The sequence below is a fragment of the Emydura macquarii genome, unplaced genomic scaffold, assembly GCF_026122565.2.
Source record: "Emydura macquarii macquarii isolate MOO-44397 ecotype Brisbane River unplaced genomic scaffold, CSIRO-AGI_Emac_v2 contig_2805, whole genome shotgun sequence".
Taxonomy (NCBI): Eukaryota; Metazoa; Chordata; order Testudines; family Chelidae; genus Emydura; species Emydura macquarii.
The window spans coordinates 163,980-274,821 of NW_027132942.1; the positions used below are offsets into that span (position 1 = coordinate 163,980).

The window sequence follows — 110,842 nt, forward strand, 5'->3', positions numbered from 1 at the left end:
TTTCATTGTTATTTTATTTAGCCACTAAAACCCATTAGACAAATTCTCCTCTCAGTTACACTGGTGTAAAGCTTGAATACCCGATATTGAAGTCAAGAGAGCACAGAGTAACAGAGGAGAAGCTACATGAAGAGCTACATATTCTGTATATACATAGGAGAGAGGGAGGTCTGGTATTACAGAAGAGCCTCAGAGTTACGAACACCTCGGGAATGGAGGTTCTCCATCACGCTGAACAAAATGTTCTGGTTGTTTTTTCAAAAGTTTACAACTGAACAGTGACTTAACACAGCTTTGAAACTTTACTGTGCAGAAGAAAAATGCTGCCTTTAACCATCTTAATTATGGGCGCCGGGTGAAACACCTGTTAGGGGAGGCTAACCTATGGCTCCTCCCCTTCTGCCTGAGGCCACGCCCCACTCGCCCTTCCTTTGCCACCATGGAGCTCCCCCCTACTGCAGTGGGAGGAGCCCCACCCCACTCTACCCCAGAGCTGGGTCGCCCCGAGTCCCAACAGGGACACCCCAGCACCCCCAGCTGCCCGAGAGTCCCGGCCAGCAGCCCCAGCACTAGCCAAGTGGTCTGAACTGCTCGTGGCCCCAGCCAGCCCGAAGTGGTGGCCCCAGCACCCACAGGCAGCACCAGCCGCCCCAGTGCAGCAGCAACACACGGCTCCAGTGGCCACCGGTGGCCCCAGCTGCCTCAAAGCGGCACCCGGGCAGCCCCAGTAGGAGGGTGCAGGGCCATGCCTGGCTCTTTGGAAGGCTAAGCCTTCCCCCGCCTACATTACCTGGCGTCCACGATCTGAATTTAAATGAAAGCAGCACAGAAATAGTTTCCTTACCTTCTCAGTGATTTTTAAACATTCCCTTCAGTTTTGTAGCAGTTTGCGTTTAACACAGCACTGTGCTGTATTTGCTTTTTTCCTCTCTCGCTCTGCTGCTCGGCCTGTAACTCTGAGGTTCCACTGTATAAGCAGACAGCTCTCTACATGTAATTCAGGAGTTCTAATCCCCGCTGCGACGCAGATTCCCGCAAAGGCGCTGGGCCCGGTGTGACCTCTATTTTTATTTCCCTCACCTGAGAACAAGGATTGGATGTACCTCCCTGTGACAGGGTACACCCAACGCTGCACCAGTAAGGAAAGGATTAAGGAGTTGGTCCCAGGCAGCCCCACACCTGCGATGCAAGCATGGGTTGGAGGAGGAATTCAAAAGGAGAGCCCTGGTTTGGAACCCGGGGGAGAGGGTGGGCCAGGGTTCCCCTGCCAACCCTTGGGGGTGCTGAAGGCAGGAGCCGACCCTTAACATGGGGAGTCTAGGGGAGAAAAGGCCCTGAGGACTGAAAGGGCAAGACTGGACATACTCACCTAACCCAGGGGGTTATCCCGTGTCTGGACTCTCTATGTTCCCAGAAAGGGCCAGACATAAAACACGTGACTGGCTGGAAGGGGCAGCCCACCGCAGGACCAGCGTGGCTATCAACGGGGCTGCTAGGAAAGCAGGGGGCCTGCCATGCCCTGCCTGACCACTGGGGGCACCTATGGCGAGTGACTCCCTTCACGCTCTCTCCCAGGGGTGTTGTGGAGATTGATGTGCTAACCGTTTAATATAAGGTGATGGCTTGTGATTGTCTCGCTCTGGTGGCTAGTCCCAGCGACTGTACCCTGTCCGCCATCATCACATAGCTAGCGGCGGCTTTCTCCAGCTCTGGTGCCGGAGACACGCGGTTTTTGCTGCTGAGGCAATTCTTAGATTGGCAGTCACAGATTGCAGCATGGAATTGTACGGCTCTTTTACCGCCACTGACAAAGCAGCGTAAGTCCCGCCACGCTACAGAAATATCTTTCTAGCTGAGGTACTTTTATGTTCCCCCATTACCGTAGGAGCTGAGCATGGCGCCGTCTTTAATGCATTTATTCATAAAAAGCCCCTCGCGCAGAGGAGTGGTTTATGGAGCAGAAAGTGTCGATGATATTTGTATCTTCTTTTGCTCTTTACAAGGAGTAAAGAGGCCAAAAAGTCCTCAGAGTTTAGCCCCCTCCCAGCACTTTAAACCAACATCTGTGTGAGTCTTAGCGCAGGTCCCCAGCATTACAATTTCCCTTGCAAAATGTTTTGAAGCAAGCCACAACTCCCCAGTATGCAAGTGCAGGGCCTGACCTTCTGAATGATTCATCCGCTTGGTGTTCCGTGTTACGAAACCTCTGGGGCCTGACCACAGGAATACATTTCTAGCAAGAATTCATGATGTTCTCCTGGTGGAGATGAGAAAAGTCGTTTGTTTTGTGCCACTGCTATATTCTTTAGTGTCGTTCTAAGGCCCCAGACATTGCTCATGTCAGCTGTCGATTTGGGGCAAATTCACAGGCGATAGGGAAGCGGGTCTGGGTTACACATTGGTGAATAGACTTAACTTGCTCTCTGAAGGCTTGGAAAAAGGTGCCAATTACCTTAGAAAGCAACTTTCAAAGCACGTTAGGAAAAGTAAATACTCCATCCTACAGAATGGGGGAATGGGGGAACTGCTTGGCTAGGGGCTCTCAGATACCCGAGTGCAGTAGCGCTTGGTGAATACCGGTGTGCTAATGGCAGCCACAATGATGTGTGGGGGCGAGCTCCACTTATTTTTGCACCCGTCCTGCTTCCTACTGTGACGGAATTCAGCCTCTCATGCTATTCTGTGGGAATTTGACTTTTTCCTGAAGGATGGATTCACAGTAGTTTTGTATAAAACGTGTTAGTTTTTGGCTCCTGGAGAAGTGGGATTATGTGGGAGGGTGGTTGGGTGAAGCCTTGGACCTTTTGGGTTCAGTTCTTCTGGGTTTACTGCCTTCACAACCCTTCCTTGTGCTTCGCTATTGAGTTGGGAATCCCAGAAACTCAGCGTGAGTGGAAATCCAGTGAAAACACTGAGTTCTTCATGGCTTCCACCCAAAGCCAAAAAAATTGGCCTGTGTGCGCTTGGACCGCAGCCCAGGCCTGACATAAGGGTTCACAAACCTTGGCAAACCTTTCCGTGAACCTGTCTCGAGTTGGGGCTTGAGAGGGGAGGCCGAAAGCAGCTGTGCAGTGGGGAGTGGCTGTGAGACAGGACTCCCACATTCGCGGGGTGCTGTCCAGGGAAGTTGCACTGAGTGTGGAAGGGCTGTTTGGGGCGGGGTGAGGACGTGGCCTCTGGGTCTTCAGTTATGCTGGGCCTCTGCTCTAGCCTTGTTCCTGTCCTGCCCTTTGCCTCCTGGTTCCTGACTGTAGTGAGTGGGTGTGGCCTCCCTCCAAGACTGACAGGGAGCAACAGACCGGGCCTGTGGGGGCGGAGCCAGAGACTGCCTGTCAGCCAGCCCGGAAGCGAGGGGGCGGGACAGGAAGTATAAAAGAGAGGCCCAGGAGCTCAGTCAGGGGCCAGCTCCCGGAGGAGAAGGACGTCCCTCCAGAGCTGCCTGCGGCCTAGTACCCAGGCGAGCTGACCGAGACTGGGTACCCGGGGAAGTGGACCAGGGCCTGCATCCGGGTGCCAGTGAAGGAGCAGCATGAGGCCTGGGGCCCAGCAGTACCCCTGGAACTGACCACTCTGTCAGACCCAGTGATCCCGAGGGGCGAGGACCTGGAGGAGTTGCCAGATGCAGACGCGGAGGAGGTGGCCCTACCGGGACCAGACCTGAGGAGCTACCCCTTGCATTGCAAGAGGATGATGGCGAGGCGTGGCCCGGACCGGACCGGACCTGGAGGAACTGCCCCCCGCCAATGGTCCTGAAGAGCTGCCCGACCTGCTGCCCCCGACGAGATTGAGGGGTTCTACAACCTGCCCCTGAGCACCTACCCCGACGAGGGTGACTGGATGGCAGGACACCAGGTACCTGAGGGACAGGGGGAAGGAAGTAACCCAGGGGAGAGGCCCCCCGGTCCAGGGACTGGGGAGCCGGACAGTGAGTCAGCGTGTTGCGGTTGGGACCCCGCTGACTCCGTGGCATATCCCTCTGCCGCAGCAAGGGACGTGGGCTGGGATGCAGTGGAGTCAGGTGGGCCTGCGTCCCCCTCCCCCTTCCCCGACCCTACCTGGGGCCTTTGAACTGCTTGCTGCCCCAAGCGGGGGCTACCCCTGCCAAAGCAGGGTAGTGAGTGGGTGTGGTCTCCTTCCAGGACTGACAGGGAGGAAAGGCCAGCCATTCTACACTGACACTGGCTCTGACCCTTGGCTACCCACCTTGTTCCTGACGGCCAGTGCTCCAAGCACTGGGCCTCCCTGCCCACACCTCTGTGGCTGACACCAGGAGAGCAGTCGGTCAAGTGGTCACATATTTATTCATCTGGTGGGGTCCTGTCTGGATTCAGCTGTGTGGTCAACACTTTCTTTCATCCTAGGAAAGACCAGGATATGTTACTGTAGGGGAGATGCTGTCTTGGAGCATGTCCACTGCAGGTCCCTGCCTCAGTTTCCCCTCTGAGTTTCAGGGGTACTTGACTCACATCCAGAGATTTTAGATCCATGCTGCCTCTCTCCCGGGGGGTCTAGCTTATTAAGTATCACCCGACTCCCATAACGAGCTCTCTTTTGTCCCCCACTAACACTGCGGGCTCCACACTCCTCTTCCTTGGGGCTGTCCATGGCCTCCCCAGCTGCAAAACCGCTCCTCTCTTATGTTCAAGGTTTTCACGGGCCTCCTTCTATGGCCTGTCACCTGGCTAAGTCCTTCCTCTCACTCTCCTTGACTGGGTGTGGAGCCTCCTCTTCCTCCCAGTCACCTGACCATGCCCTTGACCCTCCCCAGCTGGGTTTAATTACCCCAAACCCTGCCTGGCAGCGCGGGGTGCCTTCCTCCCTTAATTCCTCTCTCTCCTGGCCCCTTATGGCACCATGACTTGGGTTTTCCTACTCCTGCTCCCTTGGCCCATTTTCCTCTTACTCATTGTCTGTTTCTGTTATTCCTTTGGCCTTCGTTTCCCTTTCCCGTAGGTTGCCACCTTTCTAATTGCTGGTTACTGGACCCACCTCTTCCCCCAAGGCCCTGCCCCCTTCTCCATCTCTTCTCCCAGGCCACACACCCATTGCTAGCTCGTCTCCTCCCGTCCTGCAGTAACTGGGCTTTTAATTTGGGTGCCATTTAGGGTTGCCAGATCATGAAAACCAGGCACCCGGCAATCCTCATTATGGCACTGAGATACAGAAGCTAAAAACCAGACTGTCTGGGTAAAATACCAGCTTCTTGGAACAGGGTAACTAGCCTTCCAAATTGCCTCTGCTGGCCTCCACTAGGACCTGGACTTTAGAGAATTGTAGAGGTTCATTATTAAAATGAAATAAATAAAAGGTAACCAAGACTAATCTGTGTTTACCAAGAGTTAAAATTCCAGCCCTGAAGTTTCTGGCATTCACTCCCTTCAGAGCGGAATGGAAAAACCAGTCTGATAGTCATAACATCTGCTGCAATCATTACAAGCTTCTCTGCTCAGCTCTGCAGCGGGAGGGCTGGTAATTGATTACCTTTACTCTCACCGATGAGCAAACCAGAAGTCAGTGGGAATTTAGAAAAAGCTTCCAGGGAAAAGAGGAGCTAATTAAATTAGCAATAAAGAAAGAGAGAAACCGTTACAAGATAAGAAGCCTGTGTCTTCTGGGGGGGATATTATGATGCAAATTCCTGCCTGTAATTTTTAAGCTCTTCATTGTAGTGTTATTTCATTGGTATGGTTGTCTAGGGTTTTTCTTATTGTGGTATATAAAATTATGCTTAATTCTTGCTTTTATGATAGATGTGGTAGATGAATAAGGCTTCTGATTTTAGGTTTTCACAAATAAACCCTAATAAAATACCTACAATTAAAAAAAAAAAAAAGGTGTTTATGCAATAAATACTAGTCAAACAGCAGCAATGGTTACTCCGTATTGTGTTGACTTCACCTCTTTTACAGTGCAGTTTGTTTATATAAGTGATGTCACTGCTCCCTGGCTTGTATCTAAGGGTTTGTCTATATGGAGCAATAATGTGGATTACAGGGGTATGATTTCTAAAGTGCACTAATGTGTTACACATTAATTGGCCCATGTAGACCCTGCTGGTGTGCACTAAAAGTTCCCTAGTGTGCTTTAATTAGTGCTGTTTGAAACAGTACTAAAGCGTATATACAAAGAGGGCCCCCAACTTTCCTGATTTCTGGACAACTCCATAGAACTCAAAAATTGCTAAAAATAACCCTCCCCTAAAATGAATTGAATAAACCCTGAAAAACAGAGGCCCTATAGACAGACCAGGCAGCCTCTGTGCTGGATTCAACCCTGTGACTGTAGGGAGGAGCAATTATATGTTCCAGTATCCTTAAGGAGATACCTGCAGCGATACATGCAATGCTGCCATCTTGCATGGGGGTTTTCAACCTTAGGGTGAAAAGTAGTTAAGTTATATCAGAGGCTCCGTAGGTATTTTTAAGATGGTCAGCTAACTGAGCAGACAGGAAACATAGCAACAGCTAGTGTGGTTTGTTCAGCAGGAGAGAATCTTTACAGTAGAGCTGGTTTGGAAAAAATAAATATATTTTATATATAGTTTTGGAAAGAAATGAAACATTTTCATTTCATTCCCTGCATGACCTGGGTCTATGTAAATCATGTAACCTCTGGGCCTCGGTTTTCCCCATCTGCAAAACAGGGATTATGCGGTTTACCCCCCTTTGCAGAGTGCTGTGCAATCTCTGGGTGGAAAGTGGGATAGAAGGACTATTGCAACGTGTTCGTGTGTGTGTGTGTCACAGGCATGTTTCCACAGACTGGTGCATCCTGAAGATTCCTGGCTCACTCGAGCTTAGACTATTTGAGTGTCAGACTCAGGGGCAGGCTTCGATTCTCTCTGCACTGAAACAGCTGACAGCTGTCCGGGGTGAAATTGCAATAATGGAGCCTGCCCACTCTTTTGCTGGATCTGTTTACCGTTTAAGAGTCCGTCTGGAGGGTTTCTTTGAGCACTAAAAATGAGCTTTCTCCATTCTTCCAAAGCAGGGACTGCGTTCCTAGGAGTGGCAGACTTGGCTTTTGAAAACCACAAGTGAAGAACAGTTCTTGCAATACCCGAGAATGCTGCTTTTTCATTTCCGTGCTTTTTCCCCCGGAGGTTCATAAAGCGCTTTGCAAACCTGAATGAATTAAGCTTTGCAACAGCCAATGGGAGATGAAGACCCTACTTTTCTCGCGGTAGCAGTTAGAGGCCCAACCAGGGTGAAGTTGCATTGCACCAGGTGCAGAACAGTCATTAATAAAAGAGACCCGACCTAATGAGCTCAGTATCGTTATCCCAGTTTTACAGATGGGATGCAGAGAGGTTCGAAGACTTATTTAGCTCAAGCAGTAAGTCAGTGGCAGAGCTGGGAATAAAAAAAACCTAGCTGTCCCTGACACATCGTTCCTCTGCTCTGATTACTCGACAATACTTCCTCCCCTGTGAACTGACTGTAACACAGGCTGCTCTGCCTCTAAAACAAACTTCTTATTGCTGCATGGGAGAAGGAAAAGTGTGAAATCTGAAACCCTAGGCAAACTGTTGCGCTTGCTTTCCCAGCTCACGCTGAGAGCGAGCGAGCACAACAAGCAAAACACTTGCCAAGCCGGTTCAAAACCATTACAGGGTTTACTCCCCCGCCCTTAAGGTTCAGGTGTGAAGGATGCCGTGTCATTTTGCACAAGGGGAATAAGAACACGTGATGCCCAGACCCACTCTAAGAACAACAAAGCAGCTTTTGGAGGGGCTGATTCAGTGATGTGGTGACTCATCGCCCGTTCTTGCTATCAAAGTGGGGATTTGGCCTGATGTTTGTTTGAAGAAACTCTGATAGTATTGACTTAATCCGTAACGTCGCTGTGTTCCAGGAAGGACACTATGACTGAGCCGACCTTGGGTTGGGCAGGGCCCTAGATACAGGGTGCGCTCCGTTGTGTAGTCAGAGCCAACTGGAACGGAAGCTGGCTTTCCTGATGGGAGGAGATAAATGTGGGCAGCGGGTACTTGGCTGCACAGATCCTTGCAGCAGGACAGCTGCTATTTCAAGATGATGAGCCTGTGAAAAGAGGGGAAGGCTGGTCTGGTGGCTTCAACAGCAGCTGGAGACTCAGGAAACCTGACTTTTATTTATGGCTCTGTCACGGGCTTCCTGTGTCACCGTGGGCAGGTGACTTAGAGTGGGATTCACCAAAGTACTTAGGCACTGGACCCCCAGATTTAGGCACCAAAGGCTGAAGATGAGGTACCTCCATCCCAGTTTTGGCTCCACTGTGATCCGCAAAACTCCCGTCGAACCCAGGAGGTGCCTAAATGCACTGGGCGCCTCAGTTTTCAGGGTAAAACTTCCTCAGGGCCTAAGCGTCTGCCTCTGGGCACAGGCATTGCTGCCTCCTTCTAGGCCGGACACCTCCCTCCCACGTAAGCCTCTGAGCAGCCCACGGACCAGGTGAAGCTGGGCAGTGGCCCACCTTTCTCACAGGCGGGCTCCGATCCAGCAGGCATGCTCAGAGCCTGCCTCGTGGATCGGGTCCCATTCCGAATCTGAGAGGAGAACGAAGCGGTGGCTGGTGCTGCCAGCCCGTTGGTTAGAGAACTCACCTGGGCTGTAGGAAACCCAGCTTCACTCCCCTTCTCTCTTCCTGGTGGGGAGGAAGGCCTAGCGCAGGGGGTCTCTCCCACCTCTCAGGCAAATACTCTAACCACTGAGCTAGAGGATTAGTCTGATGCGGGGCTCCCTGTCTCTCCTGGGGAAGCTGTTCCACTGTGGATAAATCATGAAAGAGTCATTGGGCCCAAAAGAGAGAGTGAAAAGGATGGTGTAGTCTGGTGGTTAGGGCATCTACCTATGAATGGGAGCACCACTGGGCCCATGGCTCTTTAGTTATTTAGCTACAGTGGGAGAGCTTCACCTGCAAAGACTGAGGGGAGCTCCCTCCCCATAGCTCCATCATGAGAGACTGCACCTGAGCAGTGGGAGACCCTCGTTCAAATCCTTTTTTCCCACTGGGCAGAGTGGGGAATTGAACCTGGGTCGCCCCCAGCCTAGCTGAGTGCTCTAGCCACAGGGCTAAGAGTTATAAGGTGGGTACTACCACCTCCTACTGCTGCTCTTTTGTGTGGAGTGAGGTGGGTGCCTAACTCATTCTTGCAAAAACCAGTGTCAGCATCTAAGCTGCCTGATTCAGGCATTCAGGTCAGAAGGGACCATCATGATCATCTAAGTCTGAGCTCCTGCACATCGCAGGCCACAGAACCTCGCCCACCCACTCCTGGAATAGACCCCTAACCTGTGGCTGAGATACTGACATCCTCAAAACATAATTTAAAGACTTTGAGTTGCAGAGAATCCACCATTGACACTAGTTTAAACCTGCAAGGGACTCAGGCCCCAAGCTGCAGAGGAAGGTGAAAACCTCCCAGGGTCTCTGCCAATCTGAGCCGGGGGAAATTCCTTCCCAACCCAGAGTCTGGTGATCAGTTAGTCCCTGAGCACGTGGGCAAGGCCCACCAACCAGGCACCTGGGAAAGAATTCTCTGTAGTAACTCAGAGCCCTTCTACTAAGAACGGCCATGATGGGTCAGACCAATGGCCCATCATGCCCAGTATCCTATCCCATCTAGTGTCCCATCGCCGGCCATTGGAGACATTTGCTGCTAGCAGTCACAGATCGGCTACATGCCATTGTAGGCAGCCCCTTCATACCATCCCCCTCCGTAAACTTATCAAGCTCAGTCTTGAAGCCAGTTAGGTTTTTGGCCCCCACTGCTCCTGTTGGACTCCAGGCGGCTGGTTCACGTTCGTGCATCCCTAGCAGAGATAGGCACCTTCCTGCATCCTTAAGTGTTGGACTCTGTGAAAGGGGAGCGGCTTAGTACACACCCCTCTCCTCGGCATCTCCCACTGGCTCGTTTAGATGGTTCCCCACCTAGCATGCTGGCTTTTGTGGATCGCATGCTAGGGACCTATTTCTCCCTGTGCATTGTAGAGGAAGCCTAGGCACCTAACTCAGGCTTTGTAGATTGCAGTGTTCTTCCTGTGACTTTTTTTCTAGTGCCTAAAAGGTGGTCGTTGTGATGCTCCTTTGTAGATCCAGGCCTTAACCTCTCTGCTTCAACTTCCTCATATATAAAAGGAGAATACTTCCATATCTCAGGGTGTTGAGAGACTAAACCGTTTTAGGCTTGCAAAGCGCATGGAGCTCTTTGGATGGAAATTGCTGTCTATCTGACATATTATTAATAAGCCAGATCTGGATTAGGCTGGGTGTGCTTCACCCTTCCATGGATGAGCTCTAGTTTCTCTTTGGACTCACATAGGAGTCCCACTGCCCTGCAACGATGGCAGAGAAAAATCTGGGATCTACCCACACTAGCAAAATGGCCCATTGCTGCTGCCGGGTGTTAGCAAAAATTCCCTCTCATCTGGAAACCAACTGAACTACTAGTGAAGACAGGACAAAACCATTTCCAACACATTACAGAAAGGGTGACTGAGGTATGGTGAGTTGGGTCAGTTAACATCCATTCTCACAAGGGCTACCTGCATCTGCCCCCAGACTTCAGCACTAATGAGCTTTTCTCAGATTATCGTTAACTAGCGGTGCACTTGACAGGTACTGCTTGTCCAGGCTACCAGTCACATAAATTCCCTGACAGTGACTAGCTAAGAGAAGGTTGGAAAGGCTGGGATGAAAATCAGGAAAAAGATGGTGACTCTGATTCTTTTCTGACTTACGTCTGTTCTTGCTCTAGGGCAGGGTTTCCCAAACTCTTCCAGGCCGGGCCCTTCCTCCCGTTTAGAAACATGCAGAAGAGGTTGCAGCCTCCAGGTTGGAATATGTGCATTACGGTGATGCTGCTGGTTTCGGTGGAGGGTGTTCTGATCATTGTGAATGAGAAGAGAACCGGATCTGGGGATGTCCTTCACTACAGACAAGAACCAAAAATATAAATACATCTAACTGGTGTAAACAAGGAAATAAGAACAGGTTTAAAAAAACTTATTAAACAAAGCCTTTAGGTCAACACACCCACTTTTTGCAGAAAAGTCCTTGTATTACAAGGATTACCGAAAAATTATCATCTATTCAATGCTGGCCTTTTATTTTCAACCACAGTGAAACCAGTGGCTTTGAAGTGCAAACATTTTCCCCCGCACACACTTTCCCCTTCAGCTGAAACTTTTGCAGCTGACAAGATAATTTCACTTAGGAAGAGATCTGTGCCTATTTTCCACCTGCTACATATATCACAGTACTGTTACATACACTGCTCTTTTGATAGGCGCCTTCGCTGAAGAAGATGACACTTTAATGTGAGAAACGAGCTTCTCTTTGAGAAGGTGGAACGTTCTGATGGTTTTCTTCAAAATTACAAAAACATCTTTTTTCATCTAAATGACAATAATTTTGCCTTCTCTGTGTTACTCCACCGTTTCCTTCCTCCAGTTCTCATCGAGGTTTATATTTAAAGGTTACATTAGAGTGTGCACCAATTATTCTCTCCATTTCAAGCTGATAGATGACTTTTATGGGCCTGATTGTGCCACTCGCTACAAAGTGCTGAATACTTATTATTATTTAATGAGGATTTTATTATTTGTATTGCTGTAGGTCCTAGGAGCCGCAGTCAGGGACCAAGACCCCGTTGTGCTAGGTGCTGTACAAACATAAACAAAAAGACAGTCACTGTTCCAGCTGAACATAAGCTCTTAGTGTGATGCGGTGGCCAAAAGAGCTAATGAATGCATAACCAGAGGAGTCTTGAAAATGGGTGAAGCGGTTATTTTACCTCTATATTTGGCATTGGTGTGACCGCTGCTGTGTCTATTCCTGGTGCCCACAATTCAAGAAGGATGTTGATAAGTTGGAGAGGGGTCACGGAAGAGCCACGAGAATGTTTAAAGGATTAGAAAATCTGCCTTATAGTGGTAGACTCAAAGAGCTCCATCTATTTAGCTTAACGAAGAAAAGAATAAGGGAGGTCTTAATTACAGTCTATAAGTATCTACACAGGGAACAAATATTTTAAAATGGGCTCTTCCATCTAGCAAAGAAATATAACACGATCCAATGGCTGGAAGTTGAAGCTAGACAAATTCAGACGGGAAAGAAGGCATATATTTTTAACAGTGAAAGTAATTAAACATTGGCACAATTTACCAAGGGTCATGCTGGAGGTCCCATCACCTGACAATTTTTCAATCACAATTGGATGTTTTTCTATAAGATCTGCTGCAGGAATTATTTTGAGGAAGTTTTATAGCCTGTGCTATACAGGAGATCAGACTAGATGATCCCAAAGGTCCCTGCTGGCCTTGGAGTCTATGAATCTGTGAAAGACTTTAATTCCTATTGCCTTCAGTAGCTCCTTAGCATCTCACGGGGTCATGCCACTGGGAACATCTATGCTTATATAAAATGGGATTTAGGAGAGAGGAATAAAGTACCCAGCCCACACAACTCAACAGTTGGGAAGGGATATGAAATTCCGTGCTTCGGAGTATACACTGACCGCTAGTTGATGGGGATTAGGAAAAACCTTCCTCTATGGGGTTTCTTTCACTTTCCTCTGAAGCATCTGATCCTAGTCATTGGATGCCCACTGGTCTGGTCCAACATGGCAGTTCCTATGTACTTATCTATGCCTATTTGTTGTATCAATTTAATGATCTGATATTTTCTTTCTCAGGGGACCACATAGCCACCCTTGCAGGGGATGGATCTAATAGGGTTTGTTTTTTTTTCATGTATCCTCCCCCTACTCCTCATTAGAGGAAGGGTCTTCAACAACACCTGGTGGAACAAATTCACCACTGGCCATTAACTTCAGTGAAGTTCTACTGGCTTATAGAAGGACATAAAACCACCATTCTGGATCAGATCCATTGTCCATCTTGTCTAGTATCCTATGTCCACCAGGCAAATATGTATTGTCCTATATATATGGTTTGGGACTATGCCTCAGTGACCTAGGATAGGTGGACTGGTGGACTGGTGCACAGTGGACTGGGCTGCACAGATCAATGAAGCTGTGGAGTCCCGCTCAATCGATCCTAGAAGTGCATTACATTACATAGCTTGCATATCTCCTGTCAACCACCAGCAGCAGTGTAGCCCAGGCTCTAGGGTCCAGTCATAGAGGTCCCCTACTTTCTCTTCTCTTGGTTATTGGACAGACAGTGCAGAATCCCCTCCCCTGTTGTATGACTTTTCGGCGTGGCTGGGTAAGAATGAAGAGGCTTTTGTGGGGAAGTTTCTGGGTTCCTGATGCTGTGACTCTGACGTGTTGCTTTTCATTTTACCTCTTAACGGTTGCGTGCTTATTTCTTAAAGACCAATTTCAGTGCAGCCCCAGGATTCTTCTCATGACCTGTAAATAATGTAAACTGCCCTCGTTGGGAGATGAGCTGCCCTCTGTTCTGTAGAGGTAGCAGCTGGTCCAGCAGCTTTCCCAGGTAGTTCTTGCTTGACTTCGTCAACATGTGCAGCAGAACTGTGTTAGAGTTGAACAATAATTAAGTAAATAAAAAAGTGAACTGTGCGTAAGCAGGCTGGGGACTCTGCCTTTCTGCATTTGAAAGTGTCACCACTTAAAAATTATCCTCCCACTCCTGTTCTAAGCAATTACCGTAAAAGTCTTTCTGCACCACTGCTCCTGTACCTTGAGCTCCCAAATTCGTTAAAACCCACCGGAATCACCCTCAGTATAGTTCTGTCACTTTCCAACACCCAAAAGGGAGGCTATGAGTGTATGGGGAAAAAAATCCACTTCACTCCAAGTGAGAGAGTAGAAAAATGTTGGCCAAGAATACTGGTCTTATGGAAAATGCCATAGGAAACCTAACGTGGTTGGACACCCTATTCCCATTGATTTTAAAGGGGACTGGAATGTCCAAAATCCCTTATACAGCTTTGCAAATTTCAGCTCAACTGTTTTTGCCAAGCAACTAACATCTCCGTGTTTGACGTCTCATTCTCTTCCTCTCAATGTGTAGCGAGCAACGAAAAGGCGATGGCCGAGAGATTCTTCTCGTAGAGAAAAACGTATTTTTTATTACCTATTTGAAAGTGGCCAGGAGGGATACAGTAAGCAGTAACAGAGCCTTGCTTGTAGTGTCTTGACTTGCTGGAGTAGAGCAGACCCTTGGAAGACAGTGAGTATGGACTGTTCCTGGGAATCAGGGATTGTAGGATTAGACCTGTATGTTGTTCAGGTGGAATACCTGGGCTGCAATGCAGGGAGACTGATAGTGGGGCAGGGAGGGAATCGTGGAGGTATGTGTTAACTGTTTCTCAGCTCACAGAGGAATTTCTAAGGACCTGGGAGAAGACTGGGAAGGAGGAAAAACTAACAGGAGATGTGAGTTAGTATGTTTCTAAGGGCTCATCTACATAGCAAGATACCGTGCAGCAAGCCAGGATGTGAATCTACAGCATACCAGTTTGCTGAGCCATAATATCTTGTGTGGATCCTGCTAGAAGACACTGAAAGTCCCAGAATGCAGCGTGGCTTATTGCATTAGTAACTCCATAACTTCCATTGCATTGCAGCAGTGACCACACAGGATGTGACAGTGCGCTGGGGCTCTGTGGATTCAGACTGTGGCGTACCGCCTAGTAACTTGACATGCAAACAAGCCCAGACACTGCCTTCAATGTCTAAGGGCCGAATCCTGCAATCTTCACTGGGAACACAGGAACTGTCACCGTCCCTCTAGCCCTGAAACTTTGTCACCAGCTGATGAGTACAATTCTGACTGCTTCAGAGAAAGATGCAAGAAACCATGTAGTAGGCAGTTATGAGATAAACTGCTGTAAAGAGGCTTCCTCCTGACCCCCAACAGTTCAGGATCGACTTATACCCTGACACAGGAGAGTTAACTGTCATTCCAAAACTCTTCTTGATTTTGTTAAATATTTGCAATTAAAACGGCAGCTATTCCCTCTTATCAGTGAGGGTGATAACCGCTGGAGCAAACTGCCAAGGGAAGGGGTGGACTCTGCGTCTCTTGATGTCTTCAGATGTCTTTCTGGAAGAGATGCTCTAGCCAAAGGTAAGTTACTGGGCTCCACACATGGGGCAACTTGGTGAGCTGTAATGACCTGTGATGTGCAGGACATCAGACTAGACGATCTTATGATCTCTGCCGACCCTGAACTGTAGTGATGAATTTATGAATCTACATACAAATGTCCCATCCATTGTTTAATCTTATGAAGCTCTCCTAGAAGTACTCTCTATTTCTGCAGATAATGCCATTCAAGCCAAGGCAGTATTCATATGAAGAAGGTTTGCTCATTTGAGTAAAGATAGCAGGATCAGACCCTAAGTATGGCCAGTCTGTCCCAGGATAGCTGGTCTCTGTAGATAGACTGAGCCCAGTGCCCCTGGACTGGAGCATGTGAGCCTCATCCAGCTAATTAACAAGGGCCCGGCTACACCTGGGCCTATAAAGGGCTGCTAGTTGGCAGCTGGGAGGAAGGACTGAGATAAGATGAGCCCTAGAGAACAAAGCCATGGTGGAGTGGAGCTGATGTCTATGGTGGGGCCCTGGAGCGAGGGATAAGGGGCTGAAGGAAGCAACCCCATGGCTACAGCCCCCTAGGCGCTCACGTGCCAGAGACCTGCGGCAGGGGTGGCCCTGAAGCCTGGCAGACAGGTATCGAGTTAAGGCTGCATTCTGTTTGTTATAAAAGAATAAACCGCCTTGACTGAGACTGGGCGTGGCAGCACCTGCGTGGAGCCGGCCCCTGGGGAAACAGTCACTATGCAGTGGGAGTGAAATCCTGGCCCTGTTGAAGTCAATGTAGGTTTTTTTCATTGACCTCAGCGTGAGCCTGGCTTGGGCCCTGGTAATTAAAATAGTCAAAGCAGTACTGCTGAGTTCAGAGAGCTCCCAAGAACAAACCATTTGTTTTCTATGTGTCTAGCTTCTTCTCATGATGCCATAGTGGAATAGGGAAGTAAGTCATTGTGCCTTTATCTTTCTCAATTGGCTGAGTAACCTCCTGTTCCATCTGGTGAAGCCCTTACTCTGGGTGGGAGTGTGAATTTCTCTTCATTGGTGGCTATTTTTAATGTAATCAGTGGTCTGTTTGAGCTCTCAGCCCCTTCTGTTACCCGAGAATAAGTGACTCCTCCCCTTTCTTAGAAATCAGAGGAATGATTAGATTAACAAAGGCCTCTTGCATGCAGTGGTGATGTAGCTTGTCAGTCACAGACTATTAGAGAGACAAGGGAGGGCGGGTGTGAGATGATATTACCGCACTCACCTTGTCTCTCTGAAGGCCTCTTGGACCATCTAATCCAGTGGTTCCCAACCTGTGGCCTGCGGGATCTTTCAAAGTGGCCCACGGATCTCCTCCCACTGGCTGCAGAAGGGAGCCGCTGTCTAAGGACCCAGGCGGAGCGCGTTGCTGCGGGGTACAAGAGCTTTGCAGGCTCCTTGCTGCTGCCAAGGGGATGGAAGATCAGTGCTCCCCTCCCTTGGCTGTAGCAGGGAGCACGGCAAAGCACTTCGCCTGGGTCCCTAGGTGCTGGGATCCCTGCTGGAGCCAGAGGAAGGGGTGCACAGATCTCCCATCCCCCTGGCTGCAGAAGGGAGCCACTGCCTAGGGGCGCAGGGGGCCACAGGACGCGTGCAGTTTCCCTGCTGCAGCCAGGCGGATGGGAGATCGCTGAACTCCTTCCATCTGGCTGCAGTGGGGGTGGGGGGACTGCCGGTGGAGACTGGTGGCCCTTCAGGGCTGTAAAAATATCTGTGGCCCTCAAGTCAAAAAGGTTGGGAACCATTGATCTAGTCCATCTCACTGGCATTGCAGGATTGTTGGCTGCAATACATTTTGTAATGCCCGGTCTAGTTTTAAATATCCCAGGCTCAAAGTCTCCACCGCAGGAGCTGGTGAAAGACTATTTCATAACTTAATAAAATTCACCATCAGGAAACTTCTTTCTCTTGAGATTCTACCGAAAACTTTTGTTTTTCAGTGTTATACCATTACTCCTAGTTACACCCTGTTTCACAACCATATACAATTCTTCTCCCTTCTTGATGTTTTTATACCTTTCAGGCTAGGTCTAGACTGACGGCGGCAAATTCACCACCGTCAGATCGATTTATCCGGATCGATTGAGTGGAAGTGGAGACCCGCTCAATCGACTGAGAAATCGACACTATTAACGCATTTCCCGTCGGTGCAGCCAACTGAAGACACTATGGTAAGTGGAAGTCAGGCCACAAGCGTAGACATAGGCCCAGTCATGAGGAGTGCTAGAGCTGAGCAAATAATGGATTTTTCACTGAGGGCTCCAAACTGAAAATGTATCTGATTCGATTTGAACTGAAACAGATTTTTTTTCCAGTCTTTCTTGCCAAAACCAAAATTTTGTTTCAAGTCAAACATGTTTTGTCTGACCTGAATCAAAACATGTTTTGTTTTGTGGGTTTTTTGTTGTTTTGTTTTTTATTTCGATTGTGTTTGGCGTGTGTTTTCAAACTGAAATGACAAAATATTTTGTTTTGGAAATGTCAAACTGGAACATTTTGACACTTCCAATTTTTTTTTTTTTTTGACAAACTATTCACCGAATTCAACCCAAATTTGCAAATAATTCGGTATCCTAGAAAATGCATTTTTGCAATAGTATATTGGTTGTGGGGAGAAAAAACTCATTCTGCTCTAATCAGTGATAATGAGTCACTTGATTGTCAGATCAAAGTTACTCAATGATCATTAAGGTTAAGCTTTTTAGTAAAAGTCATGGCCAGCTCATGGGCAATAAACCAAAGTTCATGGGCGCCCATGACCTGTCTGTGACATTTACTAAAAATAACTGGGAGGCAGGGCTGAGAGGGAGGGGCGGGACTGACAGCCCAAACCTCACGGTCATGTGAGCATGCACAGCCCCAACTCCAGCTCTGGTTTCAGCTATGACAGCCGAAGCCAAAAAAGTCATGGAGGTCTGGTGAAATCACGGAATCCATGATCTCCATAACTAAATCATATCCTTACTGATCACCAATAAGGAAGTTTGCTTTTAAGGGGAACAGCTCACCTTCTGAGGGCTTTTCTCCTTGAGAAAGGTCCAGAGAGGATGAGATCCTGGATTTTTCTCCTTCCGAGAATGCTTGCTTTAGTTGACAGTGCTGTAAATTAGGAGCACTTCTTTTTTTTTTTTTTTTTTTTACTACTAGACTTTTCTTTGATGAAAAGGTATGCACTGGGCTATACTTGTTATGAATTGTATATGGGCCTGTGATGGCAGCCAGAGTCCTTCCTTGTTTCCCAGTATGCAAAGAGTTAACTGTTATTAGCCCCTTGCAGAGGAGGTTTATACAGTGGAATGGTAATGGGAACTGAAGGTCTAGTAGAGTTCTCAGTGGAAATACAGGAAAGTCTGTAAGAACAGGTAGCTGACAATTAGAAGGTTAGAAGCTGTGTGATATGTAAAGTACAACATTCCCTAGCAACAGACCTGAATTGGATTGGACTCTGGGGAGACTTTCCCCATTGTTGAATGAGAGATTTCATTTTTGCAGCTTGAACAGATGACTTCACTCCATCTTCAAAGAGCTTCTGGGAAAACTACCACGGTGTTCCTCTTCAGAATATAGTGAATTGCAGCATTCAAGCCACATTTAAAAAAAAAAAAATTACAAACCATCTGAGTCACGCTTGTTTCCCCCCACCACGCCCATGTGTAAGGGGAACTAAGCCTGCAAAGGAATTTCAGAGCCAAAAGGACTGAAATCCATTGCATAGCCAGAATCTCAAGCTGTTGAATGTTTCCCAGCAAATGTAAGATCAAACTTCACTGTGAAAGTGCATAATAATGGTATTTATATGATTTGTTTTTGGAATGTGAGATACTGCTCCATAAATAGGGGAAAAGCAAAGAAAAATGACACATGATTAGCACAGAACAAGCTCATGACAAGTCTAGCAGTACAGAGCTGATATGCTAGGCAATCAGTCATAAATTTAACTCTGACACTGCCTGCCCTGTGATGCAGAAGAGACGGTGGAATGATAAGAATTTGTTGTTGTTCCCTGTAAAATGATGAGGCGTATCTCCTACCCTCTGAATATTACATAGCCCCAATATAGTAAGAGGACTTCTTCCTCCTAAAGGCTTTTTAAAATTTGAGCCGTTCAGCCCTTCATTGCGCTCACGAGTCTGGGATGAATTGTTCATCTGTAATTTGTCTGTTCAAATCCAGGTCAGTAGCGATTGCAACTTTCCACCATCTGGTAACGGTTTAGTGTCTTATGTGTGTGATGCTGGCAGACCAGGCACCAGCTCCTGCCAAGGCTACCAAGCCTCAAGTGAACTCTGGCCAATACATAGCTGGAAACCAGTCTAGCTCACCTGTGTGCTAGTATCGTTAAAACAGGTATTAGATTTATAAAAATGTGTTTAGTATTTAGACTTTATGAAATGCTTGTGTAAATTGGTGCATGCCTTAATCTTGCTTATAATATCTGTATCCCATGTTATAAGGCAATATTTAAGTGTTTGCTCTAACTGTAAATCACCAGTTGGGAGAGAAGCATTACCAACCGTGACATATTAGTTTGCCACAGGAGGTGTTCTCTCCTGCCTAACAAAAGAAAGCCCGTAGACACCAGACAAACTGTTGTGGAACATCAGAGGACAGAAGACTTTCATTGCTTCCCCTCCACACCCATGAAGAGGAGATATGCATGTGGACTTCCCACATCAGCTTAAATTCTGAGGGAAGGGAATACAAATTCCTGACAAGAAGAAACTATATTTATGCTGCTTGTAGCCTGTATGCTTAAAACGCTGCATTGGCACAGCTGCGCTACTGTAGTGCTTAAGTGAAAATGCTCCTATACTGATGGGAGAAAGCTCTTTCATTGATGTAGCTACCACTTCTCAGGAAGGTGGATTAATTATGTCGGCGGGAGAAGCTCTCCCGTCAACATAGTGCTGTCTACATGGGCAGAGGGGTTAAATCAGCATAACTATGTTGCTCAGAGGTAAGGATTTTTCACAGCTCTTGTTACCCAGGGTTTTCAGAACCCAAAGCAGTGGAAACTTAACTTTCACTCCAGGTAGTTTCAAGAATAAATCAAGAGGAACACAGCACTTCCAGATGATGATTAATACAAGCAAGTGCGCTCTTCTCTAAAACTATCGTTTATTAGATTTAAGCACACACAGACCTAAGCAATAGGTTTAAAACATCCCAAATAATTACCTGAAATCGGAGAGGGTATTGAGTAATTTGCAGCAGGTCAGTGATGTCTGGTCACTTCCCTGCTGGGGAGTAAACTATCAGGTAAAAGTCTCTCAGGATAGCTTCAAAGAACTTCTCCAAAGTAAACTTTATTATCTAGTCTTTTTATAACTAACTTGCACAAAACACACAGATCATAGTGACCCATACTGGGTCATCACTTCTCCTAACTTCAGTAAACTACTTATCAACAAAACATTCCTAACTATCTTAGTCATAATAAGCTTCTATATCAAAATGCCCAAACTCAAGGTCTCTGTCCACTTATTTTCCTTCAGTCTCAAACTGTTGACTCTTTTCTCCCCTCCTCCCATTCTGATTAGCAGAAACTGCAAGCCTGCAGCTTAGCATTTGACCTTGCTTCCAGAAGCCTTGCTTGTTCAAATTAACCCCTAACTATGTGGTTTTCTAGTTTATTAATTCATGGTGGCTGAATACACACAACATGGTTACAGTTAGCTTGATCAAATTCTGGGGTAACACACCCTTCAAATCCAGGGCAACACGCTGAGTGACATATTTATACTGATATAAGTCTGTAGTGTAGACCTGGCCTGAGGGACAAGGATTACTAAGCATAAGCAAAAGATACCCAGTGCTTGGCCTGGGTTTGCCCTGTAGTATATACAGAACGTGCTGCTTCTATTACCTTTCGAAACTTAAGACTGTTAACTCATTTGTGTACATTTACCTGTTTTAACCTTGTAAATAACTCTCATTTCTTTTTCTTAATTAATAAACCTTTAGTTAGTTTATTATAGGATTGGCTACAAGCATTGTCTTCAGCGTAAGATCCAAAGTGCAATGGACCTGGGGTTAGTGATTGGTCCTTGAGGAATGGGAGTAACCTGAATATTGGGGGGTGGGGGGGGAGGGGGGATGTGTGTGTGTGTGTGTGTGTGTGGTGGGAGGGGGGGCATCTTTCACAAAGCCAAGATTGCCTAGGTGACTCAATCTTAAGGCTGTTACAGAGCTTGAGGAGTTCACACTTGATGATCGGCTGGGGGAGATCTGAGTATACAATTCACAACCAGTTTGGGGTTTGTGCTCTGAGACCAGTATTCCTGCTCTTGCGCCACTGCAGTAGAGCTTGACAATGTGAAATGTGTTGGTGATCTCAGTCCAGGCTGTACTAAATAGGAAGTTCCAACACAGTAACCAGCGTTGTTAGCAGTCATTAATATATCTTTGGGAGTCTTAGTAGACAGGCCAAAGGCTGAATGGGCCAAAGAAACTCAACTCTTCACGGCAGCCTTGATGGTGGTAACCTCCATAACAGCATGGGTCCCTGAAAGTACATTGCCCAATTCTCCATACTCTGCACCAACTCTTCATTGAACAGAGTCCAGTTCAAGGTCTCCGTGCTGATGGCCCTTCCCATGGAGGGCTTGGACTAGCTAGCTGAGGGTATGTCCATGCTATAGCCAAGCATGTGAAAGGCAGCTCATGGAGACATACCTGTGCTAGCTGTACTCTAGCTAGCTTGCTATAAATAGAAGTGAGGATGCCAGGGTGCAGGCTTCAATACTGGCTGCACAAGTGCGTTGGTACCCACAGGTGAGCTTGTGCAGCCTGTGTTGAAGCCTGTGCCAGGGCGTCCTTGCTTCTATTTTTAGCGAGCTAGCTAGAGTACAGCTAGTGGTGGGTATGTCTACATGAGCTCTCGCTCACACCTCCAGCTGCAGTATAGATGTACCCTGAGACATTCCTCTTTCTCCAGGATTATAGATGTACCCTGAGACATTCCTCTTTCTCCAGGATTAATGGCAGCTATAATCCACTTGAAAAATGAAGCCGTAGACCAATAGCATAAAGCTTTAGAATGCAGGAAACAGAACAATCGTAGATGCACGTAAATGGTGAAACTCACATGCGAGAGAAAAATGACCATGGCCCTGACTGTATACAGAACTAAACAACTCAAACTTTTTAAAGTTGAATGAGTAAAAGTGAGCACTTAAATCCATATTTAGTCTCCTAAAGAAATGGCCTCATTTTCAGAACTCCAGAGAGTCCGTGCTCTACATCTCTTGAAAACCAGCCCAAACCTATTTAGGTGTCTTATTAGGGATTTAAGTGCCTGGTTTTAGGCATCAGAGTTTGAAAATGCTGGCCATCAATTTTTTTTATATTCATTCTAATCATAATATGTAGGCCAAGGTGCTGTGATCCAATCAAAATGCTGACACGTGCTAGTAAAATCCAAATCTAATTGTGCTAATCATCTCCTCTTTGTGTAGAAGCCAGCACTTCCTAATATGGAGGGGCTTTTTATTTTTGCTGCTGTCCATGGCTTAGTTTAAAAGCCAACAGCTACCTGAAAAGCCATTAACAGAGTAAATAAAATGGAATGGCCCTGTGAAAAATTATTTTAGCATGTTCAGGAAATGGCACCTTTTCAAATGACCATAATTGTTCTTTCTGCTGTCATTGTAGAAGATTAATTCCTGGAATAGCGGCATCATGATTTCGTAGAAGCAGAATCCCCTTTTTATAGAGGTGGGGGGGAGGGAAGCGTGCTTTGAAAAGCCACTGAAAGCAAACAATTGAGCACAAAGAAGACACAAAGGAAAAGTTTCATTCTTTTATTTGTTAGAACGGGTTAGACTAATGACATGGCTACACTACCGGTGCAACAGTGGCACAGCTGCAGTGTTGTAGCTGTGGTGCTGTAGAGTAGATGTTGCCTACAGCGACAGAAGGGATTTTTCCTTGGTGCAGGTAATCCATCTCCTCAAATGACGGCAGCTAAGTCCAAATTCTCCCATCAATCTATCCGTATCTACGGTGACTTTTTCACACCGCTGATCAAGGTAGCCAAGTTAATCTGAATTTTAAATGGAGACCAGGCCTGAGACTTAAGATTTATCTTTGTGTAAGGGGTGGAGGTGCAACTGGAGGATCCCAGGAGCCCTGGAGTTACAATTCCTTTCCTGCTCCCCCTCCTTGCTTCTAGAGAAGGAAGGCTTAACTCCTCAAAGATATTTTGGCTCCTAACCCTTATTGATGTCAATGGAAGCTAGGACTGGGAGCTTAACTAACTTAGAAGATCTGGGCTGAAGTAACAACTGGGTCCCTTTAGATTGATTTCTGTGTATGAGTAACTTCACAGGTAGAAAATACTGGGCACTAATAAGCTCTTTAATCTAGTGGAGAAAGGCAGAACAAGAACCCATGGCCGGGAGTTAAAACCAGACAAATTCGAAGAGAAATAAGGCACCGATATTTAACAAACTACTCAGGGAACTGGTGGATTCTCCATCTCTTGAGGTCTTTGAATCAAGACTGGATGTCTTTTTGGAAGGTAGGCTTTAGTCAAGTTATTGAGCTCAATGCAGGAGTAACCAGCTGAAATCCTCTGGCTTGTGCTATCTATACAGGAGCTCAGATCAGATGATCTAATGGTCCCTTCTGGCCTTAATCTCTAAGCACTGGAATGGGTTACCTAAGGAGGTGGTGGAATCTCCATCCTTAGAGGTTTTTAAGGTGCGGCTTGACAAAGCCCTGGCTGGAATGATTTAGTTGGGATTGGTCCTGCTTCGAGCAGGGGGTTGGACTAGATGACCTCCTGAGGTCCCTTCCAACCCTAATCTTCTATGATTCTATGGACAGGGTGTAGTTTATGTCCCTCATGTGCCAGCTCAGTGATGCTCATTGGGTATGGGGGGGATGAAATGTCTCTGCTCACTTCCCCAGCCACATGCCAGGGGAGCAGGAGGAATATGTGGCGTGCAGCCCCTGCTCACACCCGCGCCTCTGTGCCTGAGCTGCAATGTGGAGAGTGCCAGCCTAGATACACAAGACAGTGGCGAGGGGTCTTGGTCTCCTGCATGGCCCCGTTAGGTTGTGTAACAAACTATTTAAAGAAGACAGAAAAATAAACAAAAAATCTACCCTATATACCTAGAGGGAATGTTTCTGCTGCTAATCCTTCAAAATACTGCTTGGGCAAAATCCACCTTATAACAAGGGGCCAGAACAAACCCTATGCACCGCTGGAGCGCCATTTAAGTCCAAATTGATCTGTGCGCAAAAGGCTGCACAAAGCCTGTGCATTTTTTTAAGCTTTGACTACTGAACCTGCAGCACAGGAGTGAATTTCACCCCGACTGTCATTCAGGTGACAAAAATACCTGGAGCAGTGCCTGCATAATATCCGTGGCTCCTGACAAATGCCTATCAGTATTTCCACCTGGATTATTCGGCTACATTCTTCTCGGGTGGCTGTGAGAGAGTCAACTCACCTCTGTCAAATGGAAACAACATTTGCCTCCTTACAATGGCGTTGAGAGGCTTAATGTATTCATGTTCCTGACATCCTTGGATGGAGCATGTTCTAAAGCAGCCAAGTAGTGTTACTTTAACCTTCTTTTGTGTTTCTTTTCATTTTATACGGACATTAGCTCTACAAAGTTTGCATTTATTTACTTTACCCCTCCGAATGGCAGACTGAAATGTTGCCGAAACCAACGACCTTTGCAAATGTCAGCCTGAGTGAATAGTAGGAGAGTTCCTTAGCTCCATGGCTATGTGCCCACAAGTCATCCAACTCCCCTGATTGTTCCTGTAGCAGGAACTACTCACCATTGATAAGTCTACCCTCCGGCCTTTTTCACTGCAAAGAAGTGGACTAAAGCTTCTTAATTTAGAACTGGGTCACTGCAGAACTCAACTGCATTGAAACAGCACTCGCTTGCTAGCTGCATAACAAGACTCTTGCTACAGTATGTGCTCTTCTGATGCTTTTTGTTATAGACTTGATGACTTTTATCACTTAATGCTATGCAGACCTGGAGCCTTCACATTCCATCTGTTCTGCAGCAAAAGAACATCTTTTTCATTTGTCAGGAACTCCCTGTTATTCAATGAAATTCACCCTGTAACGTAAAAGATCCCCATTGGACCGGTAGAATTTTAATGGAGAAATGTAAACTATATTCCTTTGTAGATCACCTAACACAATATGGCCTTGAGCCTTTGTTTTTATTAATATTATTTTATTAATATATGTTAAAGAAGTAAAGCCATCACAATAAAGTCCTGATCCAACAGTATTTATATAATATCAAAAGCAGTTTGCTTAATTTCTTCTGCCTTGGTTCACTGTCATTTTGATTCTCCTATCCTATTGCTGCAGTGATCAGAAACAAGGAGTTCATTTTGATCTGTGAATGGCAAAAAAGAGCAATTCTGGGGAGAACAGGTGGGGTCTGAGGGAAATGAAGTTTGGCAAATTATTCAAAAAAGGAGAGTGTAAAATAGGAAAGCTTTGTCTAATAATACCTCTATGATTATATTAGCAATGGCTTAAGGTGAGGTTTGGAGGCTGATTACCTTTGGTTCAGGCTTGAAGCTGTAGAAGGAGCGGGTTTGAGGTTTATATCCTACAGCACTGAAATTTCATGGTGTCCTCTTGAGATTTTTGGCTCAGAATATGATTTCACTCATCCTTGACCTCTGTGTGTCTTGGTTCCCTTAGATCTACCCCTGCTCAATCTCCTCTGCATACTGTGATATGAGCCCTAGAAAAGTGCGCCTCTGTGGTATGCAAGTGGTGCAAATGTTGACATCTTGCCTCCATTCCTATGCAGGGTAGCTGCTCTGGTTGCACTACAGGCATGGTCCTACACACCACAGGGAGGGACAGGCGGCAAAGGAAGAGGTAGAATTTGGTCCACTGGCAGTAAATCTAGAATAAAAGCATTCTTGTCACCTTTGTTGGAGCTGGCATGTTGCATCAAGAACTGGGGGACCAGAGGGGTCTTGTTCTCCTCAGAGACAGTGGCGTTGTTTATATAGCACATCAGCTGGGAGTATGTGAAATGAGAGAAAGCAGGTAAAGGAGATAAGTTTCAAAATATGCATAGGGAATGCCACAGGAGTAAATATAACACAGTATTAACATTCTGGGAAAATACTTGAGCCAAATAGGTGTTCTTGAATAAAAGATTTCCATGAGCTAAATGTTGCCCTTGCTATGCTCTATTGCATAACCAGAACAAATATTCCCTACAGTATGAAAAGTTAAATTTGTTGCTGGCAGTTGCATTTTCATAACTTGATGGGCATTTTTTGACCCTTTAGGCAGCATCTCCTTAATTTTGTTTTCTTGTTCATTAAATTTACTTGCAAATATTTATAAATGATTAATTATTTGCATTATAGTTAGCATCCTGCTCTAATGACCTTACTTACTCTTTGTCTTTTTTATTATATTGTGGGAGGAGAAAACAGAGGCCCCAAAAGGGAAAGTGACTTGATCCAAATCACACAGCAAAGCCAGGAATAAAAACAAAGTTTCCAGGTTCCCAGCTTCCTATTCAGGTGGTTTTCTGCTCTCTGCTGTTTACAAGGATATTTTTAGGTGGTTGGTTTTCCCTTTGTAGGGGAAATAGCATTGGTGATGACAAAGCTCTGTATTGGGCATTTCCCCCAGCACATGTTCAGGACTGCCAAGTGTCATGCCTCTCTCATGATGATCATGCATGTGGAAACCTGGTCACACATTCCAGTATAGCAGCTGGCTTCTCAATTGCAGACATTTGCTTACAGATGAGTCTTTTGGCCACTAGAAACCACACTTTTGCCTGCCAAGCAGATGACCAGAGCCCTCATTTCCCTGATCCACCTGCTGGATCAGGGCAGGAACCAGAACCGTGGAGTCAGGAGCAGTGGCTGGAGAAGGATCTGGGGCAGCAGTACCAGGGCTGGAATTCAGGAGCCTAAATATCTTTGAGGATCTGGGTGTCAAGTTCAATACTGTCTCAGGTTTCCTCACTTTGGTGGTGCAACAAGCTGCCCCCTTATTAATTTGTATTGTCCTAGCACGTAGAAGCCCCAGTCACAGACCAGGACCCCAGTGTGTTTTTGTACAGAACAAAGAGACAATCCCTGCCCCAAAGAGTTTACAATCTAAGTATAAGATGAGACGGATACAAACAGACTGATGGGAATACAAGGAAACAAAGCGACTATATTGGTCAAGATGATAAGGGGGGTCTGCACACCAGTAGCCTCGGTCACCATTGCCAAGTTTGTTGTAGGTTTTATAGCAAAGGAGGGTTTTAAGTAGCGTTTTGAAGGCGGATAATGAGTTAGTTTTGTCGATGTTTATGGGGAGCTCTTGAAGGACATGAAAGGCAGCATGGGCGAAAGCACACAGGTGCTTCTTTCAAAATGTAACAAAGTGGGCAATGAAGGCAAGCATCATGGGCTGATCAGAGGCAGAAGCTGACCTTCTGTTATTAAATAAGAGATATGTAAGGCGAGCAGTCAAGACAAGTAGCTTATATTTGAGATGATAAAGACGAGGGAGCCCATGGAGGGATGCGAAGAGAGGGGAGGACATGGTCCAAATAACAGGCTAAGAGGCTTTGACCCCAACAGCCCCAGCATCCTCTACAGACTCTTCCAGAAGCTATCTGCTGCTAGGAGCCCCAGACGTCCTCTACCCTCCAACCCCCCCAAAAAAGCTCCAGCACTTCCCACCTATCAGTGCCAGGGGTTGCTGTGAAGGCCAAAAGTCGAACTGGACTCGAAAAAGAATTGGATCACTTCATGGAGGATAGGTCCATCAACAGCTATTAGCCAAGATGGTGGCGGGCCACAAGCCCAACCCGTGGGTGTCCCACAACCTCTGACTGCCAGAAGCCGGGCGTGGACGACCGGTGACGGCTCACTCGATGATTGCCCTGTTCTGTTCACTTCCTCTGAAGCAGCCGGCGTTGGCCACGGTCGGCGGACAGGACACGGGGCTAGATGGGCCATTGGCCTGACCCGCTGTGTCCGTTCTTCTGTCCCTCCCAGCAGAACTACGGCCCTCTACCTACCTCCAGCCTCCCCCGCTCAGCTCCTCCAGCGCCCGCCGGGGGAAGCTCTGCGGCAGGGCACGCTCCCTCCTCGCCAACGGGCTGGGCAAAGGCCATGCCGCAGGTGGGGCAGAGTCCAGGGGGCAGCCCATGGCCCTCCGCCCTGTGCTGGCGTGGACCCCCCCCACCTGTGGGCAGCGACCCCCCCTTCCCACCAGTCTTCCCCCACCAGGCCATGGCAGAGTGGGTGGGGCCTCAGCAGCACCTGGGGGCCAACCAGTCCAAGCGGGCCAGCTCACTAGACACACCCCCAGCCTGAACCTATTGGGGTGAGGGCGTGGCCTGTAATTGGCTCCTCCCTCAGGGGCATCGCGCCTGCGCGCAGCTTCCGCGCCAACCTTCCATCCACTAGTCTCACCCCATCCCCGAGCGATGGCATCTGCGCGCCACTCCCCCGCCTGGCCGTGGTGCGCTTGCGCACCGCACATCTCCGGACTCCGCCGCTCTCCGGACCGCGGCGGGCTTCGCAGAGCGCCTGCGCCCAGCTGCTGCTGCTGCTGCCTCTTCTCCCATCCTCCTCTGCGGCGGGGTCCGGGCCCGAGGCGCGCGCCCCTCCCCCTTCCCCCCGGTGAGGTGACTGTCACTGAGCGACGTGCTCCGGCAGCGATGGAGGTAAGAGCCGGGGAGCCCGGCCTCCCCCTCCCCCTCCTGGGCTGGGTCACCTCAGCCCGGGGCATCCGCTCCTATTCCCCCCTCCCCTCCGTGTGGGGCACCCTCTCACCCCCACCCCCTCCCACGGGCCGGGACCCGCTCCTGTTCTCCCCCCTCCCCCACACACAAGCTGGGGTGTCCTTCCCCTCCCCCCACAGGTTGTGGCACCCTCCTGCTCATGGGCCGGGGCACCCTCCTGTGGGGGCTGGGGCGCCCTCTCCCCTCCCCCCCCCCCGGCCATGTGCATTGGGGCTGTAAATGGGACTCAAATGGGCCTTCGGCTTGAGTGAGGAGTGGCCAGGTTTGGCTTTCCCTTTGCTCTAGAGGTGCCCGCAGGCTGCCCGCTGGGCTTGGCTGGCGGTGGTCCCGGGTGAGTGATGGCTCTGTCCACTCTTCTGGCGAAGATGGGACTGTCCTAGCGGAGTGAAGGTTTGGGTTTCTCTGCTGATCTTGGGGGTTTCCTGCTCTTGTTCTAACATACCAATCCAGGATTTCAATTGAAGTACAATGTGCACTGCCTCCTCCCCCACCCCCCCCAAAAAAGGAGAGGGGGGAAGAGAAAATCCCGAACTGCAGCAACTTTTGGGAAGTGTGTTTGGCATTCACTATTCTAAATCTAGAACCGAGTATCATCACCTGAGAAGCAATATAACAACAGTGTGGTGATGCCATACAGCAATATAGCTGGACATCTGGGAGACCTGTACTAGATGAAGGCGCTTCAAGTTTTGAAGCCCCGTCTTTGGAACATAAAACAATATGGAAGACTTATTGCTTGGTGTATTACTACTCCATAAGAGGATCAAACTCACGATATTCTGTAATTTATATATAGAGGAGGTGCTGTGATCAAACTGATGCTTCCTAGTAATATCTTTTGGGAGTAGGGAGATGGGAAATACACCTGTCCCTGTGTTTGACTGTTTTAAAAAAATACAATAAATATTTTGATATTTTAGTTCTTGATACTTGGAGTTCAGTATTTATTATATTTTTCTCCTATCTTAAAAGTAGGAATTGCAAACTCTCTGAAACATGTTAAATGTTTGTCTAGTTTCAATGCAAGTATCTTTTAGCATCTGTTAAAAATTCTATCTTTTGTGCACTTTTAAAGCAGTATAAGATGAGTCACAGCACAAGCATTATGGTAACAGTGTGCAGCTGTTAACAACTCCTTCATGGAAGCCTGCTACTATCTCAAAAGTCTGTTCTATAGCCTAAACGTAATCCTATCCACTCTGACTCTAGGAGCTCTTGTACATAAAATTCAAAGATGGCTTTGTCATTTAAAACTTTAGAATATTTTTATATTTGCACTGAATTAGATGGCCTTAAAATCCTTTTTCAAATGAAGAGATGACATGTAGAACCTCATCTTGAGTGTTTCAATGTATGTTCTGATGACTGAGGAAGTGAAGATGCACTTTGACATCATTAAAAAATAAGTTCTTCTTTATCCCTTCTAGATGTCGGATATAGTGAGGCAAAATAAAATTGCGGAACTGAAGAACTTCCTCTGTTCTTCCAAGGTAAAGTATGTAGAGTATTAATATTCTTACTGCTGACAAGTTTCCCAGTATGTTTGGTCTATTTACCTTGACACTTGCATGCATTCTGAAGTTGTATATTCTCAGTTTTGGGGAAGATCTTGTTCCAGTATGCATACAGTTTAAGAATTCTTCTGTCAACCTACCTACTGCCTCTTGGGGAGATGGATTAACTACAGTGATGGGAGAACACCTCCTGTCACTGTAGTGAGTGGCTATGCTGAAATGCTACAGCAGCGCACAGCTATGCCATTGTAGCTGTTTGTGTGGAGAAAGCCAGAGTCTGTGTCTTACTGGAAAAATATTTTTGGCATTCCTTCTTTTACATGTCAGTAGTTCTGATTGTGGAAAAAATCTATAAATGAAAACAAGTCATCATAATATGAGAACTAGCTCAAAGGTAGCAAGTCTGTTTGGAGATGTAATGTGGGCTGCAGCTCAGATTAACTCTAACCTTGTTGACTGAATAAAGACTGAAAAAGAAAAATTGCAGAGAAGGCATCACTAGTATCAGAATTGCAAAGTTTGAGTTGACTCTTCAGTAAATTTAGACAATTTAAAAATATATATGTTTCAGTATCATGTTTGAGTTTCTCCCAGTTCCAGATGCTTGTTTTTTTGTGTGTGTGACTAAACATATTGTAGTTATGGTGACATAATGGAAGTAGCTCTGTTTCAGGGTTGCTATACTGAAAATAATGATGATTCTGTTAATGTGTTACTTTCAGGAAACTGTAATTTCTGTTACTATGCTAAAGTGAAATAGTTTAGACTTGCTGTGGATGAAACACTGTCAGTGAATATTTTAGTCACTACTTACTGCTAAACCTAAGCTCAGAATTTTTTTTAAAGAATATTGAACTTTCCTAGTGTAAAACTATTGGAATACACAAATGATAGAATTATTTTTAGAAGAACAGTCTAATTTTGGTAAGGGAGAATTCCTTTACAGCATAGAAAAGATCATTACTTCTTGATTGAGACAAAAACAACTTGAGTTCTGTAGCACTTTAAAGACTAACAAATTTAATTTCAGTAGGCATTTGCATCTGAGGAAGTGAGCTGAGGCTCACGAAAGCTTATGCCTATTGAAATTAAATGTGTTAGTCTTTAAAGTGCTACAGAACTCAAGTTGTTTTTGCTGTATACAGACTAACACGGCTACCCCTCTGGAACTCTTGCTTCAGACAGTATACCCTAAAACATACAAGGTGGAGTTTAACATGGTTCACTCTTTCTAAAGAATCAGAACTAAAAGTACAGAAAGATAATACAAAGAACAAGTGCTTTCTACCTGCTAGCACTTAAATTATTTATTGGTTGTAAGTTACCAGCTATAGGTAGGATTGTTAGTAAGGATGTATGTTGTATAGTCTAATTTCCAGTAAGAGAGATCATCATATCTGATTTGAAAGAAGAGCAGGGAATAAACTACTCTTGTAGATGCATGAAATTTTTAAAAAACAACCAAAAATCTGAAGTCCACTTCCTAGAAAGCTTCCACTTTTGAGTAATATGAAATTAGCTGAGTAAATTAGAGTTTGAAGAGCTAACTGATGATTCAGACTGAGATCATGAAGGAGAGTTCCTTAAGCAATCAAATGGAGAAAAAAAATACAAGTCTTTCATAAGTGGCTATCAAAACTGACTTATGCTGTAAATTTTTTCTGTAATTGAAAACCATCCAACAACCTTCTGATTTAAGAATCAGAAATTATGACTTGCTTGAATCAAATTAAAAACTCATCTTGAGTTCCAAAATAATTTTGCAGCTTAATTCTTACTGAAACATGATGAAGACTGCTTATTAGTGAGAGTTCATTTCCCTTGATCAATAGCATTAAGCAGCCTTTCCTGTTAATCCAACATATTTACATTTCTGAATGACATAAGGAAAGAGGTGATCCTCAATCCACTAAGCAATTCATAGCCCTTGAATGAGACTGGAACCCTCCTATGTTCATTTTCTGCTGAGTGAAACATTGGACACTGTTATGCCCTCTCATTCCTAATATTGATTTGCAGTTGAGTGCAGCCAGGTTACTGGCTTTCCCATTTTTCCTTAAAAATAAACAAACTTGATAGTTTTCAATCTTGTTTTTAAGTTGCCTCAAGTCTTGCTTCTTGCTCTTGCTAATTGACTCATTGTATTGTCTTGTGCAAGTCGCATAACCTTACTTTGCTTGCCTCTTCATCTGGCCAATAGGAATAATTACACTTGCCCACCTTGCTGATATTCTGAGAAATAATGAATGTTTTTAAAAAATGCCTGTTAATATCTTAATATTAATTAAAGGCGTCTTAATGCCTGACCTATCTTAGCTACAGAAAAATTAGTGGCAACAGATTTTGTGGTAAAAGTAAATAACTTTCTTCCAAGAAGAAATTTAAACTTTAAAAGAAGCAAATAGAGAATATTGTGGAATACAGGGTGTAAACTAACAGTGTTCCTATAGTAATCATGGAGAAATAACAACAGATTGCAGGCGGGAGGAATCTGTTTTAAAAATCATTTTATGCTAGTCTGAAAAGTGTGAGATTGACCCATTGCTAGAGTGTTTGGCTCTCCTTGCCACAGAAACCCTATAGTTATCTTGCAGCAGAGGTGAGTATCTGAGCAACCATAGGGTTGGTCTCTCTAACCAGTATACACTGGGAGGATGGCCTATTTAAAGACAGGGTGGAGGCCGCTGCAGAGGAAGTGTAGAGGGGAGGCCACTGGACTCATTCTTATGCTGATGTACTAGCTCAACCTCCCCTGCAGACAGGCCATAGAAGATTATTAGTTTCAATTCCAAAATATTTTAAATTTTTATATCTCATCAGAAATGCATGGTGGTCTGAGCTATTTTTCTATCTCATTTTTCATTGTGCTGTTTAGGTCACCAAAATCCAACACTAACTGTTGTAGCTGAAGCACTCCCTACACAACCCACAGGAAATCTTAATTACTAGGATGATTTGTCAAATTATTAATATAGATAAGTAACTAATAGCAATGCCTTTTCATAGTCAGAATTTGAAACAAGTATTTTCCCTACTTCAGTGTAACTTTGAATCCTATTCTATGTTACAACAATTGACTTTATTTGAGAAAGAAACTTGATTTAATGCAGTGCTGTAAAGAATAGTATCATTTCTAATTGGGTTTCTATCACTCTGAACCGGTTCATCTCTCTACGTTTGGCAGCCTGTAAAGCACTGTGCTTAAGCGTTTTCACAAGCGTTTGTAACCAAGTTGCATTGTTCTTCTGTGACTTCACCCTGTCAGCCTGTTCCAGCAAGATCAACACCTGCTAAGCGAGTCTTGTTTGGCTCACTCTTGCAGTTGTGGCTCATGTAGGTGACTTTCTGGGAAGAGAGTATCTACTGTCTTAGCTGAAAATTCCCGAGAGATTAAATCAAGGAGCAGTCCGTCTCTGGAAGAGGTTTACATTGGCTTTTGTGTTGTTAGTTCTTTGGCCAAAGCTTTAATTTTGGATGTCTGTAGTTTGATACTGAGGATCCTAAATGTGGATTTAATTTTAAGTGGCTTGACTTTCAAAAGAGCTGAGGCCAAACAGCAGTGGTGGAATTCTGTGGGAGTTGCAAATTGTTCAGCATCTTGTTGAAAATTAGGCCACTTCTTTTCAGATGCCTACATATGGATTTGCGTCTAGCTTTATGCAACCTGCTTGAAAATGTTTAGACTTTTTAAACAAACCAAAATCCCAGGAAGAAAAGTGTTTTTGTTTTTACTCTATTCAGAATGTGTGGACTACTCTGTCAGGGAGGGCCACCTGCTTGGTGCTCATCAGTTAACAGAAACAGGATCTGAATTTTTAAACTCTGGCTAGAAAAAGTTTTAAGAAGGATCTTAACGAGCTACAGTTCTGGAAGGGAGTCTTCTCACTTGTTTTTACCATTTATCTGTGACTATAGTGAAATTATATTGTCCAGTGTATTGTTATTCTTATTTAAGTACTCACTTCAGTGGGCTGAGAGTGTTTTTGTGCCAGCACTTTGTTTTCTGCACTGGCATTTGATTTATTTCCAGGTGGAATTCAGAGTGTTGGTTATAGTCTATGATGCTTCAAACTGTCTGGGTCCAGATTACTATTCCTTTCTTTCTTTCAATGCCTTGTCATAACAGTTGATGTTATCTGGGGCTATTTTATTGTGGATTGCTAGGAATAAATAGTTGCATATTGGTGGTCCCTCTTTTCAGTGGAAGGTCCCTAGCTGTAGAAATTGCTTGAGCACTGTCAGGGTCTGTCAGAGCCTGGGTTTGACACCTTGCAGTAAATATTGGAGGCTGTCTTTACTTGATCATTTTGGAGACTCTTGCGGCTGCAGCCAGAGCATTTTCAAATGGGAGGTGGGTTTTGTGATTCTTTTTACTCTTTAATGCTTATTGTACCTAGATGCTCTGACAAATTGGAATAAAATATTAGAACCCCCACTTAATATTTTATCAGTATTGTAAGGAATGCATGGAGAGGGGGACTGATCCTCAGCTGCTATAAATTGTTATCGCTCCTTTGAAGATAACGAAGCTATGGCAGTTTGTCAGCTGAGGATTTGCCCCAGCATATGCTAAAGGTGCCTTTCTGACTCTTGGGTTTCTCATTTGTACATGTCTTTGGAGAATGAGAAGTTGTACTCCTCATCTAAACAGGATAGTAAATTTCCTCGAGGGAAGGGTTGCTCTGTGGTTGAGGACTGGCACAGGGTTTGGGAAGGCTGTGCTTAGTTCCCTGAGTCTATCACAGATTTCATGTGTGACCTTGTGCGACTCATTTGAACTCTCTGCACATTAGTTCCCCGTCTGTAAAAATGGGAATAGTCTCTTTCTGGCTTACTTATTTTGGCGTTGCTAGGTCTCCTCCTGCTGTAAGTTTGTACAGAAGCTATAAAAACAGGGCCCCAGTCTCAGGAGCCTTTAGGCACTATTGTAACATAAATAACAAAGGTAAATTATTTGTGAATCTAAATATGCTTTTGTTTCTTTTTAGTTACGAAATAATCCTACTTCAGCAAGTCCTGTTTTCGAGGCAAATGGTAGTCAGCCTATCTACCCAAATTCCCTTCTTCCAGTGAAGTCAATCCAACAAAGACCAGGTATCTATTTTTTGTGTCTCAAGTTCTTGTGCTGGTGTCCATCGCTGTAATACTCAAGTGCCCCCAGAATTAAAAAGAAAAAAAAAGATAATTGTATATCCCTGTCTTTCCAACCCAGGTGATTAGAATTAAGGGGTTTTTTTTGGTTTGGGTTTTTTCCATGTGTGAGCAAGGAGTACTTATTTGTGGGGAAGCTATGTCAACAGTTAGGTTTCACTGTGTCCAGTACTTAATGCAAAACTATGGTCATTTTTATCTTTTCTGGTAGTGAGTTCTGTGATTTTGTTCCCTCCTCTCTGAACATTCTGTCTTCAGCACTCAGGAGCCTGCCTTGTCGATGGATTTATTTATCCAGTGTAACATAGCTGTTGTAGGAGGCCATTGTGTGGAAGGAGAAGACTTCTTTTATGTAGCCAGGACCAGTCCCACGGAGAACTTTGACTATCCAATGTATTGAACATGGGCTCTAATACTAAATAAGTTCACCTGTGTGCAGGCACTTAGTAGAGCAGCAATACTTGAGGCTCAGACAGAATTGCTGCTACAAAATGTACTTTCCTTAGCTTGCTCCATTGTCCCTCGGTATTGCACCTAAGGAGGAAAGCTTCACCTTTTTGGTCCTATGAGAGCTGCAATGCCTAGACCCAACGGAAGGGAAAACGAGGGTAGAAACTGAGTTTGACTCAGAGCTTCTCTATCTCTTGTCAGTGATCATAGTATGTCTTTGTTTTCACTCTAATTGTTTACAAAAGGCCTGATAATACGCCAACTGAAGTCAGGGGAAGAATTCCCATTGATTTCAGAAGAAGCAGGAACTGGTCTATACTGTAGACAAGGTTTTAAAAAGTCCTCTTGTTCCTGGTGAATCAGAAGTTTTTGTGATTTTTGAATGTTAGCTTCTGCTTAAACTAAATAAGTTCTAGCCTTTGTGACTAAGTGTTGGGTAGGTATTTCAAGTCTAACCTGTACGTAGGAGTGGCTCTATTATGTCATACCAGTGGTCCAGCTAGTTCAGCATCCTGGCATTGACTGTGACCAGTGCTAGCTACTTCAGTGGAACCCTTCCGTAGGCAGAGTTCTAGGCTATCCTGCCCCTAGAAGTTTCCTTTTAAACCTGATAGAGGATGACATATGCTCTGAAGCATGTGACCATATGCCTTCCAAAATTTATCCACATAAATGCTTCATCCTTTTTTAATTCTGCTAAACTCCTGGCCTTGACACTGTGTTGCAGAAATTAATTCCACAGCCTAATTGTGTGCTTTGTGGGGGAAAGTGTTTGCTTTGATCAGTTTTGACTTTGTTTCTCTGAATGTCTCCTCATATTATGAGAGAAGATAGGGTGATTTATCTACTCTGCTATTCTTTGTATATTTATTATTTGTCTGATCTTTAAAGTAAACAATGTCAATCTTTTCAATCTCTCTTTGTATAAATTTTTCCATTCTCCTTATCATTCTTGTCAATGATCTCTGGACCCTCTCTGGTTCTGCTCTATCCTTTTTTAGATCAGTTGGCAAGAAGAGAACACTGTACTTCAGAGGAAGGCATACCATTGACCTATTTTCTCATTCCATTTGCTTCCTAACATTTTGTTTTCTTGTTTGATCTCTGCTGCACATTTGAGCAGAGGCCTTTATTGAGCTGTCTTCAGTGATGCCCAGATCTCCTTCCTGAGTTGTTAGTTAATTTAGAATCTAGTAGGTATATTAATATAAATTATTCCCTCCAAGGCATATAGGTTTGCATTTATCAACAGTGAATTGCATCTGCTATTATGTTGCCCTCTCATCTAGCCTGGCTACATCCCTCTGAAGTTTTTCACAGTCTCTGCTGTTGTGTAGTTTGGGTTTTGTTATCTGCAAATTTTGTAACCTGTCTGCTTCACCCCTGTTTCCAAATCATTAATAAGTTATATAGTAAACACCAGGCTTAGTATATGAGAACCTTGTGGAATCCTCAGGTTAACCTCTTGCTGTGATGAAAACTTATTTCTTCTGTTTTTCATTGCTTAACCAGTAGACAAACAGTACAGGTAAACTCAAACTCCCAATAGGCAATTATTTGTGTACTAGAAAATAGTTACTGTCTGGAAAATGGCCGGTTATTTTTGCCCACCCATTGCTTTATATCATGACATCAAATACTCTACTAAAAATGACACTTAAAAAAAAGACAGTGAATGAATATGCTCAGCAACTTATCATTAGTGCTCTAGACCCTCCGATACACTTTTGATACACAATGCAAGTTGATAGTGTCAACTTTTTACTAATTCAACTTATATTTAAATGACTAGTTTTCTTTCTGGTGTTGGGAAGTGTCTCTTTGAAGCTTATGCTTCAGTCTCGCTGTGGTGACTAAAGTAACGTTGATGTGAAAATGAGCTTTTTTACGATAGAGATAGGAAGATGGTTGTGGCTTTGAATCAGTGGTGCTGGAACTAGGGGTGCTGGGGGTGCTGCCACACCCCCTGTCTTGAAGTAGTAATAACAAACACCAAATACATGGTTTTCATCAGCAGCACCCCCACTATAAAAATTGTTCCAGCAACCCCGCTTTGAATGATGCATTAAGTATTTCAATGAGTGGCATTAAAGGGACACAGATTTTTCACCAATTTCCAAATCACATTTGTCTGAAAATTTTGTACACAACATATGGTAGTTATAAGTGACTCCCATAATTACTCTCTGTGAAAGGAGTTGGCAGGAAAAATGCTTTTCTCTGTATTTCAGTTTATCGTGTGCCTTTGGCAGAACTTTGTGTAGTTTGTCTTACTCTTGACTTACATGACTTTTATTCTGAAAAGACTTTTACAAACATGACTGGAAAGCAGAAAAACCCTTATTTTAAAATCAGTAATAATTAAAAAGATGTATTTATTGCATGGTTCATTAGAAACTGGAGTCTTTTTAAAAATCAGTTTAAGAAAAAAGATTTAAGTTGACAATATCCCCTTAACTTCTACTCTGCTTCCTTTTGCCAATATACTCAGAATTATACCTTCCACCGGGATTTCTGTTGTTTTCTGTGGCACAACAACAAATAGTGAATTATTTGCATTTCATTCTTTAGGAATCCTGGCTATAAGAATTCTGGAAAATGGTTGACAAGGTTGTGGCAAAATAGTGCCTGACTGTTTTGAACATTGATTTTAGCTAGCATGGTATCAGTCAGTGTGGATATGCATGATTAAAGGCATGGAAAAGCTTACGTGTGCAGAGACAGGGAAAAAATTAGGCCTGTTTAGAGAGGAGACTGTTAAGAGGGGACATGATACAAGTATATGAAATAATGAATGGCATAGAAAAGGCTAATCTGTTGCTCCTAGTTATCCATTCTCACAATACAAAGACAAGAAGCTGTATAATGAAATGGAACAATTTTTTTACACCATGCAGAATTACCTTATGGCAGTGAGTTAGGTTATTGAGTCCAAACACGGGCATAATAAGATGGTAATGAGGACTAGATACAGATAGAGATAACATCCACAGTTGCATAACATGAGAATAAAATGTATAAAGGGTATAAACACTTGTGTTTCAGGGCATAAGCAAACCACTGATGTGTGTTTAGAAAGAAACATCCTCTACGGACAGGTTATTGCAAACTTGTTTGTTATGGCTTGCACATTTCTGTGAAGCATGTCCACTGTCAGAGCTGGGGAATGAGCTGAAATGGACAGTGATCTGATTTGGCATGGTAATTGTCTTGTTAACAAGTCTAGTCAATATTCCTCATTTTTTCCCACTGGTCTGATGCTCTGTGCTTTTCTGTCCCTTGTCTCCCCCACTTCCCAACTGCTGCTCCTTTTCTTTTTAAACAAAATAACTTGAAAATTATAAAACAATATTGTAGCTCTCTGACAACACCTGTGTGTTGGCTGTGAATCCTGCTCATCCCCAGGATCTTTGGTAGGTGATGGGAGAATGCAGGTGGCTCTTGCAGCAGCCTGAGCAGTGCACACCATGGTAGCAGGAATAAGAGCTACTTTCCCAGTAGATGCATGATAATTGCTTGTGTTTTGGTCTCTTCGCACATTTCCTATTTATCAAACCAGCATTACTTCATGTGTGCTTTTATTTAGCATCAGAATTGTCTTTTTAGCTTTCTTCTGATTTGGGGGGAGAGAGATGTCCGCCTATAATGATGAAGAAAAGCGATGAACATTTTGTGTAGTTTAAGAGCACATATGTGACTCATGTTTATTTCCTCGTAACATAGAGTAGATTTGTTTTAAGCTGCCTTTGTTCTGCCACACAGAGATGGTCAGCAGTCAGCCTCTCACCATAGTAGATAATGGCAAAAAGAAAAAGAAAAAAAGGAGAACCAGAGCCGCAGACCATCTCCCAGGGAAGTTTGAAGGTTGGTATCAATTTGCAGTGTCTCTGGTTTATTATGTCTGTATCATTTTGGCCCCTGTTAATTTTCTAGATAAAACAATTGCTGTTCGCCAGTGCAGTGAAAATTAACACTGCTTCATCTTTTATTTCTTCATCACTTGTTTCTCCCAGTCTTCAGTGCCTTTATGGCTTATGGTGAGCTCTTTGACTTTGTATTTCCATTGTAAATTTGTTTTTAGGGTAGGCAAGATGCAGAACATGTAAAGAAATTTTTATTTTTTGAGAATATTTGCACACAAACTGTTTCTGTTAAGTAACATATCTGTAAACCTATACTAAGCTGCTCTAAAATGGTTTAACTGAACTGATCACTAAAATCTTTGTGTAGAAAATAGCACTGATATTTGAGATATTTATTTTTGTGGGCAGCATGTACCATCTGTAGATTTTTTTTTTTTTTTTTTTTTTTTTTTTAAACCAGAGCATTTTCTGATTAAGAAATGATTAAATGTTTTCCTCTTTAGAAAATGTCTTTGGTTTTCAACCTTTGAATCCCTAAATAGCTAAGATACTGAGATCATAGGAAAAGTAGATGAGATTCCAGCGTTCATTGAGTTAGAAACACTTTATAATATTCATAGAATTGTAGTTTCACTTCTACAATGAAATCCATTTCCATGTTTGGCTGGTGATCAGAACAGCTAAAAACTGAAGTTTAAATAAAGCTGAAGCATCTAATTGAAAATGCTGTATAAATCTAACTTTCTCAGTTTATTACCAAGGGCGTTCTCATGGTTGCCATTGTATCAGGGCTGTTCATCAAATCAGTAGCTTGTCTGTACAATTCATCAAAATACTTCTGCTAATGTTTGCTTTGTGCTGGATTTTTCTGGCAGACTTGTACAAGCTGACGACTGAGCTTCTTGGTGAGGGAGCGTATGCTAAGGTTCAAGGTGCCGTTAGTGTGCAAAATGGGCAAGAATATGCAGTAAAAGTAAGTATAGTATCCAAGTATCATTTTTGTCTGCATATGTTATTCCCCACACTGCATCAGTGATGGAGTACCTGCAATAATTGAGCAAGGAATATTGAACGCTCTCTTTAAAAAAAAAAAAAACAAACAAACAAAAAAAAAAACTTCAGGTCTTGTGATAAGTAGCATTGATAGACCTTCTGTATCAGGCCCTCTGGAATGAACTGAAATATTTTAGCAGTGGACAGAGTTCACACAAAATAACATACCATATAATGGTTAGACTCCACTTTGTTTTCCTTTCCATCCCATTTTGAATGGAATTCTAACAGCTGGTGTTTTAATGCATGAAAGTAGAAGGAAAAGGTCCATCAGAAGCATTTTTCTTCAACTTGTTTGCAAAGCTTGTAATCTGCCACAGTGCTTCTATCTTTCTGATTGGAGAGTAGTCCAGGGTGACCTACAAAATAGCTATTTCCATTCTAAATTCCAATTCTATTCCTATTCTAAATTCCCATTTTAAGTATAGCAAATACTTTGGTAAGGGAAAATGCTATGATGCAAAAAACTCTTTAATGGCACCGTTTTGGGATTATAGAGCATTTGCGGCCAGCATTTAGAAACAAACTCATTTTGTGCTTGTAATTTCGAGCCAGCAATTAATTGCTGGCTCAAATGATAACATGTAGACACCTCACTACCTGATTGTGTCTGAATATTATTTAACTTGTGGCACAAAATTGGAGACACACAAATGAAAGCTGTTTTAAGGCCTCTTTAAAAATCTGGCCTTATAGATACTGAAAGCCTTTATCTTTGAATTGGTTGAAGTTGAAAACTGAGGTTAGAGCATTAACAAATTTATGAATAAACTACATTAAAATCCATACCATATTGAATTCTGAGTTTTCCTTTTTTATGGGTGAATTTTGTGCTCATGGAAGTGAGAAGCTAATACTGGATATAACCAGTGATCGTATTTGTAGCTATTTCACAAGCTTCCCGCCGACACATGTATCATTTAATTACAACTTTTTTGTGAAACTGCCTTTCCAGTCCTCGCTCTTTTGCTTTTCCCCTGAGCAGTGCCTGAAGTGCAAAATTGTGTTGCGACTTCCTGATATTGACAAAGATTTGCTAAGACCTTTGAACACACCACGCTTGACAAAGTTATTGCATTAACTAACCATCTCATCTTGCAATGAAGTTAAAATTGCTTCATTAGATGCCTGTAATAACCAACTCTTCTCTTTTGATTGCTAGATTTGAGTCATGCCATAAAACTCTTTCTTGTAAAAACTCAAAAGGATTTCCTTTTCTGGCCACATAAAATTAAAACGTATAGGAAAAAACCTGTGGTTAACTCGGTTTTGAATGTCCCTTTTTCTCGTCTTTTCCGGTTCTTAGATTGCCCTCATTACTGTAGTATGTGACTAAAGTACTGCATTAAGTGCTGTGACTAACACCTTCACATGTGAAATTAGGCAAGCCACAGATGTTTCCCTGCAATAGGGCATGACTGGGATTTGAATCCAGGACCTCTGCACTCAAAGCCAGGGCATTACATGTAGGCTGCAGAGCCATTTTAAAATATAGATTCCAATTCCTTTAACAGATAATTGAGAAAAATACTGGGCACAGTCGGAGTCGTGTTTTTCGTGAAGTAGAAACATTGTATCAATGTCAGGGTAACAAGTAAGTATTGCTTATTTTTATTTTTAGCAGGTGTATCTCAGAACTGGTGGTGTAGGAAGGGACAGGAGAAATGAAGGAGAAAAATGCACATCAGTTATAATCTTGCTTTAATGTTTTGGGAGGGTAACTCACACTTCTATTACATTTTATTTGAAAATTTAAGAAAACGTTGAAGAAACAAGTGAAATTTTAAAACTCTTATTAGCAGCAAGAGCATGGAGGTAATATGCTTGAATGTTAATGGCTTTAATTTCAATAATTTTTCTTTCAAAGTCCCATATTTGTCTTAAATGACTTTAGATACCATTATCTCAATATTTGCAGTGTTCCTTATTATTTATTTGCTCTGCAGCAGGATTACAGCTACACTGCGGTAGGCTCTGTACAAACACATTTAATATTGGGAATACCATGGAAATACTGTAGGTATGGAGATATTGTTGAGTTATTAAAGGGAATTGAAAGAATGACCACTTCATTAAGCATCTTTTTCGTACTGCCTTGTGTTACAACTGCTTTTGTAAGGCCACTTCTAAAACAACTGGTAGAACTTGTTTGATTCTTTGACAGATGTCGCCATATCTCCATTTCTAGTATGTACTTAACACAGTGCATGTGCATCCAGTACATAGGTGATTAAAAACTGAAACTTTCATACTTACTGTAAATGCAGACTTGTCTTATGTGCTGTAATTCTTAAGGCAACAAGGGATAATTATACTTTCTGCCACAATGAACACAGCCTAGCTAAGCAACGCTTAGTGGTGTCCTGTTGGTTATTACACTGAGCCCCAAGTTTTCCAGACAGATGTTGCTGTCTCCCTCAAGCTGTGTTAAGTTCCTCTCTGTGACCTATAGAAGGGGAGAATAGCGAGTAATTATTTCTGTTCTTGCCTTCAAGACAGACATACTGTTCCAAATTATTAACTGCACCCTATTACAGGTTTTTTTCCTCTCTTACCATTCAGCTGGTCTCCTTTTGTAGAGTCTCCTAGTCTCCTGTCTAGTAGACTGCTTTATTTTTCAGTGATGTGAAATTTTAGTAGTGGAATCTGACCCATGTACGGTGAACATAGGTTATTTTTGTAGACTGTGGTATTAAAAAAAAATTGTATTTCCCAATTAGTGCTTTCATTTATGGTTACTTCTAGCACTTCATATTTTTAGCATATAGATATATATATATATATATATTTAACATACTTTTCCCATTGTTTGCTTGTTATTTTTTATTTTCTCTTTAAGGAACATTTTGGAGTTAATAGAATTTTTTGAAGATGACACAAGGTATTACCTTGTCTTTGAGAAATTGCGAGGAGGTACTGTACATCATGTTTGTGCATTTTTATTGAGTTAGCTTAATCTGTCATTGCCTCCATGTTTTAAAGAGATTTCTTTAAAACAGAGGATGAAGGATTTATTTTAAATGCATGATAAGGTGCATATTGATGTAGCTGGTCAGATATTTCCAAATCTGCTTTATAGTTTAAATAATGGAAATATCAGCTTTGTTAGGCTGGAGGCTTTGGAGTATAATTATCAAGTCAATAGTATCTATATGGAAAGGGGGAAAGCAGAATGAAATTTCAGAAATGTTTTGCATGATCTTATCAGATCCAGACACCTCAGGATGTGTCACACTGACACAGCACACTCTGTGGCAGCATTTTACTTCCTAATAATATGGTGTTGATGTTCATTGATTTATTTTTCTGGAAAGCTATGGGGAATTGTTGCAAAAAAATACCTTGCTTATGGCTTACGACACTGAATTGTAAGTTTGCTTATGACCAGTTTTGAGGGGTCATCCAATTAAGCACACTTGGCCACTGGTTTTCAGCAGCATGGAGACTGGTGGGTTAGTAAGGAGGGTATCTTAATCACCTCAGAGGGGAGTGGACTTTCTGCAACTGCTAGTCAGACAAAAGTGGTACTTGGCAGGAGACAGTGCTACTGGTATCTGTGTTCATCCATGGTTTTTCTTTAGTAAAACACCTCAGTGTAGACTAGAAGTACAAATTTTCCCTTGAAACATTGGTAGTAATGACATATTTAAAAAAGTAACACACTTCTCTCGTCCTTTTAAAATGCTGCCTGACAATGTCCTCAAACTCTTTGATGTTGAATTGTGTGTTTTGCTGGAATTGTTTAGTTTGCCCAAACAAGTTATGCCGTATTTCAATTATCTCAGATAGAAGATGGGAACAGCCTTATGTTAAGTTCATGCTTCCAAAGCGTGCTGTAGCTATGCTCTGGTTTTTTGTAACACACTGCATCTATCAGAAAAACAAAGAGTTAAGTAGAGTTGACATGTTTGCACAATGTCATGTATGCTTATGTGGCTAGAGTAATAGTATGCCTCCTTGGGGAAAGAGGGTGAGTCCCCTTTCTGTCTGCCTCTCTCCTTCCATGCTATTCCCAAGTAACGTGTAACCCCTTTTATCAGCACGTAATAAAGGGGCTGTCTGTATAGTGTCTGGATCAGTTGCGTGCGTTTGTGTACTTATGAGTTACAAGAGTCTCTCTCTCCCTCACCCTACATCCTTTTATCCATAACTATTGCACTGACTCTGCCCATTTGAGGTGTAGAGACTGAGATTGGAATCTGACTTTTTTGTCATTCTGTATATGTCTTATATCTGTGTATTTAAACTAGTTCCATTGAAACACACTTGAAATAATGTGAGTTGGGATGAAGTTCTAATTTCCAGTGCCTGAAATGCAACACTACATAAACCCCATCAGATATTTGTTTTCTCCTCAGCAGTGTGGCGCATCTGACTATAATTTGTAATAATTGTATAGGACTCCACTGCCCAGGCTATGTGGCTGTGCAATTAGCCAGAGGGGTAGGTCATAACTTACACTTTTCCCATTGCAGTCATGCCTTACTACGACCGTGGTAATTGGTTATACAGAGGCGCTCTGCCTCATTTTTTGTTCCAGTCCATGCACTACTGAAAATCTCTTTACCCATTTTATAACAAAATGTGTACATTACTTATGTTTAAATCTAACTTATTTTGCTTAATTTACATGATTTAACCCACTTGAATGTGGAACAAAATTGAATTTGGAGTACAAATCATCATTCATTCCAGACGATCCTAAAAATCTTTCCCCTCTGCTCCCAAAAGTCCCGCTTGAACAAATGATTCAGTGTACATAACACCATCACTGATGAAGTTTGTAGATGGTACAGGCATGAGGAAGTTGTAAAAATTAAATGGATAGGTCAGTGATACCAGGAGATCCAGATGGCTCTGTAAATCGGGTGCAAGCAAACAAATATGCATTTTAGCATAGCTAAATGAAACTGTATACATCTATGAACAAAGAGTGGAGGCCATATTTACAGGATGGGGGACTCTACCCATGCTCTTTTTCAGAGTCACTATATAATCAGCTGAGCATGAACTCCCAGTGTGACAGTGGCCAAAAGAGCTATGCAGTCCTGGGATGCATAAACAGTAGGAGCAGAGAGGTGGTTTTACATCTGTATTTGGCACTTGTGTGACTGCTGCTGGAATACTGTGTCCAGGTCTGGTGTATATAGTTCAAGAAGAATGTTGATAAATTGGAAAGGATTCAGAGAAAAGCCATGAGAATAATTAAAGGATTAGAAAAAAGGAGCTCAATCACTATATCTATTGACCTTAACAAAGAGAACATTAAAGGGTGACTTAATTACAGTCTAAAAGTACGTACACAGGGAACAAATATTTAAAAATGGACCCTTCAGTCTTGCAGAGAAAGGCATAACAAGATCCAGTCAGTAACTGGAAGTTGGAAGCTAGATCAATTTAGACTGGAAATAAGGTATAAATGTTACATTGAGGGTAACTAACCATTGGAATAATTTACTAAGCGTTTTGGTGGATTCTCCATTACTGGCTATTTTAAAATCAAGATTGGATGTTTTTAGAATCATAGAAGATTAGGGTTAGAAGGGACCTCAGAAGGTCATCTAGTCCAACCCCTTGCTCAAAGCAGAACCAATCCCAACTAAATCATCCCAGCCAGGGCTTTGTCAAGCCAGGCTTTAAAAATCTCTAAGGATGGAGATTCCACCACCTCCCTACGTGATCAACTTTTAAAGAGATCTGTTGTAGTAATTATTTTCAGGAAGTTCTGTAGTCTGTGCTATACAGGAGGTCAGAGTAGATGATCACAGTGATGCCTTCTGACCTTGGAACATACGTGGCTTTCCCTCAATCACACATTCTGTGTGGACTGGATCTGCGGCCTATCTAATTGATTTCTCTCCACTATTCAGTCCAGTTCCTTTTTGAGAAGATCTGACACACTATCTGTACAGAAAGGTGATCTAAAATAAACTTTCGTCTCTAATGACATCATCACTGGTCCTAACCACATCAGTCACACCATAAGGGGCTCATTCACCTGCATATCCACTAATGTCATATATGCCAGCAATGCCCCTCAGTCCAGTGTGGCCAATGTACATGGCAATCTCTACGCACAAGGATAAATGGACACAAATCAGACATAAAAAATAATAACATCCATAAACCAGTGGGAGAACACTTTAATTCCCCAGGGCATTGTGTCGCTGACCTGAAAGTTGCTGTACTTCTCCAAAAAAAAACCCAAAAACAGACTTCAAAGAGAAACTGCTGAGTTAGAAATGATCTGCAAACTTGACACATTCAAACTGGGTTTAAACAGAGACTTGGAGTGGCTGTCTTACTACCGAAGGTAAATTACTTTGCTCACCCATTCTCACCTCCTCCTCAATGGTCATCATTAGGTCTTAAGTACCGGACTCCACCTCCCCCATTGTTCTCAATGCACCTGGATATCTATAAGATGCCTCTGTGTTACCTATTTTCTGTATTACTGCATCTGAAGAAGGGAGCTGAAGTCTCTTGAAAGCTTATGCCTGCAAATATTAAATTTGTTAGTCTTTAAAGTGCCACAGAACTCTCGTTGTATTTGAAATGACATGACAATTTCGCTGAACTGCATCCTTCAAAGTCTGCAGGAGCTTTCCCACAAGGGTGAAGAAGACGGACAAGAAAGCTGATTGCTTTTTTTGAAGATGTATCTAAAAGCTCTACAGGGAAGACCCTCTGAACAGTAGGCTATTAAGGGGCAAGGCTTAGCAAACTGGAAGCTCTTGCCATCAGCAAGATACAAGTTCTACAAGATTGAAGTCTGATCAATTGCCTGAGAGTATTCTCCCTCGGGCCTTGCCACGCTACTTCAAACATTCCAAGAGTCTTTGTATCCTTCCTCCAACTTAGAATAAGGCTTGCTTTCTCTGTGTAAACATTGTCTAATTAGCATAGGCTTAGTTTTAATTGTGTTCACCATTGAAGAGCCTTTTTCTTTCCGGTATGGGCTGCCACTAATGGGTAAATGTGGGGGAACATCACCCAAAGTTTCCTTCCTTGGCATCTACCAATTCTAAACAATAGGACTGAAGTCGCTCAGTGTGTAAACATCCACTGCCTCAAGGATTTCATCTCAACAGATGGCAATTTATTCTTGGCCTGTACTGCCTGATCTTTCTGGCAAATGTAACAATCATGCTGAGTGGCTGAAAAAAGGAAAGGCATTTAGGGCCTTTTAGTACGGTGGAAGTCTAGTAGGCAATATTAACTGTAAGTCTTTAAAGATTTTGTATTCATCCTGTATTAAAGGGACACTAATATTGTCTAAAAGTTGATCTACCTTCACTAGTGTTGTGTCTGATAGGTCAAGTTCAGGATTCCGACCATAGAGCCTGGGGGAAATTCTATACAAATACGTCAACACCTCACCTTGACTGTAGTAGAAGTTGGAATGCATATCTAAAAAAAGAGCTGCTTTTCTGTAGCATTGAGGGACAAAAAGTGTGTTGTGAGACTCCTTGTGCAATTTACTCCTTAGTCAAGCGCATGTTACACAGAGTTAGATGACACCCAGTTCATTCTGTAGCACAGTAGATACAGTCCCACTGTGCTGTAGCAAGCGTTCAGCAGCAGCCATGGTTAGATCAGGGTTTGAAATTCACTGCCCAGGCCAGTGTGATTTTTACACACACACCGATTATTTGCACATATGCAGTAAGATCCTGATTCAGTAGGAAGAGGGTATCTTTTGTGCATTTTCAGTTCATTATAACATACTAGATTTTCATTCTTGCAAAATTGTATATCAAGTATGCTTCCATATATTTTTCCTTTTGTCATTGTGTTTTGTCCAAATGCACTACTTACCAACAAGTTAATCCAAAAAATAATCCAAAATACACAGGATTCTAATATTTCTAATACTAGTAACTTTATATTTTTATGGAAAACATGTGTATGTAATACCGAATGAAACAAAACCCATGTGATATGTTAATTGAACAAGCATGAAATCCTGTTCTATTACTAATAGTCTTCTAAATTTTTGCACTGTTCATAGTGGGCTCAGACCCATGCTAGTTTCAAAGAAATTGAAGCTAGCACAACCCTGATCCTATGTTGGCAAAGTCTTTGGTGTTTGATACTGGTAGTGTTTTCATTAAGTAGCTCTGCTTCAAATAGTCTCTTCTGTTTGCCTGTCACTTTCACAGGTTCGATTCTAGCCCACATACAAAAGCGAAAGCACTTTAATGAACGGGAAGCCAGCAGGGTGGTAAGAGACATTGCCTCTGCTCTGGATTTTCTGCATACAAAAGGTAAACAAACAAACAAAAGCACGAAACAACCCTTCCTCATGCCCCTAATTAAGGTCTTACATGCCAAACAAATTACAGAGTTAATCCATAAAAATTCAGAATTAAGCATTAACTTTGCTAACCTTTCCAGTCATGTCAAATTTCCTTTATCTTCCCAAACCGTTTCTAATAAGAGTTGTGTTTAAATGGGAATCTCCTGTTGTAAAATTAAATCACCGGCCAGGGAGAATTAATATTGAAAATTAGATCTGTTTTCGTTTGTTGTTGCTTAAGCCAGCATGTGATGGCTATTACCATACTACTGCTTTTACCATGTCCTCTTTCAGGCTGACCTGGATTCTTTTCATAATATTTATCCAGAATACCTCTGTTCAATTATAGCATCTGATTTTTACAGTAAGATCTGTTCTCCAGCGTGAGGGCTCTGACGATGCTGGTAGTGATATGCAAGCAAACCCTCACGCCTGCTTGATGACACACTGATTTCGATAGGGCTCTGTGCAGGCGTAAAGAGATGTGCATGTCTTTTTGTGGAAAATTATCTCACTGCAAAGCTTGTTCCCTGTCCTTTTACAATTTGGGGGATTCTCAAGCCCCAAATTAAAATACGTTGTATGTGCTTTGCACAGCTTTAATATGTTGGCCAAGAAGTCAATGGGTACAATTTAAAACAGTTAATTCAGATAGGATCACCAACAGTAAGTTACTGCCTTTATAGACACATGCTTTCATCACTGCACCTTTAGAGTCCATGAATTAGATTGCATGTAATCAGACATTAAATCTCACTGTCAACAATGGACGGTATCAATCTATTTACTCCCTGCCCCACATACTGCCCCTAAAAATCAGAATTGTAGCTTTAGCGTTCTATCTGTCAAGATATCAAGCAATCTGGCCACAGTTCAGCAAAGCACTTAAGCACGTGCTTATCTTTAAATCCCAGGACTACTCATGTGCGTAAGTGCATTATTGGATTGGCGCCAGAGTGCTCAATACATTGGTGGATAAAGTTCATAAAAGGTGAAGAATCTATAAAATAAGATTCCGGGATTGTTACTCTGAAGCCTAATGTCTGACTCAGTGTGAGGAGTTGGAAGCAGCTACAAGCATGGCTGAAAGCTTATTCTTTTAAAAAAAAAAAAAAAATCACCAGATTCAATCATCAGGGGGATTTGTGATCTATTGCTTTCCAGTTCATAAGTTCTCAACCATTTTTAGCTGTTTATACACACATGACTTTACAAATTGCATCTGTACAGCAGCATGAGCTTTCAGTTACTTGTGTGATTTTAAGCAATTGAGGAACAAATAAAATGGCAAACTTAAGGTAGATAGAATATCATGTAACTCTATGCATTTTAATATAAGAAGTCAAATTTGGGGGTAGAATACAGAGAAGATCTTATATTGGTTAGCCAGCTGATGGAACTGATTTATGGAAAAAGATGTATTTGCTAATCTTAATAGCTTGGCTGCATGATGACTAAGGTGAGGTAACTATCTACTGTTGTTTGAAAAAGTGTAAATGCTGCAGGAGAAATTTTAATGGAGTTATGACAATTCACAGGGGCAGATCCTTAGCAGCTGTATAGTCTGATTCCAGAGTTATGACTTAGAGTGATGAGTAGATTGAGCAACAGGAAGTTCAGGCAGAGTATCTGAGGAAAGTACAGAAAAATTGTTAGTTATTGTAAAATCATATGTAACCTATATAAAGGTTACTGTCTTGTTTGGTATTGACTGTTCAGGAAATAACATAGATGTCATCATGTTGAGCTTTCCTCAGGTTTGCCCGGATAAGGAGAGATGAGCATGTGTAGCAAAAGTAGATGAATTTATTTATTTTTTTAAAATGTTTTGCATTTATTATTGAGATACTTAGTGTTGGGAAGCTTCACTAGTAAAATCAAAGATGGCTTTGTTCCCCACTGAGCTAATTTCTTGCTCTGGTAATTACTGTCAATCATTAGTTTTCCTGTGGAAAGGAGAGACAAGGGAAGCTTTTGCGAAATGGCTTCATAAACAATGACTCAACTTTTTACTTGTCCTGGTTTGGATTTTGAAGAGCAGTACAGCAGGAACATGGCTGCAGAATCACCTGCAGTAATATCCTTTAATTTCCCATTTACTTTATGGTTCTACTGTGTGGCATTAAAATAATTAGTAAGTGATGCACACAACATTAAAGTACCCAGGAAATTAAAGCAGAGTTATCACACATTACTTTGTCTTGGTGCTGGTGCTGCAAATGACTTTTAACTCAAATGCTTCTATCAGCTACACAACTAATCTTCCAGTTAGCAATATTCTAAAACTTGAGGGAGTGATAGTTTCCCCTAACAGTCACGTGTCACACTTGGGAAGAAACCCCATGGCTAACTAATAAACCATTGCATGAATATTTAAAAGACAGCTGCTTTCCTTCCAAGGCACTGTGGAGTAATTGCAAAGTGAAATTGTTACATAATGGACCCGAAAATACAAATGAGAATCTGCAGCCCACAAAAATTTAACACACAACATTGAAATACATTGTAGGAGCAGGGGACAAATATTGGGAGACTAGTTATAAATCCCACATATGCTGTCTTGAGAGAAGCTTAATCCCAACCTTCTTCCACACAAAAAAGTGGGTTGCACCAGTGTTAACACTTTGAAGAATCCTGTTGGTTAGAAATTTAACTATTTCTGTAGTTTAAGCCATTTCCTACAGCTTATGTCCTAAACTAACATGCTTTAACTCTTCTCTTAGCTGGTTATTTATAAAGCGCCCTCACTTTCTCATACTCTAAAATAGTACATAGTATGCACCAAAGCTTTGCAACTTTTGAAGAATTATTGTGATGCTGAGACTGTCATTAAACTGAAGCCAAGTAAGTTGGGAAGTTCAATGATCATCTATTTCTGATGGTTCATTTGCTATAGCCACCCTTCTTGCTAAGTTCGTTAATATTGGATGGAGAATTTCTGGTAACTGCTTGTTTACAATCATGAAGAAGTACTTTAGTGCTATAAAACCACCTTCATGTGTGTGTTTGGATGGATGTTTCAGGTCCCTTCCTAAGACTCGCTTTTTCTGTGATGCCCCCAAGAAATCAATTAACAATAAATAAATGAACCTCCAGGTTACTCCGTTTTCTGGGTTTCTGGATGCCTCCTATCATCTGTGTCTTGCACTGTAAAGTCTTATGTTATTCCTCCTAGTGTCTTGTATAGCACCGAGCATGTTGTAATGTTTAACAATTAATGGGATGATATTTTCACCTTGTAAACAATCTCTTGAGACGACTAAAGGATGTTACTCCGTTGTCTCGTGGGTCACCTCATCTCGCATTGGCAAGCTATAAAAAGATGGCCCATACTATGAAAAAGTTCAAAAACCCTTGGGCTAAACTATCACACATGCATGTACGTGTAAATACGTCTTATAGTTCATTGATTTTAATAAGCCATTTAATGCATTATTACTTTGGTATGCACTGTGTAATTCCAAAGTGTTTCAAATGATCTTTTTACTTTACTGACTTTCATACATGTATAATTGCATAAAATAGATACAGCAGGACATGTACAGTACTATCCAAATGTACACTGCAAGTAATCTATTTAATGACAATAAAACTTTTTTCTAGTTAGCTTTTTATTTCAGACCTAGACCCAGAATGATCCTATAAGACCGCCTTGTAGTGAAGAAAGATAAAATGAGATAAAAATTTGAAGGAATCTTTCTAATGCAGATTTCATCAGCATCTTCTCGTATGTTTTAGGCATTGCACACAGGGATCTGAAGCCTGAAAACATATTGTGTGAATCTCCGGAAAAGGTGCTCTTTTATTTTCTTAATACCTTTTTAATGTGACAATTTTCATGCTACTGGGACTAACATCTATGCAATTGTTTTGTTAGTTCCTGGTTTCTATGCCCTCTGAACTTCTTTTTTTCTTCCCATTTTCAGGTGTCACCAGTGAAAATATGTGACTTTGATCTTGGTAGTGGAGTGAAACTGAACAGTGCGTGTACTCCAATAACTACTCCTGAATTAACTACTCCAGTATGTAAACCATTACTTTCTGCTCCATTACTTATACTGTAAAGCAACCACTGAGACCTCTAAAGGAGAGGTTATAAACAGCTTACTGAAGCTACTCTGAATGATGGAGGTATCTTCTTATACCAATTCCTTGTCTAGAGGCAGAGGCCGTGGATTGCAGGCCTTCTCTATTTAAAGGGGAGGGGAGGGGAGAGAACTCATGTAAATGCTTGAGAATCGTCCAGTTATGCACACAGCTAGCCTTTTGCAAACAAGTGGCATTTGTTATATTTGCAAGTAGCATCTTGTCTGAAATTAAACTGTAAACTTTTGGGGGTGAGGAGCCATGTTAGTGTTTGCACAGCAGTTTGCGTGATGGATGCTTGATCTTGACTGAGGTCTCTGGGCATTGTCTCAATGCAAATAATAAATAGTAAAGCAGCAAAAACATCACAAATTGTTTCAAGGCACTAAAAATGTGCCCATTTCAAATCCAGTTGGAAAGAATTTCCAACTGGAGAGAAACTCGGGGGGAGGGAGATAGCTCTGTTGCCTCTTTTTAAAAAATAATCCTTCTCTAAATAGTAAAGGAATGAAGAAATACAAATCACAGTAGAAGATGCAACCCTTGAGCACAGGACTAGTAGCTAGAACTCTCCATCTCTAATCCACTGCTTCACATTTTCTATCTGAGGAAGAAGAGGGACAATAAAATCACATCCATTAGCCTGCTACGAATGTTCTGAGTCTTTCATTGTTTAACACATGAAATATAGATAGCATATCTTGGGCAGCTGCAAAAACAGCTTAGCTGGTTTTCTGTTCATAAAAGGTTTGTTTCCTCAGTCCTGAGGGGATGCAATACAAAAATAAAAGGATGGCAAAAGTGCCCTTGTGATCCATCTGCTACTGTCTGTGAAGGAATTGTTCCAGCTTTTGATTCTGTTTGATTGCACATGTTTCTACAAGCAGCTTTTTCACATGATTTACCTTTCTCAGATGCCAACACGAATCTTGCTGTGCCATCCAAAAGCCAGTGGTGTAGTTAGCATACGATAGCAGTTACATATTGTATGCATTAGCTGGAGCGTGTGTGCAGTCTATCAGACTATCATTCGCAGCCAGGAAGACAACCGGAATCATAATTTTGGGGTTCTCCAAAACATCTGGCTAAAAAGCTAACTTTTTTGCATTATATTTTCTAAAATATTTACATTGTATGTGTATTAAGCACTCTATCTTAACAGAGATCAGCCTCGAACTTTTAAAATTTTGTGTATTTGTTTTTACATTAGTTCTTACTGTTGCCCAGCAACTGGTACAGTAGCTGCTTATTTAGCTGATTGTGTGCTTTTGTGTTGGTCACTTGTAAGCGGTGTGAAATTTGTCATTACTAAAATTCCCCTTCTTCATTTGTTGTTTCAGTAAGGAGGCTTTTGCATAGCTTTTATTTTTACAGATGTAGATTGGTTTAAAATGCATTTTTCAGTACATATTTATATAGTATTATTCAGGATGTATTTCCCAATATTTGGAATTGGTAGCTGAGTCTGAGCACTGAACAATTGAAATTCAGTTTTCTGCCAATAATTTAAGGTATATTACTGCTTTTCTGCTGTCTGTGTAGTTATAAAGCACATTCCTATATAAATTCAGACCATTCAAATTCAGTGCAATGAGGATAATCTGACAGTGGAGTAAGTGTTTTTTTTAGTTCTTACTGAAGACAGGCCACGTATAGTGCTAGATTGCCTTTGTCATCAAGGCAATTAGGTAAATATGCATTGCATTTTTAAAAACTATAACTATTAAATAAGCTTTGTAAAAAAAAATTTCAAGTGCTCTTTGCTCCTCTTAGCCCTGAATAACCTGCGCACCTATGAAAGCTAGAGCTGGATATCTCACTTAGCATTTTTCATGGTCAGAGAACTTGCTTATTATTAAGCCTCTCCACATTCCCATTTTATTCTTGAGGGATGCAAAAGCAGAATAGTTCTGACTTGACTTAAAGCTGTGTTGTCCCTGTCGGAGACATGATTAAAATTCAGTACTCTTTGACGCCTAGTCCTATCTTTAGACCACTTCTTACAATCATCCCAGCATTACTCTAAATAGTTCATCAAAGATTACAATCATACTCAGTGTCATGGTTCATGTTGCGTTGGTTGCTTTGCTCATCACCACTCCACTTGAAAACTAATTTGAATTCTCTGTTTACTAGTGTGGTTCTGCAGAATATATGGCACCAGAGGTGGTCGAAGTCTTCACAGAGGAGGCCACGTTCTATGACAAGCGCTGTGATCTGTGGAGCCTGGGTGTGATTTTGTACATCATGCTCAGTGGCTACCCCCCGTTTGTGGGGAACTGTGGCACAGACTGTGGCTGGGACAGGGGAGAAGTCTGCAGAGTCTGTCAGGTGACTATAATCTGGGACGTTTTGGTAGAGGCTTATCGTAACCATGTTATCTTTACAGTGCTGGCTGGCACATGAGACTGGGCTGCAAAGTGAGCCATTCTGGGTTTTTCCAGTAACCCAACCAGTAATTCTCTGAGAGAATAAACTTTAACTGAGGGATGAGGTGGAAATGTGAGTTACTGATGTCAATGTACTGAGTGCCCCTCTTAATTTTGCAGTCTGAGAGTTGGCAACCCCTCTTCCTCTCATGGGGTAGGAGACTTGCATCTCAGTGTTTGGGCTTCTGGTTTTGTTGTCACTAGCTGCGTTTACCATAAACTACAAAAGCTTTCCAGCTAAAAGTGGGAAGTTGGGACTTGCCATTTTGAAGGGTATAGAGTTTTTGGGCTTGGAACATTGTAAAGGCAGCGCGAAACCTTTTCTCTTGCTTGTAGTTAATGTTTAACGTAAATGAATATTCTTTTGGCAGAATAAACTCTTTGAGAGTATCCAGGAAGGCAAGTATGAGTTTCCAGACAAGGACTGGTCTCATATATCCAATGATGCCAAAGATCTCATCTCAAAGTTGCTAGTTCGTGATGCCAAAGAAAGACTTGGAGCTGCTCAGGTTCTTCAGCATGCCTGGCTGCAAGGGGTAAATATCATTTTGAAGCCTGGCAGATTGGGTTCTCGTGAGTCATAAACCGTGCCATCTTGTGTTGATATGACCACTCTGCCCATACCTGTATTGGAGTGTGCCTGGTTTGATCAAGTAAATAAAATCCAGTGGTTTTATCCCTCAAGCTGCTGTGTGCACCATAGAGATGTGATATTAGTGGGAATCTATCTAGGTTTCAGTGTAGGATGCTCATTTTGCTCTCCAGAGTTACTAGCCTATGCATTTAAATACCTTTCCCTGTGGCTGACAGGCACTGAACATGAGAGATTTTGAGGGCATATGGTCTCTAATACAGTGATTAAGAGCCCTGGTGAATTGTAGGTGATGGCTCTGAGATCCCTTAATATTTTGCATAATCTTGTATGTTAGTTTCCAGTTCAAGAAGGCACATACATCATGATTATACTGGATACAAATGTGGCTTGTTCTGCTATTGTAGTGATACTATATTTAGAGCTTCCCAATTATTAATAGTATTAAAGGTGCATAATTATTGCATCCCTATGGGATCTCCTTTTAAGACAGGGAAGTTGAAAAATGTGTTGGTGAGTCCTATTAATGTCTTTGGAAAATAGAAAATCTGTCTTTAAATGTGAAGTGTTTTGGTTATAAGAATGGGGGGTGGGGAGAGAATAGATTTCAGTTGGAAAATCTTGGTCAGTACACATGCAAGTACAGTAAGGAAACTTACCTAACTTTTTAATTAAAATTTTATAGCAGGCTCCTGAAAGGGGATTACCCACGCCACAAGTTCTTCAAAGGTAACCTTCCTTGTTAAGAATCTGTTGATTTAGTTGAGCATAACATAATAAGACAGGCATTGGACTGGTACCTCAGGGCAAAAGGTGACAAGGTAGAGCAAAGGTAACATGGACATGCACAATGGAAGCAGAACTGAAAGCTGTCCGAATGACATTGGAAGAAGCTAAGAGTGCACCAGGAGACCATCAAAGATGGAAGGCAGTGGTGAAGACTCTATGTTCCACATGGCATAGAAAGGCCTGGGAGCAAGAGAGATTTAGTTGAGATGACACTAATTGACTGAAGTCATCTCACCACAGGGGTTATGGAGGAGAGCCTTGGGGTAACAACATTGAGAGAGCTCCTTTAGGGAAAGCACAGGTTTTTAGCACGTATGGTTGCAATAATTTTTTTTGTTGTATTAGTGCTTTAGTTTTTTTTTAAATAATCTAATCTTGATCAGTCGTGGGAGAGGCAATGAAAGGCATGCCTCAGGGGTGGGATGCTTGGAGGAATTTGAAGGCTGAGAGGAGAGGTGTGGGGCACAGGAGGAAAGACATAAAGGGAAGCTGTGTTTCAGTCATGGGTGAATGATTGCACACACATGGTCTGATCCTTCTCCCATTGAAGTCAGTGGGAATTATGCCATTAATTCAAGAGGCAGTAAAGTCGGGCCTCAAAGACCGAAAAATTCTGAGCGACAGGCCTTGTAGCAGGGGGGTCTTGTGAGTCTGAACATCCCAGTCCTATTCCCTGCTCTGCCACTGAATCAGTGTGCCTCTTTGGGTAAGTCACTTTACTTCGTGGGGCTCATTCCCCTCTGTAACAAGAGCATTGTATTTGCTTCACTTGGGTTTGTGTCTAGTTATAGAAGGGCTGGGGTCTCTGAGTGTTACCCTAATACAAATACTATCAGCAGGGTTAACTTATTTCTGAACTGCTTTCTATGTCTGTCAATGCTCACATTACTGTAACTTCAGTATGCCCCACAATCTTTTAATGTATGCCTCTTCATGACAACCCTTTGAGGTGGGAGACTGTTATCCACCTTTTACAGAAGGGGACCGAGCTACAGAGAGTCTGTGACTCACCCACGTTATCCCAGTCAGTGGCAGAAAAGGGACTTGGATCCCAATCTCTGGAGTCCAACTAGTGCCTGAACCATTGGACCAGATCATAATGTGCATCACTAGTTGTCATAACAAGTACAAGTGTGAAAACACAACCTCAAAATGTCTGGCGTGCTAAACGAATGTTTCCTTAAGAAAAGGAAACACCATCTGGTCTGACAGTTGTCAGGTGCGTAGTTGGAGCCAGTGGTTTCTGAGCTCATGTCGTATAACCTGATTTTCCTTTTCCTTCAGAAGGAACAGCAGCACAAAAGACCTGACACTTTTTGCAGCAGAGGCCATTGCCCTTAACCGTCAGCTGTCGCAGCACGAGAATGAGCTGAATGAAGAGCAAGAGACCATCGCTCAGGCCATGTGTTCCATGAAGCTTTCTCCCCCATCCAAATCCCGCTTAGCCAAACGCAGAGCAATGACCCAAGCCACCAAAAATGATGACTTCCAGCCAGTTGCTCATGCAGCCCTTTGACCTCCTGACCCTACTGTAGGTTCTAATGAGTGCTCAATTTTAGTTATTACTAAAGACTAATAGACGTCAAGGTTTAATGACTTTCAGTAAGAAGTTTGTTATAAAGGGACTTGTACCTTTAAATGGACACATTTTGTAGGAATGCTTTTGCTTGACAGATTTGGTAGATAAAGACCATTTAATTTAAATTATTTTTAAACTAGAGAAAGTGAAGTTGCTGCTATGTTACCCAAGATAATAAAGCACTAAGCTTTCCTTATTTTGTCTTAAAAGAGCACACTTTAAAATGGAGACTTGAGGATATTTAGAAAAGTTCTCTTGCTTTGCATGTCAGAGCACAAAGGCTTTCTATCCCCAGCTCAACCACTCTTGTGTAGGAAACCGTGGTGCTGCTCCTTTAATCAACTCGAGAGACTGCAGATGATCTACTCCATACATTTCTTTCAACCCACCAGAAGGCCATGACTGCACCTTCTCCTTAGCACCTACCGACTCAGGAAATTAAAAGGATGCTTAAGGCTGGACCCTGTGACTTGATGAGCACTCTCAACTCTTATTGACTTCAGTTGGAGTGAAGTGCATCCTGTAAGATGCTGAGGATGCTCAAGCATGTAACAGGATCAGGTCCTTGGAAATGAACATCCATGCAGGGAAGTAGATTTCCCTCTTTTGGGGAGAGGGTGTATGCAAGCATGTGGACACAACATTGTTTTGTTTCTGTACCAGACATCTCTTTATTCTCATAACTACAGTGTATTCATTCTTTGTTGCCCTCTGCTGTTTTAATATTTACATTCTACCTTTTCTTGCCAATTACATTTAAATCTGATCCAATAGTTCTAGCAGAGAAACTTTGAACAAATGTATGTTTCTCTACTTCAATGTTGTCTTCAATGTATCTTTATCTCATGAAGAGCATGTCTCCCTAATTGCTTTTTCTTGTGTTATCCTGACTGCATTTCTTGACGTAGGAGGGTGAATGCACATTTTCCAATCAAGTATTGTTCTGGTGAGAAATCTGAGCTTTTCCAGCCAATGGGAAGATACAGTGTGAGGGAGCATGGTGAGATACTTGCAGCAGTCAAACCAGGTGGGTGGGGTTTAGATCAGAATTTTTTTGTTACTGCATTGTAACATTGTGCATACAGAACCAAGGTGGTTCACAAGCTACTATTCAAGTGCATTGGCCTAAATTTTCAAGTCACTAAAATTTTAGGTGTCCAATTTGAGGTACCTTAAATGTACTTAGTTTTCAGAAAGCGCTGAGCACCCACACTGAAAATTGGCCCCTTTCAGTTGTCTCAGGCTGCACACCCAAAAGTGCTGATCATTTTTGTGTCATGGCAGGTGAAAAACATGCCTTCAAATGTCAGAATTAATAATCTCAAACAGCTAGAGAATGAACACAGGAAACCAATCCAACAAACAGTAGGAAATGAAGTCTGAACTATAGCCCATTTCATCACCCTCCCAGTCTGAGAGCTGTTTCACATTTGCCTTTGAGAAGTGTGTATTTTTATATATATATTTTTATACAACATGCAATATTGGTGACTAATAAGAAAATGTTATACTTATTTAAACTATTTTGTATATTGTGCCAGTGGTAAATATTATGAAGTGTCCTTAACTTTGTTTTAATAAAACAAAGTTGTTATAGATTTAACACTATAATTTACTGTGCATTTTTGGTCTGATATTTGGAGACTTTGAAAACTCAGGAAGCAGTTTGCGTACCCCTCTCTGTAGCACTTGTGTACTGAAAATTAAACTTACATTACTTCTCTATTGTCTCACTACTTGGTCCATCTCTGGAGTTATACTAGGCTCTTTCAAGGTCAAACTAATCAACAAATCCCTGGATTTTTAAGGCCAGAAGGAACCATTATGATCTAGTTTGACCTCCTGCGTAACATAGGTCAACATTTCACTTAGTGAGCTTCTGCATCAAGCCCAATATCGTTGCAGTTTCTACTGAGCAGTGGAGGTAGAGGAAGACACATTGACAAGATGAGCAGAGGCCAGTTGAGCAGGGGCCATGGCAGCTTCATGGATCTTGGAAGATCTGCTGGCTTGCTGGCCCATTTCCTCTGCTCCTTCTGTAGGGGATAGTAGGAAATGAAGAGTGCCGTGTGCGTACGTACATGCGCGCACACAATGAGGAAATGCCAGTTTGCAAGTCACGGAGCTGCTGCCTTTAGGTCGTGCTGGGAGGGGAAGAAGAAAGATTCTTCAGTATCTCTTAGCATAACACCATTCCGTTCTTGTGAATGCAGGTCATACTGTCATATTGGTTTTAAAATGTGGTCATATTGGTTGATATAAAATAAAGGTTTACACTCTTACGATTAATGCAGACCATTTATTATGGCTATTCTGTATGCCTTAAGTGGATGAACACTTCTATGCATATAGGTAGAATAGAATTTTAGCCTCTGGATATATAAAATCCAGAAGATATTCCTCAACTGTTCCTTTAAATTTGAGGCCCTGCCCTTAAGTGCAGGTGGACAATATATATTTTTTTTGTGTCAAAGCAAAGCTTATGAATAAAAACTCTGAATGTCACGTGATGTCCTGTGGTCTCGAGTTCTAGCTGGCACATATTAAGATTTGGAGCTGATAAATTTTAAGAGGAGAAATGCAGTCTTCTGGGCTAACTTCAGCTGATGCTTTCAGTTTTTTAGGTGTTCGGAGGAAAAAACATTACTTTGTAAAACTGGTTGTTGGTTGTTTTTGGTTTTTTTTTTTAGAAAGCTTAAAAACAAAGTGAACCTCCCATGACAAATTGCAATATAAACTTGACTGACCTTTAAGCAAACTTCTTTACCACACTGAGAACTTTAAGTTTTGAATGTTGTTCCAAAAATCCTCATCTTGAATGTGTTTAAAAATGAATGAATAAATAAACCTAGTTCAGATCCTACAGGAATAGATCACAAATTTGCTGTCTTGTCTTTAAACGAACAGCAATTCAGTAGGCAGAATAGAACTTTCCTTTTGCAACACTGAGGGTAATGTATGATCTTAAAAGAAGAAGAAGAAAACAGATAATTCATCCTATGAAAGACTCTGTAGTGTTCAGTAAATCTTCTTAAAGAACTCTGAACATGGCTGGAATTCAAAGCCAGCCAGCCAGCATCTCTGATTCATCAGCCTTGGTGAGTACCTCCTTGATGATCACCTTTATTTTAAAGTCAGCCCTCTGGCCATATTCTTTTCCAGTTAAGTGGTTAAAATGTGCTGTAGATGCATCTGTTTAACATCCTCTTGCATCTGGCAAGAAATGCAGCAAAAGGGAGTGGGAAATTCTTTTTTTTTGGTCTTGATAAGTAAGGTAGGAGCTATGCTCTACATACTGCAATATCCATACAGGTAGTAATAGTGTGTTAGCTCTATTGCCGCTAAATGCTCTTGCCATCTTACCTTCTGTCTCTTCCTGTTAGAACTAATGATGTCAAATAGATTAGGTCCTAGTGTTTTCTAAGAGGCGTTTTGTATATTTAGTATGGCTTTGCCATTTTTTCATACAAGTGGAAAATTGACACTTTTGCCAGCAGCTTCAATTCTTCAGTTTTCTTGCTTCCTAAAGATGGAGAATTAATCACAAGATTAAGTACTGGCTCATCTGTGTCCTTGGAGTATCAGTGGTTTTGCCCTTGTCTTTGCAAGTCTTGTTTTAAGGTGGCCTACTGGAAAGTCATTTCCTTGCTGAATCACATTGGACCCAGTTGGGCAATATAAAAGAGGCTGAATCACTCAGCAATTGATGAAATAACTCCCTTGACCTGTTGTGTCACATCAAGGTACCATCTAAAGAGGATTACTGTGTCCACATATTGGTCAGAGTGACACAGGACCCATCCACCTTCAGGACCTGAAGAATCATCCCCATGACTTCTATCTGAACCTATTAGGAGCATAACGGTGTTTCTTGTAACAATTGTCCCATCTTTCAAGGGATGTCTCACTTTAGTCCCACATTCCACACAAATCTTTGTGTCCCTTGACTGTGCAGAATAAGGAAGGTGAGCTTATAGAAAGTAATTTCTCTACAAGGAGGAATCACATATTTTAACTTTCCTGCGTTAACTTTGTCCCTCATTTTGGGTTTCTGTCACATGCTGTATCCCACATTTGGGTCTTGGCAGGTGAAATCTAGCTGTCAGGATAAGCAGTAAGGCTATTCACGAGCATCAAAGATCTAATCAGAACATAAGATTAGCCACACCGGGTCAGACCAATGGTCTTTCTAGCCCAGCATCCTGTCTTCTGACAGAGCCCAGTGCCAGGTGCTTCAGAGGGAATGAACAGAACAGGCAATCATCAAGTGTATCCCCTGTCATCCACTCCTAGCTTCTAGCAAACAGAGGCGACAGACACTCATTAATCTGTTTTCTTTAGTAAACTGATATTAGTCATAAGCAAGACATCCCCGTGGACAGCATTTAATTAACCCCTGAGTGATGCTTACAGAATCATAACCAACCAGCATTAATCTCAAAGTATTAAATTACATTCTTTGAAATCTTCCGGCACAGAACATTTTGCCAGTTTTTGCAGTCTGTGAGCATGATACACCTTCAAGTGGCCTTAATACAAATATTCATGCTCAAACTTGACAAAGCTTTTTAGAAGGCTTTTCCTTTTCATGTTGTTCATTGCACAAAAGGGTGCTAATGTTCCTAGGTGTTTGGGTTTTTTTCTTTCTTACTCCTGTATCGGAAATGGAAAGACAAGTTTATTTTTGCAGGAGATGTGGGAGGGCTGGTTTTCAATGTAAGAGCAGCTTGGTTAATTTCCAAGGCTGCTGATTTTCTTTGGACGGTTCCAGTGGCAGGAACAGGCTTCAAGTTTGACTTCCATGGAAACACACTGCTATGGCAACCAAAAGACCTGACAATGCTGAGGAAATGTGTAATTGTACTAAGACATACTCATGGCTCCCTTTTCCGTTGCTGCTTGATTTCATTTGCCACTAAATATGTTTGTTGACTTGCTTATACCACAAGTGATGGGTGCATTAGGAAGGCATAGAGTAGAGAAATGCACCTACTCTGGCAGAAAAAGTTTTCAGAGCAACAGTGTTCTGTTTTGGTTTTGTGAAAAACCTCATGCAAGTTTGAAGGGAGATGGTCTCAGTAAGCAAATGTCTTTTCTGACACTAAGAGGAGACTAGTTCATAAAGTGAACTCCTCATCTAAACAATTTGTCAGGGGGCTTAATGGGAGTGGTAATAACAGGCTGTTTAGTAAGCAGATGTTGCGCAAATTGATGTGAATTGGTGGTAATGAACCCTGCGCAGAGGAGAGCCAATTTGTCATCTAAGACCTTCTGTACAATGGTGGTGGCGTGTAGAGTGTGAAGCATACAGCTACACACAGCAGTGGGACACAACGCTGCTCAAAAATAGCAACGTACACAGGCGAGGCACTGCTTGGACGTGTCGAGTATATACCCCAAAGATCTGGCGTGTTTTTACTCTATTGGGCTAATCATTGCCTCGCCAGCGACCTCGCTCTTCATACCCATGCTGGGGATATGTGCAATGTTTGTCCTCCACCCACCACTGTGAGTGTAGAAATCGCTTAATAGAAAAGTACAGAATAAAAGCACCGTGACTGGTCTCTTCTAGCCTATGTATCTGAATTGTATGCTGCTGACCGTGACCATAGTATCTGAACAACTTTCCCCTAGGAACAACAGCGGTTTTGGGCTGAAAAATGCTGTTTAGCAAAACAAACCTTCAAGACTTCAAAATTTGTGTTCCTTTCTGATATGGAATGAAAACAAGACCTTAGACATTTTTCATGGAAACACCCGAGCCTAACCTGGTAGTTGGGGTATTCAGTTGAGATATGAGAGAGCCAAGGTCCAACACTGATCCGAATCAGGATTCGGGTCTCCTACATACCAAGTGAGCGCCTGCACCACCATACTTCTGGCTATCCTGGTGGATGGGGATGTGTTTCTCTCATTTTGATCTAAAATTTTGATCTGACAAAATGTGTTGACAGAAAAATCTTTCATCAAAAATTTATCAGCCAGTTCTAATAGCAATAGCAAAGTTATTTGTGGAGTCTCAGGTTCCCATCTACAGGCTACTTGCTGGGGAAAACATTTCTCTTGTACACCTTTTTGTCAACTCATGTCCCATTTATTTATTTGTATTGTGGTAGCCCTTGGAACAAGAGGTGTCCTTTATTATATTATTTATATCATTATTGGACGATAGTATGATAAACCACCATCCAGACTGTGGCCTCGAGGAGCAACTGCAATAGAAATGGAAGGAAGGGAGTTTTGTGGAGAGGAATACGTAAGAGGAGAGTGGCAGTTACAAAAGAAAATGGCGTGAATTCGAGCCTTAAAAGGAAGCAGTAGAGGAGTACCAATGGCCACAAGCTGAAAATTATAGTTGTCAATATTATTCTGCAGTAATATAATTTTGCCCTATAGTGAGCATTACTTAACTATGAACTGATTGATCAGACAAACCCTAGGAAGTACCTGTCTGTATAATGTCCACCATGGCCAATATTTTGTTTTAAAAACATTACTTGGGAGAGAGTCCAGTTGACCTATTTTCAGATACAGCAAAGACTTGGTGTGTTGCTTCATTAGAGCCAGAAATAGCTGTTCACAGTAGCAGTCTTCAGAGACGTTGGAAGGGACCTTCGGAGCCTTACATGAAACATCTGCATTCAGCTCTATTGTTTATGACTGGCATTTGTTTTGCCTTCCTACTCACTCTAGAGAGGTTCATGTGCTCACAGTCTGGATCTCTCATAGGTAAATTATTCTGGGGTCAACTTAATTACCAAAATGAGTGGCTTATTTGTGATATGAGGATAAAGCAGGACAGGTGTGCTGCCTGGAGGGATGAAGTGAATAGGAAAGAAAGTGCGATTCCTCCCCAGCAGCTTTAGCAGGAACCTGATTTGCAAGCAGCAAATTAGGCGTGTGCCATAGTGTATTGAAGAAACAGAGCTGTAATTTGTGACACTTTTTGTGTTGCCATCCTTTTGGCTCTTAAAAAGCTAAACCGCATCAGGCTGGGATGGTGCTTGGAAGGGAGATCTCGAGAGACAGGTTCCTGATTTAGCAGAAGATGCTCATCCCTCGAAGTTGTTGTTAAACCACATTCCTGCGTGACGTTAGCAGTCGATGCGCTGTCTTTCAGGTGAGATGTAAATCGGAGGTCCTAAATGGTCATTCTTGAGTACTTGCCTCTCAGAACTAAGCCCCTTGATTGAAGGCCAAAGCACAGGAGTCAGTGGGAGTCTTTCGACTGACTGAGCTCAGTGGGTGCTGGATCAAGTTGTAAATAGCTTCATTTATTAGTGATGTGCGATATCCATGTTCTATATAGTAATTCCAGGACAGTTGTGGTAATACTGGGTGTATGTATGTATTTATAGCAAATGCTTTACTATGACCACTGTAAGGCCATTCAAGAATTCCATGGGTAGCTTCTGCAAAAGCAAGCTCTCTTAACTCATGTTTTGGCCAAATTCCAATTTGGGCAATACCTTCCATCCCCTTAGTTCTCCCTCCAGTCACAACGGGACCCACTATTCTTCATTTCCTGTTGTAAACTCTTTTAGCACTGCCATGCCTTGCTAAACAATTGCTGCATTTCAGTAGTGGCCTTACCTTCGGGGGAATTTTTGTTTTATAGAGGTGATGCAGCTAGTAACCCCTATAATTAAGGTTGCCAAACTTTTTATGGTAACACCCTGTTTTCAGTTGCTAATAATTTTGCCAAACTTAAAACAGGTCAGGCTGAAATTTTCCATGCAGGGGTTCTGCCTGAGACTGAATCTTTCTTTTTAAAATTTCAGCACAAGTTCTCTGCAAAATCTGTGTCCACTGAGCATGCACCAACCCTTTGTGATTTCCATGTGCCAACCACACTATCTCCACTGAGCATGCACCAGCCCTAGACTACGTTGGGCTGTGCAGGATTTCCCCTGCAGTTACTTCTCCTGGGTGCTGAAGGGCTGGGCCCCAGGGATGACTTTCTCCTGTCTCAGTGCCCCCCGCTCCTTCCTGTTGACTCCAAGGTAGTGTGGGAATAGGAGGACCAGCCTGACTCCAATGGGGGGGGGGTGGGAGATGAGGACCAGAAACCAGAGAGAAGCAGCTGACGGCAGAAAATGGGGAGGAGTAGGAGGCAGGACCTGGGGAAGGATTAGAGTGGCGGGGGGGGGGTGTGGATGGGAGTTGGGGGGTTAGTAGAAGAATGGCAGAAGCTGGGAAGAAGGGGATAGGGTAGGGGATGGGGTAGGGTGGAAAGGATCTAAAACCATTTGAGCTTACTCTCCTTCAGAACCTGGAGCTGAACCCATCATTCCTGCTTCTCACCTTTCCCCTCCAGTCAGCAGAGAGCTGTGAGAGCCCCTGGCAAAGTGTCTCCATCCCCCTCTCGTCGTAGATCCACACAGCAGAGGAAAGCTTTCCCCTGCTACCAATTAGCTAGCTCAAGTGGCCAAGGACTGTGTGTGGCGCCAGACATCCCAGCCTTGCTGATGACCCAGCAGGGGGATAGCGTGCTTTTAGCAGCCGACTTTTCCCTCCCGAATATCAGGGTTTTATTTAAAATAAAATAATAAGGAACATTATTAACGCTACAAAGTCAAGCCCTCAAGTAATAGGCAATGCTAGAATTAAGGGGGTCTGTGCAACTTTAATTATGCTGCCTTGTGCACATATACTCATATATACAGTTGTTAATTAAGTGATTGCATGCTATTTTTTCCACAGGACCCTGTCCTCATACAGTGCATGGGCTGGGGATGAATCAGGGCTATGGAGTGAAGGAAGCTATAGTCAGCCTAATTTGTTACAGAATTTGGAAGGCGTATTGTTAACGGGGCAGGGGATTGCAGGAAGAGAAAGGATGGTCTTATTGTTAAGGCAGTTGGATGCCACACTGGAGAATTGGATTCTATCCCAGCTTCTGCCACGGAGGTCCTGTTTGTTGCTTGGGCCGTCACATAAACCATACTTTTCACATGTGGCCCCTGTAAATTCCTCGCTTTCTGTGTGCCTGGTTTGGAAGCCTGACTTCTGATTTGCAGAAGCCCTGAATGCTCAAAAGGGCAGCACTGCTCTGAACATGTGAAGTACTACAGGAAAAAAAGATCAGTCCTCGGAAAAATAAGGTGAAGTCGTCTCAAAATGGATGCATCGAATCAGTGGATGCTTTTGACACTTCCGGCTTTAATCTCGGCGCCTCAGTTGCCCATTTGTAAAATGAGGATAATGAGGATAATCACCTGCAAGGCATGTTGTGAACATAAATTTGTTAGTGTTTTTAAAGCACCAAGAGCCTACAATGACAGCGTGGTAGGAAAACCTCTAATAGTTCTATATGGAATGCAGGATGGTGGGCAGTGGCTAATGCATGGGCCCCTCACCGAATGATGAGGACAAAAAAATACTGAATAGATTAAAAGAAACTTAACTAGCTACTCTTTCAGTAAGCACTTTCCTTCTGGTATCCTCAGGAGCCCTTCTTAATGAAAAGTGCTGTATAAATGTTAGATGGAATAATTATTATTAACTTCCTCTTATAATTCTGTGTCAGCTCTCAAGGAGTTCCCTCTGGTGCTGGCCTCAGGTCTTAGTGTGGAGAAAGGGCGTTTATTTTAAAAAGGGGACACAAAAAGCGTCTGGGCAGTGATGTTCATGGTCTCGCCAGGGCTCAGGCTTCTAGCCAAACATGCAAGAAGGGATTCTGGGATTTGGAGCTGCGGTGGGTAGTACTGGGAGCAGAAAGTATCATGGGCTGCTGCCCTTTGTGTGTATCAGACCATCTACTATCCCATGGAAGGACTGCCCGTGGATTAGGGGCACAGTTGTATCAGGAAAGCACCCCCTCCTGCTCCAAAGAAGAAGCGGAAGGAGAGCCGCCAGCATTCACCTGAAGACCCGGAAGGGGGTCAAGGCCTGTGGAAGCCCCTGTCCCAAAAGAGCTCAATGGTGAGTGAGAGTAATGCGGGAGGTGAGGGAGACTGACATAACTTCCACCGCTGATGTCTTCCTGGGATACAATGCCCCAAAGATAGAGGTGGTAGCCTGGGTTCAAAGACTCCCCCAATTCAGTTTTGTTTGCAGCTGGAATGGGTTACCTGGGGAGGTGGTGGAATCTCCATCCTTAGAAGTTTTTAAGCTGCGGCTTGACAAAGCCCTGACTGGGATGATTTAGCTGAGGTTAGTCCTGCTTTCAGCAGGGGTTGGACTAAATGACCTCCTGAGGTCCCTTCTAACCCTAATCTTCTATGATTCTATGAAGTTCCAGTTAAGGGCCATCTCTCCTCTGAAATAGTATATCTATACAAAGCATGAAACGTCTTGCAATGTTATTTATTAGTCCCAGTCATGAGTCAGGGCTTCATTGCACTAGGAGTGTGTACAAACAGAACAAAACGATGGCGGATGCCCCACAGAGCTTACAATCCAAGTCTAAGTCAACACACAGATGGAGTCCGTTGGTCAGCGGGGGATTACAAGGAAATAAAGACAATTGGTTGGCATGGGTGGCACTGATATCCGTGCAGTAGCCGCCACACTGGTGGCCATTCCTTGGTAGTTATCACAGCGAAGGAAAGTTTCAAGAATATAACATCATTCAATGCAAAGCTGTCTACAAAACCTGCTCTTTTGCAAAGGTACATTAAAAAGACAATGCTGCATTGGGGAAACCAGGCTGTAGCTACTCACAAACCTGTAATTGGATTTTGCTAAAGAATAAAAAGAAATCAAAATGCATTGATTGATTATCTAATCAATGATGTCTGTCTAGGTTCCTGAGGGGCAGAGACTGTCTTTTTGTTCTGTGTTTGCTCACCGCTTAGCACAACCAGTCCCTTGTCCAGGACGCGGGTTCCCAGATGCTACCACAATATGCATTAAATCATAATCCCAATTTAGCAGATAGAGTATTTGAGGGGAAAATTTGTATTTTTTTCCCCTTTCTCCACCCAAAATTCAAAATTGTGTTGAGATTTTGAAACCCAGAACATTTTAAGCAGATCTACAAATGGTTTGAAAAAAGAGGGGACCTTGTCTGCAAAAAAAATTCCCACTTATTTTTTGAAAATGTGTAATTTGATTGAATTTTTTTTTTTAAGTTTCAATCACCCCTGCTAATGTGGGGATAATTACTTCAGAGTCTGAGTAATGGTTGGGCTAAGAATACAGAATAAGCCACATTCCGTCAAAGGCTCTGTTTCTCCCCCGGCACCCTCTCCCCCCACCAATTGGAGACGGAGCAAATCATTGCCAAAAGCAATGAAAAGTGGAAGAGCAGCCTATGTTTATAATCCCTTCCAGAAAAACTCAGGCAAATTCCCGTGGTTATGTCTCTTCAGAATTTCAGGGCTGGCAGGTTATTATGCCAATGAACAATTTAATTATTCATAAAATGACAGCGTGCATCTTGGGAAGACCTCAGCGGCATAGCAAAGGACCAACTCTCAAGGAGAGGACATGAATGCGAGAAAGGAAGAAGGATACAGGGGTCATTTGGAAGCTCTTTCCAACCAAGTATCAAGGTAGGGCACTCTCACTTAAATTACTGTTAATAGTTTGTATTTTTCCTCTCGCCATTTCTTTGGCAGTTGTTTTATATCTTACTGATTTCTCCCCTCCCCACCCCCTTTGGAGCTTACTATATATTTTCTCCCATTCCTGGCCATTGGATGAGAGGTCTATAAGCTACCTGTGTCTCCATCATGCCCTGTACCAACCACCCGATAACCTTTATAACACACAACCTCTGTTGCATATAAATAAAGCAAAACTTTCCTTGCCATTTGTGCCCTGTAGAATTCTAAGCAAGGGACAAGAATAGCTCAGAGGGAGGGTCCAATTATGTCCTGATTAGTTAATCTTTGTCAGACTCTATTATCAGTGAAGGAGGAGGAGGGTCCAGTGCTTAGAGTGTTAGTCTGGGACTTGGGACACCACGGTTCAATTCCCTACTCTGCCCAACACTTCAGGTGCGGCCTTGAGCAAGTCACTTAGTCTCTGTGTCCCTCAGCTTCCCATCTGTGAAATGGGGATAACAGCACTGCCCGTCTTTACAGAAGGGTTGTGAGAATTAAAGATTGTGAGGTGCTCAGAGACTATAGGAATAGGGACCATGTAAGTACCTAAAATGGAGAGCAGATCCTAGGGAGTGATATGGAAGCACAGGGCTTTTCCATGTAAAAGCCTTGTTATCCTTCGGTACAGGATGCTGCCTCTTCAGTGACACACATCCCCCACTGAGTCTCAGGGACAGCCTCTCCCACGAGCCTGTGTGATAGGCTCAGAGATTTCGTGAGTAGTTCCCCTTGCCATCAGTTGTCCTCCTGGGTGAGCCTTGTGCAACAGACCCTACCACCAGAGCCCAGCTCTGCACATCTTGGAGAGGAGGGCCTGGACTCCGCCTTGCATTTTCTGTGATTGGATACCCCTGTGCACAGCGAGCGTTGAATGGCATCAGTGAGGTGCAGAATTCACATTCTTTCTGGTGGTGTCCTGCAACTACTCTGAACAGCTCGACGGCCCCAATCCAATGATGCTCTTAAGGACGTGTGTAAAGATCTGTGCTTTTTCTAGATCGGGAATTATGTAAGCCCGCAACACAGAAGTGACTCGGGAGTATCTCTCTGAGACACGCTTCTGACAGCGTACAGCCCATGTGCGAGGAGCCTCCTTTTCATTTCTCTTAAAGGGTCACTCCCTCAGATATAAGTCCCAGCAGTCTGCCAAAGTACTGCTTCAGCTGTAAGTTTTGCATCGTCTTTTAAATGTTGCTTAAATTTTAAGTCTTACTTCAAATGACTCAAAGGATCCTCCGGTTAATGCATTTAAACCAATGAACAAACAAAGAAAAAACTGTAGTCTTGGCTGGGTTGCAAGTATTAATAAAGAATGATTTGGCCTCCCAGCGTTTTCCCCCCATTAATATCAGAACTAAAGGCTGCAGTGCTACCAAGACTGAATGATTAACAGGCTCTGTCTGCTCACACACAGCCACTTAGGTTTGTATGTCTTTGTTATGTGCATTTAACTCCATGGTGCATCTTCCAGGAAGGATGCCATATTTTTTTCAGTGGCATCAGCGTCAATGATTCACCACCTCCACCTACTTCAGGGAGGTTTACTTTTCTTCCCCGTCTCCTGCCAATGAATTATTCATCCTATCCACTGCAGTTCAAGCACTTGAGAGCTATGAGTCCTAATTCAGAAACTAGCAGGTACAACCTGGGGTGTATCGGAATCAGTGTTGCAAACATCTGCAATGGTACTGGTATATTCGGTAGCTGAATATAGTGCACTGGTATGGAGCAGATGCAGCCACATGCAATGTGTTGAGACCTAGCTTAATACAGTGATGCGGTGCATCGTTGGAACCCTTAAGACGACTCCAACACCATGGCTACCTGTTTTGCCTGACATCATTCCTCTGCTGATACGCCAAACCTCTGTGACACTTCGCGACGTACAGTGGATCCAGAAAAACAGATGTCTTCCTAACCACCATGATCTCGACAATGCCCCCCTCCCCAATTCCTTACGTCCCAGAAGCCTTTCCAGGAATATTCACTTAACCTTGTGCAATCAGGCTACGATCAGAAGGAGGCTTGGATTGAGCTAAACAAGACTTTAATAATAAGTACCTTGTGCCAGATCCCACGCAGAAGGTTCCTGGGTTCGACCTCCCCCAGACATCTTGGTCCACTCTGAACTGAATCTGAACCAACCATGGCAGATGCAGACATTTAATGCACAAAGGGAAAATCAAGGACTCCCTGGCGTGCAAATGTGGCTCCCCACTACAGACCCGCAAACATATCACCACCTATTGCCCAATTTATAAATACGAAAGAGGCATCACTGCAATAAATTCTGCCACTCCTGATGTAGCCACTTGGTGAAACCACTTACGGTGAAATTTCAATTGTTGCTCTACATCAGCCGTACGAAAGAAGAAGATTCCTAATGAGGGAAGCTGTTGGCCAACTTTCACCTTTCCAGTCATTTGATTGCAAGCCAACATGGTTAATGGAAAATAACATGTTGTTTTCTTAACTTAAGTGGGCAAGAAGAAAGTAAATGGAGCAAAAGACCTGACAATGTTCAGGAGTGAAATCTACGTGGAAAGAGGCACTTGCAACAGATGCATATTTATAGCTTTGCTCCAGAGCGTTCTCTGTTGCAAACACTGTGGTGTTTGAGAGGAAGAATGCTGGCTCTCCAAGGACACACAGCCACACTAGTTTAGAGCACATAAATATAAGACTGGATATTTCTATTCCCAGCTCTCTCTGACTACCTAGGTGAGCATGATAAAGGGTTGTCTATACAGGGAAAGGTTTTCGTGTTAACTTTTGTTTTCTTCGGATTAAATGCATCCATGTGATGCCATTTTTTAAATCATCTCACAACTTCTGGCGAATTGGATGATCCCTTTTGAAAGTGGATTAAGCTATTTTAAGACAAATTAATCCTAGAGAAAAGTTCATGTGGATGCATCTGTGTTTTGGATCAACTTTTCCACCTCTGGCTGTCCTCCCAATGCTATCTGACGCTGCATTGCCTCACAGCTGGAGTGACCTGTCTGCTTATCTCTACCGCTCTGGGGTCATGTTGCCCAGATTTCACTTCCTCGTTTAAGTGCTCTCACGCAGCCAGATGCACCCCATTTCTAAGTGCACAGTCTGAGTACACATTTACAGCAGCCGTGCCTCGTGCTTCCATGTGGACCTGTGCAGTAATGATGAATTTCTGTGAGATCATGGGACAAGAGACCATCCACTCCTGTTTTAAGAGCAGCCACCGGAATGCCGTGCTCTCCATGGGCTTGCACGTTGTGTCATAGTTTAGACCTGTGCAAAGCAGATGGGGAAAACCCTACCTGACCGGGAGTGGTGATATGTTAGACTCTGCGCTGAACTACACAGCGGGCAAGGTATGCCGGTCCTCTGAGTTTCAGGGTGCGAGTCTTCCCGGTGTGGAACACCTTCAAACCCCACTAAGTCAAGGAGTTGTGATTAGTATGTCACATTGTACACCCACGACACTCTGTGTGGTGGAGGAGCAGACAGACATGTAGAAGTTTGCGGCTCACCCACCTTCCTTTTTTTTGCTTCCAAGCACAGATACCCCCAACTTCCTGTTAAAAATTCTAGCTGTCACAATTCAACAGGATTTCTAGGGCATGGGAATTTGAAAGTGGATCCCTCTAGAAACTGGCTACAAGCCTTACCTAGGGTTCTTCAGCTGCAGATCTCAGAGCACCTTACAAAGGAGCTCCGCATCATTATCCCCATTTTACAGCTGGGGAAACTGAGGCACAGGGCCAGTGAGAATAATGCAAACAAAAAGAAGCCAACAGTGAAAAAACAAATTTGATTTTTACAGCTTCTTTAAAATGCAACACTCTAAGGCAGTGGTCCTCAAACTTTTTACCTTGTGCCCCCTCCCCCACACCTTACCCCTGTCCGCGCTCCTTTTCCCCCCAGCTGTGGTTGATAGTCAGGGCCAGGAGCAGGGACTGTGCTCAGGGCCCAGGACCCAAGGCTGGGGCTGCAGCTGGGCATGGGTCAGTGGCCAGGAGCAGGAGTGAGAGCAGAGCTGCAGCTGGGTCAGGTGTGGACCTGTGGCCGGGCCAGGAACCAGGGGTTCAGCTGCAGCTGGAGGCGTGGGGTCAGTGGTGCTCCTTCCCCACCCCCGCGTAGGCATTGGCCGTGCCCCCACCTACAGGTCCCGCCCCGCGGTTTGGGGATCTCAGCTCTAAGGTGTGGCTTGTAATTTAACTAAAGGCATTTGTGTGTTAAAATGATGGGGATGCATCCTTAGCGCCTGTAAATCAGTAGAGCACCACTGGAGGCAATGAAGCGATACTGAGCTTATGCCTGCTTAAAACCTAGTCCGGGATCTATGACTGGAGCGTGGCCCTTTAAAGATAATCGTTTATATTGACTTACAAATTGTTCCTTCAAATCTGGCTTTTAAAAAGGGGGTGGTGTTGGTACTCCAGTGGCATTGAGGAGCACCAGTCATGGCCCAGGACCCCATTGCACGAGATTCTGAACAAACACAGATCGAAAAGCCGAAGAGCTTACACTCCACTTGTCTGGTTGTGTGGGGCCTGGCTTTACTACTGGAAGCAAATGCATCGAGAGGCGGAAAACAGCTGAATTTCAGATCTGGGCCAGATATAGCAGTTCTGGTTGGAGATAAGCATTTGTGAATTTGAAATTAAAGAAAAGTCCCATTCGCATAGGTGTGCAACTGGGATTAATGTGTGCGCCCTTTACAGAGATAAAGCTTGTGTGTACATTTGCAGAACTGGCTGGACGTCAGCGGAGCAGCACCAATTATCAACAACTGAGGATCTGGGTTGCTGTTTGATGTATCCAAAAACTGGGGAGGAGAATTTGAGAGAGACCAAAAAATGGCAAAGCGAAGAACTGTAAAATCTCATGCGGCGCTTCCCGAAATGAAATCCTTGCCCTGGGCTCATCACTGGGGGAATGCTAGCCTGCAACTCTTGCTTTAAAATGCAGCTTGACTTCTAGTTGCATGAGGCTTTCGGCCGTCTAGCCTCATCACTGCTGCCTTATAGTTTCCAATCAGCCTGCACAGGCTTCCTCTTGGCTCATCTTGGTGCTGTTCATCAAAGGAACAAATATGTCCCTGTGCCTTGCATGAAACGGAGCCACCTGGTTGTTCAGAAGGATTCAGGTTGTCCACGTGTTGTTAATAACTGCCGTCATAGAGCGTTAATCCCATGCTTGCAGTCAGAGCAATGGTGGTATCTTTGTGATTAACAGCAGATGGAAACATTTGTGCCGTCTTCTCTGGCCTTGTCTGTTTTCCACCAGCTTGTGAGTTTGGGACAGTCGACTGCAGCTGTAGGCGCTCAGCACCTTTTTCAAGTTAAGCCTGCCGTGAACAGTGGGACCAAATGAATGGATTTCCTTTTGCCTGTTGAAGATAAGCTGATGGAAACTCTGGGCTAAATCCTCAGGTGGTGTAAATCGGCACAGTTCCATAAGCTTCAATGGAGCTGCACTGATTTACACCGGCTGAGGATCAAGCCCCTGTTCCTCGCTCGTGCTTTCAGTAACGTGACTCGGCAATATCTAAAAGCATCTCCTTCACCAAGATGCTGCTTCTCCAGGCACTAACATTCATCTCTTCTAGCACCCAGCTAAATTAAGGCAGCAGCTTCAAATCAGAGCTTCACCTTGAAGGAGCAATGTTCTTATCGTATGTAATTCTGTCCGGCCCTTCTCCGTGCTTGTGAGAGACCAATTGCTCAAAGCAATATGGGCTACACATGAGTGCTCCATTTTTGTAGCAGCTGGGGAAGGCGATCATGTGATGAGTAATTACCCCCACTGTCTTCGAGCTTTGGAGGTTAGGATGGTTTCTTTTCTTTCCTTGTTATACGCGCAGCGCTCTCATCTGTCGCATAGCTTTTGAGAGTTCGCACATGGCAAAGCAAAATAAGAGTTTATCGTCTTTGCGATGTATAAATATGACTCATTGTTTGGACTGCTGCTAGCTTCCCTTCCCATGTCTCATCCACAGAGGGCCTGAGTTTTTTGCCCTGGAGATCCCAGCTCAATCCCCAGCCACGACTAAAGGTGACAACAATGATCTAATTAGGATGTTCTGGTTTTTTTAAAACGTGTATGTGACGGAATCTCCAGGGTGCAACCTGGACTATAGGACCTGAGAGTCCAAGTGCACCAACCTGGCCTGCCACTGACATTGTGATGCTGATGTCAAGCTACAAACCTTTGACAGTCATTGCATTTACAGACATCCACAGGCAGGGACACACCCAGCTGTCTTACATGAATGAGCTCTCAGCCACTAATGAACCAACAATAGAGAGACTCCAGTCAATTCTCCCCAGCTTTGTACCCCAGCACCGTACCGTCTTTGCACTGTGCAGGGGCCTGGCCAGTGTAAACTCATTACCTAGCTTGCCACTCCAACAAAACGGTAGCAGACACGCAACAGCCCTTGTTAACCGGAGCTGAAATTTCCTAAGCATTTCAGCCAAAACACCTTGTTTTAGGTAAAATTATAAAACAGATTTATTAACTACAGAAAGATAGATTTCCAGTGATTTATAAGTAGCAAGCGTAAGAGATCAAAGCTGACTACTTAAAAAATAAAAATAAATTTGCCATCTAAATTTTCCAAACTCAGCAGGACTGGAATCAAGCAGTGTCTCACCCTGATAGATGATCCCTCATACATAGGCTGGGACCACCCTTCCCCAGTTCAGTCTTTGTCTTCCAGATGTGCTTCCAGGTGTTGAGAGGTTGGGGGGAGAGGCCAAGTGTTGATGTCACCATCTCTCTCTTGTATACGTTCTCCTAGCAGCTAGAACGATCCTTGCTGTGACATGGGGGGTCAGGCAGTCTCCATTGTCTACATACTCTCTCTCAGAAGTCGGTTGTGAGAGTGGATTCCCTTTTAATGGGCCATCAGCACATGGCTGGCTGGTCATTTGCTGTAACTAAAAGGTTGGCTGTGGGCGTCTCTCCAACCGCACACCATGTTTCAGTAACATACTGTAATCCTTCGTAACTTCACACACCATGATAGCATGTACAATGCAACAGGATATTAATGCTCAACAGATCAAGACTTTTCAAATCATACCTCACAAGGCATGCGTTGTGCAAAACACATCATGCTCATGACACAGTGGTGAATGTGGGGGTACCAGGGTGCTACTTTGAGGTACAGAGTGTTGTGCCATATTCTGATTTTGTTTTAATATTAGAAATACGGGAAAGGAAGGTTCAATCTGCAGAGCACATTTTAAGAGGTTCAGTGGGTGATGCATGTTTATGGGCAGTGGAAGGGAAAGTCAATGTCAGAATAGCACAAGGCAGAAAAAGATCTGGGCAGGACAATGTGGTATCCTAGGTGGATCAAAAGGCACGTTCAACCACCAAGAGATTAGCAGAGGATGGCACAGAATTGGCTACCATGGTTGCAAAGCTCCAGTAATGGAGATGCTATAGAAACAGATTAGAAATGTTCAGAATTTTGAGTCCTGACTGTCTCCTCTTTGCTGGAGGTCCTTGCTAGTCCAATGTCATGTTGGTATTGACCATCGGCGGTTCAGGCACCCCAATAACGGTGAACGTGGTTACATCTTACATTAAGGAACTCTTGCAAGATCAGCCGTTCTCATGAGAGAGACCAACTGATACGTAGCCTCTTTATTGTGAGATGAGACCTAGCAGAAACATCTCGGGAGGCGGGGGCAGTTCAGATTTAGAATTCCAAATACACCTCCGTCCACCACTCCTCTGAAACCAAGGAGGTTCAAATTCATGTCCCTCGTTTTGGCCTTTCTGTAATTAAAAACAAGGCAAAAACAAATAACAAAAAAGTAACCCTGCCTCAGGGATCTTACAATTAAAATTAGGTGGATAATAGTATTTGATCATCTGCTGGGTAGGGAAAGGGGAGAAACCAGATAAGCCCTGGAAAGGGCCAGGGAAGATATTTCATAGAGAGTAGATCATTGTCTCAATACCCACATGAGAGAAGCCTTTGGGCTGTAAGATCAGCAGCATACAGCTGACACCCAGCTGTCTTTCGTCTCCAGAGGGGACAGTTTCCTTGCTTTCCCTGGCCCTACCCTGAACGAGCTGGCCTGCAGAAGGAAATGATTGTGGATGGCCAGGGAAGGAACTTGGGGAATAGAACTGGGCAACATTTTTCCACCAAAACTTGTTTTGGTGAAAAATGCAGATTTGGGTCGACCAAAACATTTAGTGAAATGTGCCTCAAATTCACTGTATTGTTTTAGTTTGGGGGAACGATGTTTTTTAAATGAAATGGCTTTGGGGGGGGTTGGGTTTTTTTTTTTTTTAATTCAAAATGGCTTTTCACTTTGAAATTTTCTTCAATGTTATTTTCAAAGATCGTTGAAAAAAGAAGCTCTATTAAACATTTCGCTTGGGGCGGAGGGGAGCGAAATGTTTCTTTTGACCCGAATTGAATATATTTTTGGACTTTTTCGATTCGCTGAAAATTTGGTTTTGGAGCAACCCCAAATGATGATTGTTTTATTTTTTTAAATTGTCAGCAAACGGAAAAATCAGTCATTTGCCCAGCTCTGCTTGGGACGCTCTAAACATTAGAGGTGGGAAGAAGTGGTTCTGACTGGAGTGATGTTTCTATTCCAAACGTAGTGTGCATGTTTTGCTCTCCTGCACCAGCCCTTGTCATCGCTGTTGGATTTCAGCAGCATGAGGCGTTGTGTGTGCGCGTTCCTCTTCCCTCTGCCCCCCTCCCCCCCAGAGAGTCTGCAGGCTAATTTGGAAATTAATTTGGCAATTAAAAAAATAACGATGTGGTCCCACTATTAAAAAACGAAGACCTCTGTATGCTTAAGTAAAGGCGATGTGTTTGGGAGAGAGGGACGGTTCTAATTCAGACTACAGCCATAGGATCCGTCTCAATGGTGCAAATTAAAATGAGATTAGATTGGTTACCATGGCGACCGCTCCCCCTGCTTCACACGAGACACGGACTCTGGGAAGCAAAGGCGCTCAGCTCAATTGATAGCCTTAATTCTTGGGACGCCGAGGGTGCAATTCATTCCTGGGCGGGGGGGGGGGGGGTGTCAAGTGATGGATGTGCTCTTGTCTCCAAAAAGCAACTGCATTCTCCTGGGCTGCTAATATTTACAGGGGTTTCAGAGATGCAGCAGCTCTGTGTGATCAAAATCGCCTCCTCTTAGGGGTGTGGGTTTTTTCCCCTTTCTAACTTAAAAAAAAACCCCAACAACATAGGGACATGAATTTAAAAGGCATCGTTTTATGGGGCAATGACATTGTAACAGAGGCAATCGAGCCTGCCCTCTTTCTCCCTTTGGAGACATAGACTCTAAGAGCCAGTGTGTCCTTTAAAACTGATAGGGCATTGAAATACAGCCGTGATGAATGCAGTGTTAACAGCTCAGGCAGAGAGAGAGTTTTCAAAACCATGATCCTTAAACCTATGTCCCTTCCCATCACCTGCATAGACATGATGTCCCAAGGGTACGTTTAGCTTCTTTTTGTGTCTGCAGTAATGTACGCTGCTGCCTTGGTATCTGAAGGGGTGAGCCGCCGCCAGAGATCCTGGTCTGATTGCTCGTCTCTTGCTGCTTAGCTTCACAGAGGCAGGGCTCTCCTCCCATCTGGGAAGACGGAGTTCTTGGTGAGGCTCAACAACACCAGCCCCTCCAGCTGCTTAGGGAATAGCTTTGTCAGGTTTCCACAGGCCTCTGGTGCAATCCCTTTCCACCAGAAAGTCGTCGGCTGTGATTTTTACGGTGCGAGTCGACAAGGAACTGGACTGGGAGCCGGGGGATTTGGGGTGTACTCCCAGCTCTGTCACTGAACCTGCCGTGTGATTTGGGGCATCTCTTGGAGCCAGAGTTTGTCCATCTGTAAAATGGGGCTAATGATACTCGCCTTCCTGGGCGTTTTGAGATCTACAGATGAAAACGGCTGTGTAAGAGCTAATCCTTGCTTAGCGGTGCAGTGTGGAGGGGAGTTAGTTACTCATGCTTCACTGGGGAAATGGTGTTGTTGCATCCCTTCCTGGTAGGGGAATATAAAACGAAAGGCCCTCATTAATTTGGAGAGGCAGGGTGGTCTAATGGGTAGGGCACTGGCCTGGGAGTCAGGAGGTACCTTTGTTCTATTTCTGCCTCTGACATTGTCAACTGTGTATCCTGGGACAAGGTGCTCCTCAGCTCTGCGTCTCTGTTGCTCTTCAGGACAAGGAATAAGATGGAAGGGAGGGCTCTATCCTGTACAGCAGTGACTCTGAAAAGGATTTAGGGACCATAATGGACAAGCAATTTAACACGTTACTGTGGCAAAAAGAGAGAATCTGATTCTTGGATGTATGGACAGGCAATTTGTCATTGGGGTGTACGGCATGGGTGAGATCAGTACAGGAACACAGCGTACGTTCCGGTGTGCCCATTATAAAAGGGATGTTGAACACTTGGAGAAGAGGCAGAAAAAAGCCACGAAAACAATGAGAAGGCTGGAGAAAATGTCTTGCAGTGAGCGACTGAAAGAACTCCATCTGTTTAGCTTGTCATAGAGAAGATCGAGAGATGACTTGATTACGATGTATAAGTACCTTCCCAGGGAGAAAATACCAGGAACTAAAGGGCTCTTTAATCTAGCGGAAAAAGGCAGAACAAGGACCAATGGCTTAAAGCTAAAGCCAGACAAATGCAAATTAGAAGTAAGGCACACATTTTTTAACAATAAGGGTGATTAACCTTGGAACAAACCATTAAGGGAAGTGGAGGCTTCTCTTCTTTTCATGTCTTCAATTCAAGACTGGATTACTTTCTGGAAGAGGTGCTTTTGCAAGCACAAGTTATTGGGTTCAATACAGGTAATATTTAATGTGCTATGTGATACAGGAGGTCAGACTAGAAGATGTCCCTTCTGGCCTATGAAACTATGAAAAGGGACAGCGTGTGTGTGTGTGTGTGTGTGTGTGTGTGTGTGTACACTGTATCCCAGACAATTGCATTTCTAAGTATCACAGTAATACGAATAATAGCTTAACTCTTAATAATGAGGAGCAGAGTCACGCCACAGTATCTGCATTTGTGAATAAGCAAACAAATGTAGTTAAATTATCAAGGAATTTGAATCACAAACTTGGCTTGGTTCATGTGTTTTGGTAACTGTCCTTCAGGCTTCAATTATTTATGCTAATACTTCATGTGATATAAGAGTAAATGCCCTGTGGTATTCTTAGTAAAAATCCTGAAGCCTTAACAACACGAGCTCTTACTCACTGTATCTTTGCTGTTTCCTCTTCTGCTGAGCTGTGTGGGGGTGAGACTGCGGGGTTTGTGTGTTTAATTATCAGGTTCGGAGAATAAAGAATTGAGAATAAGCAAAGAGATTCTGCAGCAGACGAGGTTAGAAATAATTGATACAACAGAGGATAATGCACCTTTCATTCTGGTGCCAGATACAAATTACTGTTGATTTGCTGTATAAATCCCTGGCACCTTTTGGGAATGGATTCCTGGCCAGTCATTGACCACTGGTTCATGGATCATGGACGAGAAAGATACATGGTCTTAATTATTAAAGCATAAGTCTGGAAAACTGGATTCTGTACCACAGATTTACTATGTGACTGTGGACAAAGCACTTAATGTCACTTTCCCCATTTGATCAGAGGAATAATTCCTCTGCCTTGAGCTGGTTGGGAAGTTTCTGCTGAAATGATTTCTTTGATGGACAATAGAGTTGCCATAAAATTGAAATTTTTCAGTTGAAAGATTTTGATTTCAGTTGGAAGATTACCATTTTGCTGAAATGCTTTTATTTTTCTTCAGGGAAACCAAAATGAAATATTTTGTTTGGGGTTGATTCAACCCAAATCTAAAGATTTTAGTTTGCCTAGTCCAACATTAAACTGCAGTTCCTTATGGTGCTGCATTGTCTCAGGGGAGCTGTAGTTCAGGAGTCATGCTCCTATTCTCTCCTGTGGGACAGGCTCACTGACTGGACTACAAGTCCCATGATGCAACAGTCTCCATTCTGAGCTGTGTGGTGCATCATGGGAGTCAGATCTGTGGGGATAGCTAAGCATTTCACCATTTCCAAATCAATCTTTTTTGTTCCACAAAATGTGTCCTAATTCAGGATGAAAGAAAAGTTGAAATATTCCCATATTGGAAATCTCGATTTTTTTATTTATTGTTGGTTTGCTTGTTTGCTCAGCTCTAATGCTGCCTTATATCACAAAGTTGTTATGAGGTTAAATTAATTATTTCAATGGAGCTATTTAACTTTATACACCAGCAGATTCCGTAAGACATTTTGAGCTCCTCCGTGGATGAAAAGTTATTTGGATTGAGTAGGACATGAGGTTCACAGTATTACTATCAAAAGAGGCTAATCATCCCATTTTGTGCTTGCCTTTTTCTCAGGACAATTCAAGCTTTTGATAATGCAACACTTGATTTTAAACTTTAAGAGACTATGCTCTGAGGATGATGAGAGAGTCCAAAGAAAAAAGTAAAATGCCGCCTTGGTGGAACTGGCTGTTCAACAATGTTAGCTCCAACAGGAAAATACTAACCTTGAATTAAAATGTCCAACTAGGACATACTGTTAACATCTTTCCCCTTGCCCCTAGACATTCAAGTATCTCCATGCTCTGATTCTCTTCCAAATGGGGAATCCCCCGTGGAGCTTGTTAACTGAATTCCTCATTATCACTGCAGTTTGTTTTCCCTCTTGTGCCTTGTCCGTCTCCTGAAGCTTCAACTTGCTTTGTCTGAATGACTAATATCTAGCAACGCACGTTGTTGCCTGCAGGTTCTCGACATTGTGACAGGAACATAATCATTGGGGATTCTGCATCCTTTTGGGAGGAACTGTCCTTGGGGCTGCTGGCCGATAGGAGAGGAAAATAGAGGTGGTGGCGGGAGGACAGATTTGTGTTTCCTCATTACTATGAAAAAAGAACAAGCCTCCAAACTCCCGTTTTTTCTCCTGTCATTTTTTGTACATCCTTTGCTTTGATATGTTTTCATTGCCCATGAAAGAACTTAGAGGTGAAACCTCAAAGCTTAAAAAGACGTGCAGAGCAAAAAAATGCTTTTTTACTGCTCTTTTATGATGCTGTGTAAAGACACTCTCAAAGGTGTTTGTTTAATGGTTTTTTTCCTGCTTGTTTTTACACTGGAAATCATACACCGTCTCTTTCGTCTGTTTTTTGAGGTTGTTGGAGGGTGAAGTTTGTTCCCTGTCTACGCTGGGATTTCAGTGTAGATTTGACCGGTGCAGTGTGCTTTGGACTGGTGCAGTCTGACTTGCAACTTCTCAGCTTACCTCAGTTGCAGGTCCACCAGTGGATAAAATCGTGCTGTGTCCAGGACTGCTTCACCTATGCTTCAAAAATGACTGGACCATGCTGCCTCTGTCACTGCATGTTGATCAGTGCTGTAACGTAGTTCAGGGATGTTGCTCTACATGCTTCTCTCCTATGGACTCCTCAAGGCAGAGACATGTTTGAGTTAAGCCAGGGGACGACTGTATAATAACCAGACCCCCTGCATTTCTTTAGTGTAAACAGGTCCATAGCGTCAGAGATTCAAAATCTCCCGTCTCCCCTTACTTTGGGGATATCCCTGACCTCATGTGACATCACTAATTAAGTCCTGCCAAGGTCTTCCAGCAAATTGTTAGGAGGTTGCCCGACTTCAAATGAGAAATCAAGCAGGAACAACAAAGTTTGTATCAGAATTGGCAGCCGCTAAAGGAGCTGTGAAGTGCAGGAAGATCCCAGCTTGCACTCGCAACAGCATTTTCATTCAAGACCAATGCGGTGGTGCAGCTGCAGCATACGAACTATTAGCATTAATTGTACTCATTACGTGTGTGTTAGCAATAACAAAAAAGAACACAGGTTTTCGAACTGTTTTATTTTAGTAAAGGAAATAGAACCCTGTGAACGTCTCTTCTGCTTATTTCATCTGGGCTGTGCTTTGCGAATGCTGCTATTCTGAACATCATTTGCGTGTTGCACCCAACTGCTTGAAAGATTTGAATGCACTGAAGTGCCTTCCGTCATCGTCTTTTAAAAATAATAGTACGAAGACGACGTTGCTCTTCTCTAGTGTGATTCACCAGTGATCTCAAAGCACTTTGCACACGTTCACTGAATGAGCCTGAAAATGATCAGTCATAGAGGAAGAGTGGCATTGTGGGCAAGACTGGACTGGAGTCTGACCTGCTGCAAACTGGTCGAGGTGTATAAATCTCTCTGTGCCTCAGTTAGCCTTCTGTTAAAGTCCCATCCAGAGGTTTTTTTTTATCTGTCTACTTTAGGTAGGTTATCAACTCTTCAGGGCAGAATGTGTGTGTTTGTAGAGAGGCTTGCATGATAGGGCCCGGTCTCATTTGGGATCTCCAGACATTACTGTAATAAGAAAAATTGTTAAAACTAGTGCTAGCTACAAGTAAGTAAACTGGATCACAGGTTAAGTGACTTTCCAAAAAGCCAAAGTATGTGAAGCCAGGACTAAAACCCTGGACCTCTGGCCCATACTCTAGCCATCAGGAAACTCACTCTCGGCACTTCCTATCTCTCCATGCCTCTTCAGTGAGTGTTGTACCCGTACTCAACTTGAACTCTTCTATGGAAAGCTGGGGGAATATTTGGATGCAGACGACTGAGCGCAGCTCCAAGTGCTAGTGAGAACAAGGCTGCTCACGTCCATTCCCCTCTGGTCCCGTGGGCTATCCATGCTGCCCTTACTGGGCTTCCCAGCTTCTGCCAGCCTGGCCACTGTGGGGCTGAGCTTGGAACTGAAATTCAGCTCTCCTTAAACACATCCCAGATCTGGCCGGCCCTGAGCTTTTTGGTCTCTCAAGCGTCATCAGAGCGAATGCCGTGCTTATATCTCGCTATTTCCTGCTCGCCTCCTTGTTCCGGGCATTAGGTCCTTGCTGTATGGAACTAAATTAAGACACAAGCGCCAAGGGGCACGGTTCTTTGTTCTGTAATTCTGTCCATCCTTTATGTGTGGCTATGAAGGAGCAGCTGCTCAAGGGAGGGAATGCACAATCTATCAACACAAGTGCTCTGTTTACTTGTGGAAAGAATGGTGCTGCAATAACACGCCGGTCCGTATAACTCCTACCTACAGCGGACGGCCAGTGGCGTTGTCTCTAAAGCGTCTCTCCTCACCCTTGCTTTTCTGCTTCAGACAATGAGAGATCATGAGAGTTCGCACCATCAAGGACAAGGGGGTGTTCTTAAGTGCAGCACAAGCGATCACACAAGGGCTATCGTAGCACATCTGTGGGTACCTGAGTCTTCTCAGCTGTCACTGTGCTGTGGCTGGTCATTTAAAAATTCGTGGCAACAGTGGGCGTAGAGCAGAGACCCTCCTGCTCCTAAAACACAGGCCCCTTCTACTTGAGCAGAAGTGGAAAACTAGGGAGTATGGAGGTGCCCACCTTCTGATGCCTGATGTAGCATATCCAGGGTGGTGTTTGTATACAGAGGTAAAGGGCTTCAGGACCTTTGAGGGTGAAAGGCTCAGTGTAAATATAAGATCTGAATTAATAGCTCTGACAGACTGATGTGACAGTATATTTATATCCTTATCAGGGATGTGGCTTGATGCTGTATTTATCAAGACAATGCACTAGTTTATGGGCTTGCAAATGACCCCAAAAATGTACCTTCCTCGCCGCTGAGTGCTCCAATTTGGGTTCCCAGATCAGCCCTGGCTGTGGGCTCTTCAGTATAGTACGCTGGGTCCAAAGGGAATTTGCTCACTGAACCTTGATCCCCGTCCAAGGAAGCTGCATCAATTCTGCAGAATGCTTTCTTGTGCTGCATCGTGGCCTTAATGGTTAAACAAGGCCTTGGTGATTCACCTGCTCTCCGCTCTCTGCAATGGGGCTTCTTATTCCAGTGTACTTTTTTGAAGGGCATGGCTGGCCGTCAGTCAGACTCCAGTGTCTCTAGGCATGGCCGATGCACGTTCCTTTTCCCACCATTGTCGTCGAAGAATTTAATTGCTGTGAAAGAACAATTGCAGCCTGTTCGTGTCTACTGTGTAGAAGGCTGACCAGGAAGGTAAAGAGGCTGTGCCAGAGACCTGTGAAAGGGTTTGAGCAGCTGGAGGCGACATGGTTGATTTAATTAGAAATCACCAAATAATAATATAATCCCTAGCTGTTACCTAGCCCTTTTCACTGGCAGATCTCAAAGCGCTTTACAGAGATCAAGGGCATTATCCCCATTTTACAGATGGGGAAACTGAGGCACTGGGCAGCCCAGTGACTTGCCCAAGGTCACCCAGCAGGCCAGTGGCCCATCCATGAATAGAATCCAGCTCTCCCGAGTCCCAGTCCGGTGTTTTATCTACTGGGCTGCACTGCCTCCCTGATGCTCTAAGCTTAATGCTAATAGTTACTACTTATATAGCACAGTTAACACAATTTTAGTCCAAGGAGATGCAAAAGAGTTGGCAGGTAGGAGATAGAGGAGTTGTGGATGGATATGATTCTGTTAGCTCACTCAGGACCTGATACTGCAAGGGGCTGAGCTCCCTTCAGCGTCCCTTACAGTCAGGATGAGGCCCATAGATTGTATGCAACAGGTGGTTCTTTCTTGGAGGGATTTGAAGGAAAGGAAAGGAAAGAAACGTGGCATATATTAATTAGGAGCAAGACTACAGGGTTTTTGAGGCCTGGGCCATGCCCATGAACTGGAACTTGTTTGGAAATGTGGATCTCCCGTGGTGCGGCATCACCTCATTTTCTTGTGCCGTGCTGCTGGGGCTATCACGCAGCAAGCGAAATCAGAATGTGGGGGAGAGAAACAGGGATGTGACTGTCAAAGAACTACTCCAAGAAGGGGAGCCGGTTGCTGGGGAAATGATTGTGGTGTCACAGACAGAGGATACAGATTGCAGGTAGGAAACAGGCGAAGGAGGAGTTCTGGAAAGGATTTTTTGTAAGCAATTTCTGCAATAAAGGTAGCAGGAGGAGAAATACAGGCAAGGTGAAGAGAGGAAGAAAATAGCTCTTCAGCATGTCCAGTGAGATCTCAGCTACTCGTTAATAAAATGTTGTAAATTAGTACTTATAGCACAATGCTCATGCTACCTGTGGGTTAGTGATACCATCTGTTTGCCTCCTACTTACACGCCCCCAGTGTGGGTAATTTGGTACATCTTGGATTGTTATTGAAACAAAGAAAAGACAACTAAATTCCAGCGAAAGACTCCAGGAAATACAGTGGAAACGTGTATACCACTGTGCCCATACAGAGTGTGTGTGTTTAATGCACTGAATGTATGGCTTTATTTAGATCATATGCACATATAAACACATGTGCACACACTGTATGTGTTTAGATGGAAGGAAAGCACAAGAGAGAACACATGAGGTTAGTGGTCATAAGTTTTTTTTTCAGCCTGAGTTGGGGATGATTAGAGAGGAAGAGTGGTCTTGTGGTTAAGGCACCGAATTTCAGGACACAAAGTCTGTGTGTGAACTTGAGCAAACCGCTTACCCGCCCGCTGCCTCAGTTTCCCAGCTGTAAAAGGCAGGTAGCTGGACTTCCTTTCCATCTTGTCCATTTACAGAGTAAGCTGTTCTGGACCGTCTGTTACTAAGTCTGGGCTTGGTATGGCTGCGCAGAAATAAATACGAGTTACACCATTGATTTCAGTGGGAGCTGGATCAGGCCCGGTCTGCACAGTGCTTAGCATAACGGGCTTTCAAGGCACTACTGTGACGTATATAATAATTGTCCCGTTGCTCAGAAGTGATAGAATCACAAATGGTTTTATGCAGATCATCCCAGATGAGTGCCAGTTAAACCTGTTATGCCACAACCTGCTGCCGTGGATTCTGGACGTGTCACTTATCGTACAGGAACGCAGTGTTAGGCATGTGGTGGAGGATATCAAGACCTCTTACTTGGGCTGTGTTTTAGACTCCCCTGCCTGATTTCTCCAGGTCCAATCTGCGTGAACCTGGTTGGGAACCTTACACTCCCATGTGCTCTGTGAGTGCAGGACTTGAGGGGCCAGGACTTTCCTCCTGGCACTTTTCATGAGCATTAAATTCACTCTCAAAGGATTTTTTCTAAAATATAATGTATCTTTCCTGTCCAAGTGCCGATTATTTCCATCCTCCCCAAACCTGAAAGGGTCCTCTTCTGACATAACGTCTCTCCTTTAACAATCTGCTTTGTTTAGCCTCTAATAAGTACCTTAACAACAAATGTCAAATTCTAGGGTTTTTCCTGAGGCCTTAATTGGTGCAGTCATGGGCATTTATTTGTATCCCTTTACACAGACCAGTGGTAGTGACATTTGAATTGACGTTTTATGGTACCAACAAGTAAACGTTTGCTTCCTCTGACAGACAAAAGCATGCAGTTAAATTAAAGTTGCTTAAAAGGACCAGGTAAGGAGGATATTAAGTTGTTGTAGCAACACTCAACAGAAGAATCAGAGAACCTTAAAGACCAGCATTAAACAATCATCTACCCAGCCAGGCGTTTTGTGAGAGATGTATCAACAGCAGCATTCTTGCTGAGAGTTCCCCACCTCTGAATCTGAATCCAGCCCCTATGTGTGATTAATTCCTGCATGGTCCTGTCTTGCTGCCTTCTAAAACCAGATCCTCCCCTCGTTCCTTTCACACACGATCATTGGGCATGCAGCGCTGTGCGCCAATCCCACCACACGTGCCCTGGTGTGGTCCGTTAACCCCGCAAGGCCCAGCACCTGCAGAATGCAGCAAGGCAGATTGAAATGGACTCTTCAGACCAAGCCGTAGGATCCTCTGCAAAGACTGAGTGAGAGGACATTGCACAAGGGAACTGTGTGCAGGGTATAGGAAGTGGAAATCTCCCTACCCCCAAAAGCAAAGGCCGGGTATGGCAAAGAGAAGTAAGCTAAGGTCTCCTGTGTCCCTTCTATGCTAGGCTTGTATGCCAGTATATCTGAGCTGTGCACTAGCCCATTGGCTACATTGCTGCCATAGTGACAACCCATTCACGGTGTTCTCCTCTGGTTCTGCATAGATAGTTACTACAGGGCATGGAGCTATGAAGTGTGTGTGGTGGGGGGGGGGAGGCGATGGAGTTCTCCTATCAGCATTCCCCGACCTGGCTTCTACATGCGACAGCAAGGTTTGGGGTAGAAGCCAGAAAACCCTATTACTTTACGAAACGTGTCGATCAGAGAGGCTGGCAAAGCCTGGACTGGGGGTGGTTTTGGGAACGCTCAGGTGGGCTTTGCAAAATCAAACTCATCAGCAATGCGCATGTAGGTCTCATTTGTCTAGCCCCCACAGTTTGGTGGGGACATGGGCGTGTGTGTGTGTGTGGGGGGAATATATGTTGGTTCCTCTACACAAACATGGATTTGGCCAGATCTTGTAAGCTGGATTTTTGCATTGCAGAATTTAAACCAAAGGTCCCATTTCATCTGAACCCTCACAGTTTGATTGGGTAAACGGTTCCAGTTTTGGCCCACCTCACAACATACACAGATAAACATCACTCTTACTCCTTGGTAGCATTGCTAGTTAGTATGTGTGTAGTAGTAGCACCTAGGGGGCCTCGGTCATGGTCCGTGCAAGGTGCTGTATCTTTTCCAAAGCGCTTACAATCCACTAGGTATAATTTGCGCCCACCCTAAGCAATCTGAACCCTCGGTGTAGGTCTGCCTTTTGTTACCCTTTTCGAGTCGAGCAACGAATCCAAGTCCAGGGCTCCATGGGATGCTCCATCTGGGAATAGAAAGTGGTGAAGGAGTCTAGCATTGTCTTTGAGGCAGTCTTGTTCATTTACAAGGAATGTACCAAGTCCTGCCTCTGTGAATGCAGGAGGAATCAAAACAGGGGATGGTCTCTCTGCTTGCAAGCCTCTTTAGACCACCCCAGAAGGTCCCCTCTTTGGGGCTTTCCCGGCTGTCTTTGTCTCTCCCAGCCTGACCTCCTTCAGCTTCGTCTTGTCTCTTTCTGGAGTGCATGCAGAGCTCCACCCATCAAAGTCCTGGCCCCTGCGTCTGAATCTCAGGGGTCTCATGAGTCAGCTTCTACTCAGCATTTCTATGTCCCTCTGATTTTGGGGCTACTGCTGTTGATTCAGCCACCTGGTGACACTGGCTTCTTTATAGTTATTCTGGATGGAAGGCGAGGGCCACACCTGCCCTATAATAAGATTTAGCCCCACCCACAGCAATATAACATGCCCTATATAAAACAACCAACCCCTATTCACCCTCTCCAAAACCAAGAGGCATGTCTGACATGTAACCTCCTTAAGTCCAGCAGTGTAGCCTATTCTGTAGGCAGGAAGCCGGGAGAAGAATCACTGATTTCACTTGAGGGCAGCATCCACAGGTCGGAGGAAGATGTCCAGACACAGAGGCTGATCCTGTGAGGAGCTGAGTGCCTGCTGGAAAATGCTTTCCGGATCGGGCCCCCAAATGGTACGGCGGCTTTAAGTGCGGATAATATGTTCTATGGTTTTTAAGGTTGCTGTCTGCGAGGTGCTTGGAACGTTATGATGCTCATAAAAGGTGCCATTTATGTTTATTACTTTCTCTCTGGCTACTGCGGCTGGGTCCCAGAGCCCCCCTGGAAGCTTCCGAAAACCTTGACGTTGATCGATTTATCTCTGCTTGTAGTTAGAGCAACACCTGCAAAATACGCAACTGTGAGATGAGGCATTCAGGGCACCTTGTTTAATAGATTACGTTCTGGGCAAATTAAACACGGCAATGGGCAGAGAATAGTAACGAGATGAGAAAGCAGTTCCTGGCATGGGCTCTGCTCTCTGCAGACGCTGGTGGACAAAGACATGTCATTTCAGGGAAGACAGACACTTTTGGCAGATCACTTTGCCAGTGCATTTGGGTGGTAGCTAATCACAAGAAATGGAATGAGAACTTTGGTCATTCCTTTTGTCTGCAAGGCTCTTGTAACATTTTTAGGGTGTGTGCGAATGTGAGAGACAGAGAGAGAGTAATCACCCTTTTATCCTGAATTTTTACCCAGAATAAGACCATTTCTTTCCCTCAACCCCCTTACCTTATCATGGGACGCATTGGCAACAGTCACTTCTAACCTGCTGTGTGAAAACTGCCCGCTTGCTTGCTTGCTTGTTTGTTTGTGTATGACCAGATAGGTATTTGGGTGCACAGATTGGGTAACTGCCCAGACTGGGCTGAATATTCGACTAATAATGGAGCTATTATTACCCCTGCAGTTCTTCATCTGTGGGTGCAGATAATGGCATATGGGGCCCTGCTTTTAGAGACAATGAGTCTCCACAATTCATTTCAAGTCTATAGGCGCTATGGTTACCAGAACCTCTATCGTGCCCTAAATGCCACACAGCTTTGCTGTCTCATAAAGATGCTTTGGAAGAGCAATGATTTTATATTTAGAATACCAATAAACGGAACCATCAGGTATTTTCCTGATTCCTTTTTAACGATTTCATTCCTACTTCATCACTGCAAAATTACCTGGTCTGGGGACTGTTACAAAAGCCCATTTCGGTTTCTGGAGCATCTGTGATTGATGTATTTGTTTTGCCAGCCTTTCATTCCAATCACCTTTTCCAGGTTGGGTGAGTTTGTCTAGACGTTTCACATTTAACCCAAATGTCTCATGCTGTTATGCGAGCAGCAAACCCAAAACAATGGTCCCATTAAAAAAAAATATCGTAACTAAACAACATCATTCTTTCACTTGGCTTCTATAAAGAGCAGAATTGGGTGAATGCAGCAAAGAATTTCCTTTAAACAAGGGCTTGAATCATCCTCCAAACTGCTGCTCAATAGACTCACCTTGTCTGGAGAAAGCAATAGGCTGACAATGCCGGGCAGATGTCAAGTTGTGAATTACTGCGCCGGATTTGCTAAGAATTGCATATATCTTATTTTTGTTATCTCCAGCTAGAGCTCACTGAATTTTTTTTGAGTGAATAGTAAATTAGCCAAAAAATGTGTTTTTGGAGGGGCATCAAATTATTCACGAAATAGGTAAATAGTTGTAGCTGAAAATTTAAAAAAAAAAAAAAAACTTTTTGAAAAATTCAGTATGGTTTGTTTCAACGAATTCAAAATGAGCTGTTTCAGCTCTTCATTTATAAATGGTATTTCATTTAGAAATGTAGCTTATATAATATAAAGCAAAAGGATGAAACACCTGAAAACGGCCTGAAGCAAAAATGAAAAGAAACAAAAACATTTCATTTTGGGTTCAACAAAATATTGTGTTGAACCAGAACTGTTTTTTCATTTCAGAGAGAGAATTTCAGTTTCAGGTTGAACCAAATCAATTTCCTGATTGTTTGGTTCAGCCCCTGAACTGAAAAAATCAATTATTCTCTCAGCTATCCCTGCACCCCAGCTTGCTAGTGCATCTCATCCACCTGTTGTTTATTTGCCATGTACCCGCTTTGCGCCTCAGTTTCCCTCTCTTTAAAATGGGTAGAGTGATAGTGACCTCTCTTTTCTGCTGAAGGGTGCTATGTAGGAGTTCAGTGTTATTAGATATTCCTAGTCTGGTAGATTAGATTAAGATCAAATTCTTTCCTGGCTCCTAGTATTTGGGATGGTTGCTCTGTCAGTCCTATACAAAACTATATGTTTTAGAATAACTTGCCGCCCGCTGACCACCCAATTACAGCAATGGCTTTGCATTGTTATAAATCCTGATTTGAGGGCATCAGCAACTCAGCCAGAGGCTAGGGGTCTATTATAGGGGTGGTTGGGTGAGGGTCTGTGGTCTGCAATGTGCAGGAGGTCAGACTAGTAATGCTGGCCGAGCAGGTGTCAGCTCATGGCAGAGCAGGTGTCAGCTCATGACAGAGCCCCAGGCTGATTCACTTGGGTATTATTATAGATCAAAGTGATTGTTAAACGTATAAACGTGTGTTTTGTGCTGAAACTTCATGAAAACTAATGGGAGGTTACTTGCATTATTTTTGTTTATCTATATCCTGTTATAATGTAGTAGTGGAACATGGTCCAACTCCCCTCGTTGGTGCTTCCTGCTGGCTACCTGGGGAAGCAGCTCTCAGCCAGGCAGATGCCCTCTCTGCGGTATCTCGCACACAGTGCTTTCTCCGCTGGACCCTCTTTCTCATAACTCGGCCCTCCGGTTGTGTCACAATCTGTGCTCCCCCCCTTCCAGGGGATTCTGCAGTCCATTCTAGTCACCTCCCGCTGTGGCCACTGCAGTCCTGCCTCCAGTCCAATTGTGATCGGGAATGAAGAGAGGACCTGGGCCTGCCCACTATTCCGGGTCCCAGCCCAGGGGGTGTGTGGCCGCCTTCCGCTCTGTCTCCCGCACAACTCCTCTGTAGATTTTCCTGGGACACTTCTCTGCAGCCCCAGTACCTTCTCTGCCCTTGCTTCATGGCATTTGGCTCTGCTGAGTCCCAGCAACCAGCCACTGCCCTATCCAGGGTGCTGACAGTCCTTCCCCTTTGAGCTCCTAGGAGGCACTGCCCTTGCTGGGCACTGCAGCTCCCTTTTATACTGGCCTCCTAGGCCCTGATTGGCTGCCATGCAGCCCCTTCCTATTGGCTACTACTTGTGCAGCTTTTCCCAGGCCCCTCTTAACCCTTTCCTGACCAGTGAGGGGCAGACGCCCCATCACAAGCAGCAAACATTTCGGTTGTGTGCGCCCCGGCAACTAAATAACCGATCAAATGAGGTTGCAAATGGAACGCAAATGAAGAACTTTAATGGAAAAGTGCCAATTTCAAAGCATGTGGTCCCTGTGTGCGATGATCAGAGGTTAGAGACTCTAAATGCCTTCCTCATTCTCCATCATCAAAGGAAAAGCCCATGTCGGTAGTACCCTGTCAGCTTGTTTTCCGTGAGAAGAAGCTATCAATATGGATTCAAGGAAAGTTCCTGGATCTCTGCACTGTTTGGACTCTTACAGGGAAGTGTACCAGATGCAAAGCAGAGATCCCCAGAGACAATCTGGGTACCCTGAAAAGACTTTTGGGAAACTGGCCATTTATTACATCACTGCCACTATTTGGATTTACAAACTGTGCCTTAGCTGTTAATATATTTTACCTGCTTTAACCTCTTAGTAACCCTCATTTCCTTTCCTTAGCTAATAAACTTTTAGTTAGTTTACTGGAGAATTGGCTGCCAGCGTTGTCTTTGGTGTAGGATCTGGAGTACCAGTTGATCTGGGGTAAGTCTCTTGAGTCTGGAAGCAATCTGAATGGGGTGTAGTTTTTGGTGTAAGTGACCATTTTATCACAAAGTCCAGTTTCTATGGGCGGCAAGATAGATAGGAGAGTCTAAGGGGACTATCTGTGACTCCATGGTAAGACAGGTCTAGTGATCCAGAAGTTCACATCTGTCGCTGACTTGGTGAAATCTAATTATAGATCACACTGCCAGTTTGGGGTGTCTGCCCTGTTTTCTGACCATCTGCTCTGAGGTCGGCACTCGTGGTCATGAGCCGTTCTAGACAGCATGCATCCTGCTGTAGACAGTAGGAGCTCCATGGACCCTGCAGTCTCTGTACAAGCTATAGACGATATAGCTCAGATCTTCAGTTGGTGCAAACTGACATAGCTCCATTCACTTTGATTTACACAAGCTGAAGATCAGGCACATTATATCTCTTAAGCATCTTATAGAGCGATGATCATAATGGTCCCTTCTGACCTTAAAGTCTATGGGTGATCTTGGCACAGATGTAACTACACTTTTAGGGTGAAATTCAGCCGTGTGAAAAAGCCCATTATGAGGCGTGCACCAGTTAAATACCATCACAACTGTATGGAATTAATGTGATACACAGGGGTAAGTTGAGGGGGACTTTGATGATGCCACAGGCCTTTTGCTGGTCTTCAATACACTTGTGTCCCTTCCAGCCATCCCAAGACTGCACTAAGTAACACCTGTTGCTTAGCCAATATGGCTTCCCTTTGTTCTGATCTGATAATGGAGTCAGTGGAGCTTAAATGAAGCATTTACCCAGCTTCTGGTCTTGTAAACAGTGAAGCCTGCAGCTGGGGCTCCCCCTTAGGTGGCTCCATGTTCATTTTTCAGGCTTTCCCACAGGTCCACTTTCTGCACAGCTCCCAGTACATCAAAAACTCATCTGCGTTTTGGAACAGAGCCCTAAAAGTATTTTGTTATTGCTTTTTAGAACAAAAGAACTCATGCATTCCCACATAATGTTTCCAGTGTGTGTTCTCCTGGATGGTATTCTGGCTTTTATTAGTGCTATCTAACAGAAGGAGCTAAAAAGAAACTGCAAAGGGTCAAGCACAATCAAGGGCAGTTTCTTCTGTCTGAACCCCCAACTGCTGTTTTCCACCTTCCCCTTCTCCCCCAACTACTTGACATCTCTAGCTCATCTAATAAAAACTTCATGTGACGGTCTGTCTGATCCACCCGTTTAGTCCCCCACTCATCCAGTCTATCAGTCTCTGTACACACCACATATTATTCAAAGTACTGTAGCACAGGACAAACAAAGGATGGTGAATAGAAGCATGGAGAGCTTTTTCACTTGCCCGCGATGGTGTAGGGGAATCGGGCCCTAATCACATGAGTGGAGTTTGATTCATATCACATTGACAGCCCTTAGCTCTCTATCTGAATGTTGTTCTCTCAAACTGTTTGGCTTTGAAACACTTCTGGACAGCTAACGGTTTGAGATTTTGTGTGCTGTACCGTAAATACAGGAAGGGAACAATCTTGCAAGATGCTGAGTGACCTCGTAGCTTTCCCACACTCCCACATAGGTGCGGGCAGGACCCTTTAAGAAGGAGTTGTGTGAGGCTGACCTTGCTGACTCTTCGCCGTTGATGTGACGCGTAGAGCAGAACACGCCAGTCCAGCACTCGTGCAGACTTTAGTAGATCGAGGGCTACGTTGCACCTTAGCTTCTTGAAACGTGTGTTCCCTATGCCATTAAGGGTGAATCGCAGCTAGCCTATGGATGTTATTGGAACTTCTCTGGGTTTGATTCTGGAGTGTCTTGTGGAAGTATCAATCTGGAATCAATCCCTCGCAGTGATGGGAAATATTGCACGCAGCCCTGCCACGCTCTTCCCGAGCAGTTAATTGTCACAGAGGGAAAGACATTATTCCTCTCGCATGCCATTTCCAGGGCCACAGGATTTAGGAATCTGATCCAGGGGATAGTTTATGAGCCTCTGGATCCTGTGCAGAGAGTCAGAGCTGTTCTGGTGGCTCACCCAGGCAGTGGGACCGAGTGGGTTTCATTAACTCCAGCACAGCGTGATTAAAAAGGTGCAGTGTGTTTCCAGAGCAACGCTAAAATGGAGTCCTTCCGAGGAAAGGGTTGTATGTATACCTCCCTATGAAACAAATGGAACTGGCCATAACTGGGCAGGGATTGGAGAAAGGAGTCCAGGCTTTCGGAGCGATGGCATTTCCACCTATGTCCCTCTGAGCAGTGGGGAGCTATGGGCTGCGGTTTTATGTGAAGCTGCCTGGATCCCGCCTCAGGATGATGTTCTCTTGCATGAAGTCTCTGAGAAGCAGCTGTAGAGAAGCTGCGACCCCTGGTCGGTGGGAGCGTCGGATGAGAAGGACCCCTGCCACCACGCTGCGTTCGTGAACTGGCTCCATTGATAGTGATTGAGCTTTCGATTTCGTATGTTTGCTGACCCCCGTGCAGATATAATTCATCCACTGGGGACTGGGAAGTCACTGAATGAAACTCCAGCTGTGCTAGGAAGTCGGCTGTGTCTCCTGGTGACTATTAAGACATTGCGTTGCTCTGTTGATGGGGGCTTGGGTAACTCAACCTCTGAAAGCGTGGTGCGGCATGCACTGTGAGTTGTAGGCCTTTGGTCTGAGTGATAGACTTTAACCTTACAAGACATTAAATTACCCCCACGTGGTCATCTTATTAATCTGCCTTCACAGCAGATGGGCTTCCTGTGTGTCTGACACACGAACGAGGATCTCCCGGCCACAGCACCTTAGGGAAAGCTAGCTACACTAAGTGATTAGGCACCCTATTTATTACCCAAGCCGTTTGCTCATGGAGGCTGCTGAGCGTTGTACAGGCCCATCCAGGGGAGAGGAAATCCCATAAAGAAGCCTGAGCGCCTTTTCAGTCCTCCTGGCATAAAATTACGTTGATTTGCAAATGACAAGGAGCTGTTACAATGTTCCTCCCTTGGTGGAACTTCAGGCATCTCTCATCAAGCCTCCTCGGACCCGTGTTAGCCGGGCTCATGCTAGTGTGGTAAAAATGGCCGTGTAGATACTGGAGCTGGAGCACTCAAGCCTGGAACTGCGAGCCTGAATTCCAGCTGCGGGCCATGTCAACCCTTCAAAATGAAGCCGACATAAGGTATGTCGGCACCCAGCCGCCGCAGTGGTTACATTGCTTGGGCGTGTCTGCACTTTGCTCCTGGTGTCGGCGCTGCGTGTCCTGGTGTCGATTGTACTGTCAATGTGGGGCATTGTGGGAAGCCAGGAACAGCCAACGTAAGCAGCTCAGTGTCTACACTGACGTCGGGCCGACCTGACTACCTTGACCTTGATGCTGCGCCGCTGGTGGAGTTAAGTCGGCGTAGTGGGGCGGTCGCGTTGGCTGGATCGAACCCGGAGTTGCGTCGACGTGAACTGCTTTGCGTTGGCTGAACTGTGGGGTAGGCCAGGCATGGATCCCACCCTCAAAACAGTGTCCACTCCAGCGGTTCCCAAAAGCTACCATGTTGCGTACTGCCCACGTAAAACGCCGCCACCTGTAGGACCACCGCCAATTGGTCAGGGCGCTGGGTCCGTGGGAGGAAGGGGCGGGGCCGGGATGGGAGAGTGACCAATGCGCTGCTTGGGGGTGGGGCCGGCTCCGGAATGGTTCCTGGCCAGCCGCTGTGTGTCCGGGGGGCAGAACGGCCAGGCCGCCCTGGGCGCTGGGGGCCGCTGCGCTCTGCCCCTGCACAGCCAAGCACCACTGGATGCTCCACGGCCAGCCCCCAGCGGCAGGCAGACACGTGCCATTGGGAGGTGGTACCGCCTACCACAGTTTGGGATCCGCTGGTCTACACGGCTATTTTTAGTGTGCTAGCCTTCCAGCCAAAGTCTGTGAGCCTGGGCTGGGAGACTTGCTTCCAGATACAGTGTAGACAGATCCCTAAGGATCAGCTACCCCCTGCCCCAGCTCAGACTGACCAGCTGGGGATCAGGTGATTAAAATCAGCAAGTGACTCAGCTGGGGAGAGATCAGCCAGGAACAGGGAAACTCCGGGGGCAAAACCACTGGGTCAAAGGGAGGGAGAAGAAGGAGCTACAGGAAGCTGGCTGGCACCTGTAGAAGCAGTGTGTGACTCTCAGACAAGTGAGCTGTGGGAAATAGGTAAGACCAGGTTAGGGGGAAGGGATGACTGATGTGCTGCCGTATTAGCTTTATGTAGAAAAATAAAGCTGATGCCCTGAGAAAAGGGCTTGAACTAGAGTCTGGCCATGGTGCCCCTTCTTCTGAGGGAACAGGCCAACAGCCTAAAAAGGCATATAATAGGTTTGTCCCTGCCTGAAAGGGCTTACAAGCTAAGCAGAAGCTGAGATGACAGGTGGATCCAACAAACAGCTGGAGAAGCGTGAGGAAACAATGAGATGATGCGGATCAGCACGGGATGCAGCAGTCACGCACAGCAAAATTGTCAACTTTTTTGTGGGCATTCCAGCAGAGGAGAGTTTGAAGGAGGATAAAGAGGTGGCCTTGTGGATGTCTACGGGGCTCCCCCCATGTGGGTGGTGTGGGCTGGGGTGGAAGGAAAAATAAAGTGCTTGTTGGAAAAAATGTGACAGATGTGCAATCAAGAAGAGTAATTAAAGCACAGGAGTAGGGTTCGGGAGACCTGCGTTTAATTCTTGGCTCTGACACAGACTCCCTGTGGGACCTTGGGCACCTCACTTAATCTGTCTGTAGTCTGTTTCCCATCTACAAAATGGGGATAATAATCCTTCCTTTCTCCGTCTTGTTTATTTAGATTGTAAACTCTTCTGGGCAGGGACTCTGCCTTACTATGTGACTGCACAGCATAGCTTCGTAGAAAAGTAGGCTCCGGAAGGAACCTCAATAGGGCATCTAGTCCAGTTCCCTGCACTGACACAAGACTAAGTATTATCTAGACCGTCCTTGACAGGTGTTTGTCTAACCTGTTCCTACAAACCTCCAGTGATGGAGATTCCTCAGCCGCCGTAGGTAATTTGTTCTAGTACTTAACTACCCTGAGAGTTAGGAAGTTTTTGCCTAATGTCTAACCTAAATTTCCCTTCCTGCAGTTTAAGCCCATTACTTCTTGTCTTGTCCTCAGTGGAAAAGGACAACAATTTATCACCCTCTTTTTTAAAAAAAATCTTGTAAGTACTTGAAGACTGTTATGTCCCTCCTCAGTCTTCTCTTCCCCAGACTAAACAAAGCCAATTATTTCAATCTTTCCACATCGCTCATGTTTTCTAGATCTTTCACCATTTTTGTTCTCCTTGGAACTTTCTCTGATTTGTCCACATCTTTCCCAAGGCCTGGTGCCCAGAAGTGGACACAATACTCCAGCTGAGGCTGGGAGGAGTGGAAGAATTACTTCTCATACCTTGCTTACCACACTACTGCTAATACATCCCGGAACGGTGGTCATTTTTTTTTTTTTTTGCACCGATATTACATTGTTGACTCACATTGAGTTTGTGATCCACTATAACCACCACGTCCTTTGCTGCAGTACTCTTTCCTAGGTAGTCATTTCCCGTTTTGTATTTGTGCATAGACTCATAGACTTTAGGGTCAGAAGGGACCAGCATGATCCTCTAGTCTGACCTCCTGCACGTCGCAGGCCACAGAACCTCACCCACCCCTGTAATAGACCCCTAACCTCTGGCTGAGTTACTGAAGTCCTCAGATCATGATTTAAAGACTTCACATTACAGAGAATCAACCGTTTGCACTACCTTAAACCTGCAAGTGACCTGTGCCCCATGTGCAATTGATTATTCCTTTCAAAGTGTAGTAGCTTGCGTTTTGTCCTTATTGAATTTCATCTTATTTACTTCCGACCTTTTCTCCAGTATGTCAAGATTATTTTGAATTCTAATCCTGTCCTCCAAAGCACTTGCAACTCCTCCCACCTGGGTATCCACTGCAAATTTTATAAGTGGACCCAGACCCAGAACAGATCTCTGTGGGCCCCCTCTATAAGCCCTACTAGCTTTACTGTGAACCATTGATTACTTCTCTCTGAGTATGGCTTTCCAATCAGTTGTGCACCCATTTTATCGTACGTTCGTCTGAGAAATTACCTTAACATTCAGCAAAGTGAGGAGGAATAAAACTCTGTGCTCCTTGAGGACAAGGAAAGGCTTTTTGCCATTGACTCCATCATTTTTGCCATTGGACCCATCATAAACACAAGAAAGCAATTGTATGGGTTTTTTCCACCTTAATAATGCTGTCAGCAGCTCGGGCTTTTCTGAAAGCAGCTAGTGAACTCATCCCAGAGCCACAACACAACAGGGTATTTTGGGGACTTTGTCTCTCTGGGATCAGAAAATTGCTGCAAATTGTTCTTGACATTATTAGGTCCTTTGGCTCTTACCAGACCAGTTTTCTGTAGGAGTAACCGACTCCCCCTGTTAAATCAGATGTGTCCATCCTTTGTCTCCCGCCCAGTGCTACTTGCCCTAAATACAAACTGGTTTGTTTATTTCACGAAAGGCCGGTGTTCTTTCCTGGCAGGTAAGGAAGCCATGTCTGGGATCCAAGACGTGGGATACAAATATTTATGTCCTATTTGCTTATGGGAACAGTAAGTTAGCCTTGACACTTGGGGCACTGTCAAAGCTCGGAGCAAGCATTTCACCCCTCCAGAGGGGAAGTACGTATAATGAAGATAATTGTACTTATGGGGAAACTGAGGCAGAGAAAAGGAAAGTGATTTGCCTAAGTCTTTAACAGAGTGTAAAACTCACCATGGAATTTCCAGCAAAAAGTCATTAATTTCCTTTGAAGCAATGAGGCCTATATTTTCAGTTTGGGCAGAAACCATAAATTCATGTTGGGGCTATGGATCTTTCCACTGAAATACTATCGGGTGAGGGGTTTGCAGACTGACATATATCAAACAGGGCTTGCCTTTCCTTACAAATCTGATCCAAAGCCCATTGAAGTTAGTGGGCGATCAGGCACTAACTGCTTTAATCTATTTTGATGGCCCTTACCACCATCATATCAGAGCGCCTCCCAGCTGTTAATGCAGTTCTCTTCACAGCACCCCGGCGAGGTAGGTAAGTATTATTAGTCCCATTCTACAGATGGGGAAACCGAGAAGTGAAGGCCCCAATCCAGCAAAGCACGTACATATGTGCTTAAATTAAGGGTGCGATTGACTTCAAGGTGAGCACTGTGCTGCGCTGGGGCTGGGCCATATGATTTATACAGGCTTCACAGACCCACGCTGGGCCAGAGAGTCGGTGTTTGCAAGAGTGAGCCCTACGGTCCTTATTCACGGAACAACTTCTGTTCACTTCCGTGGGCATTGGCTCAGATCCAATGTCCCCAGCAGGCAGAATGGGATGTAAAATATCCATAGTGGGGTGTGTGTCGCTTGTTCAGAAGGCAGGGCGTTCATTAAACAATCCCACAGACCTTCAGATGGGGAGGGATATAACCTGGTAGCTGAGAGTCTTGGGTAATGGGAACTGTCTTCCAAACACACACAAATAAGTTAGATTGTAAGCTCTTTGGGTCAAGGACTATCTCTCTGTGTAGCACCTAGCATACCGATCTATGATGGGCACTCCTATATGCTACTGCGATACGAATAAATCTCTGATATAGGAACTGAAATTTACTTTGCTTTGGAAAGTGTATCATTGTATTAGAATTCCCGCGCCCCCCTCCTCCTCCTCCCCCCAGGCAGTAGTAATTATTAGATCATTCTTTTTTTGTTATGAATAGTATCCAGATACAATGGAAAAATAAACAGTTTCTGGGAGTTGGGGAGACTTTCAGATGTTTAAAAACAAACCCCTTTGTATCAGCAACTGCTATTTTACAGCACAGAGCTAACACCTGCTGAGGAAACAGACAGAATTTTTCCATGTAATTTGACATCCTTCCATTGAAAGTTGCCTTTTCTATTAAATAATATTTTTCTTTTTGTTCTGGTTTACAAAATGTCCTTTTCCCTCCAGCAGTATTCAGCCCTAGCACATTAAAAAGCAATGCTTTCTGAAGTCTGGGTCTGTATTGTGCCAATTGTTCTTTCTCGCTGTTCTTTGACATTGCAACATGTCACTTTTATGTGGGCTTTTTCTTCCCTTAGAAATATTTTAGCTCCTCCAACCAACCTAATAAAAATGTATTAAATCAAACTGCTATTAAATACTTCACTTATTCAATAAGATTTTAACCTAAACCAGAATGTTCTCATTGCATGCTTTAAAATGGAAGGGACATTATGTTTTGCCCAGTATATTTATTGGAATGGACCTTTTGTGATTAAAAATTTACGCTAGGATAAGCTTTCTCTCCCTGCTGAGTGTTGCATGCAGACTGGACAATATGTCTATATTAGAATAAATTACACTGCAAGTTGGAATCTATTTATTGTCATCCACGAAGAGTCATGAATTTGTCTTTGTATTACAATCCCCAGAAAACACACACTGCCGTATGCTGGTTTCAGCACCACCTTCGTGGGCAGTTCCTAGGATGATGTTTTTTATAGCCAGGACTTCCTAGGCTTAGGTGAGAGAGGTCAGGCGCTTGTTTTGGTTTTCCACTGAATTCTCATTATCTCTGTAAGCTCAGCCTCGGACTCTGAGTTCTCTCACACTGGCATAAATGGTGTGACTCGACTCAAGTCATTTGAGTTACAGCCATGTCACACTGATGCAAGTGCAATCAAACTCAGGCCCATGGATTTTGTCCCATGCTTGCAAAGAGTTCCAGCAGCACCTGAGAAAAGTGTATATGCCGATAGCCCTTGCAACCCCTTGGGGTCGATCAATAAACAGAATTCCACATGGAGCAAGCTTTTGTGACCCACGGTGTTTCACCCTGCCTTATTGTTTCCTCGTGCTCCCCCAACTGCCTGTGTGTGTCTGCCGTCTCTTAGATAATAAGCTCCGTTAGAAGGGACTGTCTGATCTGTGTCTGTGCAGCACCTAGCACACTGGGGGCACTGGTCTATGCCTGGGGACCCTAGGAGCTACCTCAAGACACATTGTCATTCTGATCTCCAGATTCAGATAGCATCAGGGACCGTGGGGTTTGAACGCTGGTCTACAGGGCTTTGAGGAGCTAGTAGGTGCCACCCAGTGACCCGCTAACAGTTACTAGGATAGAAGGTGATGCTTGACAGAGGACTCCTGTCCAGGGATCTGATTGGCAGAATGCTGGAGGTCCTGCCTGGCTCATGGTCTGAAGCAAGGTGGATCCCAACACCGGAACCGGAAGTTGTCCGTGCAACTGGGATCCACCTGGCTCTGGACTATGTGCCTCGTGGCTGCTATTCCTGTGGCTTGACTTCCTGACCTGGCCTGACGCTGGTTACTGATTCATGGGTCTGTGCTCAAGTGTATCTCCCGCTTCTGACCGCCGGGTGGCTGACCTGGCCTGACTCCCAACTCCTTCTTTGACCACTAAGTCAGATTGCCCATGTCCTGGCCGTGACAGATAGTCAATGCTCACTAAGTGCACTTTTCCCCTTCTCCAGGAAGGCAAGGAACGCCCCCAGCATAGAGGAATCCTTGGCTGATGTAAAAATGCCGTAGCCACATTACTGATGGAGCTCCTGAAGAACCCAAGAGGTGTTGCAAGCTTAATTAAAGCTGGAGAGACGGTTTCTGCATCCAAGGTAAGACATCCTAAGGGACATTGGTTGTGTCACCTTTGGCTGAGTGGTGAAGGGCATGTGGGTGTTCTTAGAGGGCAAGCACCAGCTATGTTAATGTGTTAAAGGTCTGGCATTCCTCAAAGCTAGGTTTTCCAAGCATGCAGCCCAAGTTAGTTGTGGTACTTTGTTGTTGCGCACCTGGTGTCTTGAGCTTCTGGGGGGTCTGGTGTGCTGTAGGTCATCCACAAAGCAGGTATCGCACGTGAAAGGAAAGAACAAGTTCTCCTTCACTGTCGCCCAGGTATCTCTCCCTTGTTCTGAAGGGAATACCTGTAGTGGGGAATTCAAGTCTCCATGTGGTGATGCATTGAGGACTGGGGGGAAATTGCAAGGTATCCCTTTAAGAAAGAGTGGGGGTTGGTGGGGCGGTGCCTGGCCCTGCTTTGGGGGAAGGGGTTCCATGGAAAAGTGTGTGATCAGAGTCAGTCTGAAAAATGCCACCTCAAAGCACATCCAGGTGAGTTGAGCCTCTCTGCCTGACGGAGCAGCCTGTTTTCTCCCTCTCTGTTTTGAGGTTCTTGTTTATTATCATTCTGATTTCTAAGAAAAAAAAGTCAGGTTACATTAGAGATCTAGTGTTTGAGGCCAGGAGGGACCACCAGGTCATCTAGTCTGACCTCATGTGTATTGTAGGTGAGCACCATCACCCAGCGCCCACACACTGAACCCACACAAACTGGGGGCGATGGAGAGACACCAATGCCTGAGGCCCTGCACTGGCAGAAAGTTGATTAAGTGAGATACAGCTACATCATCTTGGTAAATGTTCCACTACAGCCTCACCCCACCTGGGGAGAAGTCAGAGAGATGACTGACTTAGAGCCCTGGATCTAGACTTCTGATATTTGGTCTGAAACATGTGCCCCTTTTAAGGTTTAATCATTCCCATTTGTCTTACTGGGAAAAGGCCCTGTTTCCTATGGCTAATCCATAAAGCCATTCATCACCTACGCACAGACCTTTCCTGGAACTCACTCAAAGCTTGTTCACACCCATGCATTGCACTTCTAGACCTGCAGCTGTTGATTGCTCTTCTGACTGTACAGCTCTCACTAGCACCACTGACTAACACCCTGATTTATCCCACTGTTAGGCCCCCATCAAGCAAAGCATGTGATTAACTTTGAGTGAATAATCCCACTGAAGTGAATAGACTAGAGTCAATGGGCCTACATGCACGTGCTTCAATATATGCATGTGCTTAAATATTTTGCTGGAGTGGGGTGTAAGAGAACACAGTGGTCATCCCGCATGCATGAGTCTAATTTAGCCCGGCTTCTTTTCAGGAAGGCCGAGCTACATCAAGAACGTGCCTGGAGATAAAATATGTTAATTTTCTTTGCCTATTAAAGTATGGGGAAAAAAAAGAAATCTGCATTGTAGCAGGTGCTCTGCTTTCAGTTTATTAGGAATCGCTAGTCCCCCTTGATCTGCAGCATAATGCATCAATTCCAGCTAGAATATCTTGCAAACAGGAAAGAATCAAAACTGATTTATATAGCTTTCTGTACGTGAAATGGTGAGACATGGCTACTCTAATTGGTGTGCTACACAGTTGTATCTGCACAATAGTTTCCCCATATTTCTGTCAAGGCAGCAATCAGTATCACAGTCAATTAGTGGCTGTCATAAACTAACCGATCCAAACAATTTCTCACAGGCAAATAAAGCTGAATAACTTGAGCCTAGTCTTCAAATCTAGCTGCTTGCTAATTAGGTCACCAGTGGAAATGGTGGAGCGGTAAACACAGCAGATAAGAATTCCCTGCAAGGTGATTAAAAATATTTGCCTCTTGCTGATAACTGACCCATTAATATTCTTCCTCTTGGAGGAAGCTTCATAAATGATGATTTTTTTCATTTTGTAGCAGGGCAGGTGTTTGCGCACGGATTTCTCAAACAAACGTTCAAGACAAGAACATAACATCTTTGCTTTATACAGCTTTCAGGAGCAGTTTTTCAAAGGGAAAGATCGCTCTCTGAGTAAGAAAAGGGGATGGAATTAAAGGGTTCTAAATAGAAACTAATCATCTTGATGAAGGTGAACTGCAAATCTGAAGTTAAAAAGGCAGTAAGTCCAGAAATACATGTTGATCGCCGCTTTGATTCTGCAAATGAAGTTAGCTGCATACAGTTTGTGGTACGAAAAAACATTTGTAGCGGCAACGCATCTCTCTGTGCCTTAACCAGTCCAATTTCCCATAGGCCTAAGCAATAATCTAGATCTGGGTTCAAGTTTTCCCATGCGTGTGGTATGTGTGTGTTCATCATAGTGAGGGCGTCAGATCTGGGGGCTTGGTTTGGTTTCTGTCCTGGTTTCCATCAGTAATTCCATTTCAGTGACCAAAACTTCCTCATGCCTATGCCAGATAGGTTTCCAATGTAAGAACATATGATGACTTAGATCAAACGCTACTGAACTGGCAATGTCACTAAAGCATATAGGGAAACCTGGTTCATTTCCCAGTTAGTACTTGTCTTTTAGTAGTGCCCACAGACCACAAATGAGATGAGGGCCTTATTATGCGAGGTGCTGTACAGACATGCAGTGAGAGATGGTCCCTGACGACAAAGAATGTGTTATCCCAATTCATAGATGAAGAACTGAAGCTCAGGGAGATTAAGTGACTTGCCCAAGGTCACACAGGGAGTCTGTGGCAGAGCAGGGAATTGACAGCAGATCTCTGGAGTCCCAGCCCAGAGCCTTAATTGATATTTTATTATATTTTAGTAAATATTATATTATATTTTATTCAATATTTATAGTATGGTTGTACTCAAAGGCCACACCTGAGATCGAGGCCCCAGTGTGACGAGCGCATTAAAAACATAAAAGGGAGACGATCTCTGTCCTGAAAGGGCTACGACCTAAAGACACAGAGTCGGGGGGGGGGATAGCAGACTATGGATTTTTTAAAGTGGGGATAGAGGTGTAGCAAGGAAAGGAGTAGGAAAAGACAAGGGAGGGGGAAAAAGGAAGAATCACAGCCTGTCTCCTTAGCCATGATTGACCGCAAGCGTCATGATCGAGGTGGGTCTTCAGGAGGGATTTGAACCACCGCTCTTCTCAAGGACACGGCTTTGTCCAATGCTCAGAAGCAAAGCTAACTGCATCCCTGACAGCTACAAAATATTGAAAGAGAAATGAACTCCTCCTCCTCCTCCTCTGGCTTGCTGCAGAGAATCCTTCGCAGTAAGTGATGACTCCAGGGGATGAAGAGTGCTAATAACATCATGGTCCCAACTTTTTGCCCTGCCTAGTCGTATTTAGAATGGGCTTGTTGCAAAAGCAAATCCACTTCAGCATTTCCTTCCCTTGAGAAGTAATTAAAATGTAAATGCAAAGAGATGTGCCTTCTCCAAAACTTCGGTGAATCTGTGGGGGGCATATTTCTGCCGTGACCTTTTGTCTAATGATCTTACTGGACCATAAATTTACAAGCGGTCTGCCTCTCTTACTGTACAGGAGGCTGAAGAATATTATTCAGTGATCACTGTTGCAAGCTGTTGCTCTTCATTCTCCCCTTATTTGAAAAATCTGACTTCCTGCATGGCGTGGTGTTCTCAGTACGCAGGGCTTTTCTCTTCCACGGGACTTAATTCCGGTGTCTGCCTGAGCTGGGAAGCTCTGAAATCTCCAGCTGAATTTCTCTTACCTTCCTGCCTCCTGTGCCACTAGCCACAGGACGTGTGTAGGCGCATGCCCCTCTCTCTCTATATATATGAAATGTGTGTATATGAAAATAAAAATCACGAGCCAATTGTGATCTCCCTTACGTTAGCATAACTCCATTAGTCACTCTCTACCTGTCAAAGATCAGGGCCAGCCGCAGAGTCAGTCTCCTGGCAACCCAACATGGCCTGCGGCAGGTTCCCAGAATGCCTACACCAACTGATGGGTCAAGAAAGGCAGCTGGCTGGCTTTTAGCCTCTCCGCTGGCTGTGTGTTCACGCCTACAGCCGCGATCTTTCTGGTGCCTGCTACTCCTTGCTTTGCCCCTGCCTTGGCCAGGCTTGGTCCTGGCTACCTCCGCTTGCTCCTGGTTCCAGCTTTCTCACGCTGGCCCCGATTCTTGACTCCAGGCTTTGACCCATGACTTGGCTCTTAGTTCCTGGACCCAGCTCTGACTCCTGGCGTGGCAACCAGTTCCTGACGTTAAAGTGGATTCACTTCCTGGCTCCTGCTCTGACCACTAGGCCTGGCCACCCATGGCCCAGTCTCCAGTGATTCTGAGGCTGGCTAACCTAGTGAGGAGGTCTTTAAACTAGTTTCGCTGGAGGATGGGGACCTAAGCCCAGAGGTAAGTGGGGAAATGGGACACCAGGAGGAAGCACAAGGAGGAGGGTGCAACAGGGGGGCCTCCTGATTCATACTGAGAAAGTCGGGCAGTTGGCTAGTTATCTTAGGTGCCTGTACACAAACGCAAGAAGCCTGGGAAACAAGCAGGAGGAACTGGAAGTCCTGGCACCGTCAACGAGCTATGATTCTGTCTCCAGTCTCCTCGTGTCTGTGAGGTCAGCGTTGTGTCCTGAATGGGTCTGTCTCGAGTCCAGAGCAATCTGCAGCTTCAGCTAACTTTAATGTTATGCTTCCTGGCCAAAACTCAATCCTGTGCAGAAGGACGGCTCAAGCCCTGGTTTTTGGACTTCTACTACCTAGGGATGCCTGCCATTTTAGCCACTGCCCGGGTTTGAAATCAGGAGCTTCCCAAGCTGACTGAATGAGTCTGACCAGCCTGAACTAAAGAGCCAGCCTCTAGAAGTGGGGACTGAAATAGACTCTTATACTTGGGATGTGTAACAGGGGCCAAGCAGCAGCTTCCACAGATGCATTACATTAGCCGTCTGCACAGGAGTGAATTTCACCCCAAACACGACAGTTCTGAAGGAAATCCTCATCCCCCATGTAACTCCACTGACTACCAGGGATAAATTTTGCTCCTTATATTCATAGCAAGCAGACACAAGCAATCAGCAGTGGTAGACTGTCTGCCACCAACAGAAGTTTTGAATGACATCAGTAAGTTCAAGACTTTGATATTTTCCCCTGCAGTGTTACTAAGTGAGGAACTTACTAACCTACTGCCAGGGACATTTACGGAACAAGAGCATCGTAGGTCAGAATCTGGTCCAAATATTTAACGCACCAAGCATAAGTGCCTAATCTTACATCTACTATTGGGTTTTCGGGGCCCTTTTGACCTTTTTGGTCCCTAGGAAGGGGGCAGAATCTGGTTTTAATGTGTCAGCTGTATGAGTGGGTCTGTCACGTTGCACTTAACATGACTCAGCCAATTGTTACTCAAGCTAAAGACACAACAGAATACTCTCCTGTGCAGGTAGAAATTGAACTGACCTTGCCGAGACTCTTGTTTCATCATGATTTACTAAGGTAAACTTATCAGGAGAAATGGAAAATGCTGTATTTGATGGTGTGACCCGTACGTGCCCAGGGTAGTCCACTGAAAAATGCCAAGGTCAGGGCAGGCTGCAACAAGGTGAGCAGATCCTCCCAAAACTGGTGGCTAACACTGCAGTTAGATTCACCGACCAGTCACAAACAGTGCTCTTGATTCCCCACACTGGTGACGGAGAAGCCTCAAAAAAGAAATACACAGCCCCCTTTATTGCATTTCAGACTCTGGCTCCCAATCAGCAAATAGGTCCAGAAAAGAGAGAAGTTGTTTAAAAACTCTATTCGCTTTACCAAAATGTTCTCCCGATCCCCAAAGACTCAGCAACATTGCCAGATCAATATAGGTTTGGTTCTTACCCAAATATCACCGAGCCAGCCAATCTTTTAGTATCTAAAGCTAAAGGTTTATCATAAAAGGAAAGAAACAAACATGATGAGAGATGTTAAATGGTCGAAGCCATCAGATACATACATATGACTTCAAAGTCCATGTATGTCAGGTTCTTTGCAGAATTGTGGAGTTGGCAGGCTTGCATGGTTCCTGTGGTGTACATCCAGAACCTGGATGAGTCTCAGTCTTTTGTTTCACCACTTCAGTTGTAGATGAGTTAATCCAAAGGTAGGAAGCAGGAATGAAGGTGAGGTGGAGATGGTGCAGCTGCCTTTTGTGTCCTTTTGTCATGTGGCCTGTTTCAAACACAAAGCACTTGGAGTCACAGGCATGTCTCGACGGGTCCTAAAGACTCAGGGAGATGGGCTCATTGTATAGTTGATGGTCCTCAATTGGCCCTCAGTCAGGCTGGCCAGTGCGGAGGCTAATCTGTTGGGGGTTTCACCCAGGAGCACAGCACACGTTTTAGATACAGATATATCACACACAGGCGTAGATTACAATACAAAGATGATACGCACACAGAGATGAGCTTATCATATTCAGTAAATCATAACTTGTCCAAGGACACCTTGCATGGCATATTTTGTGAGATTTGTTGTAATTTTTCAATATTGATAGCAATAATATTATAAATGGTCACCCCTAATTAAGACAATGTCACAGCTGGTTTCTCTGTATTAATATTTCCAGTGTAAATTTAAAAAAAAAGACATATTTGGTACTTAAGATGACTGACCATTGTTTGGTTATAAGTATATAATGTAAGTTCATATAAAGATTTAGGCCTGTGTATCTGCCTGAGATGGGATTCTGGGTCTGCCTGAAAGTCAAAGTTTCTGAGCTACACGTGTTAGCAAAGAACAAAGACAGAGTGTGTTTCTCTTGCCTGTTTGCAATTAGCTGGGTTTTTCTTTCTTACTGTGAAAAGGTAAGGGATGCAGTTAGAATGTTTCAGGGCATGGTGAAGGTGGGATAT

At 44.0% G+C, this 110,842-nt stretch overlaps 1 protein-coding gene across 4 annotated transcripts; it reads left to right on the plus strand.

Moving 5' to 3' along the window:
• The first annotated feature begins 14,971 nt into the window (after positions 1 to 14,971).
• MKNK1 (MAPK interacting serine/threonine kinase 1) lies at positions 14,972 to 60,332 on the plus strand. Of its 4 annotated transcripts, XM_067567887.1 has the most exons (15): positions 14,972 to 15,041; positions 17,059 to 17,206; positions 30,238 to 30,300; positions 35,313 to 35,418; positions 39,688 to 39,789; positions 40,664 to 40,761; positions 42,356 to 42,435; positions 43,681 to 43,754; positions 49,004 to 49,108; positions 52,879 to 52,934; positions 53,067 to 53,162; positions 55,363 to 55,557; positions 56,027 to 56,191; positions 56,933 to 56,976; positions 58,321 to 60,332. In XM_067567887.1, exons 2-15 carry the CDS (start codon positions 17,204 to 17,206, stop codon positions 58,550 to 58,552), a joined length of 1,419 nt encoding a protein of 472 aa, XP_067423988.1. In that variant the 5' UTR covers positions 14,972 to 15,041; positions 17,059 to 17,203; the 3' UTR covers positions 58,553 to 60,332. The 4 variants fall into 4 exon arrangements, with proteins under 4 accessions (XP_067423988.1, XP_067423989.1, XP_067423987.1 ...); XM_067567888.1 differs by lacking the exons at positions 14,972 to 15,041; positions 17,059 to 17,206 and adding an exon at positions 19,257 to 19,382; XM_067567886.1 differs by lacking the exons at positions 14,972 to 15,041; positions 17,059 to 17,206 and adding an exon at positions 28,623 to 28,732.
• The last annotated feature ends 50,510 nt before the right edge of the window (positions 60,333 to 110,842 follow it).

Bases quoted from the DNA above. Each gene is read 5' to 3' on its own strand.
- MKNK1 (XM_067567886.1), top strand. The intron at 39,790-40,663 runs GTTGGTATCAAT...TTTTTCTGGCAG, and splicing joins TCTCCCAGGGAAGTTTGAAG to ACTTGTACAAGCTGACGACT. The intron at 52,935-53,066 runs GTGCTCTTTTAT...TCCCATTTTCAG, and splicing joins TGTGTGAATCTCCGGAAAAG to GTGTCACCAGTGAAAATATG.